The sequence below is a fragment of the Phaseolus vulgaris genome, chromosome 2, assembly GCF_000499845.2.
Source record: "Phaseolus vulgaris cultivar G19833 chromosome 2, P. vulgaris v2.0, whole genome shotgun sequence".
NCBI lineage: Eukaryota > Viridiplantae > Streptophyta > Magnoliopsida > Fabales > Fabaceae > Phaseolus > Phaseolus vulgaris.
The window spans coordinates 42385959-42529217 of record NC_023758.2 but is presented as its reverse complement, the minus strand read 5'-3'; the positions used below and the strand labels follow the sequence as shown (position 1 = coordinate 42529217).

Genomic DNA, 143259 nt, shown 5'->3' with positions numbered 1-143259 from the left:
AGATGACTAAAATTCTATATAAAAATGACAGTGGAGAGAGAATGGGAATAGTGGTTCTCAGTGAGGATTAACACTTAAGCTCTGTTTCGTTTTTAGTTTTGGACACTTCAAATCTAGTTTGGAGAGTTGTGGTATATTTGGCTATTTTTAAAAATATAGTTTTACCATAAAATTTTAGTTAAAAATTTATTCCTGCAAGACTTATATTGTTTTAATGAACTCAGTTGTAAATTTCAATACAAAGACGTCTTTAATATTTGGAAAAGCCACGTTGGAGAAACGTGCTCCAATGGGATTGTGGTTTCTAATATTATTCTTCTCTTATCCAAACAGTGACTTAGATGAGATTTCCACCTCATATCCCCCTTCTTATCACTTCAGTGAATTTTTTTTAGCATACCTAACTAAGCCTTCTTATTTGTTGATGCTAAAGGAATTGAAGGAATGAAAAAAAAAAATGAAGTTGTTTGTTTGATGTCATAGTGCAAAAAATTGAAAAAAAGGAAATTTATATAATTATATCTTTCATTGGAAAAAAAATAAAATTAAAAATTTGGGATGAATATACACTTCTCTTTCATTTTTTTGTTATTATAAAAATTATATAATCCAATATGATTATTTGATAATTGAATATAGGTAATGCATGTCAATATTTTGTATATAACTTGAATTTCTAGGTAACTTACCTAATTAATTATGTGATAAGTGTATAATTATTATGAATCCTAGGTAACTTACATAATAATGTGATAAGTTTATAATTAATTATGGATCTGGTGTCATGGTTAACTAACTCACATTCACCTTAATTCCATTGAATCCAACAAGAAGGGCAGAGCATGGGCATTTACAACAATTTCATCTCAACCAAACCCACTCATTAAAACACTATTATCTTCTCTTTTATCTTCTCTCTTTCACCTCATTCAAAGAAAAACTTCTATATTCTCCTCCCTTTCACCTCATACAAAGAAAAACTTCTACAAGGAGTTGGTTGAGATAGTAAGGTATGAATGGAAATAAATTTAATATAATGTTAGGTGTAATACAAAGTGAATTAACTAAAAAAATGAAGTTTATTATATTTTTTTTTCTATCTCTCTTGTTTTTTTTTTATTTCTTTTCAATATAAAATTGAATTTTGAATTTATTTCATATATATTTCTATTAAATTTTTTCTATCTAATTTATTTGTATATTCTTTACCAAACAAAATAAGTAACACAAAATATTGCTACACTTACTTTATTTATATATATATATATATATATATATAAATAAATGTATATATATAGTATAGATTATCCTTGTTTTACAAGCATCTCTTATTATTTAAGAATATGTCATCATAATCATATCATATTTACAATAAAAGATAAGGATAAGTTAGTATTTTAAAATTTCACAATACATACATTTTCAGAATTCATAAAATTCATTCGCATCTCAACCATATGTTATTATCAACACATAACCTACAACAAAATCTCTCAGGTTTATAATTTTGATCTTATCAATCAAGAAAATATAAATACATTCATACACAAATCTAAACATGTGTTATGATTCACTTTTCATACCTCAATATGTGTTATGATAATATGATAAACTCTCTTTCAGTTTTGCACCACATAATGTCATTGTTTATGTGACCTAACTATTAGTGAAGCAAGAGATCTTTATATCATATATGCATACACTTAATACCTCATACTATTATTAGTATTCATATAACATCCCAAGTTTGTGACTTCAACTTTCGTATATTTCATTCATATATATCACAACACACTCAACATATATTCTTACTCGTATAAATTTAAACTCAAATCATATTTCTTCTTTCATCATATAGAATTTACATCATACATTTCAAATGTTACATATCATCATGTACTTCATCAATCACATAATAAGTCACATACATATCAAATTTATCATTTGAAACCCTATACTCCAACATAAAATTAATATTAGCAAATTTCAATTTACCATTCATCACATTATAACAATATTCTAGAATAAAAGGTTGATAAATTATAACAATTTAGTGAAATATAAACAATTTTTAGATTTAAAACCATTTACAAACATATTTTCTTCATAGTCTAGAAAACATTGTCTCTTTTAACCACCATTATGCTCGATTGGCGAATTAGGCACATGTATAAATTTGTCTAACCACCATTTTGCTTGCTCAACCAAAGGTCTACTCATATAGTGACTTTTCGGTCTCCCAACAAATAAAACTTTCGGGTTTTCACTAAATCAAATTTCATTAGGCGAACAAAATGGTCACCAAAGACCTGTGCAAAACACAAATATACATTTTTTTTGCATAATTAATAGTTTCTCTTAGCCAAAAATCTAGTTATCCCGACGAAACTTCAACGGTCTGGCTCACACAATAAACTCAAATAAGACAACATAAAACTTTGATAATCAAACTGAAGATACCACTACGACCTTGGACTAGCAAAAATTTATCTTTGTACCTCAAAATTCATGTAAATTACGTTGCTTATAAACAACCCAAGTAAAAAATAAAAAAGAACTTACTCTAAATGAAATTATGATCAAATGGATATTTTCTATTCTATGCTAGCTTCATTATTGTAGGTTCAAATTTTGAAAAAAAAAATGAACGATTAACTCATAAATCTATAGAGAAGAACAAATATTTATTTTTAAAGAAATGATGATTTTTATAAAATGAAGTTTGAATAATTAATTTTACTATTTATAAGCTTTTTAACTTTAACAATAAAATATTCAAGGTTCAAGTCATTTTAACTACTTCTACTCTTAAACAAATTAAATTTCAAAGTTAGTTCTTTTAAGATCATACATCTTGTTCCATTATTTTCGAGATTTATCAGACCATACATATCCTTTCTGTCTCATTCCTAAAATCTTTCTAGTTACTTTATATAGATGGTTTCTTCTAAGTTTTCCTACTGGAATGAATCTTAATGTTCATATGTTTCAGTTTAAGATTAAGTTCAACAATCATAGCTAATAATCGTTGAGAAAATGGACTAAGTTTAAAAGGGAATGAATTGAACTTAAAAGAAAAACTTTAATTCTTTAAAAAAACGAGTAATTCAAACTTTTCTTTGAATTAATTTATTTAAGGGAAATTTTTTGAACAAAATTTAAAAAAATGGTCTTTTAGGGAGAAAATCGATCGACGTGATCTCCAACTTGCGTAAAAAATGAAGCTTATAACAGGCTCATGAGTTGGGAGAAATTCGACCGACGCGGTCCCCAACTTGCATAAAAAATGAAACCTATACAGGCTCAAGAGTGGGGAGAAATCCAACCGACGCGATCCCCAACTTGCGTAAAAAATGAAGCCTATAACAGGCTCAGGAGTTGGGAGAAAACCGATCGACTTAGGTGTCCTACTTGCATGAAAGTCGAGCTTACCACACTCATTAAGTAGGAATTAAGCCGACCAACCTCACTATCAGACCGGACGTTAGCCTTTGCACCTAGCAGGCTTGGCTCAAGGCTGGGGGTTGTGTACCGTCCCGATAAATGGCTAGGAATTAAGCCGAGCTACCCGTGTCTCCATACCACTGAGAGGCTCATCAGAGTCCGTCCAGATCACACTATAAATGTTAAACGCAGGATTCCTGATTATACTATAAATGCTAAACAGAGTATTCCTAATTACACTATAAATGTTGACGCAATATTCCTTATTACACTATAAATATCCTCTGATTATATCACATAAATGCCCTAACTTATTTGCCTAATATCCCTTATTATATTACATAAATACTTCGATTATATTATATGATATTCAGATTTTATGTAAAGTTATCATAATATGACACATTGATGCCTAAAGGAACCAGAGTCAAAAATTCAAGCTCATGAAGGCTTATAAATAGACAACCACCTAGAGGAGTATATCAACTTGCACCTTTGCAATATATTCCACTATATACACTATATTTTGTGTTCTTACTGACTTGAGCGTCGTAGTGTAATCACAGGTGGAACCCCCCTCATCCCAAAAGAACGGTTCGCTAAAGCTTGGAGGTAGTTATACCAGCGTCTTGCTAGATCGAGTACTAAAAAAGAGACCAAGAAGAACTCATTCGTAATCCGATGGACGGCGAGAACACTAATAAATATTTTTTTATTATTCAAGATTTTGAATAGTTTTACTCAATCTAATTAATAATTAATTTATTAAATCATTCTAGTTAATAACTAACAAGTCATATCCCTATTAATAAGAATCAACTACTAATAAAATTATGATAACAAAATTAAAAAAATTATCATAATTTTTTAAATTTTTTTATAAAAAATACATTTATAAAAATAATTATAAAATATTTTTTTAATAATTTTATTATGGGTAATTTTTTTATTATAAATAGTTCATTAAATTTTAAAAAATAGTTATGAAATAAATTATATTAATAAAGATATAATTGGTAATTAAACCATACATTAATAGTTAAAATTCTCTTTGGTGGAAACACATCTGCTTACACGTGTATTCATTTTCTCTTTTTGATAAAAAATAAAATAAATAATTTTTATGTAATTATTTTTAGATTTATGAAAAAATATATTTATAAAATAAACAAATATCTTTTTATAATTTTATAACAGGTAGCTTTTTATTGTGGGTAGTTAATTAATTCAAAAGAATTTGTAAAATTTAAAGAATAAAGTAAAAAATGAAATATATTGATGAATTACACTAAGATAGTTTTAGTTGCAAATGGGTTGTAGAATTAAATAAATTGGTGTGACTTAAGAGTAACAACAATCATAACCACATCGTCATTAGCAATAATCATATAAATAAAAGAGAGATAAAAGAGACCCTTGCATTTCAGAAACAAGAAATTATTGATTCATCCATTTCACTCTCAAAAGCTATACAAAACCTCAACTCTCTTTCTTTCTCTCTCTCACTCTGATTTTCAGCTCTTGCCCATTTGATCATATACTCACTTGATCTTTCCTTCATTTAAAAAACTTCACAACTCTCTCCACAATTCTGCACCGATGGTGAAGATTCGGTTTGAGGAATCGCTGTTGATCCCTCTCATAAGTAATCACCGCTTCCACGTGTCTCTGTTTCGATCTATAACGATCATAATGAATTCCATTCACCCAAAACTTGTTTACCATGTTTTATTTTCGGCTCTCCCTTCCCTTGATTCCTTATTCTTTTTAATTTTTGTTGCTTTTCCCTTTTTCTGGTTGCGTATCCAGCAAGTGTACTTGTTCATTGGGTTACTTGTGATTCCCTGATCTGGGAAAGTCAACAAAAAAAAAGGGATGTTTGATTTCCGTATGGAAGAGGGTATTTTGCAATTTGATTCATTTTGATTGGGATGATCAACCTTTGATGCGATTATTTCAACTTTGATCAGAAATTTTTTTCCTTTTTTAGTTTTCTGTTTTTGGGTGTATGATTGTAGAATATCCCATAATCTGGGAACAGTGTAATTCTCAAAGATTTCTTCTTTGGATTCCATCACTTTATTTGGATCCTCAATTTTGATCATAAGGTTTCACCCTTAATCAATTATACGATCGGTCAAATTTTTTTTTATTGTGGTATATAAGTTTCATGACTAAATTCTTGCCTTCTGGTGTCTTTGATTTATATAGTGCTGTTGTGAATAGAGACAGACAATCATGTAATTCAACTGCATTAGAAAAAACTAAACTTGTTTCTCTTTTATAAGTATATTTTTTTTCTTTGTAGGTTTGAGACCTGAGATTTGCTAGTCAAATACATTCTTGAGGTACATGCTTGTTACAAGTTAGAACAATGTGTAGAGTTTCAGATGCTATAAACTGAGAAATAGAAATTAAATAATGTAGTAATGCATTTGCACATATTTTCATAATTCCCAGAAGTGTTAGATCCTTTCTTCTGCTGTGTTTGGGCACTGTATAAGGTTGGCAGTGCCCATGGATGCCACTACCAGTGGAACCCCAACTATACAATACCATAACATCCCTGATCAGCCAATTACTACCATTGTTGCCACACAATTGCCTACATTTCAGCGCCAACTACGCCATTGCTTTGGGGACTCCAGTCCAGGAGAGTTTCCCTTGTCTGCTAATCCTTCAATTGTCCTTCATGTCCTTACATCATGTAGCTTGTATCCTCAAGACCTTGCTAAACTTGAGGCAAGTGCAGTGCTTATCTGCATTTCAGCTCTTAATTAATTAATTGTAATTACTAAGTCTAATACTGTTGGTTTCTTTTTTATTGTGTATTTTTTAGGCAACATGCTCCTTCTTCAAGAAGCCGGCAAACTTTGCTCCGGATTTCGATTTGTCCTTGTCAGAGCTTGCTGCATTGGACATGTGCCAGAAGAGAGCCATTTTTAAGCCAATGACGACTGAACAACAGCAAGATTTGAAGCAAAGATGTGGTGGTTCTTGGAAATTGGTTCTGAGGTTTTTGATGGCTGGAGAAGCATGTTGCAGAAGAGAGAAATCACAGGCAATAGCAGGTCCTGGTCATAGCATTGCTGTGACATCAAAAGGGGTTGTTTATTCATTTGGGTCCAATAGTTCAGGACAACTTGGGCATGGTACAACTAAAGAGGAATGGCAACCTCGACCAATCAGGTTGGAACTTTAGTTATTGCATTCCACAGTTCTTGTTGAATTGAGGATAACATAACTCCATTATGCTGCAGAGCTTTACAAGGCATCCGGATTATACAAGCTACTGTTGCGACAGGGAGAACAATGTTAATCAGTGATTTTGGGCAGGTTTATGCCTTTGGGAAAGACTCTTTTGGTGAAGCTGAGAATGGAATTCAAGGATCTAAAATGGTTACAGCTCCACAGTTAGTTGAATCTTTGAAAAACATATTTGTTGTGCAAGCTGCAATTGGAAACTTTTTCACAGCCGTATTGTCAAGAGAAGGCAGGGTTTATACTTTTTCTTGGGGTAGTGATGGAAAACTCTGCCACCATACAGATCCTAATGATGTGGAACCTCGTCCTTTATTAGGAGCTCTGGAGCACATGCCAGTAGTGCAGATAGCTGCCGGTTTCTGCTACCTCCTTTGTTTGGTTTGTCAACCAAGTGGAATGTGAGCTTCATCTTTTTTTTCTCCTTCTCTTAACTGTTGGAATTCCTTTTTGGCAAGAAGAGAATTGAGAGTTATATCATTGATGCAAGTTGGGCACTCTTCCATCATTATTTTTTCTATGCATATTGCTAGATCGAAAAGAGAATATTTTGTATTATGATTTATTCCTCTAATGGCAAACCATATATCTTCCATACTGTTTTCTTTAATTGTCTACATGTACTTTCATCGTAAGTTCCCAACTTCAAGATTTATGAAAGTGCTTAAGCATTGCTGATTTTTATTCTTTTAGATTTTACATTACCTTTCATTTTAATTGTAATGACTATGTGTGTCTGCGCGTCTTTGTTTATTGATTGATTATGTGATCCTTTTCTGAAATCTTAATAGGTCTGTCTACTCTGTTGGGTGTGGTTTGGGTGGGAAGCTTGGCCATGGCTCAAAAACTGATGAGAAGTATCCTCGTTTGATCGAACAATTCCAAGTGTTAAACCTTCAGCCAAAGGTGGTTGCGGCTGGTGCTTGGCATGCAGCTGTGGTGGGGCAGGACGGCCGGATTTGCACATGGGGCTGGGGTCGTTGTGGCTGCTTGGGTCATGGTAATGAAGAATGTGAATCTGTACCTAAGGTGGTGGAAGAGTTGAGAGATGTCAAAGCAGTTCATGTTGCTACAGGAGATTACACCACCTTTGTAGTGGCTGATAATGGTGATGTGTATTCATTTGGTTGTGGAGAATCTGCCAGTCTTGGCCATAACCCTGAGAATAATGAACAGGTCTGCTTGCTCATGCCTTGCACTGTATTTATTTGTGAATTGTTTGTTTGGCTTGGTTAAAAGGAAGTTGCCTTCCTTTTATTTGTGCAATCATGATGTGACAGTCCAAGCTCCCGTTGTTAAGACCTGGTTATTATGCAATATGGATTACATTTGCTTGTAAAATGCCTATAGAACCGAGGCACAAGTATCAGAAACCTAATTTTATGTTGGTGACTACAATGCATTGTATGAAAGTTTAATCTTATGTTTGTTGTTGTGCAGGGAGACATGCATGCAAATGTGTTAAGTCCAAAGCTTGTGAGTTCAATGAAAGAGATCAATGAAAAGGTGGTGCAGATTAGTCTGACCAATTCCATATATTGGAATGCTCATACCTTTGCCTTAACTGAATCAGGGAAGTTGTATGCCTTTGGGGCTGGGGACAAAGGACAACTAGGTGTAGAGCTTGGTGCCAACCACACTGAAAGAGGAAAGCCAGAGCGACTTGATATTGATCTTGGTTAACTGTGTGGTTGGTGTATTGCAATTCTTTACACCGTGTCATACTCTAATTTATGCTCACCATGCACAGTATTTAGTGTTTTAATCCCTTGTTTATTATGTAAATAGAATCAAAGAATGCATCGACAATGTCCAAGCTAGGCAACAGATAACAGGGGCCTCACCAACAGCCACTTCTGATGTTGTTAACGTTAATCTTATATGCTTCAACTAGATTATGATACTTGAAAATGGTGAAGGTTCATATACACCTCAGTTGTCTTGACTTTTTTAGTTATCCTAGGATCATTTGCTTAGATAAAGTTGGTTCAATCTACTAATTTGCGATTCTCTTGACACCACTGACTCTTTATTTAATCATTGAATTTATCTCATCTAAAATCAAATTAGGCAAAGTATTGAAGTGATTGAAAAAGAGACAAGTTGTGAGGTAAGATCTAAAGTTTTTGAAACAATTTGTCGAGATCTTAAGATAGTAAATGGAGAACGTAAAATATATAAGCTTGCCAAAACTAGGAAAAGAAAAAAAAAATATCTGGATTACGTGCCATTATGGATGATGAAACAAAAAAAATTGTTTATAGATCATGAACAAAATTTTGCTTATTATAGTACATAGAGTTCAAGTTTGAGATATAAAAGAAGTTTTTAAGACTTTGACGATGAAAATTGTAAATTTGTTGGTCTTTTTTTGTATTATAATGAAAGTTGTGTTCCGCTAAGTTATTTGGCGAAATTTGAAGTACCAAAAAAATGGTAGGTAAGTAGAGGAACATTTTTTGTTCCTGTATTTAAAATCAGAGGGGATATTTAAAATGGTGTATATTAGAAAAGAAATTGTTAAAAAAAGGGTAATTAAGTTTAGATTAAAAGAAGATGTCGCATCAGAGATAGTGAATTGAGGTTGTACATGGCGTGTACGATAATGTAACTATTGTGAGTCTTAAAAGCAAGAGTAAGGAATTTTCTAGAAGGATAAAATTACATAAAAACTTATTAATAAATGCATATATTTTTTTAATGATATAAATTTAATGGAGGAATGCTGAACTTGAGCTTTGGAGGAAGACTCTGAAGTCTAAGAATTTGTTCTTATAAAAGAGTAAAACATAATATATGTATTTTAATTTGAACAATAAATAAGAGGAAAATTATTTGGAGGTTAAAATGGGAGATGTTGTGTGAGGAACTCTTTTTATTACTCATAATATCTCATTAATGTTGAAGGTGGGAGTAGGTCAAAATATCTTACAATAAAGAACTATAAGCCCAAGAAAATTAAGAAAGACCTTGTGATTGAAGGAAGGGAATAGAAAAAAAAAACATTAAAAACTTATGCAGTGATGAAAGAAGCTTCTTCTATTAATTCTTTGACGTGCCTTTTAAAAACAATCTCTCTTTTTTATTGATTGAATTTTCATAACATGATTCATAAGTATTATCGATGAACAATATTTTCATAGATGTTCGAAAATCAGAGTGAGAACAATAAAGTCGAAGTCAGTGACGATGATATTTCACCTTCACCCCTCCTAAAGTTTCATCCGAACAACGACCCCAAAACGACAACGAATAAGACTACCATATGACACTTTTTCATAGATGACAATTTTTCCTACTTTTCTATTTTATAATAAATTATACTTATTTATCATTTTATAAATATTGTTTTAATGTTATCCATTTTTTTTATAAATAAAACTACTTCACGAACATAATTTTATTTTTTTTAAACTACAAAACTATTTTTAATTTTAACAATATTTAAAAAGTACTAAATATTTTACATTTATTACACAACATATTTTTATCAACTTAATTTAATTTAAGGTAATTTTGTTTTTTGTCAAAGCAAAATTTAGTTTTGATTTTTTAAAATTATTTATCAATAAAATAAAAATTTTCACAATATTCTTATTCACTTCATGTAATTCTAAACAATTTTTAAATTATTATTATATATATTTTTTAATTTTAAAACATATTAATTATTTAAAAAAAAAACAATTGAACTTGTCAACCGAATAATTTTAATTGAGACAAAATACATTGAAGTTGTGAATCCATGTCCAGTTTTATTCACAATTTATTTAAACTGCAAGTGTTGACAACTTTAATTAAAAAAAAGTGGCAGATTAATGAATTTAATTGACGTTTGTTTATGTAAAAAATCTCATTTCTATAATTTTTTTCACATTTGCCTATTTGTAATACTAAAACTAAATTGCACCATTTTGATAAAATTTGCAAGAAATGTTAGTTTGAAAAAAAAAATATTTAGAACCACTGGAATCAATTTGAAAGATATTTATAGAATAAATTTTTTTTCTTATTTATCATCATTATTAGTTTAATTCCGTTATAAATTATAACCACAAACCATACATTCCTAACTGTAAGTAGCCAAAAACCCCTAAACTGTACCGTAACAAACGGTTTCCCTCACACATCGTAACCCCGTTTCGTACCCTATAATACGAACCCTCCTCTTCATGACTTTTACGGAACCACAACACGTTAGAGTTAATATTATTCCGTGCAGACTTTCTCTAATTCCTTTCTTTAGAGAAAACCTGCACACCCTAATTTAATTCATTACTATTATTTTTTTTAAAATGGCACGTGCATGCCGTGTTGTGGTTCTGGCCCTCCTCATGCTCGCCGTAGTTGGCCTCGCCTCCGCGGCTGATAAGACGGCAGCACCAGCTGATTCCAACGACGCAGACTATGACGATGATGATTACAGCATTGGAGCAATCGGCAGCGGAGCCGCATTAAACGGCGTCGTCGCTGCACCCCTTGGTGGACCCGTGCCTCCCGGTGCTTTCGCCAACGCGAAGGGTGGTGATACTGCTCCCACCACCGCCGCGGCCTACCCCATATATTTCTCCGCCATCGCCGGAGTTGCCTCCGCTGCTGTTGCCGCCGCCTTCTACTTATAAAATGTCATTGTGTAGCTGGAGAGGTTGCGTCTTGCATGTAAAGATACATCCAACATGCAATTATAATACTTTTAATTTTTATACTATATATATATACAGAATAATTAATATTAAACTGGTAATTATTTTATTTTAACTAAAAAAATTCGAGTTCATATGCAAGAGACAAGCGTTTAAAATATTTAAATAATCCTTTTTATAATAAGTTTATTCAATTTTGACAGGATTGTAAAAGATTCACGCGTTTTAAACAAATATTAAATTGATTTGTCGTGATAAAGATAACCAGAAATAATCTTCCTTTTTCACGTATTTGGTTGAGTGTTAAGTGAACATTTTTAATTGGACGATAATTTTTATTCTTCTTGAAACATTATCATGAAGTATTTTAATTATCTGATTTTGATTAAAATATATTTTAATGGCATTTTAAGAGAAAAACAAAACAAACAAATGTTAAGCACTTTTACTTTGATAATTGCATTACATATTTTCGTAGCAGTCTTTTGTTGTTAATATGATTAGTACATCAAAATGAGGATTATATCAACTTCATTCCTAACAAAGTAATTAATAAATCAAACTTAATCGCTAAAAAAATAACTTAAAATGTTAAAAGGACTAAAATATTCTACCTTTGTAATCTTGAGAGAGTAGTTTTCTTTTTTTCTTGGGATCAAAATATCTTATTTTGTATATTTATCCTATTTTGGATCTTGATCACAAATAATCTTAGGGATATTTAATATACCTTTCAAAATACTTTTGATAACATGTAAAAGTAAATGTTAAACATTTTTTTCACGTTATAAATGTATTTTTATTTTAAATTTTTAATCAGTATTTTATGACCATCCTTAATTTAATGTAATAAAATACCCAACTAACATTGATTAGGGAAAACACAAATTTGCATGGTAGGTAGTCGTCAACAAATTACAGTACACACGCATGCATATTGAGTGATCTCATAGAATAATGTTACTAGCTTCAATAATTGTACATTTTTTTTTCAAACATCAATCATTAGTTTCTATGAAAAGTTTTGATGATTTTAAAAAGGAAAAAACGTGCACGACAAGTTTGATTTTATCTCATAAGTATACTTGATGAAAACTTTATTCAACATTGACAATTTTTTATTGTAGTTAAAATACCATGTGGTTTATATTAACGGCAATTAGTAATAAATAGTTGTTTGATTAACTTTTCATATTTCTGAAAATATATTTAAAATTTTAAATAATTAAAAATAGAAACATAGAAGTTATGATAGAATTAGAAAAAAAAAACTTTTCACTTTCTCATGCTGATAAAATCTGTTCACTCCCATAGAATGAGAATAAAAAAAATGTATAAACACAGGAATGTAACTTCGAGAAAAATTACCAGTGATTCTTTATAACCTTAACGTAATAAATCAATGCCTCCTTAAGAAGAATAGTTTGATTTTAAATAGAATAATGATACACGTACACTTACACTGTATTAGGGTTAGGGATTATATAATGTTGAAAAAAATTTGAAAAAAAACAAGCGCAAAGCTTAGGAATTGAAATTGTAAAACCCTAAATCCTAAATTTTCCATTACTTTTAAATATCGTCTTAACCTTTGTACAATATATTTAATCACATTTATCTCAATCTAATATTTTTCCGGTAAGGTACGATGTTATCTTCAACAAAAATCTTTTTTTCAACCACGAAAAATGTTATCTTCAACAAAAATATTTGATCTTATGCCTTCAAAGTAAGAATTAAAATTTACTTAGTGCAGAAGTCAATCTAATACTTTGAAGTCATTTTTAGGTCAACATCATGTGGTTATCAAACTACAATGATTATTTAATCAGTTTATCAACACATTTTATCATATTTTATAACTTTGTTAATCATACTTTTGTATAACTCAAGTGTCATGATGAATTAAATTATCTCACACAAATTTATAATTACCACTAATAAATTAAAACATTTACTTCATGTCATTCACTTACTACTTTTTATCATTCTTACATTAATAACCATAATTTCTTATTAATCATTTTACCAAATTTTTAACACAGTTAACCATATTTCACAATTATGTTAACTCGCAATTTTTTTCCACCTAAGAATGCAATCAAGATAAACAATAAAATATGAATCATTATTTTTCCTATGTAATTCATTCACTGCTTTTTTATTATGAGGGAAATCACCATAATTTTGTAATTAATTTACTCATGTACCCTATGGTGTGCACAGCTAATCATATTTGATAATTATGTTAACAATTGTGTTTTTCACCAAAATGCAATACACAAATTCATAAAATTATGTCACCTAAAGTCTCAATAATGAATGATAATTGGATCATTAATCTCATGAAAACTTATTGTTATTCTTAACTTATTCACCTCTATATTTTTTAAGTCAAAATCTATTAATTTTGAATGATAAAAATCATTTTACCAATTGTCAATTACACTTAACCACCTTTTACAACTATATCATTTTTAAGTCAAACCTATGAATTTTAAATTATAAAAAATCATTTTACGAAAGGTCAACCACACTTAACCATCTTTTACTATGTTAACACAAACATTAATTTGTATGTCATTCACCACTCTCTTACATTACTCATTTAATCAAATTCTCAACCCAGATTAACTACATTTCACAACTATACCCACATTTTTTTCACCAAAATATAAACACAATAATTAAAAATTATGCCACCTAAAATTTCAAGAAACAATAAAAATGGAATAATTGTCTTCGTAGTTATTCACCCATTGTTTTTTGTTATTCTGAGCACAATCACAATAATTTTTAAATTAATTAATTTATACATGTACCCATACAATTATGCAATGATTTCTAACTAAAAAGTCATTTTACTAAATGTGAACACAATCATATTTTACAATAACGTTAACCAAAGTTTTTCTTCCCTGATGCATCACCACGTGAAGTTCTCCTACTGGCCACTTCAGAGTCTGTTTTCAGCATGTATTTAATTTTTAATTTTTTTTTGAGAAATACAAGTATTTTTTCAAATCATTATTAAGGGAAAATAATAATCAATTTGATAAAAAAAATAGAGAGAATCTACATTGTTTGTATACATTATTGATTTACCCTTTTTTTTCTTAATAAATAATTTTAAAAAAAATACTTGTATTATTTCTATCAAATTTCTGTGTTTGATGATTGAATATGAAAGATTTAACAAAATTAGATACATATTCAATGAAATAAGATATGAAAACCCTAACTGAAATAGTTTTAAATTAAAAACATATTGCAGTTAAGGCATTCACATAATCGCTTAAGGAATATATACAGCATTCACAAATTTACGAGTACCTAAAACATTATTTGAGCCTTACTATATTAAAATGCAGGGAGAATAGTTTCACATTACCTGAAGTACATCAGGAATCAGGAACAGTTAACGTGACAAAAGAATTATTTCTAGCTTTGATCATCAGTAAACAAAATACAAATTGTACAATATGTACCCCAAAAATGCAAAAATATATGATTACGGTAAACACAAATCTAACCTGCACTGGTGCTTATTACAATTCAATAAAAACGAATTTGACTTGTGACCTAGAAAAGTACTCGATGGAATATTTAGTCCCAACAAAGAATGACAAAAAATGCAGAACTTCATCAGATTCTAAGCTGAACACCAAAAGTTGCAAATTCAGCTGAGCCAGTATTGTCAAAGATCAGTTTCTATCTAGCCATTAAAGTACCGCCTGGACCTCCTGGCAACTGTAATAACCGAGTGAAACTGACTGCCTAGGGAGAGTGCTGGAATGAAAACAAATGCATGTGTTCGCTTAATATACATATTTTACACTCACTTCCACCACCACCTTGAATATAGGTGGGAAGAAAGATCAGAAGGTGAATTGGAGATCAAAACAACCAGGCATTCATTCAACTGTCTAATCAAATAACTGCGTCCTTCATCAACTATCGCTGCATTAATACATTCCCTTGAAAACAGGATTTGTACGGCAAATGCTTGCTCCATGCTCCTCATATTCTGCCTTTGTATGACAAGCCTGCACATTGGACCAGAAATTGTAAAACTTGGGCTAATTTTGCTTTGAAATTTATCGGAAGGATTAAAGAAACAAAAAAAATTATGAATACTCACTAGGAAAATGACATTATCACAAGAAAACACTTGGCAATCCACAGGGATGGCAAAAAAAAAAACTCCCAGTCGTATTTTTACACTGCTCAAGTTTTATGTTTCTGAACTTAACAAACAGACCATGCATTTTGTTAACATGTATTCAATCATAAATTCAGCAATCATATGGTAGAGCGTACAAAATCCTGGTTATTAATGCCAGAGAAAGAGGCATTGACAACTAACTACAGAACTCACTTAAAACCAGCCGGCATGGGCTCGGGGTTGTGGAGCGAGGAGGGATGTTAGGATCAAATTGCAAGGAATGGGACTTGCGTCCCATATTGAAAATATGGGATTTTAGTGTAGGATCCAACTCGAACTGCTAGCTTATGGAATGTAAACAGTGAATCTCTTAAACCCCCTCCCACGCAAAAAAAAATAAATAAAAAATAAACTGTCAGAAACGTACCGTAAAAAATTCAGGAGTTGACGCAAGCACTGATCCTCCAAACCAAACTGCAAATCTCTGAATTGGATGGCTGACTACATTTACCTCCACTGGCTGCGACTGTAGGCTCCAAATGCAAAAAAAAGTAATGCCAAGGTCAAAGAAATAAATATATAGCAGTCCGGCCTTACTATATACACCAATAGACAATTTTGTACAGGAAAGTGTGGGCGGACAGGCCAGGGGAAGGGGGTTGAGTAGACCTTGTCAGCACAAGTTATGTAACCAAACCAATGAACAACCAAAACACAACTATTTTCAATGGAAAATAATTACATGAGAAAGATTAATTTAAATACTTCGTTATTTAATACAACCTATGGTGCACTGGTTGTTGATTGGTTTAGTCCATACAACTAGAGCAAGCATGGTTTATATTAAGGAATTTCTCATCCTTGTATCAGAGAGGAAGATAAAGATCAATTTAAAGAGGTTTAAGGTACGTATAACTCTTACTCTTATCTCCCCATTTAAGCGTGCTTCAGATAAAATGACACGAGTATCCACAATTTTTTTTAGATCACGTTGCAACCTCTTGTGAAAATCTTTGAACATGGTTGAACCTCCAGACAACACAATATTCTGAAATAAAAATGAAAAGGAAGAAAAGAGTTAAAATATTCAATCATTTCAGAACATAGCTAGGTGGTGGTGGATTAATATAACATTTGAAACTACTGTATTCCATCTGGCCAACAACAAAAAATGCCCTAAGCTAATCATTGAGCCCAAGAAAATCTCTAATTTTATGATAAAAGTGGTTCACTAAAAATTTAAAATATACATGTCGACAAGGTACTTTACCTTATAGAGTGATCTCCTCGTGTCAATTGGTGCAGACTGAATGCACTTGTCTATTACAACTGGCAAAGGGGTGGTAAAGTCACTACCATATATCTCAGGATTAAAGAAAATCTGCAGATATCATAGGGAAAACAAACAAATGTGTTAATTTGACTGACCCTGTTCGTATAATGACCCAAACTAAACCCATGGATTAGCCCAACAATTAGATCAAGGCACTACGCATTTTTGTTTATTCTTCAGTGGTTTAAGGAAACAACTCCAGCGGAACAATAGATATAAATTTCTGAATGATATCAAGAATCTTAGACATGGATACTACTTTATCAGTTCATCCCAGGTTCAAACCCAAGCACCCGAAGCATTCTAAACTGCCTGCAATTAAGCCTCCGTTGCCCCTAGCCACACTAGTTCTGGAACCTCTTTAATAACACAACGGATATGGAAAAAAGTCTGACCTTCTGAAGAGAAGTGGAAAAATGTCTTTGATAGCCCCCCTCTATTACGTTGGATATTATTGATAGGAAGTGAGGAACTTATAAAGTATATATTTAATTATTCATTAGTTCATGAGATAGGTTTAGGTATTCACAAGGTAAAAATCATACTAAAAATAGGTATAAATATATCTTATACAAGACCCCTAATTAGGAAAGTGTATGTGAGAAGACATAAGAATAGAGATAAGGATAGGGATACAAATCCAGCAGTAACTAACTCACAGAGCAGTTAGAGTATAATTATAACGAACTTTTCAGTAATTAGTAGAATAAATAGTAGGTTAGTAAGAGAGGGGAGGGTGGTTGTAGGGTACACTTGAATTTCTGGGCACTTTTGAATTTCCCTGAATTGTACATCATTAACTCATACGTCATACTGATTTAGAGAATGGATCCGATAATAAAATTTTGAATTATTTCTATAATCTTGTAGGAATCCCAAAAAAATATCCCAGTTACCAGTTGATTCAATTAATATCCAATCCACAGGCCCCTAATAATTAAGTATCCATCATAGAGAAAATATAAAGGGAAGCCATAGAACAAACCTCGGGGCCAAGAAATCGTTCATAGCCAATATCACAGGAATATGGTGCCCCTGTCTTCGGTTTAATGCCTCTCCAATGCTTTATATACTTGGCTGGTTCTTTGTCGTGCTTATTAAATTCCTGGGAGAAATTGAGCTGTTGTTATGTAGGAAAACTAATAAGTTCAAAGACAACAATAGCTACATCCCTTGATTCACCAGAAAGAAAAGCAATTTAAAGTAGTGAGATTTAATTGACACTCAATACACTAATGGCAGAGGCATAGCACAAACTCTTTAAAAGAACTAAGCATTGGACTAAAGACAACCTTCACTATGTCAGAGCAGGTGTAGCAATACATTTCCTTCACTTTTCGTGCCACTTCAAAAGAGTCTTCGGGTGGAACATTCTCTCCTCTTTCCTGCATGGTGCAACGTCAACACAACACAGTTCATGAACCAGGCTTAGCAGAAATGCAGATTGACAATTGGATATGGATTATTAGTTATCACAATCTCGGTCAGTTCAACAAAAGTTTATACCTGAATACACAAATAAGTTCCATACTCAATCACGAGATAAGTAAATTTCACTGTTACTTATTCAATACTAAAATTGTCGAAATAATACTATACTATCATGATTCATAAGTGCATCACACCCTTTCCATCCATAATTTACCGTTTATACATGATTGGTTTCACTAGCTATGCAAATGGTAATTTGTCAGATCCTTCAACCTTAACTAGAGGGTTACAGAAATTCACAGATATTCAAAAATGGAAACAATACCAGCACAATAAACTTTTAATTATATACCAGAAGGATTTCCTACCCGCATGAGCTTCTGCACAAAAAGAGTAACATCCTTTCCAGAAATAGGAATTGATTTGATGCTGCTACCAATAACATAGCCATCTGCAACAGGTACAACATGAGCAGCGCCGTCTCCAACATCCACTACAACTCCTGTCATCTCACACTAAGAAGAATTCCAGATCAGCTTAAAAGGAAAATATTCTTAAAATAAGAGAGATGTAATAAGAAAGAAAAATTATTGATAGCTGATATGGCACTGTAATTAAGTTGAAAATATAATTATGCATAACCAACTTACATTTTATTTCAATATAATGAGGGGAGTTGATAAATTGTCATTGTAGTAGTAATAATACAAAACAACCAAAACAGTTCATATTTCTCATGATTTCAACTGAAAGCATCCAAATGTGTCAAATTGCAGGGGGCTGATGAATCATCCTGTGCAATCTGTGTTTACTTAATTACGAAACTTGTTGCTGCTGATATCATATTAAATATGTAAAGCATTCAGATTAATCATCCAATTCTATATTCAACATAACTTTCCTTTTTTTCCATGTACTAATAATTACCAACCTTAGATGTGGTATAACCAGCTGCAAGGGCAAGCACAGAATTCACACCAATGTAAAGTCCAGGTACGTTAAAAGTCTCAAACATGATTTCCCCAGTATACTCACGACTCTCAGGCGAAGTCAATGGACTCTCGGTCAAGAGAAAATAGTGATCCTCCGGATCACACCTCAAATAATTGAATATGCACTGCTGCCAGTAGCGCTCCATGGCATCCCAATTCTCAACCTGACCATGCTGAATTGGGTAGCTGAGGTTATAAGTGCTGCTAGATCGAGACTTGGAAAGTGCCTCATCCCCAATAAAGAAATCAAGATCCGCCATTACACCGGCATTGTGCTGGGCTAACCAATTGCCTTTAGAAAGGTTCCTCGATTGATTCAAAAACGACTCATTAACTGCAACCACTGTCGGAAGAATAAAACATGGCTCGACATTACCAGCAAACCCCATCTTAGTATACCTGAAAAAAAACACCATTTCCAAATTCAGGGTAAACACAATTCGGGAATGCCAATATTGCAGACAATTCAAGTCACAAGAAAAAAAAAAAACCGCAGTGGGGCATAACAACAAACACGTGGTGCCCACATATTGAAAGTGAGAAAAACACAGGATGACGATTGGAAGAAAAATGGGTGATTTAAATGGAGGAAAAGGGTACCCGGAGCCATTATCGATGACTACAGCTGGACGCGAAGGAGAGAGATCCATGAGAAAGAGAGAAACGGTGGTGGTGATGGTGAGCGTTGAAAGGGGATCTGCGAGGGAGATCCGAGAGTGAGAGTGAGTGTGAGGCAGAGGATCATGGTCGTGAAGAGCGCAATAAGGAAGAGGGAAAAGGAGAAGAAGAAGAAGAAGATGAAGAAGAAGAAGTTGGAAGTAAAGGTAAATATGATGGTAACAGAGACTTTGATCCCAAGTGAAAGGAGGAAATAGAGAAATGGGAATGGTTGGTGATTGCTGCACCCATTTCAACTCAAAGCCGCAGGTCCCATTAACTTCATTTCGTCATTCACAAACATGTTTTAAACAAACAACAACCCACCTAACCCTTTTCTCTCTCTCACTTTCTTGCTTTCTCTTTCCTTTTCTTTTATATTATTATTCTCATTATATTTTAATTCAATAATTAGCAACAATAATTTTGGGTTGAGTACTAGGTGTGGCAAAGAATGTTTCTCCCTACACCACGTCAAAGTTCTTCCTGCACCCATCAATATTCAAAATTACAATTTTATCCCTTTTTTAAATAACTTTCGAATTAGTTTTTCTGAAAATCTTTACAACATTCCTATTCAAAATTTATAATGTATTTTGAAAAATGTTTTTCAGAAATTTCAGAAAGCATTTTTAAGAAAGATTTCTAGAATAAGATTTCTAGAACGCATATAATACTTTCAAAATGTGTTTTCCATAATAAATTTTCTAAAATGTATTCCAAATTGGTCATTATCAATCTTGTATGCCATACTTATAAACATTTTGTTCAATGTTTTTTAAATCATAAAACACACATCAATAGTACTCCAACTAATAAAATGGCTATTGATTTATTGAATGAAATAATTCTTAAGAAAATATTAACTTAGATGTAAAAAATGAAATAGTTTATGTAAAGAGAAGTGATTTGAAGCACCTGTTGAGCGGTCCCACCCAAAAGGAATATTAAAGTGCTTTGGTTTCCTTCTTACACGCCAACATTTTGCTTTCTTTCTATTCTCACACCAACCTCCATCAACAAAAATACAAAAAAAAAAAAAATTGTCGGTGGTTTTAATTTAAAAACATAAGCTACAAGAAAACATCTTAACCTTAATATATTTATTCTTATATTAGAAAGTTTAATATTTGCTTTTTGCAAATCAAAATGTTCACTGTTCTTATCTTTTATATATTACAAAATAAGATTAACATATGGTAGTAAGAAAGGGTTAAAAGGTAAAAAAATATGAGAACATAAATGACGATGGATGTTAGAGTTGGAAACTTAATTACAAGGATTATAGTTGAATTTTTTTATTTTTTAATTAATAGTTATCATGAAAATCCTTAATATAAATAAGATCAATATATAATAAGATAAACTTCATCTTATTACAAACCTGATTTTATAAAAATAAGTTAAATTTAAATTTACTTTTTAACTTTTTAACTTTTTTTCTTCTACATCTTTTTTACTTTGTCCTTGTTTTCTCTCTCTTTTATATGGAAACACTCATATTCTCAAAGAAATTCAAATTCAAAGGAAATATGGTTTGCCATAAATTTTTCATCTCTTAAGCATATTGTAATATTTTGGTGTCTTCTTAAAAAATAAAGTTTTCAAATCATTGTTCATTTATAACTTTTTCTCCTTGATTGAGTTTTTAACTTCATCCACATACACCAACATTCAAGTAAGTCACTATCACACTTCGTAATTTTATTTATTGAAAAATAGTAAGCTAGTTTTAGAAAGAAAAAAGTTAAGTAGAGTTAATGAAACAATTTTTTTTTAAATCCTATTATAAGATAAAGATGTCTTTTGATTATTTTATATGTCTTTTTTTGAAGGGGATAGTCAACATATAAGTATGTAGAAAGAAGGTAGAAAGAAGGTTTAATAAGAAGATTTTTTTTTTATATATTCTAACTTAATTTTTCAATACCAATGAAAAAGTATTATACTATATAAAACAATTTTTTTCTTACAATTTTTTTTCCTTAACTTCTTGATTTCTCAGTATTGACTTGGGCTTTCGGCTACAATATCCACCGATTTTGGCTTGGGCTGGTTCTTGGGTGCAGAATATAGACTCTCAGTTGTCGGATTTGATCAAGTTCAATTTTCGGCTTCTGGACTCATAATCAACTCTCAGGCGGGTGTGTGTATCTTCAAGGTCTCCGATAATAAAATCATAATCGATTTTGCTTAATTATCTGATAAAATTCACTCTACTTCCCTCTTAAGTTGATCACCTATTTGTAGTACTCACTTATTGAACTTTTGACTTAATTGGACTTTTACTCTTTACACCTTACAATTATTAAACATATTGTATATATTTAAACCTATTTATTGAACTTTACTACAGTGTTTCATTATTTTATTATTTATTCATTTTAGTTTGGTTTTCATAATGTTGTCAATCTTTCTTCCATTCGGTCATTTGGTCTAAAAATTACAAATTCTACTATATAAAATAAATTACAAAGTAATATATTCAACTTATAATGAGTACACAAAATATTTTTTAATTATCCAAGCACACAAAATATATACAAGTTATTCAAGTATATAATATAAAGTTTTTTAAGATTACCTATCCGAAGTTAAAGCATGAATATACAAAGTCTTTTTTTGTTAAAATACTTAAAGTCCCGTAAAAATATACAACAAGATATTATTTAATTACAAGGTTCACAGTCACAACAACAAATATGAAAATCTACATTTATTTCCGAAATTACTGCTTCACAATGATGAAGAGTTCTAAAATATAAAGTCATATAGAGGGCAAACTACAATTACAACACTGTAATTTTTTGTTACACTTTTATTATGCATGTGTTGATTATTTCTTATACATAAGAACCTTTATCTTTTGAAATGAAAGTGTTTAGGAGTTTAAAAATAACTTTTTATAAATCGTATGTATCATGTCAAAAAAATTTCAAATGATGTTAACTTTTGAGTTATAATGCACAAATAATAGAACATATATATTAAATACAACGTGTATCCTATGGTGATCCACATATTTTGAAAATAATAAGATACATAGACATGTAGATATTAAAAAATGTATTCAAATTCTTGAAACGTAATAAATATATAATTACAATTGTGTGAAACCAAATTAAAATCACATTTATCAAACATCGTCAGAATAAAAAATTATATAAATTACTGTCATCATAAAAGTATTAGTGCTTTGTACAAATACATGACACAAATTGAAGTATCAATTTTTACTAACTTCATCCATTAAGTACGATGAGGTGGTTATGTCACCCCTTTACTTTTTTCTGAAAATCATAATAAAATGTAGAATAATAGAGTATTTGAACGTGTTTTCTAATAATGTTTTTAACATTTGATAATGTTTTTGGGCTTTGTTTTGTTGCATCCAGAAGCTATTATTGAACATGTTGGACAACCACTGCATTAACTGCAACGAGCATATTGGTGATGGGAATGACATGATATTATCATCCTACAAATGTGTGTGCCTTCTCATTCATTTTAAGTATTTTTCCTTTATCTCGTGCATTATTGAATAATTAATTTTACTTCGTTGAACCATATATACAATATTTTTTATTTTGTGATTGAAATAACAAGTGTAACGTGGGATATGGTTCGTGAACATGACGTCTTCACAGGCAGCCCTGAGCTGTTTGCACTTTCCATATTCAAATTATTTTAATGCAGAAATATAAATACAGAAAGATAGATATAAAAAATAGGATATGAAAAATTAAAATTATATTATTATTATTATTTATGTTTTTATTATTTACTGAAGGGTTTTTTTAACCACCTTTGAGAGAAGAGGCAACTAACAAAACCATTTCCAAGTATTGGTCGGAATCGAAACATAATCAAAATGGATTAAGATTAGAAGAAGATTAATGAGTTTAAGTGAAAATATTAAGTAATTCGTTTTTAATTATGATTCAAACTTTAATCTAATCTGATCCAACAATAATGGATTCATGATAAACATATAAATAGTCACAATTTTCGAGAAAAAAATACGTCATTATCGCGCATTAATTACATTGAACACCAAATACTAAATATTTATTTGAGCGTTGGAACATCTTTTGCAAATATTCTTCGAGTGGAACATCTTTTGCAAATATTCTTCCAATGAGAGGGCACGTGGAATGGAGAAAGGAGCTTGACTCACCAATAGAAGTAAAAGGGTTTCACCAATCGACTCAGGCACAACTCAGCAGGTAAAAGTCCTCTCAAAAGCACAAATAAAAGTTCTCTCAGTCTCTTTTTTATGATAACACCAAGTCTCTGTTTGTACTCTTTTTGTACGAGAACACCAATAGTTGATGGAAAACATCAAACCACACTATCCTACCGATTGAAGTGCATCATGATGCAAAAATAGCATATGGTGCAGACCAAACTAGGGAAAACTTTTCATAAAAAAATTTAGTACTCATTTTTAGTTTTCTAATTTTAAATTATATGCAACATTTTTTTCTGAATTTGAATTTTTCTTTTCCATATCCAAAAATTATTTCCATTCTTCGAAACATTTTAAATTTAGTGGCTTCCAAAAACTATACAAAATTTAATTTTGAGCAATGGCATACTCAAGCTTTAACCTTCTTTCTCGTAATGCGTTCTTTATGAATAAAAGAGTAAATAGTGTAGGCACTTGATGCATAAGGAAAATTCTTACTGTTTTTACCAACATTTTCTTTGACGAGTTTATTGACTTCTAACTTTTACTCTAGTGATACTTAACTATAGTCCGATACCAACATTCTTACTGTTTTTACCAACATGCTCACAGTGCAAAGTGCATGTAGTTAGTTTCCTTACGTGACATGTTTTTATTTCATTAAGTGTAATAATGAGTTGTTTAATTAAAGTCTACTTAAAAGATAATCATAATATCTTTCGCAAAATGACAATCACAAAATTCAATGAAACTGAAATTTTGAAAGAAAAAAAAGCACATATTGACAGTAAACCGTAAAGTGACAAATATGCTTCAGACGATACATATTTATGGTCTCTTGATTTATAACAAATAAGTTGGTTTGAAAATAAATGAATTACTAGTTGCAGAATGTAATTTGAGGGGGCAATGAGCCTGTATACAACACAATGTGCAAGTGCAATTCCATAATCAAAGGGATTTGTTCATCATTGATTCTGATGAATAACAAGAGCAATGAACGAGAGAAATAAAGCCAACGATAGGAAATGCAAAAAGTTAAGAAATAAGTGTTGTGCAAATACTAGATAGTTGCCAAATACTGTACAACGAAAAAGTGAGAGTGTCACCTCACCTCTATCACTGATCACTATCACTAGTAAGGGGAAAGAGTGAAATATTCTGTGGCAAAATGCTAATAGAACTGTCCAGAAAACTCAAACCCTAAACCTATTATCCTATTTTTACTTGTTCCACAGAAACTAGGAATATACATAACAAATATGTGAAGCCATGCAATAGGTAAAATCCCCAAAAGATACCAATTACATACATGATTTAAATGCAATTACCTCACCTTAACAACACTGACCTTTAATAGAAAATGAGACAACTCAATCAGCTCATGCCATGACTATATACACCACAGACAGGAAGTGGTTTCCTACTCTAGTTGTTATCTACAAGTAACAACTTAGTACAATCAAACTGTATCATGAAGCAAACATAACAATACAGGCGTTGGATTGAATTTAAACATTTAGCTGTTGAGTACTACGGAGCCAAGAGTAGCAGCCCATCCCCACAAGTAGCCTAGAGTAGTGAACCCCAAAAATGTCATAACTGGGACATGGATAAAAGGATGGCTAATAGATACAATCCAAATAATTTATACTGCACAGTACACTGATATTAATGCTAAAAAAATTTAAAAGGAAAAAATCAATTAAAATGATGGCATGTTTATCATTAATAATCAAAAGTCAACAGCTTAAGCAAACAATCACCATAAATGTAATGCATAACTGACTAGTAGTAGGAGTCATCAACATTTACCATGCACAATTCTGTAAAAAGTACTAAAGTCAATAACAATGATGGGGCAATTACTCATAATACCACAAGGTTTTCTGATAAGGGCACAGGAAGGACAGAACAGCCAGCAAAGTGTAAACAGAGGCAGGCAAGAACAGAGAGGAAAACATAAACTCAAGGGCTTACTTGGGCCAGAAAGCACATGGCTGACTTGAAGAGTGAAAGAAAACACAAGGGCCAAAGATTGATGAACATGAGCTACTGGGTTTTGTCAAAATTAAGGGTTCTGAAAAAGAGAATTTGAAATCATAATGTAACCCAAAAAATGATTTTGCCACTTGTTGGTACAGCAGTGCTATCTACTTCAATTCAGTCACTATCTATGCACGCGATGCTAGATGTTCCCTGTAGTGACTGGAAGCTGTAATGCTCTGCCATAGCACAATGGTGGCACCATGCTATTCTGTTTAAAATATTCTATCTAGACAGCAAAAAATAACTAGAAGTTCTTCTACTTCCACACCGAGTACTTGCCCAAGGTTGCAATATTGTCAAGACCTTGGAAAGTGTTAAAGCATGTAAATCATTTTTGACACTTGCTTGTTCCAGTTAGTATTGCCTCTTCATAATTCCTCTATTGCTCAACTTAACCTTAATTCTGTAAGTGAAAAGTATGAAAAAGAGATCAAAAGAAGGGCAGCGGATAATGGTTTGATACTAATTCTCCACTCTACAACTTATTTTTAAGCAAGCTAGTCTGTCCAATTATACATGTATATCAGAATTAACCACAGACAAAGGGAATTGTCGAAAAAGTAAGAACACATTCACAATTCAGGAGAAGCAGCAGCAGGAAATGATTTATGCACCAAGGACAGATGAACAAACTACAGAGTTTAGAGACTTCTATTTCAGTCAGTTAATAATACGACCCAATACTTGGTTGAATTCCAAAACTCATGCTTTCAAAGAAGAATAAAGGTTCAAGTATGACCGAAACAATCCATGGAAATGCTTAAAAATATGGTTCATAACCTGAGTTAAGTGTTCCAACAATTACCAACACGCGAAGCATTTTATGATTCAATTGCGTGTGCAAAGGAATACATTAGAAATCCACGCAATTAAATTTGAAGAGCTAGGAGTAGCATATTTTATTTGAGCACAAGACATAGCATTGGAAGGAAATTACAAAGCAAAAGGCAGCAAAATTACAAGATATTCGAATTCAGTAAAGAGAATCCTTCTGATTGGCCTGCTGCTTTAATAATTCTTCTCTAACCCTCCTGATCTCCGCTTCCTTCTCCAATCTCTCTTGCTGAAACGTATTATGAACAGAAAGAGGGTCAAGAAAGCAAAAACAAATTAGTGTTGCACAAATCCAAGAACTTTGGCGCACGAAAAAATAATGCGCGTTTCATTAGAATGCGAAAATACAAACACAGCACAGCATATAGGAACACATCAATGTATATACGAAATGAAATCCTAAAATAAAATTAAACTTAGCTAGTATGAAATTAAATTATAATAAAATGATTTGTTTGATTATATCTAGGGTTTTCTTTGGCGAAGAATGAAATTGGAGTAGGGAATTAAGAGAAAGACGAAGAATAAAACGACGAAGCAAAGGGAAAGAACCTTTTCGTCTTGATGGAGAGCGATCCAGACATGGACTTTCTCCATGGAGTGCCAGAACACGAAAGCACCCAGCGTCATCCCGAAGTATGATGCCACGCTCACCATATTTCTTCTTCTTTTTCTTCTCTGTTTCGATTTAGTTTCAGCTTTTTCCCCTTGTTATCAAATCTCTGCTACGCTATTTTCATATGTGATCCACAGCTTTCTCGGCCTCGTGGTTACTCTATGGCCCAACTGATGCCAAACCACATCTGCTTCAGGCCTGCAATTACACTACAGCGTACCAGGCTCGGCCCATTGTTTTCGCATCTAGTTCAGGCCTGCAATTTATATTTTGAATCCTACAATTTAAAATATAAATTTTGTGTTATAATTATAAAATTCAAAATACAAAATTTACATTCCAAATTATAAAATTCATTATCACTACTTTTTATATTTTTTAAATATGGAGCGTCAGAAAAAATAATGGAGTTGCATGTAGAATTTTCGTTTTAAGTGACTCAAGTTGTATAAATGAATAAATAAGATATATTCTCATAGTAAAAAGTACCACTTAATCATAAATTTATATATATGATAATTTTTATATAATTATTATTTTAAAAGTTATACAAATTAAAAAATTAAATATATGATTGATTGGTAGTATTATAATTTATAAAAAGAAACCTATAGTAAAAAAACAATTTTATTTTATAAAAATGACTAATTTGATTAAAAATATGATTATAGTTGAAAGACATTTACTTTTATATAAATAAGCCAAACAACTCATTTCAATATTTATTTTTCTGTGAAGCAATCGTGTTATTGTCAAATATTAAGTACAGACTTTCAATATAAAATCATGAACTATATAAAAAATTCCGAGTTTGATTTTAAAGATTTTTTTACAAATTAATTTGGCTCAGTTCCCTATCTAGCACCATTTATATCTTTATTTTTCTATCTAGCACCCTTTTGTTTTTATTTCCCTATCTAGCATCCTTTTGTTTTTATTTCCCTATCTAGCACTCTTTTATTTTTTATTTCCCGCACCATTTTAAAAATAAATAAATAAATAATATTTTTTTTTTAATAATTTTAATTTTGAATGCATTAAAAAATAAATATTTTTAATTTTTAAAATAATTAGAAATATAATTAATGAATAAATAAATGAGTTTTTACAAAATAAAAATAAAAAAGTAATAAATTAAAAATGTTTAGTTTAAAATTATTATTTTTTTAAATGAAGAAAATAAAAAAATAAACTCTACAACAACATAAAAGTTGAATCTATAAACATAAATTAGTATTTATTTTTATTATTATTGATGATGTAATTTTATTTATTTCAAGTAAAAAATACAAGACATATTTATAAAAAAAACCAAAGTCAATTAGTATTAATTAATAGTGGACACATAAATAATATTGAAAAGTGTTTACCTAAATGCAAAATTCTAAAAAAAACTAATACAAATGTTACACTTAATGCTTAAAGATGAGACCAAAAAATAAGTATAGAAAATAAAAACAGCAACAATAAAATAAAAACAAAAAATAGATATAAATAAAGAATGACAGAAAAAAAAATAACAACTAAAAACATAAAATATATAAAATAAAGGCAAAACAAAATAAGATAAAGATAAAAGATATAAAAAAAAATAAAACAAGATAAAGATAAGATATATAAGGCGATATTAAATAAGTATATGTTGATCATAAAAAAGAAAAATAAATAAAAGATTATCATTCATTTGATATTTTCTTCAGTGGTACATTAAATAGTTTGTGCAAAATGAAACATAATTAATGACGAGAATTGCACAATCCAGTCATTTTTTTTATAACTTTAATTTTGAATGCATTAAAAAAATATTTTTAGTATTTAAAATAGTTAGAAATATTATTAATGAATAAAAACATAAATAGAAATAAATAAAGAATGGCAGAAAAAATAATAATAACTAGAAACATATTAAATGAATGATCATCTCTCATTTATTTTCCTTTTTATGATCAACATATACTTATTTAGCGTCTTATATCTCTTATATTTATCTTGTTTTGATTTATTTGATTTTTTTTATATCTTTTATCTTTATCTTATTTTGTTTTTCCTTTATTTTATACCTTTTATGTTTTTAGTTATTATTATTTTTTCTACAATCTTTATTTATTTATTTATGATTTTTGTTTTTATTTTATTGTTGTTGTTTTTATTTTCTAGACTTATTTATTTTTGCATTTTTTTCTTCTCATTTTTAAGCATTAAGTGTAACATTTGTATTAGTTTTTTTTATAATTTTGCATTTAGGTAAACACTTCAATATTATTTATGTGTCCACTATTAATTAATACTAATTGACTTTGGTTTTTTTTATAAATATGTCCTGTATTTTTTACTTAAAATTAACATGATTACATCATCAATAATAATAAAAATAAATACTAATGTATGTTTATAGATTCAACTTTTATGTTGTTGTAGAGTTTAATTTTTTATTTTCTTCATTTTAAAAAAAATAATTTTAAACTAAACATTTTTAATTTATTACTTTTTTGTTTTTATTTTGTAAAAACTCATTTATTTATTCATTAATTATATTTCTAATTATTTTAAACATTAAAAATATTTATTTTTTAATGCATTCAGTGTAGCATTAAGTGTAGCATTTGCATTAGCTTTTTTTTTAGAATTTTGCATTTAGGGTAGACACTTCAATATTATTTATGTGTTCACTATTAATTAATACTAATTGACTTTGGTTTTTTAATAATTATGTCCTGTATTTTTTACTTGAAATTAACATGATTATATCATCAATAATAATAAAAATAAATACTAATTTATGTTTATAGATTCAACTTTTATGTTGTTGTATAGTTTAATTTTTTATTTTCTTCATTTTTTAAAAAAAATAATTTTAAACTAAACATTTTTAATTTATTATTTTTTTATTTTTATTTTGTAAAAATTCATTTATTTATTCATTAATTATATTTCTAATTATTTTAAACATTAAAAATATTTATTTTTTAAAGCATTCAAAATTAAAGTTATTAAAAAAATAATAATTTATTATTTATTTATTTATTTTTAAAATGGTGCTAGATAGGGAAATAAAAAATAAAAGAGTGTTAGATAGGGAAATAAAAACAAAAGGGTGCTAGATAGGGAAATAAAAACAAAAGGGTGTTAGATAGGGAAATAAAGATGTAAATGGTGCTAGATAGGGAATTGAGCCAATTAATTTCAGAGACTAACTCCATATATGTAACCAAAACATGTTTCCTTACACTCCACACGTCCAAATGTATACAAGTTTGATTAGTTTAATTTTTCCAATAAATAGTAATGAATATAACAATGGTGTCTTAGGTATTTTATGTTTGTATAACGGATTAGTATAAGGGTTGAACCACCTTTGTATTTTATGTTTGTTTAAGAGTTTGACCACTCTGAAATGATTTACATTTATTTATTTTTTATTATAAAAAAAATAACAATTCAAAATTTTCAATTGTTTTTTTTAAAAGTAATATTTTAATAATTAATATACGAGCCTCTTATCCAAGTGAAATCTGATTGTGATGAAATGAAACAGACAAAATGTAAAATATGTTTTGTGTATCTGTGTAAATTGTTACTGAATAAATTATTATATATTAAAACGAAACTACTATATAATTTAAATATAGAATCACTTTTAAATTTTAATTTAATTTAGTTGAATTCATTAATTTAAACTCATTAGTTAATTTAAAAAGGCAACTAACTCCCATTGACTAAAATGTGGCCATTGTTTCATTAAATGAATACAGCTAGCCTCTTGCTGAAACCAAGAACAAGAACAAAACCACAAAAGCTGTCTTGTTTAATTTTGTTATAAAAAAAATGCAAATTGTTGATTGTGAAAACTATTGCCTAGACTGTATCTATACGACTACATGTGTGCAAAGTGTAAAATATGGCCAACTTGGACTTTCGCAACCACTTCCAACCAAGTCAAGACGCCCACAGTCTTCTACACTCTCTGCAACTCTCTGTCTGCTGAGTTTCCAACACAGAGAGGCCTTTCTTAAAAAAAAAAACATTGTTTGGAAGAAATGAAAAGGAAAGTTAAGTAAAAGAAGAAAAGAACATTGGGAGTCCCACAATTTTTTTTCTTTTTATTTAATAATTATCTCACTTTCCTTTTATTTTATTTGTCTTTTGATTGAGATTGATGGCATGTTAATCATAAATTACTCTTACATGGTGATATGAGCAAAGAAAGACGAGAGAGAGAGAGAAGAAGGTTTCGAACCAATAGAAGAAGAAAAGAACAAAAAAAGAGAAACATTGAAAGGAGGAATTTTGGCGTTTTCTGGTTGATGCTCCGGCATACAGTGAATGCTCCCTCGCTCCCAAAACTCTCAACACACAACATGCAATAAAAAACAGAGATACCTTCTTCCGTCGCATAACAACCTCGAACCCATCGAACCCCTGTTTCTCTTCTTTTTTCTTCTTCCATCAATTCCCACCCTCTTAAGCCAACCTTTCTCTTCTGCAATTCATCTTCTTCCTTCCAAACCATGAGAATGAAGTCGTGGCTACGCACATGCTCTTCCTCCTCCACCTCCACTCACAACTCCACAATCTCACTCCTTAAACAAAAGCCACATGCATACGACACCTCAACAACCTCCTCCTCCGTTTCCGAAGCACCCTCTTCCGCCATCACCACTTCCTCTCTCGAAACCAACCTCTCAATACAAACCCTCCCATCCATTCCCTCTCTCCAAAACCATACCCTCACCTTCTCCATCTCCCACCACTGCCTCAACTCTCTCACCCCGCACCCCTCTCGCCCTGTCACCTCCCTTGCCGTCACCAACAACCTCCTCTACGCCGCAACGGACCACGAAATCAATGTCTACGATCGCCACACCTGCACCACCCTCCACACGTTCAACACCCAACCCACCTCAAACTCCACCAAAGCCATCACCTTCTCCGACAACCTCGTCCTCACCACCCACCAGGACTCCAAGATCCGCGTCTGGCAAAATCACAAGACCCACCACCGCGTGTTTACCACTCTCCCCACCGTCAAAGACCGTCTCCACCGTTTCCTCCTCCCGAAGAACTATATAACCGTCCGCCGCCATAACAAACGGCTCTGGATCGAACATGCAGACGCCGTCACGGGGCTCGCCGTTACTAACGACGCTATCTACTCCGTTTCGTGGGACAGAACTCTGAAGATATGGCGGCTCTCAGATTTCAGGTGCGTGGAGTCCGTGAATGCGCACGAGGACGCAGTCAACGCAGTGGCAGTGTCCTGCGATGGGACCGTGTACACTGGATCCGCGGATAAGAGAATACGTGTGTGGGCCAGACCCGCGGGGGAGAAGCGGCACGTGCTGGTGGCCACGTTGGAGAAGCATAAGTCTGCGGTGAACGCTTTGGCCCTAAACGACGACGCTTCGGTGCTGTTCTCGGGGGCCTGTGACCGTTCCATATTGGTGTGGGAGAGGGAGGACAGTGCGAACCACATGGTCGTGAGTGGGGCTCTCAGGGGGCACCAGAAGCCGATACTGTGCTTGGTCAATGTCTCTGACTTGCTTCTCAGTGGGTCGGCAGATCGGACGGTGAGGATTTGGAAGCGCGATTCTGATGGACGGTTTGGATGTCTTGCCGTCCTGGACGGTCACCGAAAACCGGTGAAATCCTTGGCGGCCATTCTGGAGAATGATGAAGCTTCACCTAATAACACACTTTCAGTTTTCAGTGGCACTCTAGATGGAGAGATTAAGGTTTGGCAGGTTTCTATCACCGCTCAATCCACGCATTATCCACAAATGGATTCATAGAAGATACATTTCTCTCATAATTTTTTTCCCATTTTCTTATCAAACACACAAGTCATTTTTTTTAGTTATTATATTATCATTTATATCTCTCTCTCCTTCTCATAAAATTGTGGAAATCTTTTTAACTTAATTGATATTGCCAATGTAAAATACGAAGGCATATTTTATACTTTTTTTTTAATAATTCGTGCACATTCTTTTTCATGCACTCTATATTTGTATTTGCAAAAGTGATACTGTCATTAATCTATTTGTCCTTTGTAAAGAAAGAAAGAGATAAAAAAATATTAAGAGTGAGAAATGATAAAAATTTAACAAAGCGGTGCACTTCCTGTTTAAAAATAAATAGAAATACAAGTCACGACGTGCTTATGAATGATGACGAGTACATTAGCATAAAAGTTTTCAAAGCTGATAGATTCTGCTTTAAAAAAACTGCACCACCTTAGTAAATTTTCCAATAAATGAACAAAAAATGTGATAAGGTTAATAAGATGTATAGAGTGAAAGAATGACATGCATATATATTATATATTAGGTTGAAATTTACTTTATTCTCCTTTTTCTTTTCCTATATATCTTATATTTAAAATTTTATCATAAAACAAATAAATATCAAACAAAAGTTTGTGTCAAAACAAGTCGTAAGAAGATATTTATTTACTTGACAAACTTAATTAATACATAATACAACAAATCTTGAAAAATGGATATCTGATAGGTATTGTTTGATTTGATTGTTGCAAATCTTTTACTGTTCATTGTTTCATAAATAGTCGTTCATCATTTAAAACTTATTGATTAGACCATTTTACTCATGATAATCATTGATGATAATAAAGTAAAGACTCTGTTAGAAAAGATGTACGATTGCTCCGAACTATTTTACAAGACACATATGTATAGTTTAGTATGTAACTTTATCCCCATACATATTTTATATATATATATATATTTATTGTTTACTTCACAAATTTTAAATGTACTACCAATAAATATTAGAAACATTAATTCTTAATGAAATAAATAAAGTCATGTTAGGTAATAATAGTTTATCAATAATAAAAATTCAGAGAAGTATGCATTTCTAAAGTACATAAAAAAAATTAATCACGATAAAAAAATATCTAAACATAATAAAATTAAATCTAAGCAGTGTATAATACAAATGTTCCAACATACTAATTATCATTATAACCATCACGTAAATCATTTTGTTGGTTATCGTCTTGTTCATGTTCTTAATTTTAATTTTGTTGTTGAAAAAAAAAACAATTATGCAGTCGTTATTACTAGGGAGCTAATTAGGTAATGGAGGATTACATCACTGGTTGTCAATTGTTGTTTAAGTTGTTCAATCTCCAGAATAAACTTGTTGAATTAATTATGCTTGCGTTTTGTTGTGAGTAACTTTCACCACAATTATCACGAGAATCAAAACCTGCACCTTCTAAGAACTTTGGGTTCCTAAGTTTCTCTTCCTCAATATAATATAGGGGAGTATATTGCATGACACTCGAAAGCAAAATAGACTCAAACAATGTTCGAAAATATCCCCTCTCAAAATCTCCCTATTCAAACAAGGTATTTTTTCACAAGAATAATAAATAGTGTTCCTGCTAGGGAGATGGGACCTAGAGAACTGTTGAAGTCTTTTTCTCCTTCCTTCGGTCGGGCAGGTGGCTGGGTGATGAACTGGAATCCTTCTCTTCCTTCTGCTTGTCTTTCGGCACTCGGGACTCGGTCGTCGGGTGAACACCGGATGGTGGGGGTACCTGCGAAGGCACTCCGACGCTCAAATCAATAAAGCGGGTGGTTAGCTCTCAGGTAGGTGAACAGTAATAATGACATACCTTACTCCTTGAAATGCGTGCTATTTATATTATTCTAGTGGGCCTACCTTGTTGGGCCCGCTTATCGAGGTGGATACCGCTTAGGGTTGCATTACCTAATTCTTGATGATGGATTAGCTTCACTGATCTCGGTTCGGCCGTCGGCCAAATTCTCATGGTGAGGGCCGGCCATCGGTCACATACCCGTGGCCTTCGGCTGTCTCAGTTGAGTCTCCAACGGTCTCGGTCGCTCGACCAAGTCTCCAAAAGGTCTCGGCCTCTCGGTCTCTCGGCCAAGTCTTCAAGGGGTATCGGCCATTCGGTCCCTCGGTCAGATTGACTGGGCATCGGGCAGCCAGGTGGGTCCCGGTCTCGCCCAGTACCGGTACACTTGCCCCCCAGGCTCAAGGGCAGATGTGTCAGATATGTCTGATGAGTCTTTTGATAATGGGAGTCGGTCGGTCTCCCTTGGTCGCGCGGGCGTTTCATTTCTCGAGGTACGACTTGACTAGGCGGCGTGACGTGACTTCAGACGGCGTGACGTGACGCGCATTGATGAGGGGTTTTTTGGGCGGAGGAGTTCGTGGACCGTTAGATCTACAAGATCTAACGGTTGGTATTGGTTTGACGTTTCGCATTCCGAGGCCCATGGGCCCTATAAATAGGGGTCTACCAGCGTCGAGGTCCCTCATTTGTGTTCGCGAGTTTTTCTTGGCAGCCGAGTGATCCTTCGTCCACTGCCGAGTGTTGAGTGACCGTTCAGTCGTCTTTCTTCGCCCAGCCTAGTTTATCAGCCGAGGTTAGTAATGTGTTGCGAGTCTAGTCTTTCCCCTCCTCCCTTGGGCGACCCGTCCTCTCCCGTTGGTCGCTCGTCTTCGAGGGGGTCTTCTGAATCGTCATCCTCTTCTTCTTCCTCTTCGTCATTCACCACCGACCCTGTTTCGGTTGGGGTGGCCGATGCTCCATCCCCGATGGAGGTTGTGAGGGGGGATGCCCCGGCCAATGCTGTTGACCGATCGGGCTCGCCCCCAATGGCCGTCCCCTTAGGGGATTTTAGTTGGGTGGATCCTAGAGTGATGGATGTCTCGTCTATCTATGAGACCGAGGAGTCTGTGGCAAAATTTTTGCTCAGGCGACCGGTTTTAAAGGCAGAGGAGTTTTCTTCCCATTTTAGCATCCTACCTTGTGGGGCGGCTGAGAGGGTGTGCATGGGGGGGCCTGGTTCCAGTCCCCCTTTCTTTTATATGTACACTTGCTTTTTTGTTGATCTTTTTGTTTCTCTTCCTTTTGATGAGTTTACGATGGGTGTCCTTCAGACGCTCAACGTTGCTCCCACCCAGGTTCACCCAAATACCTGGGCGTCCCTTCAAGCCTTTCGCTTGTTGTGTGACGTTATGCGTCTTCACCCCACGCCTTCGTGTTTTCTTTCTTATTATAACTCCCATCCTGCCAAGAAGGCCGCTTGGCATTCGCTGGCCGGTCGGCCCGGTAGCGTTCTTTTTTATCTCTTTGCCCTTTCTTATAAACGTTTCAAAGAGAGGTTTGTGAAGGTCGTGATCCGGCCCGAGGCGACCGCTTTCTTTTTTGACTCGACCGGGCGGTCGAAGTTCCCTTTACTGGACTCGGCAGCCTTGCGAGTTTAAGGAGTGGCCGAGGCCGACGGAGGGTGAGGACGAGCTGGGTGTCCTTGCTCTTTTTGACGCCCTCCCGAGGAGGCTTCCGTGCCGGGTGCTGATTGGTGCGTATGCCAAGTCTGCGCGTTGGGCGGCTGTGAGGGGTATGTGTCTTGGTTTGCCTTAGTCGGTCGGTCAGTCTGTCTACTTTTGTTTTATTTTCTAACTCCTTGATTTGTTTTGCAGAGATAATGGTTAACGAGCGACCGAGCGCCGTTAGCGTGCTTGACAAGCATCGGCAGAAGGCGGCCGAACGAAGGGGTCGTCGAAGCTTGGAGGTGATACCGCCGCCGAGTGATGAAGGGGTGGTCGGCCCATCTCACAAGTCCAAGGGGTCTGTTGGCCCCACCCATAAGTCCAAGAAGCGTCCGAGGGGCGCCAGCAACATTGCCACCACCACCCGGTCTCCCGGGTCCATGCCAACGCCTCCTCCTTCCCGACGGGTATCTGCTGAGGCGGCGTCAGGCTCTCCCGGGGCCTTGGTGCACGCAGAAGCCGGTCCATCTGTGGCCGATGCCCGGGCGGCTCTCACACCCTTCGACATTTTGGGGGCCGGGTATCGGTTCTCCCGGAGGGTTCGCGTCGCGCTTCCAGATGAGGCTCGGGACCCCCTGCGCAGCGTCACTCCCTCGGAACTGCTAAGGAGCGGCTTCGAGTTGATGTGCCGGTCGGTCGTCCTTGTCCAGAGCGGGCTTCAAGGCCAAGACCGTCAGGCCGAAGATGTGTCCGCCTTGGAGCATAAGCTGTCGGAGGCTGCCGAGGATTTGAAGCAGTCCCTAGCTGCAAACACTAACCTCTCGGCCCGGATTGCAGAAGAGGCGGCCGAGAGGGAGTTGGCGCAGAAGGAGGCGGCCGAGGCGAGGCGCCAGCTGGAGGCCGAAAAGCTAAGGGCGGCTGCCGAGATCGCCAACTTAAAAAAGTTGGTTGAAGAGAAAGATGGGCAGCTTTCTGCCTCGGCCACGGAGATGGCCGCCCTTCAACTCGTGAAGGAGCAAGCCGAGGCCGAGCTTGACGAGAATTATGAGGAGGCCGAGGAGTTATTGAGGCAATGCTTCGAGAGGGCCGTTCGTCAAGCGCACGTGCTTTACGGTGGGCCGCCGGCCACTGGTAGCTTCGACCTTGATTATGAAGTTTATCAGGGTCGGTTAATGCCGAGTGCCGAGGCGGCTGCTTTGGCTGCCCAAGAGGCTGGACCGGCCGAGGTCGAGATCCAGGGCGCGGAGGCCGAGGCTGAGGGGGGCGGGTTCGTCGAGATTCAAGATTAGGTTCACCGTTGGCCGGGTTGTGTCCTTTTCTTGATTTTTTGCTTTCCTCCGAGGCCGGGGTGTGACCTCTTTGTTTTGTTTTTTGTTGTATCACCCTGCTTTCCTTTATTAATATGAATTGGCTTTCCTTTCATTTGGTTTGGTGTAAAAATTTGGCAAGTTAATAATCACTCGATCTCCCATTGGACGAGTAGAACGTGGGCGGTCGGTTGATAAGTGCGAGCGTTAAAATTCGAGCAAGTGAAATACGGGCGATCGGTCACTAAGTGCGAACGTTTGAATTCGAGCAAGTGAAATACGGGCGATCGGCCACCAAGTGCGAACGTTTGAATTCGAGTAAGTAAAATTTGGGCGATCGGCCACTAATTGAGAACGTTTAAATTCGAGCAAGTAAAACATGGGCGACCGGCCACTATTTGCGAACGTTTAAATTCGAGCAAGTAAAATTTGGGCGATCGGCCACTAATTGCGAATCGTTTAAATTTGAGCAAGTGGGCGATCGGTTGGCCGGCACTTGCGATGTTAATCGAGCAAGCAGGCGATCGGTTGGCCGGCACTTGCGATGTTAATCGAGCAAGTGGGCGTTCGGTCATTACTTGTTTGGTAGAATATTTCCAACACTTTGATGAAAACGCCTCGTTAAAACCTCCCTGGTTGGGTGAGGAAAGAGTGCGTGTTTTTATTGATTTTAGCTGTAATAGAACTTAAGGTGCGTGGCATTCCACGTCCTCGGTACAATTTTTCCTGAAAGCCATTCTAGATGATAGGCTCCTCCTTGTGCAACTTCTCGGACTCGGAAAGGCCCCTCCTAGTTGGATGAGAACTTCCCTTCATTCTTTCTGGCGTCGCTGCGCATTCTCCAGACGAGATCGTCCTTCTGGAAACATCTCGGCCGGACTTTGGTGTTGTACCGCCTGGATGCCCGGGCTTTGCAGGCATCCTCCCGAATTTTGCTTTTGTCACGCATCTCACTTACCAGGTCGAGGTTGACCGCTAGGCTTTCCTCGTTTAGGGTGAGATCGAACATCTGCCGTCGTATGGTGGGCCCGGCCACCTCAACCGGGATCATTGCCTCGGTTCCATATGTCAGGCTGTAGGGTGTTTCCTGTGTGGTAGTTTGGAGGGTGCACCTGTACGCCCAAAGTACCTCGATCAACTCCTCGGTCCATCGGCCATTTGCTTTGTCCAGACGCTTCTTCAGCTCGTTGAGTATGACCTTGTTGGCGGCATCGGCCTGCCCATTGGTTTGTGGGAGTTCCACCGAGGCCGTGACGGAATTGATGCCCAGGTCGTCATAGAAGGACTGTAGGCCTCGGTCGATGAACTGTCGGCCATTGTCAGTTACTATTGTGTGTGGGACGCCGAATCGGCAAACTATGCTCCTCCATACGAAGTTTTGTACATTCTTCGCCGAGATGGAGGCGAAGGGCTCGGCCTCGATCCATTTGGTGAAGTAGTCGACTCCCACCAAGAGGAATTTGGTCTGCCCCTTCCCTGGGGAGAATGGCCCGATAATGTCCATCCCCCAAATGGCGAATGGCCATGGGGAGATGATGCTATGCAGTTCTTCCGGCATGGTGTGGTGGAGGGGGCCGAACTCTTGGCACTTGGCGCATTTCTTCACATATTCGGCACAGTCGCCTTGCATGGTCGGCCAGTAGTAGCCGGCCCTCAGAACTTTGGCGGCCATCGTCCTCGTCCCGGCGTGATTTCCGCAAATTCCTTCATGGATCTCGGCCCTTTTGTTGGTGATGCATTTTAGCAGGGGGGTCGAGTAGCCTCTCCGATACAAATCTTCGTTAATCATGGTGTACCGGGCGCATTGCTGCTTCATCGCCTTCTCTTGGCCTGCCTTGCATGTGCCGTCCGTTAGATATTGGATGACGGGTGTCATCCAGTTTTCGGCGTCGGCCTCTTCTTCTTCAATAGCCAGACACTCGGCCTCGACCTCCGTCACACTAGGGTGTCTCAGCCATATTTGTATGACTGACCTCTGGTGGCTCTTCTTTTTGGTGATCGAGAGCTTGGACAGGATGTCGGCCCTTTTGTTGTCCTCCCTCGGTATGTGTTGCAAGGGTGCTTTGTTGAAGCGGGCGATACTGTTTTTGGCCGCGTGGTAGTACCGCTGCAGCAAAGGCTCTTTAACCTCGAAATCTCCGTTGACTTGGCCGACCATCACCTGGGAGTCGCTTTTGCATGTATCCTCGCGCGCTCTCATGTCGTAAGCTAGGTTCAGCCCGGCCAGCAAGGCCTCGTACTCGGCCTGATTGTTGGTCGCCCGTAATCCGAACTGGAGGGCTTGTTCCAAGAGGAGGTCGTCCGGCCCTTCCAGGACGACTCCCGCTCCACAGGCTGTTTTATTTGAGGAGCCGTCCACGTAGAGAGTCCAACCGTCCGAGAGGGTGGGCAGTGGTGTCAGCTCGGCCGAGAAGTCGGCCAAGCATTGAGACTTGATGGCGCCCCTCGGCTCATAACGTATGTCGAACTCGGAGAGTTCGACCGACCATCCTATCATCCTCCCTGCAAGGTCCGGTTTAGATAAAATTTTAAAAAGAGGGTAGTCGGTTCTTACAGTTATGGAGTGATTTTGGAAATAGGGGCGCATCCGTCTTGCCGTGAGGACGAGTGCGAGAGCCACCTTCTCAATCATCTGATATCGGGTCTCGGCCGAATGGAGGGTTCGGTTGACAAAGTATATGGGTCGCTCCTCGCCCTCGGCTTCCTGCACTAGGGCAGCGCTGACTGCTTCTTCCGAGACTGCTAGATATACCAGGATTGGGACGTCGGGTCTCGGCTTCTGGATGACGGCCGGAGATGTGAGGAACTCTTTGAATTTTTTGAAGATTTCCTCGCATTGGTCGTCCTAGACGAATTTTTTACCTTTACGGAGCAACTGAACGATCGGCCTCGTCCTCTCGGCCAGGCGGGGGACAAATCGAGAGAGGGCGGTCAGCCGCCCAAGGAGTTGTTGTACCTCCTTCACGGTGTTCGGGCTTCTCATGCTGAGTTTGGCCTGACATTTGTCGGGGTTGGCCTCTATCCCTCGGTGGGTGAGCATGAAGCCTAGGAACTTTCCTCCATCCACCCCGAAAGTACATTTTTCGGGGTTGAGTTTCATGTTTACCCCCCTTAGGGCCTTGAAGACCTCGTCCAGATCCTTCAGATGTTGCTCGAACGAGTCGGACTTCACGACTATGTCGTCCACATAGACTTCTACCGCCCGGCCTATCAGACCCTTGAAAATTTTGTCCATGAGGCGCTGGTAGGTTGCCCCGGCGTTCTTGAGGCCAAACGGCATGACCTCGTAGTAGTAGTTGGCGTCGGCCGTCATGAAGGCCGTCTTCTCCTTGTCCCGCGGGTGCATGCTTATCTGGTTATAGCCAGAGTAAGCGTCCAAGAAGCTCATAATTTTGTGGCCGGCCGCCCCATCTACCAGGCGGTCAATGTTCGAGAGGGGGTAGGTGTCATTCGGGAATGCGCTGTTAAAGTTTCTGTAGTCGACGCACATCCTCCAGTTACCGTTAGGCTTGGTAACCATGACGACGTTGGCCAGCCATGTCGTGTATCGGGCCTCCCTTATGAATCCGGCCGACAGGAGCTTGCCGGCCTCCTCCTTCGCCGCGAGTCGCTTTTCGTTGCCCAAGTCCCTCTTCTTTTGGGAGATCGGACGGGCTTCCTTAAATATGGAGAGTCGATGGGTGATGACATCCGGGCTTACTTCCGGCATGTCGGCCGGCGTCCATGCGAACATGTCGACATTCTTTTTTAGCGCGGCGTGCATGATTTCGGCCTCGGCCGCCGCCAAGGTTGTCCCTACAGCCGTGCTGTGCTCTTCGTCGAGGAGGGGGACTCTTCTCAGCTCTTCTCTTGCCTCTAGCCTGTCCTCGGTCGCCCGGGGATCAAGGTCTACTAATGCCACGGTTAGCTGGGCCTCCCTCGGCCGGTCCTTCCTGGGGGAACGGTTCTTTCGGGAGGACTTTCTCGCCCGGAGGGGAGAGGTGTCTGCCCTTAGAGGCTCCACCCGGAGGCTCTCGGCGTAGCACTCTCGTGCTTCTTTCTGGTCCACGTGGACTGTGAGAATGTCTCCTGTCTTCGAAGGGAATTTCATTGCGAGGTGAGGGGTTGATACTATGGCCATCAGCCAGTTGATGGATGGTCGGTCGAGGAGGATGTTGTAGGAGGTGTTGGCGTCGATGACTAGGTACCGGATTTTGATGGTCCTGGTGTTCTTCCCTTCTCCGAAGGTGGTGTACAAGTCGATATATGGCATCATCTCGGCCTCGGTCATTCTCATGGCCTTGAAAGTTTTCCAGTAGAGGATATCTACCGAACTTCCTTGGTCCACGAGGGTCTTCCTTATGGTGAATCGATCTATGTCGACCGCTATCACCATCGGGTCGTCCTGCTGGCGGTAGTCTACGCCTTTAAAGTCTTCGTCCGTGAACGTGATGGGTGGCATCCTTGGTCGGAACGTCACGGCGTTTACCTGGTGTACCGCCCTGAGGTGTTTCTTCCGGGCGTTGTTTGTGCTTCCTCCCCCGGCGAAACCGCCGGCTATAGTGTTGATAACCTCTCGGTTACCTCTTCTATCGCCCTCCCTTGGGGGATCGTCTCTTCGAGGGGGATCGGCCCTTGCGGGTTGCCGGTCGCCTCTGTTATTTTGGTTTTCTCGGCCGCGCTGGGGTGACCTCGTCCGTGTGGGTGGATCCGCCCGGCCGGGTGGGTCTCGGCCATTCCTGATGAAACGGCGGAGATGTCCAGCCTGGATAAGTTCCTCGATCTTATCCTTAAGGGCCTGACACTCGTCGGTTGAGTGTCCGGTGTTTTGGTGGTACCGACACTGTTTCCTCCGATCGGCATTATTTGGGCTGACCACCTTCCTTGGGGGAGGGATCAACTCAGCGTTGAGGGCCTCGTGCAAGATCCTCCCTCTCTCAACCGTCAGCGGCGTGTATCTTGAGAATCGAATTGATCGGTCTCGATTCTCCCGTCGCCGGTCAGTTCTCTGTATCGGCCGCATCTGGCGGTCTTTTTCTTCCTTCCTTTCTCCGCCGGCCTCGGCACGGGCCTGGTTGCGGAACTCTTAGTTCCTCCAGCTGCATGTACTTAGCGGCTCTCTTTCTCAGCTCGTCCAGGCTGTCGGCCGGCTGCATGCATAGGTTGTCGGCAAAGGGCCCCGGGCGCAGGGCTGTCAGCATGTGATGCATGGCGACATCCGGACTCAGATTTCGGATGCTCATCGCCACTTTACTGAACCTATCCACGAAGGCTCTCAGGGACTCTCCCTTCTCCTGGCGGATGCCTACTAGGGCGATTGAGGTCAGATGGTGCGGCAGGCTGGTCGCAAACTGTGTTTCGAACTTTGCGACGAGCGTGGCAAAGCTGTCGATGGAGTTGGGTGAGAGCTTGGTGAACCAACTAAGGGCTGCACCCTTCAGGGATGTCGGGAACACTCGGCACAAGACGGCGTCGTCCGAGGTGTAGAGACTCATATGGGTGGTGTAGGCGTCCATATGCTCGTCCGGGTCGGTCGACCCGTCGTATCGGTCCCGGTTGAAGCCCTTCCACTTATCAGGAAGTGGGACTTCGATGATGTTGTTTGTAAAAGGGTGACGGCAGTTTGGGTCGGCCGTCAGGGTCGTCTGGGTGGATCTGATTAGGCATGACTCGTCGCCCATTTCAGTCTCGCGGGGAGGGGGTCGGCCTCTCGTCCCCTCGGCCACATCCGGGTTGGGGGAGAGGTGTAGGACTTGCCGACCACGTTTGTCGGTATGACAGAGGGTCCTCCCTCCCCCAGCTTCTTCCTCATGTCCTCGTTCTCCCTGCGGAGAACTTGCAGCTCTTGCTCATTTCTCTGAGCGGCCTCCTCGGCCTTTCTTCGCATCTCGGCCATCTCCCTCTGGAGAGACAGCAACAGCATTGTTTGGTCGGCTTCAGTCATTCTTTCCATGCTTCTTGTTGAAACCATCTACTTTTTTCCTTTAGCTAGTTTCCCTCGGCCCCACGGTGGGCGCCAATTGTTCCTGCTAGGGAGATGGGACCTAGAGAACTGTTGAAGTCTTCTTCTCCTTCCTTCGGTCGGGCAGGTGGCTGGGTGATGAACTGGAATCCTTCTCTTCCTTCTACTTGTCTTTCGGCACTCGGGACTCGGTCGTCGGGTGAACACCGGATGGTGGGGGTACCTGCGAAGGCACTCCGACGCTCAAGTCAGTAAAGCGGGTGGTTAGCTCTCAGGTAGGTGAACAGTAATAATGACATACCTTACTCCTTGAAATGCGTGCTATTTATATTATTCTAGTGGGCCTACCTTGTTGGGCCCGCTTATCGAGGTGGATACCGCTTAGGGTTGCATTACCTAATTCTTGATGATGGATTAGCTTCACTGATCTCGGTTTGAGCGTTAATTGTAATAGGGTTCGGCCGTCGGCCAAATTCTCATGGTGAGGGCCGGCCATCGGTCACATACCCGTGGCCTTCGGCTGTCTCAGTTGAGTCTCCAACGGTCTCGGTCGCTCGGCCAAGTCTCCAAAAGGTCTCGGCCTCTCGGTCTCTCGGCCAAGTCTTCAAGGGGTATCGGCCATTCGGTCCCTCGGTCAGATTGACTGGGCATCGGGCAGCCAGGTGGGTCCCGGTCTCGCCCAGTACCGATACAAATAGTTTAACTAAAACGTAATAAAAGGAAGTCATACATATCCTCTTAAATCTTTCCTCGATAAATTCCACATTACTCTTTCATACATGTTTTTGTTGGAATACTTCATATATATACATTCATATAAATGAATAAAAAATATTAAAGAATTCATACCAAACAAGTGGTGTGTTCGTGCGTATTGATGGTATTGATGGATGCCTAGTGTGCAAACTCCTACTTGTATGCATATGATTTTTCTTAGTTGAATATTTTTTTCATCATCCTTTACTCTTTTCAAGAAATTGTTCTACACGTGATTTCTAATATATTGAAGTTTTTTACTTCATTTTCAAGTTTCCTTAAACATCTCTAAAAAGTATATGAGAAGTATTAGAAAATGGACTTTAAGTCTAACTCAACCCCATAAAACCGGCTCAGAGGGTTGAGGTTTGCACCCACTTATATACAATGAAAGACTCTAATCTCTAGTCGATGTGAGATCTCCAACACACCCCCTCACGCCGAGACTGCCAACTCGTGCGTGGGACTATATATTTTGGGTGATCCGATAGCGGGTAGCACGATAGGCCCAACACAAACACTCGCTAGGATAGACTCAAAATTGTTCTGATATATGGACTTTAAGCCTAACTCAACCCCATAAAATCGGTTCATAGGATTGAGGTTTGTACCCACTTATATACAATGAAAGACTCTAATTTCTAGTCGATGTATTTACTGTTTTTACATTTTTTATTATTACATGTTAATTGTTTAATTTTTATTTTATTTTATTTTATGTATTTACTGTTTTTAATTTATATATATATATATATATGTTGTTATTATGTGTTTATTTTATAATTTTTTTTATTAACAAGAAACTGTTTAATATTTTTTTGTGTTTACTGTTTTTAATTTTAATAATCGTATTAATTTTTTTTTATTAAATTTGTACTGTTTTGTTTATTTTTTAATTGTTTTACTGTTTTTTTTTTTTAATTTTTTTTTAATTTTATTTATTTATATATATTGTTATTATGTATTTAATTTTTTAATTTTTTTATTAACAAGAAACTGTTTATTTTTGTTATGTGTTTACTGTTTTTAATTTTAATAATTGTATTTAATATTTTTTTTTAGGTTTTTACTGTTTTGTTTATTGTTTTATGTGTTTATTATTTTTAATATTTATAAATGTATTCACATTTTTTTTGTGTTTACTATTTTTATTTTTAATTATTTTATGTTTACTGTTTTATATTTTTTATTATTATGAGTTTACATTTATATTTTTTATTATGTGTTTACTGTTTTCAATTTTTATAAATTTATTTAAAACTATAACTAAGTTTTTAATTTAATTTTAATTTTGTTAAATAGTAGTATTAGTTATGTATAGATTTAATTACAATGATTAAAGTAAATCTTAATTTTAACATTATCCTTTACGTAACCCTACTCTAACCTTAATGCATCTTTTACATAACCCAAATGTTATTATAGTAACTTCAACTTAAAGTAGTTAGATCGTAGTATAAACGATTTCAAACGCATCCATAAACTATTTTATGATTGTCAATAAAGGTTAAGATTACATAAATAACATAACAATTGAAAACCACTTTAGAATGACGACGACACACAAGAATTTGATGACACAATTACAATTTATTATGATCTTGTCGTAAAAACATGAATCTCAATTTCATAAATGCGAAAACAATTGAAAAGAAATACTATATAAGTCATGATCAGCGTCATTTCTTTTGATTTGAATTTGTTGTGCATGGGATACAAAGAACTTTATTACTAAAAAATTTTATTAAAGGAAGAAACAAAAAAAAAAATTGATAAAGAATTTAGTGACATTATTTGCATGAGAGGAGAAACATTTATTGAATTATATGAACGGATTAGGACAACCAAGTTGTTATTGAGAATGCATATAGTTGAAGAGTTGCACAAGAAGTTGCTAAATATCTTCATGTTTCATACTATTGGACATAAGTTGTACTTGCATTACTCTACCTGCCATTACCAAAAATAATGTCAAGAAATGTTTGAAGAAAAAACACAAACTTCCATGTCAATTCCATTCTTGTGACCCAACATCAACCCACTTCAACACACTGCCACAAAAATGGCCTCTCCGGCAGCTACGGTCATTCTCCTCGCCGCCCTATTTGGCTTGGTTTCGATCTCAAAATCCGCAGACCCACAGGAATGCGCGGCCGCACGGAATCAGAATCAGCAGGCCCTCCGTCGTGACAAAGTGACCGTTCTGATGAACGGTTTCTCGGAGTCGCGCATCCCCCTCCTCCATTCGCTGGCTGTCGCCTACTCACTCTCCCCCATTGTCTCCTCCGTGCTCGTCCTCTGGGGAAACCCCTCCACGCCGCCACGTGTTCTTCGCCAACTGGCTCGCAACCTCTCCATATCCTCTTCCTCCGCGCCCATCTCACTTCTCTCCCAGCCCTCCGCCAGCCTCAACAACCGCTTCCTCCCGCGCCCTAGCCACATCTCCACCGACTCCGTTTTGATCTGCGACGACGACGTGGAGGTGGACTCAAAGTCGTTGGAATTCGCGTTTCGCGTGTGGGAGAAAAACCCTAATCGGCTTGTGGGACTCTTCGCGCGGTCCCATGACCTCGATCTGAACCGGAGGGAGTGGATCTACACGGTCCACCCGGACCGGTTCTCCATAGTGCTCACAAAGTTCATGTTTCTGAGAGCTCGGTACCTGTACCTGTACACGTGCGTGGGTGGCGCCCGCATGGAGCGCGCGCGGGGGATCGTGGACGCAGTGCGGAACTGTGAGGATTTGTTGATGAACTTTGTGATGGCGGAGGAGGCGCAGGTGGGTCCCTTGCTGGTGGGGGCGAAGAGAGTGATGGATTACGGGGACGCGAGGAACGACGGGGAGGAAGGGGTGAGAGTGGGGTTGAGTAGTAGGAAAGGGGAGCATAGGAAGAGGAGAGGGTGGTGCATTGGGGAGTTTCATAGGGTCTTGGGGAGAATGCCTTTGAGGTATAGCTATGGCAAGATCGTTGATGATGTTGGGGAACAGGGCTTGTGTTACAAAGGTGGCAAGATTGTCTTCTGTGATCATTCGTAAAACAGGATGTTTTCACTTCATTCTCTATGATTTTAAATCTACTGTATTTGATTTTACACTTCTCCAGATTTTTTTTTGGCTGGATTCCTTGCTCGTCAAGGAAGGGTTCTTTGTCATTAAAGTTGTAGGAGACATTGACTCCCGAGTAGTTGGACATGGCATGAGAGTCAATTCCAAGGGGATGCTGGAGTTTGAGTGGAATGATGCTTCGCTTGTAGGGTTTCCGACAGGTGCGAAAGTTTTTAATGGAACTTTGAACTCTTTACTCACCATGATATCGATCCGGGTGAAGGAAGAAAGTTTCAAGGTGGAGTTAGGGGATCGTATAAAGGTTCAATTGACAAGTTTGGGAGTTTCATGTTGTTTTGTTGTAAGTGAAAGTTTGTAAGGGAAAGGAGGGATAAGATTTTAAGATCATGGGGTTTTTATGTCAGCTCGACATGTTGAATTTGGATTTACTACTATATTGTTAGCCTGTATACAGCCACTGAATGCTTTCCTAAGGCCTCAAAAACCAGCAAATGGGGAGCAGACACCCTTCAAGATTTGGGAATATTTCCGCGCAACTGTTCGTAGATGTTCCATTGTTGTTGGCATTGCTGGACTTAGTTGTAGTTAATGTTTATCCTTCCTGTAATATGCAAGAAAAACTGGGAATGTGGGATGAGTTAACAAGTTAAACAAATTCAACAAGTTAGGTTGTGGTGCATAATAGGTGGTGACTTTAATGCAGAAATTAGAGGAGGGGAATAAATCAGAGGGGTAGCCAGAGGAGTGAGATTAAAGGATTTAGTGGATTTATTGAGAACAATCTTCTATTAGATGTGCTAATAGTTGGTAGGAAATACATCTGGAACAGAACGAATGACACATCCAAGAGTAGAATAGATAGAGCCTTAGTATTTGAGGAATGGTTTCAGAAATGGCCACATAACAAACAATACACATCCAGCCTAGGGAAATCTCATATCATTGAGCTATTGTGCTAAAATTATATGTAAAGGATTGGGGACCAAAACCCTTTAGATCTTTAGAGGCATGGCACTCGGTGGTGGGAATTTAAGGAATTAGTGAAGGAGAAGTGGGACTCCTAAGTCTGTAAAAGCTCTTTCTTGGGCTCAAATCCTTGAGTGGAGGGTCTTACTAGGGGAAGTCCCCACAAGGATGAACTTAGTTAGAAGATGGATCTATTTAGATACCACAATTTGTCCTCTTTGCCAGCAAAATGAAGAAATTGTCCATTTGTTTTTAGCTTGTAAGATAGCATCTTCTGTCTGGAATACATGTTGTAGCTGAATGGGTATTCAGTTTGTCCAGCACGATAACTTCTTGAGCCATTTTGACCAATTCCATCTTTTCCATATCAATTAAAAGCAAGATCTGGTCTGAAAGGGACTGTGGATTGCAATAATTTGGATTATATGGGATCACACGAACAAAGTAGTCCTTAAAAGAGGGAAGGTTGATGTGGACAAAATTTTCCACATGGCTCAACTTTAAGACTTGGATTTGGACGAGAAGTAAACTGTCTCCAATCCATTTTTTCTATTCTGATTGTTTCTTGTACGCATTACTTTGCCTGGGAACATTTATGTAGCTTGACACATGATTTCTATTTGGATGAGTTTGTACTAAATTCCGATCTCCTTTAAATGTTCTTTCATTCTGTATTGCTGATGGTTTCAATATATGCTTCTGCATACTTGTCACTCTTTCTGTGCTAATTGGCTGGGAAAGGTCTCTATTTAGTAGTTATGCAGAAGTATCGAAAGGAATTGCTGGAATCCAATATTGAATTTTATTAAGCTACTTGACTGGGAATTTTGCCTGTGTAGTTAGACCACCAAAGCTAAATCCAACTGCAAAAAACAGCTTAACATGATCAATGCGGTTCGTCTATTTGTTGTGGTTACTGGAACCAATAATGGGAAGGGAACATTAGACTGTACATGTTCATGTAATTATAATACTGTATGGGATAAGTTGGGGGCATCAATACTCATGATGATTTCTGCTATTTGTGTTCATGGTAAAGACTTACGACTGCACAAATCTTGGTGAGGGTTGTGATTCCTCCTGAAAACTACCCAATTGTGGGCCGGAAGTTGATTAATTGTGGGCATGCTTGTCTACCCAAATGAAGCTGGTCAATTGTGACATGCTAATGGTATTTGCAAAACAGCGTTTAGTCACATTTACTCAAACAATATTCATAGGTGTTCTGAGATGCAACAGAGTAGGGAGGAAGCCAGGGAGTTTTTTTGGAAATTTAGAATGACCTTGATTTAGAAATGTGTTGGAGGGGTGACTTGTTATAAGCTTTGAAAGCTGCAGGGTTTTTTGGGCTGAAATATTGCCAAAATTTGTTGAGGTTCCTAGGGTTGTGCATAATATATAACCTATTGTCTTTTGATTAAAAAAACTATTTAAAAGAAGTTTGTAGACAGAAAAGAAAAATATTTTGAACAAACTTTCAACCAGGAAAAAAAATATTGAACAGGACATGAGAAAATGTAGTGTAGAAGGATAGAAAATAGTTTGGGAGATTCTAAAGCGTTGCAGAGAATAGAAATTAAACAAGATTTAATATGACGACATTTGATAGAAGGAACAAATCTGTAAAGGCTGAAAACAAAGAATTTGAATGAGCTGGAGGGAATCGATTCTTAATTCAGTCCATGGAGATAAAAGATCTTGATGCACACACACATCGTGAACATTGTAAATGATGCTGTATAATTATTTATATTTATACGTTGCATGCTGCAACATGTTTAAACATATCCTATTAAAGTCTTGCAATTCTTTACGTGATTCGCACATTATAGTCAACATTCTCTCTTCTACTAAGTCAGATGCACATATTATTTTAAAGAAACAAAACAGTATGTTATTTTAAATACAAGTTAGGAAGTTTTCATCATATCCTTAAATGTTAAAAGATTGACTCTATAGTGATCCTGTATATATAATTCAGAAAGTCACGCACATTTCTTTATGCTGTTTTTTCTTTGTTCCCTATGCTGAGGCAGAAGCAAGTAAAAAACTAGACTCTAATTACGTACTAATCTTTAATTAGGTGAACGATGAGTTGTAAACTTGACCTTTCTCTCCCAGTTTGCCGTTTCAAAACTAAAGTCCCTTGCTATTTTATAATACACTTTCTAAATAAATGACGATAATTGCGTCCTACCAAATTACATTTTTCCAAGTTAACGAATTTGGATTTATACAGAATATTGACTTTATGTAGTTATGCGGAATAAAGAAATAAAAACTCATATTCAGGTTGGAACGAATACCGTAGTAATCTTTAGTGTGCGATGGAGAAGGAAGAAAAGACGTTACGCAACGAATCTTCGTTTAGAATTGTCCAACCATTTTTACACACTGTCTCCTGTAAGCTTTCTATAAGAGGAAATGGAGAACCAAATTGAGCTTTTAAAGGTAATAAAAATAGTATGTTCCGCAACGTTGTTATTTTTAATTTTGTTCAAAAGAAAAAATCAAACGACGCCGTCTGTTGCTGTTTATGATGGTTGCTGTTTCTGTCACCCTTGACAGGGTACAGCGACGTCGTTTTAGTCCTTCTCGAGCCAGGCACTTGGGGCGGCGTCTGCATGCGAATCAGCGCCAGGTTAAGCCCTCTGAAGAAGGGGTGCTTCTTGACGTCAGCGGCGCCGCGCTTCGACCCTAGCCGACGCGCCGGGTCTTTGTTCAGCAAGCCGGATATCAAATCCCGCGCGTGGAGTTCAAGACAGCTCGCGGGCGTGGCAGTGGGGAACGCCAGGGGCTTCTTTACGATGTTCCGCAGCGTAGCCTCCTTCGATGGACCTGCATACGGCGTGCGACCGTATATAAGCTCGTAGATAAATACTCCAAACGACCACCAGTCCACGGCGTTGCCGTGCGACTTGCCGGATGCAACCTCAGGCGAGACGTACTCGTGGGTTCCGACGAAGGAGCAGGAGCGGGCAGAAACCGGTTCGGCCACAAAGAGCAGGTTCGGTTCGACGGCTCGCATGTCATGAGACCGGAAACCCCGGTTGGAGAAGCAAGAGAATGGACTGATAAAAGAATGCGAGCGAGGGGGAGTGTGACTGTGAGTGTAAGTGTAAGGTAATGGATTTGGAGATGGAAGGTGTAAGGAATCTGAGGATTCAACGGCTGGGATTGCGTCTGAGCAAAGGGAGATATCGAAATCCGAAAGCATGATGTGACCGTCTGATCTGACCAACACGTTTTCGGGCTTTAAATCTCTGTATATGATTCCCAGCATGTGTAGGTACTCCAACGCCACCAGCACCTCCGCGGCATAAAATCTGAGAGTGAAAGAAAAACGGTTGAGTTGTGAGCATTTTTAACAGAAGAGAGAAAACGTCATCGTTTTGGATAACGGTTTTTAATTTTTACCTAGCGGAGGAGAGAGGGAAACGGTTGTGAGGGTGTTTGAAGCGCAGCGTGTGAAGGTCTCCACCGGAGCAAAACTCCATCACGATGCAAGAGAAATGAGAGGCTTCGAACTCCGCGTAGAGAGTAGGCAGGAACGGGTGGTCCAGCATCTTCAGGATTTTTCTCTCCATTTCCGCTCTCTGCGACTTCTTCTTCAATGCCACTGCGTCTTTGTCCACCACCTTCATCGCGTACAAACAGCACGCCTCATCCTCCTCGTCTTCTCCGGGGCTGTTGAAATGCCGGTTGCGGAGGCGGCAGAGGTAGACGGTGCCGATGTCGCCGGCGCCGATGCGACGGAGGAGGTGGAAGTCGCGGAAGGTCAGAGCGGCCTTGCGACGGAATGTGGCGGAGCGGATGGCGGAGTAGGCGAAGTCGGAGGAGCGGTGAGGCTTAAGGGTGAGACTCTCCGGGGAGGGCGGGAGGAGATCAAAGGAAAGACGGCTGAAACTGGTGCTGCAAATGCTCTCGCTACTCATGGAGCTTCCGAGCATGGAAGAATTGAGAGTCTCCGAACTGGCCTCGGAATGACGTTCCCCACCAGCAGCAGTCTCTAACATGGTAGTAGTTGAACAGGAAAGAGAAAAGAAGGTTGGAAATTGAAATGGGAACTGTAGAGTGAATGTAAGCGAGTATAGGGAGTGATGCAGTGCAGAGAGGGTTTATGAAAGACTAGGGTTTAGCGAGAGAGCAGAAAAACATTGAAAGAGGAATAAAAGTTGGATGGTACGAGCCGTTTCAGAGCAATAAGAGGGAGGAACAGGTTGGGCCAGAAACAGAGAGAGTGGTGTTAAAGAAAGGAGGCGATACAGGAGAAGGTAGTTGTGTTGTATTTATGCTGAACACGTAGGAAGGAGGTTAGCTAACGTCGCAGGGCACGTGAGAGGGGAGAGTTTTGGCACGTGCGGGGTTGTGATGTGGCAGGGACTGTTTGGAGCATTGGTAAAGCTTTCACAACTTACTGAGCAATCACTAATGAGCGTGTGGTGGTGCAGTGTGGTTGGGGAAGCTTTTGGGTGGTGCACTGTTTTTACAGTCATTCTGCAATGACGGAAACGCCCCTCTCTTCATCTAACCATGCAGTGCAACGGTCAACCCTATTTATGACCAGACACAGAACATCCTGTTCCGTCAACGTCGCTTGCCTTATCTTTCACCTTCACCTTGTCGATGCTTTTTACCATAAATAAATAAAACAACCTTTGCTCACCCAAAATAATAACAACCAAATTACATTTTCCTTTCAATCACCTTAAATATTTTTTCTCATTTAATTAATTCTCCTACCACACATATTATCTACTATTATTCAACTTTCATCTTAAATTGATCATTTTATGTAAATTTATTAAATAGTTTTAATATTTTTATGGCTACAACTTTAAATATAACAATTCACTCTTCTCATCGACTAAATTTCATTAATAAAAATATCAATAATATATAATTTGTGTAATTTTTATTTATATTACCTATGTACACAGACAAACAGTCATTAAATTACCGACTTTTAACTCAATAATTGTATCTCGTACCTCAAAAGTTAAATTACCTTTCACTACATTTACAAACTTTTTTGAATTCATCTTAAAACTTTAAATTCAACATTTAATATACTGCCCTTTGCAATAAATATATATGATATAATTTTAAATATATATATATATATATATAAAAATAATGTTATATGTTTCTTAAACTTTTATTTGTATTCACATAAATAATGTATTTTCTCTATTTCTTTTTAATTGTTGGTTTATGACAAAAAAATTGGTCTTTTATCTTTTATTTTTAAAATTTTAGAAAACAATTATTTATTAATTATACTTTAATTTAATTAATTTGAAGAGAGAGAAAATAGTTTTGATAACAAAAAAAAAGTATAAAAACACATAAATATTAAAATAAAAATCTATAATAATAATTAGTTAAAATTATATTAAAAAAATCAACTATTTCCTTGATTTAAATGGGAAAAAATTATTAAATCTTTATCATTCAAAACAGATTAAATAATTCATAATAATTTATCCACTTGATAAAATAGTAATTTGTACAAATTTGTTAAGTGTAACTCTCACTCCCAAGTGCAAACAAAAAAGTTATGAAGCCCTTAAAACTGTTCTACTATTGAAGTTGGAACATCGCGAATCCCTAACATAGACATAAAAGTAAATTTTACAAATTAAATTAGCATAAAGTCAAATATAAGCTAAAAAGTTACATGACCACCATGCCCTTCTTTTTTAACCAGGCTTGATCTTGTCCCTGGTGGGTCAAAGATTGTTGATTTTTATGAAGTTACAAGTTGAGGTTAAGTTGATTAATGATATCATTATTACAAGAGTTATTTATTTAAAAGTTCAGTTTGATAATATTTTTTTACTGATGATTAAATAATTTAAAGTATTAGTATAATGAGATTTTAATATTAAAACTGTAAAGATTTTAAAATTAATGTAACACCGTAAAATTTCCACAATATTAAATTAAAACTTATATAATAACTCTTATTATAGAGATTATGTTATATACATAATCAATAATTAATTATATATAATTATATATAATTTATAATTTTTTTAGTAAGCACTAATATTTTATTAATATACTTTTTAAATTATAATAAAATAAATAGTTAAAATAATATATATATATATATATATATACATATCGTCTATAACTGTCAATAACACGGGTGATTACCAGACTTCTAAATCAGGTCATTACTCTCCATTTAATGATCAAGACAGTTTAATCAATACGCCTTAAATAATGAATGACTATTTATGAAATTGTGAAAAATAGTTACATGACTAATCCAAAATACTTATAACAGTCCATTTAAATTATATCACCTGACCAACCTATAAATATTCACTCTACAGAAAATACAATCTATCTAATCTCATATCTTAACTCTCATATTACTAAGAACTTGTTATTCTTGTTCTCTTATTTATTAACTTAAGCATCGGATAATCTTATTTAGATGAACCTCCATTTCGTCGCGAAAACCAGTTGAAAGTTCACTTTCGAAGAACGCCTGACTCCCACCATGTTTCACTCCAAAACTATTTTTTGGTAGGAATAATACATTAAATTAAATTACTTAATTTAAATTTGATATACTGTAAACTAATTTATTTTAATATGTTGCTATTTTGAAATATAGTTTTTCTATTTATTAATATTTAAAAAATAATAATTTAATTTTAGTTTATATTTATATTCTTAAAATTATTTTTTGCATCAAATTAATTTTAAAATTTACCTTTTTAAGATGTTAATAAAAAAATACATTATAACATCAGTCAAATTACTTGTAAATTTTTTATTTATTTTTCTTCAACTTTTACTCAATTTCTTTAATCTTAAAGAATTCAAATTTTCTTAAAAATTTTGTTGTTCTCCATTCTCCATTAAATTAAAAAAAAAACACAAATCTCATTCCCATTACATATTTTTGGTTTAGTAAATAGAATATATATATATATATATATATAAAAGCACTGAACCAAAAAAGAAAAACAGGAAGATTTACTGCAGTAATTGACTTATCAGAAAACAGAAATCTGGGTTTGGGATGAAAGTAGCTTTTGGCGTTCACACAGAGTCATTTCAAAATGAAAAGAAAGGTGAAAGAATGACAATATAATGCCTGTAGATGCAGAGACACACGTTTCTTCAAAAAAAAAAATCTCATCAATACAAAATATTATTTTAATATGAAATATAATTTTTTACAATATTTTTTATATTTTAAATTCGTGATACTTGCATTATTTAAAATAATGAGAGGGTAAGTGATGACGTGGCCTTTCCCATGACTAATATAAGATGTCTTTGAAACTAGTGATGACATGGCATGGGAATCTTGTTGAGTCTCTGTCAGCACCCTAACCTTTTAACCCAACTAAAATTATATAGTTCGACAGTTACACATTTTAATAAATAGATAAAAATTATTATTTATACTTATTTCTCTCTCACTTTCTTACTTTAATATTTTTTTTTTCTATTTTTCCATGTTTCTGTTTCTCCTGAAATGTTCTTATTATTTATATCCTGAGAAAAAAAACTAGTTATGTAAAAAACTAAAATGACTAAAAGAAGAGGTGTTAATGAGGAAGATTGAAAACTTATCAAGTGTAATGATTTGATGTGATATGAAAATGATGTAATAGGTAAAAACAAAAAAGTGTAACTATCAGAGTTAATTTTATTCAAAAAAATGCAAAGTCTGTACCTGCGAATTGAGTGAACTTATTATGTATAGAGGATAGGGAACAGTATCACTAATGATGCCAATTAAATGCTCATCTTCACCTAATTTACTTTTACTTGTTACATAAAATAAAATAAAAATATTTATTTTATAAAATTAAATTAAACTTAAAATTTATACATTTTTTTTCTTTCTTATTTATGCACTATTAATTTATTTTTTTTAAATCCTTTTACATAGAATTCCAAATGAACAGCATACACTGTAGAGGGTGAAAAATTGGTCCATGCATGCAGTGTGGTTGATGGGAGATAACATAACTGGGTCCCAAAAAAAAAAGGAATAATTCCCCAAAATTCTCACATGATATTTGTATTATTTGATGTTCATTCTCTCACTATTGTAGAAGTAGATTTTTTTGAGAAGAAAATGTTGAAAGGGACCCATGATGGTTTGGATGGGAAATGGTGTTTTGGGAAAGAACATGAAAAAGTGTGTCAAAGGGAAATGTGGATGGCTGAGAGGGGCCAAGGTTTTCCCAAAAAGGGAAACCCAAATGCACATCACTATTCATGCAATTTTGTTTGTTTTTCAGCTCCATCACAAATTTTTAAACACAGCAAACTTTCATATACTCATCACCACACACCCTTCCATGCACTTTAATTCATTCATAATTATGTTCATTAAAGATAAAACACAAGACCACAGTAATACATAACTAATCTACACTGTCATTTTTCACCACAAAGTTTGAGATAATTATATTCAGTTCAAGTATATATAGTTATTTCAGAAAGTGGATTTTATATGAATAACAATACATAGTTTTATTTTTTTTAAAGATTAAATATATTTTTGTTCTTGTACTTAACTATGATAGGAATAGAATTGTGTGAAGCCTAAATAATGTGTGATGAATGGTTTAAAGGGAAGTACTTAACATGCATAAAAGGGAGCAATAATAATTAATTGGCACCAAGCATACTCTAGCTAAAGCAGAATAATGATGAAGTGATAGAAGATACTAAGAAAGATGAAAGTATGGTGTATATTAAAATCATGGATTTTCACGTGCGACTTAACTGTGCACAATTATAATGAATGTGGCACCAAATTCATACTAATCTCACTCCAAACAAATTTGTGGGCCAAATTCAACTCACTCATTGTTTTCTACTTTGCTATCTTCACAAGCAACTATCATATTTTTAGGGATTACAGTTCATTAATAGAATTAGGTAGAGCTACACGATATTAAATTTTCTAACTATATTTTTAAAAAACTAAATATATGTATCTCGATCCATCTTTGTGCAAACAATATTTTTCATATCAGTATATATTTATTTCCTGAAAAAGAAGGGGACAAATCATCCCCAAAAAATATTTATTTATCTAGTACTTTTCTTAGTTTACTTTGCACTTTGATTAACTATATAGATTTGATTAAAATTGTTATGTGTTTCAATTATAAAACTTTTAAAATACATGGCATAATATTATGGTTGAACATTCATTAAATATTATAATAGATTTCAAGAACAAATTCATAAACTTCTAAAGTCTTGGTTGCTATTAGCCAAAGTTTGTGAAAATGATACATTACAATATATAGTTGTAATTGTAAAATTAAAATTGATGGTATAAATTGTCATGCTTTTTTTTTATCTCAGCACTAAAGTCTTAAAAAATCCAAATTTTCTTAGGTATTTTAATTAACCATCGCGATAGGTTTGATCTTTCATATAAACATTGTTTTTATCTGATAGTTCTAATAAAAAAAAACTAAAATGTAATAAGAAAAAAAATGATTAGAGAAACTCAAATTAATTGAATAAATTAATAGAAAATTATTATTAGCTAGATAAAATAATCACGTATTAGTATTATTTTAACTTGTACAATGTGTAAGATATCATTTAATTTATATAACGAAAATTTATAAAAAAAAATATTTTTCAAATATATGATAATTATTTTTATCAATATCATAATATTGATAAAAATTAAATATTTTTAAATATATAAAAATAAATAAATTTATTAAAAATTATTTATGTTAAGATATAAGGTTATTTTTAATTGTTTGTAATTTTGAAAATTATTAAAAGAATAAAAGTAATAATAAAAATGATAAAATACATAATTAAGAAAATCAATTTGAAAAATAAAATAAAATGGAGAAGATATAAAAACTATTTCTGGTTTCCTTTTATTCAATTTCTTTCGAAAATTGGATTTGAAAATATAATATCAAAAGCTCTCAACCATGCACCCGATATAGGCTCTTAGAGATGTTTTAGTTTTATTAAAAATCTAAAAAAATAGGTATTACTTTGGGAAATAATTTAAAAATTTAATTTCATTAAAAAATTACAAATAAATTTTATTGGTGAGTGTAGGATCAAGTAGGTCAAATAAATAACGTTTATAAAAGTATTCATAATCGCAAGGTTATCATATGGGCAATAAGAATCAGACTTTTGATCTTGTGAGAGACGAGCTTGTTCATTACCAAATGAACTTACACATAAAGACGAAATATTTCAAAAAAAATGGAAAACAGTTATTTGTCTCGCATAAAACAAAATGAAAATAAAAAAATAAAAAACTTATCTATGGAAGAGTTTGAAATGTACATATCTCAGTTGCCAGAATATGCCAAACATATTAAAAAGAATCTTTGATTTTTGTATAGATTTTTTGTATAATACGTTATTCTCATGACCAGGTAAAACAAACTCTGTAAGATTATCGAATATTCCGCTAAAAAACTAATTATTAATTAAGCCTATAGTTCTGTGAATTTATTTTCAATCTTACAAAATTCATTTATATAATGATATTTTTATATAATATGAAATGTTTTTAGTTGATACGATCTCTAATATATTTTTATATTTTTTAATGTGTAAGATTATATATTATTTTATACTTCAATAATAATTTGATAATTAATGTCTTATTAATAAATTTTCGTTAATATTTGAAGTATTATCCGTTTTGAAACGTTTTAAAGTATGAGTGCTCTGTAATAATTTTATTTTTTAAAATATATCGACGGATTAAGAAAATATATAAATTATGATTGATTTTTGTGATATATATTAACACTAAAGAATATAAATATTAAAAATATTTTGATGGGTGAAATTGAAATTGTTGTGGAAGAATCAAAGGAAACACAGTGTGTGGGAAAAAGAAAGAAGGAAAACAGCCACCAATATTCCCGCTTTATTGATAGGCCGACAATAGGACAAAAATTAACAAAATTCTGTCATGATCTTCTTAAAAACATATATTAGCGGATTAAGAAAATAAAGTGTTTTTAAATCATGACTAATTCCCAGTCTTAAGCAATGTAAAGTTTTCAGATGTAGTGAAAAAGTGTTTTTCTCACAGCAATGTTTCAAAATCAAATTTACAAAAATATCATAAAGTTATCACAACTAATTGGATATGAATACTTGAGAAATCATCACGAATAGCCTAAATAAAAAGTGGTAGATAAAATATATTTGTTTTCGTTTTGTTTATGATGTTTTGCTTTTGAAGTAATGATGTTAACCAAAATCCATGGAAAATGTGGTGTGGAATCTTAGTTGCTCCTCCTCGGTACCATAATAATATGATGTTCACGCAGTGTGTTCCCGAACTGTTCTACATTGTTTCCAAGTATTGTAATATAAAAACTGATTCATGAACACTGGTTGTTTAACTAACAACAGATTTTGTCCCACCATGTCATATTCAACTTCTGATTAACATTTAATCATGTGATTAGTAAGGTGATGCCACGTCACCATTTCCTGCATCAACCAATTTTAAACTTGGTGGGTCAGATCCATGTAGAGTCAACCGATTTTAATGGCTTTAACTATATTTTAACAATAGATTTTGGAGAAGATGTTAGTCAATTTGTGACCTTATTTTAATACCACTTTTTTGTTTACTGTTATTACTATAATATATATTGCTCTAACAAAGTGTGAACTCATTAAACTTGCTTCCATTTATGAATAAGGTCATCAAGTGATACAAAATTTAGTTGAATATATTTGTCCTTATAGTTATTGTTTTTGAAACTCACGATAGTTTTTTTTATTTTATTCTGGTTTAATCCCAACTCTCACATAAGTGAATTCATTATTTGAGAAAGAGGTTTAAGGGTTATAAATTAACATCTCCTTCTTTACTATTAAATATTTCAATTTATAATATCTACTTCCATAATAATAAAAGTGGGTTGTTTCAGCGGTGTTCGGAGATTAGGCTAAATTGGCCGAACTTCGTTAACAATTGTTTGGTGTATTTATTCAATATTATTTGTCGGATAACTCTTTTAGGGTTCTGTTTTAGTGGAAAAATTACCCGTTTTTTTCAACAAGTATCACTTTAATTAACTCTTCAAGTTAAATATAATTTAAAAATTAAATTGTGATAAAACTTTCAAATCAATGGAGTTGTTGATTCTAATAACTTTAGTTAATTAACATCAAAAATTTGAATTATCCTTAATTTATGTTTTACACATGTGGTTGACATTATTAAACTAAAAAAATTATGTTTAAGGAATTTGAAATTGTTCGTGTTGTGTTAATTAGTTAACATGATTAAGTTACTAAAGTTTATTCCAAATGATAATAATTCATGTTTTTTATGTAATGTAAGAACAATAATAACAAATTGTTTTTTAAATGATCTATTGTTCTCAATAGATATACTACTTCCAGTGATTGATTATAAATAAGAATAAAAAAACTAGTGTTTGATCAGAATTTGAGAAGATCAATCATTTAAAAAATTAAAATTTTTGCAACTACTCATTGTGTATTTGGTAAAATATTTCATCTAGATCATAGATACAACTGATAAATGATGATAAAATCATTTATCTGTATTTGGCAAAGTAGCTCTTTAATAGTATTTTAATTTATTTTAATAAATTACTTATATTAGCGTTTCAAAATAATCTACTTATATTAAATTTATATTTTAACATATTATATACCTCTTAAAATAATTAAATAAAACCGAAATGTCCAATTCTTTTCATAATTACGAATTTTAGATTATTACTTATTGTTATATTTTTGAATTATTTATCTTTTTATTTATATAATTGTTATTTTAAATTATAATGAAGAACAATTTTTTACACAGATATTATTTAAATTTTAATTTATATGTAAAATTAAATTAAATTAACTTAAAAATATAAATTTATAACTATTAAGTTAGTTTATTATTTAATTTTATGAAATACTTTTAGCCTAATTTTTTAACGTCTAACTAATTTTTTCGACTAATTTTACCAGATATAATCACTATAAGAGGATGAGTTATGATATTGGAATAATTTATTTAAATACATATTTTAGTTATGTTTATTAATTAAAAGTGTTTTTTTTTTAAATTACAAACTAAATAGAGTTAAATGCACACCCCCATTAATTGGATCATTGATTGTTGTTGCTGTTCTCAAGGCCTGAACCTGTCGTCAACTTCTTGGCCCAATAGTGATTTCAGCTGTGGACCCACAGGTCCACTTCAAAGTTCTACACATTTCCAATTAATTATTATTATTTTTTTATTATTTTAAAATCAAGTTTGATGTAAAAGTAAATTGTTTCCCTTCTATTTCAGTTTAATACAAGTTTTAAACTTGTTTAATACTCTTTGATTTAACATTTTATTTTAATTTTGCAAACAATCATCTCTTCATAAATGCTGAAACCAACATTAAATATATTAAAAAATATTATTAGGGATGGGGTAGCTTCGTCATCAAATACATTCTTTTTTAAACTTTTTTTTAGAGCGAAATCAATGATTAAGAGAATAAATTTATTTTGTGTTATTTTTTCACGTGCAAAGTAGGATGATGCAATACACATGTAGAATGAAGAAGAGTTGTTGATGCTACTTTGTGATCAATATATAATGAACTGCAGTAACTGTATATAGAAATTAAATATATTAAAATTAAGATTAGTTTGAATATATTATTTGACAATAAAATATTAGTGAAGAGGAGGGATTGTGTGTGAATGTTGAAAGGTAAAGATATTAAACTCATAAGTAGAAGTCTTAATGATATTATTAGTGGGATTTTGTTTGAGATTTTTTTTTTTTTTTGTAATTTTGTCAACATTTGGCTCTAAAAAAGTAACGGTAAATCGATTAGCAAAGGTGTTTATAAATTTTCAATGATAACTATTGGGACTTAAAAATTACTTTTTAAAATAAAATAAGATCAATACTACTTGAACTAAAGAATTTGTTAACCGAAAGTCTTATAAAAGAAGATTTTGGACATTAAACTCCTTTTTTTTCTTTTCTTTCTAAGACAACGCTTTAACTGTATGTACGAAGGGGGGGTGCGTAGGCAAGAAGGGAAAGTGTAAATAGCAAATTAATAAAACATACATTATGTCAATTTTTTTATAATTTTACTCAATCACAACTTCTCTCTCTCTATATATATATAATTTTTTTTTTAATTTTATGATAATTGTCTTAAAATATTATTCATTATTAGTCGATAACTAAAAACCCGTAATTATACATGTCTATTAAAATCCCTTTATGAACTCAAATTTATAATTTGAGTTCAAAATAACGTGTTTATTTTAGAATTTGTTCACAATGTTTTTTTTATCAGAAGACGTTTGTTTTATATTTGGTTATTTTTGTCATGATAATTTAAAAACAAGAACAAACACTCTTGATGGGTTAGAGGTTATGAAATATATTTTATTTTTAAAAATATTACATTATGATATTTTAAGTGAATTTTACTCTCACGAGTAAAAGAGAATGATGATTATACTCATAAGGTAAATTCATTAAATTATAAGAACGAGAGAGAATGATAAACCTACAATAAATTATTGGTCTACCAAACACCATGTGATTAATAATGATCAAAATACTTTAATTATAAAATAGAAAAATGTAAAATAATGACTAGCCTTAATATTGTACCAAGACCCAAATATTAAGAATAAACTCAGTAAATATAAAGTACAAAAAGTAAAAGTTTAATAAGGTTGATAAAGTCCAACAAAGACTCAACAAAGACTGTCCGAAAGAATTGAGACCAAACAATTCAAAAAATTCGAGATCTACTGCTTAAAATAACAAACGTCTACTTATCAGAAGAAACCGATAGGTCATGAAAAAGGGATTGATTTGAAGTATCCTAAAACATAAAAGAAGAAGAAAAAAAAAGTATTGAAGTTGTAGTTATTATTATTTTGTTAAAAACAATATAAGAACAACTATATTTTTCTATCTTTTCTTTTACCTTCATTTCTATTTTTAATTAAATTTATTTTCTATTATCGTAAACTATTAAATACTAAACGAAACCTGATGGTAAGTAAAACATTTTTGGGTATAACATTCGAACAATAAAATTATATTCATTTCCCAACCAAAATATATCAATATCATATATATAGTCTAATAACAATAGTATATACTAAATTGACACAATCAAACTTTATTCATAATGAAAACAGACAATAAAGAGAAAAATAAGTTAGTCTTGACTTGGTTACAGGAAGTTCGTGTCAAAATTCTAATTAGTATAATTTGATGTAGTCTTTGCACTCTATTAAGAGGTGGCTTGAGAAAGAGAAAAAAAATATGAAGAATGACTCTTGTGTCTTGAAAAGAACGTAGAGAGAGTTCAAATATTTTAAATTTAAGAGAAATAGTATTTTTTTAATAAATAACCAATGAAATACTTTTATATATAATTTAAAAGTATAATTTTCATTATTCATTCATTTTCAAAACCTTATTATCTAGATACTTCTAAAATTCATCCTTACAATATATCTATATACAATTAAACTTAATTTATGCCGAACCATTGACATACTGTAATTAATTTTATATTATTATTGTGGAATATATATATATATATATATATATATATATTAGTTGCTTAATTTCATAGTAGAAATCATATTATAAAACTCTGGGAATAACAAATAACATTACAAGTGACTAAAATTCAGATAAGAGATTATTTTTACAATTGAATGAAATGGTAAAAACATATGAAAATATTTTAAATTTTGGTCAAAACCTAAAATTATTAAAACAGAGTTTCACATTTTATCTCCCAATAATTATCATTTTAAGAATATTAGAACTTAATTAATTTTGGTAAATTTTACTATCACATTTTTTTCATATATTTTACCACTTAAATTTTGTTTTCACACATCTTTACCATAACATTTTTTAAATTTTACGTATTTTATCACCATGCTAGTAACAGAAAGAAATTGTTTTGCAAAAAAAGAAACTACGTCTTTCATTTATCTAATATCTTATTATACATTTAATACTTAATAAAATACATGAAAGTTAAAACAAATATGATTATAGAATGTGTAAAAAGTTGAAAGATAAAGTTATCGAAATGTCACTTGTGAGAACAAAAACATGAATCACATGTTTTTGAAATAAAATAAAATATAATGTTTAATTTTGAGATGAAAATTGGAAGTATGTATAATGTTATATAAGAAAGTTTATAAAACGAAATTGCAGTTGATTGATTCACAACAATACAAGGGTTTATAGTACATGTTGGATTTCTTTTGTAGCTCGTGAAAAGCCTCAAATGTATCCTCTGCTGCAGTCTGTCAAAGATAGTACTACTTGCTTCAGAAGGATGCATTCTTCTTCATCATAAATCATTTTAAAATCACAAAAAGTGAAAAGGAAAAAAGATAATCTTCCTTCAAGTAACCGGTGATTCCATTGACACTACTACTCTTATAGCACCACTAATTGCACTCAACCTTTCTTCACCCTAATACTGAGTCAGTCAGAGAACTTGGAAATATTAAGTTCTGTATAATCCTTGGAGTTATTTGGAGCTGCAAATATGAGAAACAAAATGTGGCTTTTTCTCTTCCTTGTTTTTATGGAATGCTATCTGGGTATGTCATGTTTCTCCCTTTTTTCACTAGTTTGGTCATCTTTATGTTTCTCTCTTCACGGGAAGCTAAATCTTGCTGTTTCTACTTTCTTCTTTTTTTCATTTTAGATTTTAATCTGGTTGTTGAGTGTCTTGCTATGCAGTGTGCCTGTTTCAGGATCATTTTTTTAGAAAAGGGTCACATTTTCTTAAATCTTTCTCACTTCAAGAGATCTTGGTGATCTTTGTCTCTTCCTAACTAATCAGCAAATCTCATCTTCTTTTCTGTGTACTTTCCATTTTTATCATGGGTTTTGTTACCCTGGTAGGCAAACAAAATAGTGTGACTTACGTTGATTTCATATCTAGAGTGGAAAAAGAGCAATCTTTTGACTCTTAAAACAAATCGGAGAAAACATGCTTAGTACTGTTCCTTGTAATTTTTCTTCTCATGTGTGAGAGAACTAATTAAAAAAAAAAAGTCCAAAACCAAACCACCCAATCACCCCTTTTCACCTTGTATACTTGTAAGCAGGTAAAAGGGATATCATATTTTTTTAATCCTTGGTTGAGTTGCATTTCTTATTATTATCAAGTTCTGATCAATTTTTTCTGCATCCCATTTGAGTCACTATTTGTAACGTTTCTTTTTTCTTGCGTGGGCTTTAAACCCTAAACAATTTTTCTGGTAGTTTTTAGTTTGAAAAGGGAAAGGATAAGAATGAAGGGGTTAAAATTCTTTACTTCCTTCATGCCACAATCTCCAAAAAGTAATCTAAATACTATATGCCTCAGGTGTGTAAAAAGTGATCAGACTACTTTCTTTTATTCACTAGTTATTGTGGACCAGAGGTTGATGCTGCCACATGATTTTCACGAAATTTGGTCATTGGTGGTTTATGTATTTAATAAATAATACTATTATGTTTTTCCTTGTTCCATGACTTTGGAAAAAATATTTAGCCATGGGAAGGGGAATCGTGGTGCAACAGAAGTCAGATGCTGCTATCCCAGTGACAACACTGTCACCACCTGAAGGCAACACTACATTCATCGATGGCACAACTTGGTGTGTGGCTCTTGCTGGTGTTTCCCAAGGTGACCTGCAGAATGCTCTTGATTGGGCTTGTGGACTTGGAATGGCAAATTGCAAAGCCATCCAACAAGGTGGACCATGTTTTGAACCACAAACACTAGTTTCTCATGCATCCTTTGCTTTCAATAGCTACTTTCAGACAAACGGGAATTCCGATATTGCATGCAATTTTGGAGGCACTGCTGCTTTGACCAAACGTAACCCCAGTAAGTTAAAATGCTAATCTCATCAGGTTGATTATGTTCATGTTAACAAATATTTTGGATAAACATGTTTGTGATATTGAACTTTTACCAGTTTTACTGATAATTAGTTTCTGTCTAAAATCTGACTGATAACTTTTAATAGGATTTCCATTCCAACTACTTTTTTTTCATCCACAAAAAGTCATGCTAAGTAAGACATATGGAATTAAGATTCGCTAGCCCCACCATAATTTGTTGATGCTTTATGTGAAGATCACAAGTAACAAACAGTTATATAAGCCTCTTGGATCTTGGGAACTTTGGTACTTTTCCTCTGCCATTTTTGTTTTGATGTCTACTTAGCATCTTTTCACTTTTGGTACCATAGTGATGTAATCTGTAATAATGAATAACCTTACTTGTGTAACTCCTGAATTTCTTGCTGGTTGATGAATATAAATATATTTACATATGCTGATGAATAATGTTAAATATTTATTGAACTTTTTGCTTGAGAATGGTGTGAGGTGCTGAAAAGACAGGTGCTTAACTTAAGCAACTATAATTCCATCCAATCAAATAATTTACTTTTGTTTGTGTGCTATTCTTTTAGAAGATACCAGAACATTTACTTTTGAATAAGCAATTACAATGAGTTGGTGTATGTAGTAAAGTAGGTGCATACTTTGGATTATATTCCTGATGTCATCAAAATGAGTACATATGTTAAGCAGTATTTACTGGATTCCTGAAAATTAAGTGTAGAATATATTTGAATGTTAAAATATGATTAATTTTGAAATGAGTGGAACTTTAATATTAGTGTATGTAGATAATGTTCATACTGAACTTCTCTGTTTCTTTTTTTTCTTCAGGCTATGGAAAATGTGTTTATTCTACATCTGGGTATGTATGAGATCATACCATAACTTGCTAGTTTGTCTAAATTTAGAGAAGCTTGTATGTATTTTATTGAATCATTATTTTGTATTTATTTTCATGTGATAGATCTTTAGTTGCTTCTGCACCACCTTTGTTGAAGAAGCATAGCCAAAGCCTGGTTTGGTCGAAACTGGTTGTCGTGTTACTGGTTTCAAACTTTTGGATGTGACTATGGTCGGCAAAACCGTGGACAAAAGGAAAAGGAAATTAGAGGAAGGTTAGGGAATGTAGCTTTGTTAGCATTTTGTAATTGTGTTTTTGTTGCTAAGGTATTCTTAGCTTTCATGTTGGGTCAGAACAAGAATCTCTAATCATGCAAATAATCTCTTTTCTAAGTTTAATTTGTACATTATTCGTTTTCATGTTTTATTTTTTCCTGTGTTTGGTTTATCCAAATTTTTTTTGTTCATTTTAAATAAATTTAAAACTGTAAAGTAGTTGTACTATTTATTTATTGAAAAAAGAGGTAGAACGGTGTTTAGGGAATATAATTGAACACAATTTATGTTAATGTTATAGTGTTTTCAATAAATTTCTTCCATCATCTATTTCTTGTTTGTAGGGAGGAAAAAAAAACAAAGGTATTCATTTTAATTATACTAGCGAAAATATAGACGCTGATGTGATTATGTATCTACATTTTCCTCTCCTACTCAATTTTTATAATAATAAAAATTTAATATACATAAATAATTTTGGATGAATCAAAATTGAAAAACAAAAAATAAAAAATAATATGTAAAAGAAAAATGATAAATTGATTAATCAACATCTTTTTTCTTAATTTTTTGTTGAGTTTTTCTTCTTCGAGTTTTTTTTTCTACTTCCACTGTGACACAATGTTCACGTAAGATTAAGATTCACTTCATGGTAAATACAAAAGAATGATGATTTTACCAAAAAATAAAGTTACTTGAGATGGAGTGAAGAGTGATTGGAAATGGAGTGAAAAGTTATTGAAAATAAAAGTTATTTTATTTGATATGTGAGATTGGGTGTAGGAACCGAATGATGGTGAGGATATGCTCTCTCTTTGTTTATGTTGTTGTCTTAAAATAAAAAATGAAGAGAAAGGTAGGAAGTTAGTTTGTATATAAAAAGGTCTCTTAACATTAATTTTTTTTTTAAATAAAAAAATTATTCATATTAAATGACAAAATATTCCATAATAATAAAATAAAATATATTAAATAAAAGTAGAAGAAAAAAATTAGGTAAAAAAATATTACAAAAAAAGTCCTCTTTATATATATATATAGGTATAGATTATATTTATTATTTTTAATTAAAAAAATAGAACAAAATACTATCATTTTATTTTTTGTTAGAAGAGTAAATGTAAAGGGATACACCATTGCCGTCTCTTCACAACATTGTTTACAAAAACTAGTTAGTTCTAATTTATTAATTCTGAACTACTAAACTAATATATTAATTAGAATTATTTGGTAAATTAATTAGTAAAATAATTAATGAATGGACAAAAATATTAAAAAAAGTATAATTACACATTTTTTATTGTATAAATAAAAAATTATTTACACCCTATTCTAATTGGTCCAATACATGACCCATGAAAATAAACACAATACATGGTTCAAGTACAAGTCTAGTTAAATTCTACTAAAAAATTACCAAACTAGTCCTCTATACAAATTTACAAGACTAAGAAAAAAAAAAAAACTCTTAGAAATGGATGTTATAATTAAAACTTTATCTTCTTCAATCTTCTTAACCCAAAGTTGTGGTAGCTTGATAGTTCTCCATCACATGATCTACTAATAATGCATATTTTCTCAAAAATTAAATAAATTTCATAATAACATGCAAATTTCTTACAACTTGTCTGAGATCGAATATCCTATATTGAATCACTCTTGTCCTCACTTCTTCAAATGTCCAAGAGGGTGAGAACCAATAAAAATACTCTAATGGTCAAGTCAATGAAAGACACTTTTATGGTTTAGTATTAGAATCAAACATAACATCCCCCTTCACCTTGAGGAACCCCTTATATTTATATTGTTCTTATTGGGCTTTATTTGCACAAAATGATTACCTAGGCCCAATGGTTGTTTAACCATGTTTTACAATCCCTAATGAGATTTAATGCTCTTATCCGTTTGTTAGGATGCAGACTCCATTTTGCCATTAGACCGTCCGGTCATTCGGCAACTTGAACGTTACTAGTTTACTGATATTGTTACAAAATGACCTTCACCTTCCTAGTCAAACTTTTGACTCTTGGTCAATTTTATTTGTCGATCCTAGACATAATACATAATATTTATAAATTCAACACATTTAAAAAATAATAATATTAGTTTTAAACAATTTTTTAACATCAAACACTTTGAAACTCAATCTAATGTAATTTAATTGTTTTAGCTGTAATGTTGAGAAGTTTGAAACTCAATCAAATGTAATCTTATATGTAAAAATAAATAAATTAATTTAATTGTAATGAGGAGAAGGGGTGATAATCTCCCTCCCTCCTCCTTTCCAAATATTGTAAATGTTCAATTTTCTGTATAGAAACAAAAAGAGAGGAGTGCACTATGTTTTATGGGTTTTTATATTAAAAATGTTAGCTTAACTATGCAATACTTCAAAATTGTGATAAGTTTGACTTTAATATTTTTAATTTTGTACAACACAATTTTAATCTCTCAGAGAAAAAAACATAGTTTTAGTTTCTCAAATTTAATAGTCAGGAACTAAAAATAGTTTAAAAAAATATTTTTTATTCCAAAAACTTAGACTAAAAATTTAATATATATATATATATTTTAAAATACGGAAGACCAAAACCGGATTAGCTCTAAATTTCAGCAATAAAACAATAATTAAACTAAAGATGGTTATGCCACTAAAAAAACAGGACAAAATATAAACTTAAATACGTGTCTGATCATGATAAATGCTCAAATTTTAATCTTAGTTTATAATATTTTTTAAATTTATCGTCTCTAATTTTTTACTTTATTTTTTGTTTTTAAATTTGTTTAAACAGTATTTTAATAATGAAATAAAAAGACTTAGATATCAATTTTAAAAATAAAATAAAAATCCAGGTAAAAATTTGGAAAATATATTGAAAATAGAAATAAAATCCATAAATTTTGCAAAAACAAAAATATATTTAAGTCTTTTAAATAATTTATTGTGTATAATGAGGAAATTAAAATGGAGGACAAAAAATAAATAAATTAACAAGTTAGAAAAAAAAAAAAAACCTTAGTTACTCACACTTTAGCTGGCGCTTAATGAAACGAGGGCAAAAGCCAAAAGTGAAAGCCGCTCGAGGGTCTGAGAAAGAGAGTGTCTGTGTGAGTGAGGTTCTTGTTGCGTTCTTTGACAGCGCCCTAAGCGGTTAATCGTTCCGAACCGAACCCAAACCCAAACCCTATTCAATTGGGAAGAAGCGCAGAAGCAGAGTGCGTGCTCTGAGGAAGCAGAGAAGAGAAGAGAACGATGAGTATATGGAACTACGTTGTCACAGCTCACAAACCCACCAACGTCACTCACTCCTGCGTCGGCAATTTCACCAGTCCTCAAGACCTCAACCTCATTATCGCGTATTCATCTATTCCCTTTCTTGTTCTCTTAGGGTTTTTTCATCTTCTTCTTTTCACTTCGTTTCTTCATCAGGAAATGCACGCGCATCGAGATTCACTTGCTCTCGCCTCAGGGCTTGCAGGTTCTTGCGCTCTTCCGTTCATACGCTACTTGTTTCAATCATTTTCTTTCAATATGCGTTGTTTGTGTTTTGTTCTCTTCATTTTTTGATGCATATGTAACTGAATCGGATAAATGTGAAACTGAAACCTATCTTTGCAGCCTATGTTGGACGTGCCGATATATGGAAGAATTGCTACGCTTGAACTCTTCCGCCCTCATGTGAGAAATTTAAAAGCATCCATGTGTCTTGAGTTGTTGTCTAATGTTTTAGTTTTATTTTATCCTTTCGTAATTTGTTTTTTGCTTGTTTTGGTCTCATACAGGGTGAAACACAGGATTATCTCTTTATCGCAACTGAAAGATACAAATTTTGTGTTCTTCAATGGGATTCTGAGACTTCTGAGCTTGTTACCCGGTATGTGTAAGGAAGCAACAATTTTTTTCCTTTGGAGTGGACTTGCTCATGCTCAGGATTATTTTTGAATGGATTGAAATCCACTTTGTTTCTAATCTTAACCAATTATTACGATTTTTTGGGGCATATAAACTGTCAGCTGGGGTGCTAACAATCTCAATGTGAATTTTGTAATGCAACAATCCAATTAGCCAGAATAGGTAACTTTATATGCAATGCGCAAAAGAGAGTTTTGTAACTTTGAAGCTGTATCCTTGTTAATAGATTAATTACTTCATTAGTAATACTTTTACTGCTAAGCTTTCTGACGTTGTTGAATGAAGAAATGGGGAGAAAACTACGATTCTGACATGTATTCTCTATGTGCTTGCACTTAACATAGCATGTCATTTCTGCATGACCAGAAAATCCAGATTGATATGTTTTGTATAGCTTTCCTTATGAAGAAGGATATTAGTGTCCGTTAGAAATTGTGAAGGGAAATTTTAGTTTGGTAAATTGCATACGCTTGACCTCCCAGACTGAACCTCGGGCATTAGGCTGCCTCTTTTACTTTCTTTTGAGTAGGATTATTTCCGGATAACTTTGTGGTCTTGAGTAGTGTCCTAAATGTACAAGCTCAAAATTTATGAGTAAAATGTTTGAATGTTTTCCTCATCCTGACCTTTCCTTATCTTAATTGAATAGGTCTTGTCTGGGTCATTTGAGACCCAAACAGGACTTTGGAGGTGGAGTTAAGTTGGGAATTGTAAGTCAAAATAAGAATGGGACCCCAGATTCCTAACTTAAATGTGTGCTACACTGCTACTTAAATATGGAAGAGTATATTCATGTAGGGCAAGGGAGGAAATCCTCCTATAAATTGAAAACAAATGAAAATAGTGAGCCAAAATAGCTCAAAGAATCAGCAAGGCTTTCAATTTCTGTATATTATATTAAAAATTTGAATTCCCAGTAAGGGCCATAATGGTTGTCTTGTTTATCAGTTTAATTCTCAAATTTATTGTCATCCAGGGCAATGGGGGATGTTTCTGATCGGATAGGACGTCCCACTGATAACGGTCAGGTATTTAAATTATTTTATTACTATTTACCATTAAAGCTTGGAAGTCATTGTATTCTTTAACTTTTGATATTTGTAACAACATTAATGATAAGTCTAGGATCATATGAAAGTTGTTCAGTGCATTTCAGCTGTTCTCCATTCTCTTTCTGCAGATTGGCATTATTGATCCTGATTGTAGGTTGATTGGACTTCACTTGTATGATGGTTTGTTCAAAGTATATAACTTCTCATCCACTATCCTAAAATTTTATATTCAAATGTCAATATGCTTTGGTTTACAGTGTCATAGCGTTTGAATGATTCACTGTTCATTGATATTACAGGTTATTCCCTTTGACAATAAAGGACAGCTCAAGGAAGCATTTAATATAAGGTAATTCTTTTTATTCTCTTGGTGGTCTACACATGAATTCTATTTATAATTTGACCTTTGCCAGGTATGCATAAGTGTAGTACTAGTAGCCAAGTCCATGACGTTGAGTAATGATTACCAGTCACCACAGTCCTAAGAAGGAACTCTGAACCTATGTCAAGTTAGATATTGTTGGTGTCTTTACATAAGATTGGAAGTGGTTTCTGCATCTCATGCATAAAGGATTTGGGTCAATAGTGAACTTAGGTATATCTTTGTTTGAAAAAAACGAAGGGAAGTATGAATGTACTTTTATTAGTTGATTTAATCTATGGATAATTGACGAGATGATTTTAAAAAATCCAACTTTCTCCTGGTCAGGCAAATGACATACCTCATTTCCCTTGGGTTTCAAATATCTTTGTCTTAAAGAAATTATTATTTAGGTAGAAATGCTTCTTTTTATTAATGATGAGGCTTCATATGCATCTTGGGGGATGAATAAAGACTTAGGTATTATGGGTGCCTAGGTACCACATCAAGTAGTACGGTATGGTTGGTGGAGTATTTAAGTGTTTGGTTTTCCCCCATTAGTAGGTAGTTTTTTAGGGTGGGTTTGCCAATTGCTTGGGTACTCTCTATGGATAAAAGGTTATGTTAAAGAGAGAACATAATGGAAACAGTGTAATAACAGATGGTGTTTGCTGTGAAGTTGGGGTTGAGAATAGAAGATTTTGAAAAGGGTGCTTGAGAAACTTCTTGCTCTCAATAGATCTTTACGCATGTGTGTTTATATCAAGGGTCTGAACCAGAAGTGCAAAAGTAGATTTAGGCTTTGTTTAGATTGAAGGATGGATTTGAGAAAGTGAAAAAGAAGAGAGAGCTGAAAGTGATGTTGTTTGGATTGACGGAAAGTGTAGAGAAATGAATGGAAAGTTTGTAACTGATTTAAATGATGTGAAAATAAAAAAATTGTAAAATAATTTAATATACGAAATAATTTTTAGAAATATAAATTAGAATTAAAATAAATTTTAAATTAAATAGTAATTATAAAATATTGGTAAAAATTATATTTAAAATAATAAATTAAAATATTTTCACAAAATATCAAAATCTACATTATTTTATTTCATTTTATTTATTTTAATTATTCATTTTATTATAATATAAAACATAGATTAATAAAATATTAATAATTAATAAACAAATTCTAAACGTTATATATATATATATGTATATATTTATATATAGCATAATTCTCTTGCTAACTGAAGTTTTGTTTAGAAGTAATGCATAATTGATTATGTTTTAAAAGCGTTTGTATCCTTTCTGATTGGGAGGATAGCTTGCAAACTCACTTTTGCTTAAGGTTAAAGTTTAATTATTTGGTTCATGAGTATGTACGTAAGTAGTTACCCAAATATTCTTAGAAGTAAAGTGATCAAGAGTCTATTATTTTAAGAAAAACTTGTGAAAACAACAAAAGTTTTCAAGTTCAATTTGCTATACATAATATTGATCAAATGTGTTCCAATTAAGATTCCCAAAGATAATTTGGTTCCATATTTTGGAACAAGGCCTCGAGCAACTTCAAGTATATGCTTCTTTTTTGTTTCCACTCGTTTTTGTTGTTGCATGTCAACACAAGACATGGTGGGTGAGCACAACATAACTTTTATGTTGTCAAAATTGCTTAACTTATGTGCAGGGGTTAACTTGTTAGAATAGGTTACCTCATCTTTTGTATTACGTATCTAGCACCTATGTGTAGATCATCATATCCTTTTTGTAATTTTATTGATTTAAGAACCCATATATGTGAATGGAACAACTAAGAGATAATTAAGCTCTTGAACATTTTTTCATATTTCCATTCTTAAGTTGGTATCAGAGTGGATTGATCCCGTTCTGTTTGTCATTTTTGGTGCATTCATTGTTGTCTGCTGTTAGCCACTGTCATTGGCCATCTGCCACTGTTGTCCTTAAGTCTTAACAAACACTTGGTTGCTTCGTCTCATCAAATGACGCAGAACCCAATACTCATTGTTGGAAAGCACTAGATCTGGAGTTCATCTCTTAGCAATGGAGTACTCAATGGGTCCATGAGGCTAGTTCCTTTTCACAAGTCGCCATGCACATTTGTAGGGATCACACGTAGACGCCCCTGTCCATGAATAGATCAAAATCTGGAGTTGTTGAAGAACAAAAGGATACCTTGGAGTAGGACAACGACGAGAAGAGCGGTGGAGAATCCACCAAGTCTAGCTGTTGTAGTTGTGGAGCATAGACCAAGTTGTGAAAGCAAAATACGTTGTCACTTTTTGGTATGGAGAGGATGAGAGGTTAAGTTAGAAACTATTCATTTCTCTATAATGTAATTTTTTTCATATATAACCGTGTTAAATTTAGGAGTGGGTGTTGGGCTATTTAGGCTGTCATTTGAGGTTCACTAGCCCAAAACAGAAACCCCTTAAGACTATATAAAAACTTTCGTTTGTGCAAATGTGAGAAGAGAGTCCACTTGCACAATCCTATCCACGATGTCTTCTATGATTCTACTTAGGCAATTTTGTCCATGGATGACTATGGAGAGAACCAAAATTGTAGATTAAGCAAGATTTTGTGTGTTTGGATGCAGTTTTCATTACCTTCACCGTGCCCATTACACTTTTATTCCTTGTTCGCTGCTGTGCTGTCAAAGTTTCTTTTCTCTTCGATGGCCACCACACCCTCCTAGCAGTTTTACGCTTTGAGCATTTTGCTCTGTAGCAGTTGTGATGCCCTTAATAAGCATTTTTTGCTTTTCTATAGCTGAATGAATCCTCAGACCTTTGATGTGACCTCACAATTGGATCTGCTTTTTTTGTTGACCACCTCTTGACTAAGCCAATCGATGCCCTTTGCCATCGATTCTTTAGCACTTCATTTTCATACAGTTGCATTAAATTAATGCATGAATCTCTGTCATTATTGAGTAACCAATTGACTGTCATTTCTCACAAAGTCTCTCAAGGGGTCTCATTAATGATACATATGCTCCAACATGAAGAGGAGCATTTAAGATATGAGTTGTTTACATTAAATAGGGAAATATGATTTGATTACATCAAATATGAAAATATCTATTCAAATATTTCTCATTATTAGTTATTGATTTTGTTCCTTCTAGTGTATCACTTTTTCATTATAAATGAGAGTATTCATTTTTGTACAGTTCATACAATTACAAGCAATCCTTACAATAATATTAAAATAATCTTATCTTGATTGTTGCACCTAAATCTTCTCGAACCCTTGTTTGAACTTAAAATTTAAAATAAAAACACATACAGTTGTTGACATTTTTTAAATTGCAAGTATTTTTAGAAATATTTCTTGTAATTTCGACCCCTAGTTTGTCTTACCCATTTTTGTTTCTGTTTCTGATATAGTTTATTTCAATTATAATTTATTTGTTTTCAGGCTTGAGGAGCTCCAAGTTTTGGATATCAAATTTCTTTATGGTTGTTCAAAGCCAACCATTGTGGTTCTTTACCAGGTTTCTAATTTTATTCTACCTATGAGGAAGACTGGCAACACATTTTGTATTACATGTTTGAATACTCTCTTTACTATTGGTTGAAATTGATTGGAATTCACATATTTTGGTGGGTCCCTCTTAGTTAATGAATTATTTTATTTTGTATTTTTCAATAAATTTTAACAAATAATTAAGTGTGTTAGAAACAGTATGTTAGAGTGTGTTGCTAGCATTCCTGTTCTACCTAATGTTTTGGGGTTATTAGTTGATTAGTTACATTGATGGAATAGATTGAGTCTGCGGTGTTATCATGTTTTGCTTCTTTCTTTCCTCTGCTCGTTTATTTTAGTCTTTGGGTCCACACTACATGCATTTAGGAATTAGGAGCTTTATATAAGGAGGCTAAATTTCTGTGGCTGGTTTTAGTGTAAGCTGTCCATCGGCATGTTTAGTTAGACCAGAATGCCTACACTTTAAGGTGTCTTTTGCCCCAAAATTTGTTATGGGGGGATTATGCACACATATTTTTACTGTAGTAGACCTGCCTACATATGGTCTAAAGATTGTTTGTACAGTCAAGTTGGAATCATTATAGTACCTACCCTGTTCGTTTTTTTTAAATACTTTCAATTTCTAATTTAGCATGTATTGCACTGAAGATTAAAATCATATTTACAGGCAAGTTCTGTATGTAACTTGTGTTTTATAAGTGACACAATTGTAATCATCACATTGACATGTATTAGAATTGTTGGTTGGCACAGGTATAAGACAATTTAACGAGTGCCAAAGAGGGTTTGAGATTGATTTCATAGTTGTACTGTTGTAGTCTCAGTTTATGACTGGACAGATTCATATTCTAGCATATCTTGTGTATTCTATGTTTCTATGATTCTATCATCTATAAAAATGTATGATGCATTTTTTTTTTTTGCATGTCCTTTATGCAATGCATTTGGTTGGAAACATATCTGTCATTTGCTTACCGATTTTGATTTTGATGGCTTTGACACTATATTTTATTATGACAGGATAATAAAGATGCTCGTCATGTTAAAACATATGAGGTTGCACTGAAGGATAAAGATTTTGTTGAGGGTCCATGGTCCCAGAACAATCTTGATAATGGGGCTGATTTATTGATACCAGTTCCCCCGCCACTTTGTGGCGTGCTTATTATTGGAGAAGAGACCATAGTATACTGCAGTGCTAATGCTTTCAAGGCTATCCCATTCGGACCTGTATGTTAAATAATAGTTTTTTGTTTCTTCCATTTAAATCATCTGTTGTGTTTTTTTTTTTGGATTTTCATGATATTTATACAATACATGTTTTTGGATTCCCTTCAATCTTAATTATACCTTATGTGTTTTCAGTCAATTACAAAAGCCTATGGACGAGTTGATCCTGATGGTTCTAGATATTTACTTGGTGATCATACAGGGTTGCTTAGCCTACTTGTAATAACCCATGAGAAAGAAAAGTATGTAATCTCATTCTCGTTTTCATGTTGGCTTAACAGATTTATTACTGTCTTGGGTATCAGCATATTCATTGAATAAACAATCTGTATTTATGTTATATCTTATTGTTTTATCATTTACATTTGTTTTGTAGGGTTACTGGACTAAAAACTGAGCCCCTTGGAGAGACTTCCATTGCATCTACAATATCATACCTGGATAATGCATTCGTCTACATTGGTTCAAGTTACGGAGATTCACAGGTGGGCTAATGAACTAGAAAATTACTTAATAATTTTTTGTTGCGAGTTTATAAAATGTTATTTCCAAATTTCTGTCTTCCCAAGTACTGGTTTTGAACGAGTATGCAGACTGATTTGTTTCATTATATTTATCTAATATGGAATCTGTATGTTATGTTGGGTTGAGTACTTATTAATTGTATTCAGATTTGTGAGTTGACTCTAGATGTACTTGTTTAAGTATAGCTTAACAGAGAGTGTAGCTTTGTTTATGTGGTAAATGGCAAGGTTGTGTTAGTTTAAGTAAACCCCAAACATAAGTTAGCAGTATAAATAAGAAATGTTCGCAATTCCAAATTCCTTAAAAAGGAAAAAAAATAGTTTCACCAAAATAGTATAATATTATATTAATTAGTAAGAACATAAAGCAGTAAGACGACTAGAGGGAGCTGCTTCACCAAAATTAAGCCTTTTTCAAATGATAGTTTCTTTTCTTCTAATATTTTTACTCTGTAATATAAGATAGGGAGGGAAAGAACGGATCTGTTTTAGGAAGCATTTGCAATATTATACTAATTAGTAAGAACATAAAGCAGTATGTCAATACACGTAGGAGCTGGTACACCCAAATTAAGTATTTTTCAAATGATATTTTCTTTTTTTCTAATATTTTTACTTGGTAACATTAAGGGAGGGAAAAACGGATCTGTATTACGAAGCATTTGTAATATCTGAGTGTTTTCTTCACCGTTTCCTCTATTCATGTTGTTTTGATGACTTTGAATTTTATTGTGGCCTATCTATGCTTAATACTTAGTCTTACATATTCAGACTTAACATATTGACAATTTTTTATGGTAAAATGCACAGCTTATAAAACTAAATCTGCAGCCTGATGCAAAAGGTTCTTATGTGGAAGTACTGGAAAGGTATGTCAATTTGGGGCCTATTGTTGACTTCTGTGTGGTAGACCTTGAGAGGCAGGGCCAAGGTCAGGTTGTAACTTGCTCTGGAGCCTACAAGGATGGTTCTCTTCGCGTTGTTCGTAATGGGATTGGAATTAATGAACAGGTCAGCTGACCTTCCTCTCACCCTAGTGTGAAACATTTGCACCCAAGATATTCAAAAGGAAAGAGAAAATGATTTTTTATATCAATAGCACATTCCTTGTATAATATTAATTTTTTATGCATGTATTTGATCAGGCATCAGTAGAGCTTCAAGGTATCAAAGGAATGTGGTCACTAAGATCCTCAACAGATGATCCTTTTGATACTTTTCTGGTTGTTAGTTTTATCAGTGAAACAAGAATCTTAGCAATGAATCTTGAGGATGAGCTGGAAGAAACTGAGATTGAGGGATTCTGTTCTCAAGTGCAGACATTATTTTGCCATGATGCTGTTCATAATCAACTTGTTCAAGTAGGTTCTTACCTTATTTTCTTACCATGTTGGTTTTCTTCTCTTAATTTAATTCCCACATCTCTCTGACAACATTGTTAAGAAAGCCATTCATGGCTGCAGAACTGTTTTGGCATAATGATATAGATTTACAATCAAATTTTACTGTTAGGCCATCTTTTTATATTTTTTCAGGATTACTTTCCTTTAATTTTCAAACTGTTTCACAACCTATTGATTACTAATACATATTTTTTCCTTTTTGGTATAATAATAAAACCTTTTTTTTGTTTTCTATAAAATTATAGAGATTTTTAATCTTCTGCGCACCTAAATAAATTACCTGGAATTTAAAGAAATGAAAATTTAAACTTTTATACAAATGGATTAATATTCTAGAAGCTTCTCGAGCTAAGTTCTGCATGTTCCTTTGTAGTTAATTTTGAATAATGTTCATAAATAGAGGCTCTTCTGCTCCATGCTTTTTTTAGTTTATTTAATTTTGTTTTATGTCAGTCACCTGCCATTATCTAATAAACCATTACGACAGGTCACTTCAAACTCTGTCAGACTGGTCAGTTCCACAACTAGAGAGCTCCGCAATGAATGGTTCGCACCATCAGGCTATTCAGTGAATGTAGCTACAGCAAATGCTACCCAGGTTTGATTATAGGAAATATTTGCTTGGTGGTTTAATAATTGCAATGGGTTTCCTTGTCAATCTTGCATTTCCCAGTAGAGGCAGATCAGAGCCTGTCACATTTCCCCTCCTACTTGTTCACATGGAAATGATTTTGATGTACTTTAGCTGTCAGGAAGGTGGAAGTAGGTGAACCATGAGCAGCAATTTATGATTAGTTTTAATGAGTTGAGCCCATGTTTTTCTATTCACTGCTTATTTGGGTGAAATTAGTGTTTAGAAAGCTCTAAAATTACTGAAAGTGGAATGCTAAAAATGCTACCTTTGATTAATCTTAAAACTAAAAAGTGGAAGACAGCTGAAAAAATGTTGATTCTGCAAGCGTTGACCATCTGCTAATGGTTGTTTAAAAATGTTGAGTGATGACTTTGTCTTCTGTAAGCATGAAAAATTTCAAGAACGTTTTCAGCTAATGTTAGTTAGGCGTATAGTTTCTTAATGCCTGCTTCCAGGATTGATTTTGTGATCAGTGAAGCTCCAATATTAAATATCTATATGAACATGCATGTGTTTTACACTGATAACTTTGTTACTGTTTTCTGTTTTGATATTTTAATTCAGATGTTATAATATTTAGTTTGTCCTATGTTTTTTATTAACATAAAACAATAATCCAATAACAGTGGAATGTTGAAGGTAAAAAAGTTAAATCATCAAGTTGCATACAATTTTTACTTATTTTAATTCCTCGAAAGTTGAAAGCTGGAAGACCCTTTCCAAAAGGTAGAAAATTCTAGATTCTGATACACTTAAAGCTACAGACTACATTTTACACAATAATATAATTTGTGCCAAATTTTCATTAGAATAAGTTTTATACTTGTGATTGTCAGCCAAACATAATTTGGGTCAATTGGTATACAGATACTAGTATTAATGTTGGCCACAATTTCTATCCTTGGCCTTTGATATTTATCTAGGTCTCCATTAATATAATTTCCTTCAATCTATATGTTTGATTTTATGATGACTATACACACTGAATTTGCAGTCGGATTGGTAACTATCATTACACCTTGATACAGGTGTTGTTGGCCACAGGAGGAGGGCATTTAGTTTACCTGGAAATTGGAGATGGAATATTGCAAGAAGTAAAACATGCCCAACTGGAGTATGAGATTTCATGTCTAGACATAAATCCCATCGGTGAAAACCCCAATCACAGTCAGCTTGCAGCTGTTGGAATGTGGACAGACATAAGTGTTAGAATTTTTTCTCTTCCAGACCTGAATCTCGTCACCAAGGAACAGCTAGGAGGGGAGATCATACCTCGTTCTGTTCTTCTTTGTGCCTTTGAAGGGGTAGGCTTTCCTTGTATTATTTTTTCATGTGCTTTATAGTTTTTTTATTCTGTCATTCTGCTTAGTTCTTTTGTTTCTGAAATACCATGAAATGCTCATCTCATTTAAATCTTTGGAGTGGAGGTTTTGGATTTTACATGTAGCCAATGCTAGGGATATATATCAGCAACACTAATATTCTTTTACTCTTCTCATGTTAATTTTTGTAATGTCCTTCAAGGATTAATTTAGGGATGGCTAAACTACTAATTCACAAGTTTAATTGCATTTTCCTTGTTAAAAATATCTTACTCAAATGTTACTTTTTTAATTTTATTCTCCAGATATCTTACTTGCTATGTGCCCTCGGTGATGGACATCTCTTAAACTTCATGCTGAACACAAGTACTGGCGAGTTAACAGATAGGAAAAAGGTATCTCTTGGGACACAACCCATTACACTACGGACGTTCTCCTCGAAGAATACTACCCATGTATTCGCTGCATCTGATCGGCCAACTGTGATCTACAGTAGTAACAAAAAATTACTTTATAGTAATGTAAATCTGAAGGAAGTGAGTCACATGTGTCCTTTCAATTCTGCTGCTTTTCCAGACAGGTATCTTGGTTCTTTTGTTAGTTTGCCTTCCTAGAATTATTGACATATCCACCTTGTGCTGTTTTTGGATCTTGTATTGTGCATTAATGTAAAGGTGATGGTACTGAATACACTGTTCATAACTTCCAACAGTTTGGCAATTGCGAAAGAAGGTGAGCTTACTATTGGCACCATTGATGACATACAAAAACTACATATTCGCTCTATACCGCTTGGAGAGCATGCTCGGCGTATCTGCCACCAAGAGCACTCCAGGACTTTTGCTATTTGTAGTTTGAAATACAACCCAACAAGTGGAGAAGACTCTGAAATGCACTTTGTCCGCTTACTGGATGACCAGACTTTTGAGTTCATATCAACTTACTCTCTTGACACATATGAGTATGGTTGCTTTATAATTAGCTGCTCATTCTCAGATGATAATAATGTTTATTACTGTGTTGGAACTGCATATGTATTGCCAGAGGAAAATGAACCAACCAAAGTAAGTTGATAAATTTGTAATTTTTCAGCATGTTCTAGTAAAAGCTTCTGACACCTGCTTACTTTTTCCATTTTAAAACATGTAGGGAAGAATTCTTGTTTTTACTGTTGAAGATGGAAAACTACAGCTAATTGCTGAGAAGGAGACAAAAGGAGCTGTTTATTGCTTGAATGCATTTAATGGTAAATTGCTTGCTGCTATTAATCAAAAAATTCAGCTGTACAAATGGGTGCTACGTGATGATGGAACCCATGAATTGCAGTCTGAATGTGGACATCATGGACACATCCTAGCTCTTTATGTGCAAACTAGAGGAGATTTTATTGTAGTCGGTGATCTGATGAAGTCAATTTCCTTGTTAATCTATAAGGTAAGCTTCTAAATTGTCTTGAAGCTAAGTTTTTTTTGTCTTATGCTAACCTTTCGAATGCTGTCTTTTTTTGGTTAAATTTATTTGTTGTGACGCAAACTTATATCTGGTTTTGTCAAATTTCAAACTGTTGTGCTGCTTATCGTTTTGGATGAGTGACGGATTTCTATTTTAAAATGTTCTTTAGTAATGATAAATTGTTGTTTATTGTTAGCATGAAGAAGGTGCTATTGAGGAAAGAGCTCGTGACTACAATGCAAATTGGATGTCGGCTGTTGAAATCCTTGACGATGACATTTACCTTGGTGCGGAAAATAATTTTAATCTGTTTACTGTTCGGAAAAATAGTGAAGGTGCCACTGACGAAGAGCGAGGTCGTCTTGAAGTGGTTGGTGAGTATCACCTTGGAGAATTTATTAATCGGTTCCGGCATGGCTCCCTCGTAATGCGCTTGCCAGATTCTGATGTTGGGCAGATTCCAACAGTTATCTTTGGCACCATTAATGGTGTTATTGGGGTAATTGCTTCTCTTCCGCACGAGCAATATGTGTTCTTGGAGAAACTTCAGTCAAATTTGAGGAAGGTAATTAAAGGTGTTGGAGGACTCAGCCATGAGCAATGGAGGTCATTTAACAATGAGAAGAAAACTGTTGAAGCCAGAAACTTTTTAGATGGAGATTTGATCGAATCATTTCTTGATCTCAACCGCAGTAAGATGGATGAAATTTCCAAGGCAATGGATGTTTCTGTAGAGGAGTTATGCAAAAGAGTAGAAGAGTTGACGAGGTTGCACTGAGTTTGTTATTTTTTTTTCTCACTTAGCGTCCTTCTTCCTTTTTTGTTTTTCAGGGTATGGGTGGGGGCTATAATATTATATGATATTTTTTTACCTCTGCTCACATTCGGTTTGTTTTGCAACACATGAATCACAATTGGTGTATGATATGAATGCCATGTTCTAAGGCATAATGGTGCTTTCCTTTCTATACTTTTATCAATTTCCTAATATTTGCTTAGTAATTTATGTGTTGATGTTCTCTAAAAGATAACTAACAAATCCCGCAGAAAACAAAATCTGGTCAGACGTCCAATATTAGTATGCATTATAACGTTCTTTCGAAGAATATTATGAAATCGTAATGCCGAAGAATTCTAGACCAAAGTTTGGTCATTGAAAGTTGGTAGTATAAGGCTTACAGTTACACGTTTCTAAAGAAAAGGTAGTTACATTAATATTTTCAGCTTAATTACAATAATCCTCATTATCTTTCAAGATTTTTCTCTTTTCTCAAAAACAGACTGGGCGTAAAGATACGAATCCGATTATTTTTAGTGTTCGTGAATTTGAAGTGAGAAAAATACTATGCAACTCTGATGTAATTGCAGGAATAGAGATGCGTTGCTAATGTATTCATATTTAGCCTTAATGGATGGGGCTTTGAAACTTACTTGCTGCATATAAATATAATGAGAACAAATTCATTCGAACTGTTTTTCAGGGAGATTATTTGATTTGTAAAAATCACCTCCAATGAACGCCTGAAAAAAAAAAAGATGCTTCTGTATTATGTCATAGCTTTTGAGCTAAATTTTCGACTCCCATAAAAAGTGATACCGAAAATTTATTACAGGGAATTGAATTGCAGCTTTTTATGTGTCTTACCCATACCCCATGTCACTAATCTTCTAACGAGATTGAGCTGTAACCCTTAATCCAGAATATTACATCTAATCCGAAAATGGCATCCTTGTTAAGATGATAGCATTGCTGATATATTTGGTTGTTGACAGATCTTCATAAACAAGGTGGCAGAAGGAGGTGGCTGAACAGTAGTAATATGCAAACATCCCATCTAGGCCAGATTTAAGATTCTCACTAATCCAAGCCACGTTAAGACAGTGGCCAAATAGAAATACCACATTCACATATATCAGCAAGAGCTTTGTAGAGGGCTATCTGAATCATAATCATATAAGATGGAATCTGATTTATCCTTAGAACTAAGCTGGTTAGTTTCATCAGCAATGCAAGCCTCGTTTCTGAAACCATCCACCGAATTAGTATCCCTGTTTCTTTTGTATACACCCCTACTCCTATCCAATAGCCCTTTCTTCATTAGGCTTGCAAATTCCTCTCTAATTTGTACAAGGGGATGATTCTGCACAGGTTCTTGACCGTAATAGGCCTCCCTGAGAACAACTGTTTGGGTGTCACTCTTCTTGGAAATATAAAATATACCAGGATGACGTTCAAAAGCTTTAGTAAACTTCTGAGGCAGTGCCAGGGGTCTACGCAAGTTGCTGACATTCTTGCGCTCAGTTTGTTTATGAAGTGTAAGGTGAAGGAGCTCATGGAAGACTCCAACAACCCTTTTCTCAGATACATCAGTACGGGGATCCAAATGAGAGGCATTGGTGTAAGGTGAAGTATAGGGGAGTTTCTGCCACTCTTTCAACCACTCCATGCATTTTCTTTTCAAACCAAAACCCCTGGTAAAACTAACTGAAAATGCTAACGTTCCATTTTTTATGTCTTCTTCTCCCTTTTGTTGTAGATAACTATTCTTCTGTAACTCCGAGATGGCAAGCTCGTCATCCCAAAATAACAATTTCAACCCAACACGATCATCAGGAAGCCGAACATATGAGAATCTTTCAGGGTGATTTGGAATAAAAGAATGCTGGTAATCATATGGTAAACCCAAATCCCATTTTAACTGGTCAATGGTTTGTAGTGGAAGGGTCCTATCGCTTGTGAGCATAAGCAATTTACACAGCCTATCCCTGAGTTCCAACTGACGTTGCTGAATGATGCTGACTTCCTGGTAGTGGAGATCCAAGGCTTCAGGACTCAAACTGAACCATGGGACTGGAGAGCCTCCAGTATCAAGGAAACAGGACTCAATAAATATATTCGGATATCTTCTGATGAAGGTAGAGAGTTTGAGGTCCCCGGGAAGATCAAGTTGTCCACGGTAGCGGGAAAGATGGTATATTGGAAGACAGCATTGGGAAGAAGAATGTATGATGGAGACAAGGGTCCCAGTTGCCTTAACATCCCTTTGACCAGCAACAACACCATCCAATGTCCTATCTTTTACCCATTTCAATTTTATGTTCACCAGACTAAACTTCTGCTGGTAAATGTATCCTTGTTCATAACCGTGAACAAAACCAGAATTTCTCGCAATACCAAATACCCCACGGAACATAATATAAACTAGCACACGCAGATTCCCTTTGGACTTATAGTTATCGAAATCCACACTTCGCTCCAATAAAAGCTACAGAAAGATCCTCCTACCGCTAGGAAGACAGCATTCGATACAAAATGAGAGTTGATACTAAAACAAGAAATCGATTTCCTAGAACCACAAAAACAAAAATCACATGTTTATGAGCTAATCATCATGGTATTATATTAGGACCTTTCGGATACATATATCTTCACATCACTAGAATCAATTGGAAGAGCCGTCAAATGCAAGAGCAAGTAGAAGCACAGTGACGATTTATGCAGAACAGACCTAGGTAAAAATTCGTCCTTCACTGCTTCTCTCTTCAGTTTCTCGCCCTTTTGGGGTTCATGCTGCCTTCTCCTTCTCACCCACACATCCCTGTTCTCCTTTTCTCTTTGGTGTTAGTGGGTTGGGTCATATCAGTGTCTATTTTTTTCGGATTTCTTTTTCCTGGACCCATATTATTACTAACTGCACTTCATTCTAACGGCAAAATGACTAAACCAAGGTGCAATTAAATATGAGGGTGCTGGAAGTAATATTCTTTTTTACTCCTCTCTTGTTATTTTGACAAATTCTTCCTACATCCAATTTTTTTTAACCTGCACCTTACATAGTTTTAAATTTCCGAAAATCTCTTACTTTAAAAACGAAAATCTAAAATTGAAAATAATATATTATGAAAAACTAGATACGAAAAAGATTATTGTGTTTCATAAATAAAAATTCAAAAATCAAAATCCATTTAAAAACAAATTCACAACACAAAAAAAAAAATTTAAGAAAAAAAATCTAAAAACATACTCCAAAAAAAAGAAGATCTGAAATATATTTTTATATGTAATTCTATTTTATTCAAGGACATTTTCTTTTTTCATACTAAAACAAATTGGGTGCATATATGGTGAAGTAATTGCCTGCTCTTTTTAGTATCTGCGCCTCACTTTAAGTCCAACATCTTTTTTTTTTATGTAAAACATATTATATATAATATAATAAATATTAGAAAAATATTTAAAAATAATATATAATATGATAAACTAATAATATTATTTTTACGAAGTAGAGTTTTGGCCACTTCTTGGGTTTTGATTCCTAATTCTGATTAGAGTCTTGGCAAATAGAAAGATTTAATGTCATGTCAATAAATATTCTTGTTTTTTATGATGACTTTCATTCTATACCATTTTTTTTTCATTTTACTATATTTGTATTATTCATCACTTTCAACATTCAGAAATAGCGACACTTACAACGTCTACATATCACTGCAATCTAAAACATTTTTTTTATATATTTTAATGTATGTAATTTAATTTTAAAAGGATTAATTTTATTTATACTAATATTTTATTATGTAATTTTATTTGAATTTATACTTTATTTTTTTAAACCTTAAAAAATAAAAGTGAAATAGAATATCTGTAAAATGGAATCTATAAATATTTTTCAAACAGGTATAAAAATGTATTATTTTAGAGAAAGGGGATGACAAATAATCCATAATAAGTGATGGAATGAATTACGTTATCTAGTTGAATAGTCAAGTCGCGAGAATTATCAGAAAGCAAGTACTCACGCTACCATTTCAGAATCTAAACCCAAATAATTATATCGGTTTAATTTATTAATCATATTTTATCTGAATTAAGCTAATTTAATCACAAGTGATTTGAGTATTAAAATTGTATTTTATAAATATATTAAATTGAATCAAATTAATCTGAAATAATATTAAGAATTTTATTATAGTTTTATCTTTCTTGATTTTTTTATAATTATTGTAACTTTTGGTAATGTTTAGTTGGAATAAGTCAATTACAGTAAAGGTAGAGTCTCTATATACTTTTCAATGACGGGCGGAATTTATAAGGGAGGTACTAATTTTGAAGTGTTTTTTTTTTTTAAAAAAAAGTCACTAGCTAGTGTTATTGGTGATTAGAAAGGTGCATTTAGTGAAAGAGATACTTCCAGGGTTATTTTATCGTCATTACAATAAAATTATTAAATAAAAATAATTTTTAAAAATAAAAAATAATTAGTTGTTATATTAATTAAATTAGATATTAAGTAAGTAGCCTTTCAAAAGGAAGAAATAATATATGGTTGTCTCTCTGTTAAGCTTTTACTATTAATTTGAGTGATAAGCTTTTACTATTAATTTGAGTGATGATTCGAGTGACGAGAAGTATTGTTCAATTCAGTTGATGACTAAAATAATAGTTCTATTAAATTCCATTTTAATACACAATTCATCAATTCAATATCAATAAGAATAATACTCAATGTAATTTGAAATAAATTCTCTTAATTAGGAGTTACTTGAAATCCTAATAATAATTTTAAAGAGTTAGATTTTCGGTACAATACTAGACACCTCAAAACAAATAACCAAATCATACTAAAATTAAATGAAGAAGCAAACTAGATAAGATAATTACTTTTATATCAACTAACCAAATCAACGTGAAACTTAAATACTATAATTTTTTTAAAAGAAATTTAATTTAAAAAGATATTTAGCCTGAAAGGAAATTTATCGGGTAGAAATGTTTTGGAATAAGTCTACTACCACGACAACATGAAAGAAGAATTAAGAAAATAAAATTGAGAACAAAATGGGGGAAAAATAAAAGATAAGGAAAATGAGAGTAACCACAATATTATTACTACTATTATATTTTATAAAAGTATAATGAAAAAGTTGATAAAATATTTTTTTACTCGTGTAATATTTTAAAATTATAATTATTTTATTTTATTAGTTTTTTTAAAATATTGAAATTAGTAACTTAAATATTTTTTTATTTATGTAATATGTTTAAAATCATTAAAGTTTAAAAATTATAATTACTTGATGTTTTTACTTATATAATATTGATAAAGTCAGTTATATTAATATTTTTAATTTTGAAGAAAATGACAACTATATTATGTTATAATATGAATTTGAAGTGTAAAAAAATAAAAATAGTTATTATAAATTTTTTTACTATATTAAAGTATACAATTCTTGATAATTATAATCAACTATAAAACCTAAAAATTTACTTCCTAATTAAGCTCAAGGGTTTTTATATGAATATTTTGCCATCCCTTCAATTTAATTTCAATTCATATATCACTACCTTCCCATTGATGACCATTATAACAAAACAAAATATAATGGAGTCATATTTAAAGTTGCAGAAAAATCAATGTTGCTTCCTTTTTCTTTTTCCCACTTTCTATATTTTATGGAATAATGGGACATTAATTTTAACAAAAAGTAACAAGATTCTATTCCTTTCTTTTTAACTTGGAGTAATATATTTCAATTGGATGGTGTAAGTTGTTGTGATCTCATTTGATCTCTTTCCTTATAACTTACACAAATTATCTCATTATTAATAGCTTCATATAAATTTTAATTTTAATCAATCTAAAGTATTGAGTTATAACTACACATTATTTTGATCATGTATATGTCAATTCTTATGAAATATGCAAGTAATTAGATGACAATTTTAATATTGATGTATATTTTTAAAAAATTATATTACAACATTTTGATATATAAAGGAGATATTAAATAATTTTTGGATAATATAAATTTTATAAATATAATTTATGTGAAAGAAACTTTAATTTAAGCGTGAATTTGAAAAATGTATAAATTTTTTATTTAAAATTGATGAATGATAGAATAATTTGTATGAATTATACGTGTATTATTTACCTTCCCTCTCGGTACACATTAATAATTATAAAAATCATTTAATAAAATATAATTTACAATAACTCACTGACTACTCTATTTTTATATAGTATAATAGAATATATAGCATTTTTTAATATATGTAAAATTAAATTAATATAAAATAATTAGGAAAATGAGTTATTAAATTAGTCTGATTTAAATTCATCAATTCATGTATTTGTATTAATATAGTATATGAAATAATTAATAAATAAATCAATACACAAATTAGTTAGACAAATTCATTATAAAAATTTATGCAATGTACGATAATTCATTAATCAATTCCATATAATTCATTACTTTGACTTAATTGTTGATTATACAATAATGCTATCTTTTGAAAATTTATTTTATAAGTTTAAAGAATAAGATTAGAATCTATATATCCTAATTAACAGAAGTATCAACAATATGCAAATTCAAAATTTCATACAAAAAAAAATATTAATGATAAATTTTTTTTGTATATTTTGATTCAGTTTAAATATTTTTTTCTTAAAATTATTTATTGAAGATAATAAATATTAAAAACTAATTAGAAAAGGTATTTATTTAAAAGCAAATTATCACATAATGGATTAAAAAAAATATATGTGATGGGAATGATTTAACATGTTTTTTTAAAGAAAAGTATATAGTAAAAATTTGATGAGTTTTAAGTATTGATTAAAATGAAAAGATGAATTAAAATTTTGGTTGGTAATATAATAGTGTGATGAACTAAAAGAATCTTTGTGTATGTGAATGAAGTGAGGGATATTGTAGTTTACATCTTTGACTTCAACGTGTCTCCATGTGACTCATTTTCTTCCTCTCTATCATACCATGTGCATTTCCAAACTTCATCTATAAACACTGTCTTTTCTTTTCCAAAATAAACAATTTCTCACTCAAATGCTCTCATATATATAATCCAAGATACAATAAAAGTCTTTAGTGAGTGCATTTTTTTTCCAAATATACTCTACATTTTCCTCATTATTATTATTTATACCTTCTATAACGCAAAATTCATTATTATTATTATTTAAGTCAACCAATTGTGATTTCAATGTCATGCACATTATAAGTCTTAACTCTACGCCACAATACCAGGCACACCGATTCTGCAGTAAGCAAAAACTAAGAAACGGCTTTCTTTCATTCAATTTTCTAAAACGCACTGTCGTTTTGTTTTTCTTTCTGTTACAGCTCTCTCACAGGTATACGTTGCACTCAGCAGGATGGGAGGTGAGGACGCGATTCACGGCGGAGTGCGGCGGCGGGGATTGACATTCCGGCGAAACGACTTCTTCCCGGAGGAGTCGTTCAAGAGTTGGGAGAACTACGCCAGAGCGATTATGGACACGCCCTGGAGGCTGAAGGATCGAGTGCTGAGTCGATCCGAGGACCACACGGAAATCGTGGAGATGAAGGCTCGGAGCAGCCACGAGATGAAGAAGACGCTCAACTGGTGGGACCTCATGTGGTTCGGCATCGGCGCCGTCATCGGCTCCGGCATATTCGTCCTCACCGGCCTCGAGGCCAGGACAGAGGTCGGACCCGCCGTGGTGCTCTCCTACGTCGTTTCCGGTGTCTCCGCCTTGTTCTCCGTCTTCTGCTACACCGAGTTCGCGGTGGAAATCCCCGTCGCAGGTTCCGTCTCTTGCACTCTCTCTTTTGCTTGCGCACAGGTTCACTTTTCAGGATTTCAGACAAGAACACGTTTAAATCTTCATATACAAAAATAACTGCTTTGAATCTAGGGTTTTAAATAAAAAAACCTTGATTATAAAAGTTAGATTTTAGAATTTTTATTATTATTATTTAAGAAACCAATTAGTTTAAATAAATATAAATATTAATTTTTAATACATTATATATTCATTTGTCTTTATTAGTTATTAAGAAGGTTCAGAAACGAACATTTAAATTATTACTCAATTATTTATAACAGTGAAGGTATTAGTGATATTTGTTAATAAAAAAATGATCGTTATCTATTATATAAAAAAAAGTTTGTTGTAGTCGATGTGAAGTTTGGGTAACTTGATTGGTTCCTAAAGTTTGAGAATATCTATGTTATGCATAAGAGGGTGTGATTAATTGACCGAGTGAGTGCATATGAATGACTAATTGGTAAAAGGCCCAATGAGTTGGATTTGAATAATGTGGATGATTACAAAGTTAAAGTATCTGTGATAATCTCCCGCGTAATCATAGGAATCAAATATATTATTATTTTATTTTAAAAATTTGTTTATTTTAATTTTTATTAAGAAAATAAAATATTTTATTATTAAAAAGGTTCTAAAATTGAAATAAGATAAAAAAAAAAAATAGTGTCTAGGAATTATTTTTTATGACTATTGCAGCAGCAGCAGTGTCTGTAAAGAGAAAATAAAGTCCAAGAGTCAAATTACGACAATGATACATTTTACGACTCCAATTTTTTACTTCACCCCGTATTAAAACTTTTAATATTATTATTTTAATATTTTTAACTATAAATTTATCTTTTATTATATATATTTATTTCTAAACCTATTTATTTCTCCGCCTTTCAACTTTTATGTGACATATGAAGTGTAATTAAAATATATGTAAAGGAAATGATATTTTAGACTGCTCAAAAAGCATAAAAATGGTGTAATTTAGTTGTGTAATAATACATTTTCAAACCTTAATTTTTCATATAAAACAAATTTAATATTATTATTTTAATATTTTTTATATAATTTATTTCCAAACCAACCTTTTATTATGTATATTTATTTTTAAATTCATCACATAAATATACAGTTCCATAAATTATTAAAATATATTTTTTCTTAATTTTAAATTTTTGATAGAATGATGATATATTCAACCATCCACAATAATAAACATACACTTTGACAAATAAATAAATTAATATTTTAATTATATTTAATTTATTTTTTAATATAAAAATTATTATATTATTATAATGATTTGTCATAGGTATGTATTTGGCTTTTTGTGTCAACAAAATCTTTTCCTTGCCGATATGAATAGCTTCTGGTCTTACACCACTTTAATGCTGATGTTGACTTCAGCTTAACTTTTTTTTAAAAAAATAAATTAAACTTATACTTTTATAAAAAATCCAATTTGGTAATACGAACTCATCTGTCTCAAGAATCTTATACGTACCTAATTTCACGAGAAAACATAAGTTTGACTTTTCTAAAGTGTGAGAAGAAAATGCTATATGGAACTATTAATCTTGTTTTGTTACAACTAATAAGCATTTTGGCTATGTGTTGTTTTTGTCAGGTGGATCATTTGCGTACTTAAGAGTAGAACTGGGAGAATTTGTGGCCTTCATAGCTGCCGGAAACATCCTCCTGGAGTATGTAGTCAGCGGCGCCGCCGTGGCTCGGTCATGGACTTCTTATTTCGCCACCCTCTGTGGCCATCACCCTGATGATTTTCGTATAGTAGTCCACAAAATGAACCCTGACTATGGCCATCTTGACCCTATATCCATCGGAGTCCTCATAGCCATCACTATCCTTGCAGTGTACAGCACCAAAGGCTCTTCAATATTCAATTTCATTGCCACAATCTTTCACTTAATTGTCATTGCCTTCATCATCATCGCAGGCCTCACGAAGGCCAACACCGAAAACTACACCCCTTTTATGCCTTTTGGAGTTCGTGGCGTGTTCAAGGCTTCAGCCGTTCTTTTCTTTGCCTATGTTGGCTTTGATGCTGTCTCAACCATGGCTGAGGAAACCAAGAACCCTGCGAGGGACATTCCCATTGGTCTTGTGGGCTCAATGGTGATTACAACATTCGCATATTGCTCGCTAGCAGTGACACTATGCCTCATGCAAAGCTACACCGACATTGACCCAGATGCTCCCTATTCGGTTGCGTTTAGTGCTGTGGGAATGGATTGGGCTAAGTACATTGTTGCATTTGGGGCGTTGAAGGGAATGACCACTGTGTTGTTGGTGAGTGCGGTGGGTCAAGCTCGTTACCTAACCCACATTGCACGTACCCACATGATGCCTCCTTGGTTTGCTCATGTTGATGAGAAAACTGGGACACCCGTCAATGCCACAATTTCCATGCTTGCAGCTACAGCCGTGATTGCTTTCTTCACTAATCTTAATATTCTCTCCAACCTCTTGTCAATTTCCACTCTCTTCATCTTCATGCTTGTGGCTGTGGCGCTTCTAGTGCGCCGCTATTACTCAAGTGGAGTGACCACAAAGGGGAATAAAGTGAAGCTCATTCTGTGCCTTGTGCTGATTTTAGGGTCTTCGTGTGGAATTTCTGGCTATTGGGCGATCAGTGATGGTTGGATTGGGTATGCAGTTTTCGTGCCGTTGTGGATTTTAGGGACTGGGGGTCTTTGGCTTTGTGTTCCACAGGCAAAGCAACCGAAACTATGGGGGGTGCCTTTGGTTCCATGGCTACCTTCTTTATCTATTGCCATTAACATATTCCTTCTTGGCTCAATTGATAAAGATTCATTTATCAGGTTTGGGGTGTGGACAGGGTTCCTCTTGGTATACTATGTGCTACTGGGACTACATGCTTCTTATGACACAGCAAAAGGGTTCGAGAGCCAAAAAAGTTCCGTGGATGTTGACAAGCACTGGAACAAGGTGGAAGAAGGGGCAAAAGGGGAAGTGCCTCTTACACCAGTTACAACTCATTAATGTGTAAAAGGTTGCCGTAACTAGACAAATTGGCTTCTCTGCAAATAGTTTATTTACACTTATGATATTCTAATTAGTTGTGGATGTGTATTTGTCAAAAATAAAAACTGTGGATGTGTGAACAACTTTTGTTATTATTTGTGATGGTGAATTATGTGTAGAGTGATCATCTTTAGAAAAGTGCTTGCTTTTATGATAATTTATCTCTATCAATAAAAACAATACTATAAATACTTAGTTTGTATAATAAGTGTTGAGATATTTTGTTTTTAATACAATAAAAAAACTACATTGTTAACATAATAAGTTTTACATTGGAAGCTTTATAAAAAAAAGTTTTACATTGGTTACTTTTTCATAGTTTTGATTGAATTCAGTTTAATGATTAATATAAATGAATATATATATATATATATTTGATTTTAATAATTTTCAACATGTATTTATTAAAAAAAAAATTAAAGTTAATATATACCTAGAGTCTTTAATAAACACATATTAATAAAATTAACAGAATTAAATTTGTTATTAAAAATAAATAAAACACCAATTCAAATTGACAATATTTTATGTTTTGAAGAAATATAATACAAAATAAAACCAACCAATTATCATGAAATAAAATTTCGATGATGCATAACCATATAGACCATACTACAACATGTCATTCGAAATGTTTGAGTTTCCTAAACTTCTTTCCTCCAAAAATATACACAGATAATTATTATAGGAATGATATCTCATCTCATATACATCCTTATACTTGTTTTTTTTTTTAAATTACTAAAACACATTTAATTTATTAATCTAAAAATATTATATTAATTATTATTTTGTCCTTAGTTTCGTAACTCATTTATAGATTATACATTGATATTTTTAACTTTTTATATAATTATTTAACATTTATCCAATGATTAATTTAATACTCTTATTAGATATTTATATAATTATAATGTATCTCTAAAATTGAAACAAAAATATTTATCTTTTGACATTAAATATCTAATAGTATCATGTGTTTTACTAGATTTTTTATATTTTATAAAATATTATTTAATTAATATTTAAAATAGTTAGAAGACATTTATAAATGCGAGTAGGAATATACTTTTTCCTATTGAAGATGAGCTGTTGAACATATTTATACCATTAAGTAATAAGGAAGAAAATGAAGATAAATTTTTACTAAAAGATAAATATTGTCATCCATCCTAATGGAAGGGAGAGAAATATTTTTGTGTTGATTTATTGGAGGAAAAGTTATTATCTAAAGATGAGTAACAATTATAATCCTTCATCGCCTTTCATAATTGAGGTCTAAAGTTTTAGGCTTTAGATAATTTGAGGTGTAAGTTCCTTAAATAATGTAATCAGAACATTATTTTATGGGTTTGAAGGTACATGAATTCTCTTCATTTTAAAAACTAGACTTTCCAATTTAATAAATATTAAAACTATGTTGAATGATTCTTACAGTTTTGTGTATATTCTTTTAAATAATCCTTAAATTCATTGTTCGATTAAAATAATTTTTTACAAACTATAATTAAATAACTTTTATGAAACTAAATTACACTTTAATGATAATATATTGCTAGATGTCTCTTGTATTTTAAGATATTGAGTTTTTTCTCGTAGATTTGAGATTTAGTGTATATAAAATATATATTTTGAATCTCTTCGTTCATATGAAGACTATCAACATCAGACAAAAAAATTCAAAACTGAGTCATTTATACAAGTTTTTTTTAAAAAAAATTCTTTTGAAAATTTTAATTTTCGGGATTCGGTAAGAAGGCGAAAGTGGTTGGATATTCTTAAATTTTCAAATTTAGCTCCCAATAAAACAAATTAAGTCATTAATGTGTGTACACCAATAATCAAAATCAATTTAGTACCCTTAATAATTTTCTTACTTCTGTAATATTCAATTTTGAAACTGTCTTTCTTCAAGGCCGATAAGTTGTTGATTTAATTGTTTAATATCCATGATTAGAAATTTCCCTTTCATCTTTATTTAAATTACACATTTGATGTAAAAAAAATAAGTACAAATTTGTCATTGACTTGCGTTGGACTATAATAAGTAGGATTAACTGTTCTTTGATCTTTGATTAATTACATCTAAACTAATGCATACATTCTTGGAAGATAGTTTTTTGTTTAATGGTCCTCTTACAGGTTTAGTTTGGTATTTGAAATACGAGCATAAATTAGGAACACAAAAGTGCCACTTCAGTATCATCTCACGAAAAAAAAAAAAATACTTCTTAGTGGTTATGATTCTAACCAAGCTTTATAAAAAAATTGATGAACCAATAAAAGTGAAAATAAGTTAAAGAAAGTGAGAAATTCCACAAGGATAAAATGTTATTAATCCAAACAGATAATGATTTAACTTATTAACTAACAATGATTTTTTTATTTTATGTAAAAACGGGGGCAAAGAGCCCAAGTTATCTTAGATAGTCGACGAAATAAGCAACTACATATCCTAACATTTCATGAACATTCAAATTAACGATTAACATGTATAAAATCTTCAAAAATTGATCAAAATTCTAACACAATGCATGATCGATTTTGCATTTGTTAATTGAAACACAAATTCAAAGAAAAAACATTATCTATGAAATACCATTAACGTGATTCTACCAAACGACTTTACCTAAAAGTCAAATGAAGATAATCTTATATCTCAGTTTCCGAAGCCGCTGGGTATTATCCAAGTTCTTTTTCTCAAAATGACCAGTAAAAATGTATCATATCAATAATTTTATCTTAGCAATGCTTGCACAACATCAACAGATATTTAAACACATATCACCAAGAAAAGCACAAGCTTCAGAAGCCATAAAAGAAATGGTAGTCTAGGATTTGAAAGTGAACATATAATCTGAATGAACTAATTGATTTGGATATTGAGTACCAAGGAAACGACAAAGCAGGCTCTGGCAATCACACAAAACAGGTTTTTATGCCCTTTTCACAACCTGTCCGCTTCATATACAGTCATACATACATATCCATCCAACTCTTGGATCGGAAAAATATTGATTCCAATTGAACCATTGCAGGCTGCAATATCATATATATATTCATATACACAAACAATATCTTCATGTGACAGTAACTGCGATAATGCCTCGTGACATGTACTGTACCTTGTATGTGTGATGCTGCTATTTCTTATCTGTTGTGACGCCAACAACAACATTGCTCACCTGACACATTCACATCCCAACTTCTTTTAGGGAAAACTCGCTATGCTAAAAAGCAACGGGAGAACTAAATATGCAGAAAGAAAATCATCTCCAGATTAAAAATTAAAAGCAATAACAATTACCAATTTCCCACTTGAATCCACAGACATTGGATTTTCTACTACTACTGTTTGACTTTGAGTTTGAGGCATTGACTGCAAGGTTGAAAATTAATGACATAATCAGAACAAAATAATCACAAAAAGTAACACACACACAAACATATATATAAGAATAAAAGCGTACTGTTGAAGTAGAAGGTAATGTTCCAGCATTGGTTGTCCCATTGGGTCTATTGACAGGGATTGGAAGCCGTCCATTGTTCGTCTACAAAAGACAGAAAGAGGAGCAAAAGTGACGAAACAATATAAAAAGCAACTAAAAAAATTAAACAAACAAATATATATATTCAGTAAATTGAAAAGTCTGAAGGAGAATGACAATCTCGTAATTATATATTCAGTATATCAACCCTTTACATAAGCATCAACCATTGATTGAGATTCAAGAAAGTTATAGCCAAGAGGTAGTGCTGGATCCCAATCTCTGAAGAAAACATGAGATTACTGGAATGACCATGCTCTTGGAGAATGACACGGGCACAGAAGGTAACAGTACAAAATAGCAGAATAGCTAAATATCTTCAAATTATCTAAATACGAAAGCCTTTCCTGTTAGAAAACATAGGTCATACATGAATATTGTTAGGAGTACCACATTGAGTAAGATAAGTTACTTGAGCCTTGAGATTCTCCCTCCCACCTAATGAACTAGTGTTTTGGGTTGGGCTCTACTCTTGTGTTTAAGTCCTAACAAATATCTACAAGCAACATACACTGCCCTACACCAAATTTTATACTAAAAGATCGATCCTCAGATTAACATAATTCTATCAATAAATACTTACACTTACATTAGTAATATAGTGACAAATAGCACATTTGACTGAGGGAGCTCCGTAAGGATACATGAGGGCTGTCCGGCAGTTCCCACAATGGACATGAGCTACCTGATTAGATGCTTTATAAGCCCATGAACGGATAGTCAGTAAACAACTAATTGAACAAGAAGCATAGGTTATTAAAATATAACAAGGAATTTATCATTGGACTGCCACTAGAATAAGAAAACATAAACAGTTAAAGCAACTCTGCCTAAGCATCCACCATCTTGTAACATGCAAACTAACATTTTATGCATGTATGAGGTCCTTGTGGAAGCTGTAAAGTGTAGTAAAATGAATTGCACCCATCTCATCAATACAAACAGTTGCCAAGAAAAAATGGACAGAATGAAAATGACACTAAACTTGGACTGAAGTAGAGTATTTAATGTGCCATTCAGAATTATTAATATTGGAATTTCAAAATGGCAATGAAAAAATTATTATGAAAGTATATTTTTTTTAAACGAAGAAATAAAACTCAATGCTGGATTAACAAATAGCTGACTATAAATACATCTGCTTTCCATTTAGTTACACAGTCGGCTAAGATTGTTCTTCTCAAGACTGTAAGCAATACAAAAGGGGCGAGGATAGATGTAAAGAATCAACATATTCATTGATTAATCATGAAGGAAGAATTGATGAATATGGGCGGCTGCTTTTTGTTTTGGTGGGGAGGGGGGTCTGACACAAACCTATTTTGTATGTGATAAGCTGGAAAATGAATTCACTAAAAGAAAAGGTTCGAAATTCACTGAAAAAGTTGTTTCATGCTTCAAAGACATGCATTATTCCCATCCTTTTATCCATTTCTACTTCATTTGTGCTCCTCCTCCTAGCTATCCATTGTCCAACATCCATTCATCAGCTTAGGGGACCAATTGTCACCTATTTTGGAAAGCATTTTAGCAAAACTAAACCTCATTTCAGTAAATACACCCAATGAGTTCAAGGTCTTAATCACAGTGCCAAGATATATTGGGTTTTGTTTTCACCAAATCTGCTTGTTCATCTTCATTTTAGCCTTGCAAAAAAGGCTAAGGAATTGATACTTCGAGTTTAAACCCTAAAGTTATACCAAGAAGCAGGGTGATGGTCAAAAGCTCCTAGAATTAATCAAGGTTGCCCAAAACCATAGCTCATACCTTGGATAAGACAGGGCAAGTGCCATGAGATGTTAGATCCTACAATACAATCGTCTAAAACTATACACACACACACACACATATATGTGCATGTAAAATGACACAAGGCCCAATAACAATAAAATGGTGATAACAACTATTATATGAACACTTCAATCTAAAAAGTCATTGAAACAAGTGGAGTGGAGAATGATAAATATAAACCCCAAAACCAGCAGTAAATAACAGGATAAAAAAATGGGAATTCAGATTAGATGAAATAACAGAAACTCAAGTAAAAAGTCAATGGTGGATGTTTGCCACATAATTTGAAGAAGCCAAAATAGTTAAATTTTAAATGAAGTACTAAAATCCAAAGTCTCTGGAAGAAAGGGAGAAGATTCAAAGAAATTGTGTGAAAGGTGAAATTAGGATTTAGTTTGGGTGAAGGATCTCAAAGCAGAGTAAAGAAGTTGTCATTTTAATATTTAAGGTATGTGAAAAAATTATGCTCTGGACTTTAATTTCTTTTTGCCCAAACCACCAACATGCCTTTGGTGGAAGAATAATACTTGAACATGCATGAATGAGTTCCAAAGGAAACCACCATAACCTTTGACCAAACCCCAGCCAACAGCAGCCACTACTGTGAATACAGTGGCTGCTACAAATCTTCCAGTATCAAAGATAGATGAGTTCCAAGGGAAATCACCATAACCATTTTGCAACAAGAACCAGAAGGACTAAGCCCTCGTCCTTTTTTAGCCTTACAACAAACTAAAATAACCAGATGACCCATTACAATCTGCAATGCCATGTGAAAGGAATCTCACATAGTTTTCTCAATCTCATTCCATCTTAAAAGAATTTAGAAGAGAGGTAGGTATGGGCAATACTAGATGAGGAAGACTGAATCGAGGTCACATCACCTACCTCAAAAAGAGAAATCTTCTTTCTAATAATCAAGTTGGAAAACCTCCATTCCCTCAAGTCCAACAATCAAACATTTCATTAAGTCCCCCTCCCCTTCACCACCTTTAATCAACATAAAGATAAAATATATACACAGAATATACAGGAAATTAAAAAAAAGGATCACTTTAATGCACTCCTTGCAGAACCCTTCACCAGAATTTGGCAACTCCATTCATGATTAACTATATTCAACCACCAAGTAATCGAACAAATTATCACCGCAATTATAAAACAGAATATTCATATTAACAAGCAAATTAACATGCAATCCACCAAAAGCAATACTAAGCCACCAACCCTCAATCAAATGTCCGGAAACATATTAAAAGCAGTACCTGGAACAAGGTTTACAGTGTGACAGCAGGAACATCTCACACTTGTAGCTCCACGAGTGTACATTAGCAACGTCCTACAGCCTCCACAGTAAAGTTGAGACATTTCCATCCCTGCACGAGCATTATTATGGTAAAAAGATCCTCAGAATAAACATCAATGGAGTCTGATTACATGCAAATACTAAATCCAGCAGGTACATGGTTTGTTTCTAGCCTAATCTCCCTCATTTGTTCCACATTGAATAATTAGTTCATACCAATAGATAAAAAGACCGGCAACACAACGAAATATAACTTGTAAGTTCTCCGATCTTAAAATTTCAGTAACAGAAACACCAATGAGCTTACCAGGTGGAGGAACAGAGGTAATCGTGTTGCACAATGCACAACAAACATTGGTAGCCCCTCTCGGGTAAAGCAGAAGGCTCCTACAACCATTGCACACAAGTTGGCTCTGCATCGCTGCAAAGTTAAAGACCATTCACAAGCAAAATCAACCAAAATGAAACCATACAACCCCCTACGAGTCACACACAATTCCACCAAATCCCCACTAATTTGTTTTGCAAGTAAAACAGGAATCCAGACACCGAATGCCTGATCCAAATCGAAAACATGCAGCCCCAGGAATCAATATGTTCAAACTTTGAATACATTAAACACCACAAAACAAAACAATCAAAAACAAATTATTTTCCGATACCCAAAACAAAAAAGTAATAGGAATAACAAAAGATCTGACAATACCTGTGTCTCACGACCCTTCTGCCACAACCGATTCAGACAACCAAGTCAAATAACAAAAAACAAGAAAACAAAACAAAGATTTTATTTTTTGTTCGGAGAAAACGAGGATGTGAAGGGGAAGAGAAAAGGTTGAAAGAGGAATGAAGAAATCTGAAGAAATATGCGCAATAAGGAGGTTGAGGATTGAGATTAGATTCTCTTAGGAAAAAGGAAGAAGAAAATCAATCCAACCCTCTCTCTCTCTCTCTCTCTCTCTCTCTCTCTCTTCAATTTCTGCTACCAATATTTCCTCATCATCTTCTCATCCCACAAACACTTCGGAAATTTCTTCAGCGACTATTAGTCTACCTCTTTCTAAATCCTCACACATCTATATAATAACATTCTTACCCTTATTTTCTTTATTAAACTATTATTTATATATAATAAAATTAAATTCATTTCATCAATAACTTCTTATTTTTCATTAAATTAATCAAAATTAACCTACCTTATAAGGTGCTATTATTTTTTTCCAAACATACTTGCAAAATCATGCAAAGTATATGTTATAAAATCCATGTAAATATATTGTATATGTCTTTATCAATATATGCGTGAGAGAGATATACAGAAATATCTTAAACTTGTTCTCAATGCGTAAGCAAGAAAAAGTCAAACAAAATTCACCCTATATTGTTTTTAACCTTATCGCACTTCACAATCCTTGTTTATATTTATATTTATATTTTATTTGTTTATTTATTTATTTAAGGTTTTGTATTAGAAGCAAACATTCCACTAAAATAAACTACTAATACTCAAGATGATAGAGATTGATTAATTGAAAATACAAAATTTAAATATCTCTTAACAAAATGTTTATTTATTGATTATCTGGTAATAGTGAAATTTCTTAAAGAGAAGTGAAACTTAATTAAATGATTCTTAGTCTTCCATTCCTAGAAGATACCTTTGAATTTAAACGAAGCAAATGGTCAAAAATATAAGAAAATTTATTAATGTGTTGCATGTTCATCGATTACTAATTTAAAAATATTATTAATTTGATTAGAATTAGACTCGCAAAGTTCATATTTGAGTTTTATAAATAAAAAATATATGATTGAAAAATTATACTCATGCAAGAATTTACGTTTTCTTCCTCTTTTAAGCAAATAACATTAACTTCTAAATTCTAATAGTAATAAAAAATTAACAATTTTGGTAAATATTTTTTTACCCATTTCACCCTTTAATAGCTGATTCCCGATTTCTGCTTAACCTCTTGTTATATACATTATTTTGTTATCTCAGACATTTTTTTTTTCTCTTCCTTTTAATATTAAAAAGTAGACATTTTTTCTTTGCATTTCAATATTAATATTTTTGTTTATTTCAATATTAAAAAATATTCTAATTTTTTTTTTCATTATCTTATATTTTAATTGGGCCAGACCAAACCCATGTAACAGGTCCTTTTGGTCTATAAATATTCTAAAAAGGTTTTCACTTTTTACAGCTCCAAAATTACTAATTGGATACATGTGAGTTGGTTGATCGTTTGCAGATAAAAGATATAATTAAATGAAGATGAAGTAACTTTGGGAACAAGATTATTTTGGATTACGTATTTCACAAATATGATTATATAGATTAGGTAACGGGATATTATACATATAAAAAACATAATTTTAAAGAAAGTTAAGGTTACTCCTCTTTATATTTTTTTTGAAAAAAATAATTATTATTTTTAAAATAAATATTTGTAAAGCCTGTAACATAATATGTTTTTTTACATATATAAGGGTATCCGAAAACTCAGAAGTGATTCTCATTTTCAACCATATATACTAGCAAACAAAAATAGCAAAACAAATATATTAAGATAAAATGAGATTTAACACAATAGTATAATTATTTTAAAATATGGTTATTTGAAAAATATAACTATTTTAATTAAGATAACTCTAAAAGATGTTTATATTTTAGATTATATTATCCAAAAATATTGTTATTTAGTTTTCATATAATAAGAATATAATGCTTTCAAATTACTTATGACATGAAAAATAATTTTTCAGGTCAGATAGTAAAAAACGATATAATAAAAAATATGTTAAAACTAATTACAAATTTACCCCTACATTTTTTTTATCATCTTATAATCCCATAAAAATCATTATTTAATAGTAATTTATAAAGCAAAAGTCGTTTTATATAATCTTTTTATTTTATATCTCTTATTTTTTTATACATGTCACTTTTTTGTCAAAGTAATATCATTATTTTCATGAAGAAAATTAATTAATTTTTTTTAAAAAAAAACAACACAAAATGATAGCATTAGTTAATTTAAATTGTTTTTGTGAAATTAAAACTGCAACAATTAATGTGGAGAGCTTTTTTGAGTAATTCAAAATATTTTCTTGTTAGTACCAACCTTAAAACTATTTTTTAGGGATCAAAAGCTGAAGGTTTTTATTTATTATGTTTTTTTTAAATTAGATCAACAGTAAACTATTTGTCGCTTAATCTAAAAATAAACAATATATGTTTCAGAGTAATTATTTTATAATATTATTTAACTACAATCTAAATTGAATTTTATATATAATTATATTTCAAATAATATTAAAAATAATTTGTGATCAGTTAAAGCACAAAAATGCTCTAATTGTTTACTTTTTCACATATTAAATTTGTATACTTTGCCACTTCATTTTTTTTTATGAAAACATGTTTTTTTTTCATTTTTTATGGAATAAATTAAATTTTTCATTAATGACAATATTTCAGTTATGTCAGTTTTTCATTAAAAAAATATAAACACCAAAAAGAACCATAAATTCTTAATTGGACAAACCTACTCTTTCTGGATCTATAAAAGCTACAGTGTGTGAAGAAAAAAATAAAAGCAAATACTACTCTCAAAATTCATCACAGGTTTGTTTATTCTCCTTTCGAACATCTCATAACACATTTAATCTTTCTTAAGCAAACTCTATTACTTTTTGTTTCGTGTATTTTTTGTGATTTTTTATTTTTCTTCATAACTATTTTTTTTTATGAAGTGAATCATCATCCTCAAGCAAGATTCACAAGTGAAGATCACATGATTATCAGCTATCTGCAAAGTTAAGGTATGATGATAGTTCTCTACTACTGTCAATAATTTGATTAATTATTCTTTCTTCTTTATTTGAAAAAAATTCTTGCATCATTTTGAATTGCTTCCAATGTTTTATAAAAATGATAATTTTCTTTATACTTTTTACTTTCTTCTTGAACTCTATGGAATACAACTATATCATATACATAGTTATCATTTATGCAAAGTTTATGTTTGAATTTATTTGTGGAAAATTTATTGTATAATTTATTGATAGTTCATAAATATATTATATTGAATGATGATATAAGAAGCCAATGAGACATTAATTTATCATTAATTTTGTCATAAGATTTTTAAAAAGTGTTTTGTATTTTACGCCCGTATTTTACTATTTATTTTTTAAAAAACATGATATGTATCTTTCAAACATAAAATTTGAAAAATATAGATATTAAATTTAAATAATTCAATTTGTTTTTATTCTAAAGTATATATTGTTTAATTATTTATTTGTGTAAAGTTAACATCTAAATTGAGTAATGGAAAGAGAGTGAAAAATGAAAAAAAAAAATTAGAGGGAAGAGTAAAATTATATGATTTAAAGACAAAAAAAGGAATAAAAATATTTGCAAATCTACATAATTGATTTGATATAATAAAAAATGTGATAATAAATTTGTTTGGATAAATAACTATTTTACTATTGCTTTTTGATATTAGGTTAATTTACATACGATAGAAAAAATAAACAAGTGACACTCACATAATTAATTAAGGACTAATAATCGATTCCTGAAGTATATTGCATATAATATATGTAGATATTGAATTTTTATATAATTAATTATTGATTATGACTTATAGGTTTACTGTATAGAACCTGGTGTATTAATATATTAAATTGACAACAATTATTATAATCAAATATGCATGTTAGATAATGAATAAAGTAGGAATAATAATTAATCTACATAAATGAAGTAAACATGTTCTTCAAATTATATGCTTTTTAGAGGATAAAACTATACTAAAAAAGAAAAAAATTAAATTCTCTTCTTAAATTTCATCACTCTTTAATAGGCAAAATTTAGTGGGCCCAAAAATAATAGGGCATTTTGAGGTTCAGCTGCTGCTTTAGCTTTCTCAGTTATTGTTTTTGGTGTTACTTAATGTTTTAAAGCACATAATTTTGTAATACTAACCATAAATTATATGCCTTTCTTCCTAAAGTAATTTGTATGCATTCCAATAAATATTTGCATGCGGATATATTTTGTTTGAAAAATATATTTCATATCCATAATAATTTTAATGAGCTAAACTATTTATAAATATTTTATTATTTTTGTTTATTTTTTAAATAGACCATACCATAATACAAAACACTTATGCAAAATCATAAAACATTAAACTTTGGGTTGGGTGTGCTATGAAAAAGAGAAAAGATGAAGTGAAATTAAAATAGAGAAAGAATAACGTTTGAATGAAATAATACTTTAAAAAAATAAAAAATAAAAGGACTAATTACTAGTATTGTCTTTCATCGGGAATGACATAACAAGTCATTTTGTGTCTATTTTGGTCTAATCTGTCTTTGGCTCGTTAAAAGTGAGGTGGAATAGACTGATTCACTAAGTTTGTATGGGATAAGAATAATAACACGTTTTGTTAGGATAAGTTGGTAAACTGATGCGTTATTTTTTATTTATTTATTTTGTAATTTTTATTTGTTTTTTATATATATTTATTTGATTATAATCATTAATATTAGTTTTCTACAATAAAAATACAATAAATAACGATAAAATCAAATCATTTTTTAATATTTTAATGAAAAAATGTTTAATACCTTACAAAATAAAGTAAATATCAACAATATTTCAATTAATCAAATGATTTATAAAGAAGTTAATGTAAATAAAACTCTATATAAAATATTGACCACCACCAATTTTTATTTTAAAAGCATGAGATTCTTTTTTGAAAATCTCAAACATAAAAAGGATGGGTTGGCGAGCTGGCTTATCAGGTTGACGTGTTAGACGAGTCGGGTCAATAATACTTGATGGATTCAAAAAGTTAACCTATCTCGCTTAAATGATGACAAATCCAATCTATTTTGTCATCCGTAATTATATCAATAGGATAAAGTTTATTTTAATTTTTTTTAATTAATATTACTGAAAATAAAGGCCTCCCACACATATGTATTTATATTTTTATTACATTGAAACAACATAATTTAAAAATATATAATTATTGAAAAATGTTGAATAATATTTTGTAATAATATTTCAAAGAAGTTTTTGTTGAGTTACTTCAAAATTCAGGGATCTAAAATAAGTTATCCAAACATAACATAATTTAAGTATATGATATAATAAGTTGAGAGAATCACTTATCTCGATTGATCCCATTAAAATTGATAACTTAATCTTAATTTGAGTAAATATGAGATCTTTAGAGTAAATATTAATTTTCTCTATATGAAAATCGAGTATAAATATTTTTTTCCTCTCGTCTACTACAAGGTGTTGTTAGATTTTAGAACTGATGAAGTAAGACAAAATCTTAGAAAAAATAAATAAATTTGAGAAATAGAGTTTTTTTTAGGGTTGACTACATGTTGTTGCAAAATTAATATAATTATTTTTAAGTAAAGAATATATAGTTATTTTTTAAATAAATAAATAAAATCATTTAATCAAGATAAGAAAAGAAAATAGTTTAAAAAATATATATCCTTTATAAAGTAGCATAATAATAACAATAATTATGAGTATATTTTTATTTATTTTTCTATAATAATAATAAAAGTACACAAAATAAAAACTTACTTTTCAATGAAATAACCTATCTTTGCTCCTATATTTTACCTCCTTCTTTCACTTCTCTATTTTGTCTCAAATGTATCAAAGAGAATAGAAAGGATATTGAACTGTTTCAGGACAAGTGTGACACAAAATCTTAGTAATGTTTGCAATTGTAATTAACTGATGTTTGTTTGGATAATGATATTATTAGAATGAATTAGGATAAGTTCCATCCATAGTCTTTTATACAATTATTTTCATTAAATAATATAATTTTCATTTTAATTAAATATTTTATTTCTGAAATAAGTTATCAGTGATTATTTTTTTTTTCAAATTATCTTGTTCCTGTTATAATAGGATAGAAGAGATGTGATAGTTATCTAAACAAGGACTTATTTGGCAAAGTAACGGAAAAAAAGTCGCAAACGCAAGTAGAGAAGCCAACGTGTAAAACAAACAACACTTTCAAACAAAACGTGCCATTCATTCTCTGCTTTCGTTGCTTTGTGTCTCTGTTTCGTCGTTTTCAGTTAATACTGCGCGCACTGCACAAAACCTTCGCCTACACAAAATAAATAAATTCATATATTATTTTAAAATATTTCATAATTTTATTCATTAACCTATTTTAAATAGTTTGTAGAGAAGAAAATTAGACACAATAAAAATATAATTAGTTCTATTTAAAAATAGGCACTATTGAAATTAATTTTTATCCATGTTCTTCCCTATTTTTACTTTTTAATCCCTAGAAGTAATTTTTAAAAAAAAGTAGATGTTAGTAATGTTAAGATTTGAATGAATGAATGACAAGTGATTGGTTATATGAAAGTATTTATGCACATTTTTGAAAGCATTATTTAATTAGTAGATGATTAAGCTAATAGTGTTTGAGATGAGAATTTGATTAATGTTATTAATATAAGAACAAAAGTGTTGAAGTAGACTCAGGAGTTTTTCAGTGTAGAATTTTAGCCGCTAGCTGCTGCCACGGCAGACGCCACTTCACTTCTTTTCGTGTCCCTTTATTTTCTCTTCAGATACAAAAAGATTTATTTTTCCATTTCAGAAATTTTTTCAAATTAATTATTAATGACATAATATATATTAAATTTGCAAAGATATTGTTATGTAAAATAGTAATTATATTTTAACTTTTTAAATAGAAAAAGAATAGTAATTAATGCTGTCGTTGTTTTATTCTGTAGAAAATATTTATTATCATTAATAATGAAATTAAATGTTTTGTAGTGTAGTGGAGGTGTAACCAGGGTTGAATTTTCACCTGGGACTTTGTATCTGTTTCCATTATTTTGAAAAATATTGATTTAATTTTTGTTTCCTATTCCACCTGTCAACATATATTATATATTTTCTATTTCACTCTATTCTTTTGTTTCTATTTTTATATTACCTGCCTCTGTAACTTTGATTTTGGGTATAATAATATTTAGAATCCAAGATTTGTAGATTTTATTTTTTGCAATTTTACAATAATTTTTGGGGTTTGCTAGATTGATTGGTACATGCATAGATATAACAAATAATAATAATAATACATACATACACACATGCAATTGAATTTGCATTTGGGTTTTCGTTGATTTGTGAAGGATTTTTCTTGGTTAATTCTTTTGTACGCAACTGCTGTGTTTTCCTTCACAACGTGGAAACAACTTTTCGAGAAGAACTTTGCTGCATTGAGTACGTTTGTGTTCTGCATTTGATTTTGCATTTTTCTTTTTAGCAGTTTTTAAGGTTTGTTTGGGTCAGTTAGTTGGGTAATAGATAAGTGGGAAACTGTTCTGTGAAATGTCTATTTGGTTGATTGGGAGTCTGATAAGGTTAGTTACAATGGTCTCTGTTCTTGTTTCAGGCACATTAAGTTATTCAATTGGGTTGATCCTGCATTTTGCATGGAATGAAACAGTTGAAATTGGCTGCAGAATTTCACGTATAGAGGTTGGTTTTTTCTTTCCTTCATTTATTTTTCCCATTTGGTGATTTATTAAACATTCACAATGTGGTACGTGTTCTAGAGCGTTTTTAATCATGTGCTGCTGCTCTGTTGAAATTTTCTATCCTCTGTTATTATGGATCACCACAAATTGTAGATCTTTTCCTTGTTTATGAAGTTTCAAAACTAATGTTATCTTTGTGTCTTTTTCTTTCTTTCTTTCTTTCTTTTTTTCTTTCTTTCTTTCTTTCTTTCTTGTTAGTCTTTTCTCATTATGTTTAATAGTCAAGACATTGTGATTGTGTGTATTCGCCTGTGATAGCTATTGCTGTGTCATGTTTGATATATCCAGAGTTTAGTTCATGTGCTAATTTCTGCTCCCCAGAAGAATGCTGTTAATTTTTTACCCAGGAGTTGTAAACCCTTAATTTTTTACTGTTGGCTGGCCTTTACACATTATATGACTTATTTCGTTTTTGGGGTTTGGAAGATTGGAAATTTCTCATCCTGGGGATGGTGACTAGTTTGTTTAGCTTTTCCGAATGTTTATGTCTGGTATAGAATTGCTTAATCTTTTGTCGGTTCCCTTTTTTGTATTGAATTGCATTTACTTACTTGGTTTCGAGAGCATTGCATGAATTTGAAATTTAAAAATACTGTTGTAATGCTCTATGAGTCTATCTTATTAAAGCTTGAAATGAGAGGTAGCGTTTTTTTTAGCCATAAAAATGTGATTCACTTAATTTAATGAATATTTTTTATCACCGTGTTTTTTTATTCAACTACGATGTAAGTAACCAGAATGATGCCAAAGTACCATAACTGTCTTGGTTCTACGTTTGATACTGAAATTTTGTTTGTACAAGATTGCATCCTGTTATGTTTTAATTCTGAGAGCTACCTCCAACAATGTTGAAGTCAATACTGCTCCTTTTTCCTTCCTCTGATAACTGATTTTTGGAAATTTATTTGAGGAAGCTTATGCATATAAGAAGTCCTTCTTGTTGAGGCTTCAATGAAGCCTAAAAATCTGTCTAATGGCATACACTGTGGATACCTAACCAGTGCAAGCAAGTGACGGGCATCGATGCTGTATAACTTGTTTTAGAAGATTAGACGGCACTTATGGCATGATTGAGTCGCTGTTCTGCTTTTACTAGATACTCTAGAATTTCCACATGATTTCTTGCTGGTGTAACATAAATGCTTGGAATTAAGCTGTTACAGTATTTGAATCAATCCTTAGGAAAGGCTATTTTCCGTTAAACTTAGCTAGACTATGATGTTTCTCCCTATCAATTTTTATTAAGTCAACATATTTAGCGTTCTTACATGTGATACGTTACAGGATAATCTTCTCAGGCATAAGCCAGAAATGGATATCACATTTGAGTCTTCTGCCAGTCCGCAGCATAAAAAGGTATTTAGCATGATCTGTTGTGCTGTTAAGGTGTCTTGTTATACCAACGAAGTCAAATACTGGTTTCAGTCTTTTAACTTATTTGCTATGAATATCAGTCTGGATATTCAGAAGAAAAATGATTTAAACGTATGCATATATTTGTCATGTGACAGATATCAGCCAGATGGGACCCGGTTGAAGCATGTCGGCCTACAATTGATGAAGCTCCTGTGTTCTATCCAACTATTGAGGTACTTATAATTATCACTATCATAGTATTATAACTCTTGGTGGTGGTTATATTTTATTTTAAATGAACTTTTTTGTTTATACTCTTCTTCTCAGGAGTTTGAAGACACACTTGGTTACATAGCTAAGATTCGCCCCCAAGCTGAACCTTATGGCATATGTAGGATTGTCCCTCCAGCTTGCTGGGTACCACCATGCCCTCTTAAGGAGAAAGATTTATGGGAAAATGCAAAGTTTCCCACTCGTATCCAGCAAATTGATTTGCTTCAGAACAGGGAGCCCATGAGAAAGAAAAGTAGGGGAAGGAAGCGAAAACGTAGAAAGCAATCAAAGATGGGTACAGGTAGGAGAACTGCCAAATCAGGTTCTGAAGCTAACGGTGCTTCTGAGCCTGAGGAGAAGTTTGGATTCCAATCAGGGTCAGACTTCACACTTAAAGACTTTCAGCAATATGCTAAGGTTTTTAAAGATTGCTACTTTGGATTGAATGATTCCAATGAATATGGAAAAGTTAGCGATTATAATCACTGGCAGAGATGGGAGCCCTCTGTGGAGGACATTGAAGGTGAATACTGGAGAATAATAGAGCAACCAACTAATGAGGTTGAGGTACTAATTCGGGTTCATTGATAACACATTTAGTCTTACCAGCATATAACATAAATAAGCAAAAATGCTATATTATTCCATTTTTTTTGTAGGTGTATTATGGAGCTGACCTGGAAACTGGATCACTTGGAAGTGGCTTTCCTAAGACATCATCCTTAACTAAGAATGATTCAGACAGGTATGCTGTGTCTGGCTGGAATCTGAATAACTTCCCGCGATTGCCAGGTTCTGCGTTGTGTTTTGAAGGAAGTGATATATCAGGAGTTCTAGTTCCATGGCTGTATGTTGGAATGTGCTTTTCCTCATTCTGCTGGGTAAGTAGCGAGAATTACATTTCCTTATGTATAATCTATTAAAGAAACAAAGTTTGAGGCATAACAGATACTTTCTGTATCTGTCTGTAAAGTTAGAGTTAAGTTTTTTTTCTTCATGAAAGCTGGGTTTGAAATTTCAATATCTGCCTGTTTTATTTAAACTATAATTTAATTTAAGGATCAATGGAGAACATAGATGGCTAGAACTAGTATTAGACATTGAGTAGAATCTAGAGAGGGGTAACTGTAAACTGCATAATTATCTCAGGACTTCTAGTTCCACTGCTTTATGTTTATTTGTTTGAAATATTGAGCTATAAAAAAAAAGTAATAATGTCTTTAATTTTTCATTTCTTTTTGTTTCAGATATTCATACAATCTTGAAAAAACTAACACCTTTTATTGTTTCTTTCTCCTTAAAAAAGCATGTTGAGGACCATCACCTCTATTCACTTAATTATCTGCATTGGGGTGACCCAAAAGTATGGTATGGAGTACCTGGAACCCATGCTCCAGGTTTGGAAGATGCAATGAGAAAGCACTTGCCTGATTTATTTGAAGAACAACCAAATCTACTCAATGAATTGGTACACTACTCGGAATTGCTCTTGTTCCCTGATTTCAGTTTTTTGGTTGCTTTCATTCTGTTTCCATATAAAGGTTTGATAAACACACAGATTCTAGTTTATTCTGTTTTGTTGGAAGTTTGCTAGGAGCTTTGGATGTACTTGTGAAAGTTAAGAAACTAAAACCATGATGACATTTTAAAATCATCAGTGTCAGTTTCATGATGACTAAGTGGATTTATGCCTAACTCACCATTACAAAACAAACTTATAAGGTGAATTGCACTCCACTTTTTTATTAGAATTTGGCGTTATTCCTAGTCGATGTAGATGTAGAATCCCCAACACACCCTCTCGCGAGCATAAGATTAGATATTTGTAGGTGGTCTAATAAGAGTCTGATAGAGGCGACATAATAACTCCAATGAACTTGACTAGGATAGACTCTAGTACCATCTTAATAAGTGGATTTATGCCAATTTAACCTTACAAAACTGACTTGTAAGATGAGAATTGCATCCATTATTCCTAGTCAATGTGAGATCTCCAAGTATTTGAGCCACTATGAACATGTGATCAGGATTTTGATCCTTAGTGCCCCCATTGTTTGTAATGAAGTACAATTTGCACTAGGTATGATGGATTTATGCACTATGCACACTTCAAGCGTTAGTTTTCCTTGTGAGAGGAATCTTGTAGATATAAAATTGTTATTGCATTTACACCTAATAACTTAAGCTTCTAGAAGTGTTAATACTTCGTCTTTCCAAGAATCAAAGTTCACTAGTTCAGTATAGAGTCTACTTGGTAAGCTCCCACTGGGTTTGGTAGGGACAACGTGTTGATTAAGACTAAGCATAGTCTAAATGACTTGTTGGTTCTGGTAGACAAATGTCCTGTGAGATGAATTCTGTATGGCACATAATTTTCAGCTTTCAGCTCTATTGTTGTTGCAGTAGTTCTCATATGCAGTCTACTGACTTAATCTATGAACTTGTTTCATACCTGGTTTTGTATTAATTGTATAATTCTGTATGGCGCATAAGTTTCAACTCTATTGTTGTTGAGTTTAAGGTTTTGTGACCTTTCTCTTATTGGGTAGTTTGCTGAACTTCAACAATTCGTCCAAAATGACACCATCTTATATCTTCGGAACTCTCTTAGCACATCTATTCATCTCTCATACAAGAGTTAGATTTTAGCACACTGCGTAGTACATAGATTTTGGAATTGTATCATGATTTCTGGTGGTTATGATTTTTCATCTTTGAGCAGGTGACTCAATTATCTCCTTCAATTCTTAAATCTGAGGGGGTGCCTGTACATCGCACTGTTCAGAATTCAGGTGAATTTGTTATCACCTTTCCAAGGGCGTACCACTGTGGCTTCAATTGTGGCTTCAATTGCGCAGAGGCTGTAAATGTGGCTCCTGTTGATTGGCTTGTGCATGGTCAGAATGCTGTTGAGCTTTATAGTTTGCAGTGCCGTAAGACTTCATTGTCCCATGACAAGTTATTATTTGGATGTGCTCAGGAAGCCGTGTCTGCCCTTGCAGGGCTAACTCTTAATGAAAAAGAAAATCTAAAATATATAAAATGGAGTAGTGCTTGTGGGAAAGATGGAGTTCTTACCAAGGCAATTAAGGTAATGATTCTTTCATACTTTTCATCTTTGATCACAATCCATTCCACATATTTAGAAAGCTTCATAGCACTATGGTTGACATTTATTATTTAATTTTAGTTCCTATGCAGATATCTGTTCTTCATTCCATTAGTACTTTTTTCACCTTTGTTACCCTTATTTCTGACAGACAAGGATAACTATGGAAAAGGAGAGGCTTGAATGTCTTCCCACTCATTTAAAGAAACTTAGGATGGACAGTGAGTTTGATTTGTTTGAGGAAAGAGAATGTTTCTCTTGCTTCTATGACTTGCACCTATCTGCCGTAGGTTGCAAGTGCTCGCCCGATAGTTATTCGTGCCTCAAGCACTCACATTTGTTTTGCTCATGTGAGATGGACGAAAGCTTTGTACTGTTTCGTTATACCATGAATGAACTAAGTACATTGGTTGAGGCATTAGAAGGAGAAGCACATGCTATTGAAGTGTGGGCAAATAGAAACACCGGACTGGTTTCTGTTAATGCTGAGGATGCTTGCATCTATAAACAAGATGCAGAGAGTTACAAAGGATGGAAAAGTTCAAGATATTGTGCAGGAACCAATGATAAGTCAAATTCAAATATACCTAGCAGTTCTTACAGCCACATTTCTGCAGAGTTAGTCCACTCAGAATTTCATCTCGAAACTTATAGTGCACCGTATGGCACTAAAGATTGTAAAAAAGATATCGGGAATGAAAAAAAATTGGTGATGGACAATAAGGTGAAGGAAGGTTCTCTGGATTTGAATATTGATGTTATGTTTGTTGAACCTGAAAATCATTTTCTGCATGCTGCTGAATACCATCATAATAAGAGTGTTCCATATGTTGGGGAAGTCTGCTATTCAGAGGTAAAAAAGAAACAAGACAAAATGAAACCCGGGGCTGGATGTATAGCTTCCTTGGAGAAGGAATTTTCATCATGTTCAAGGGACGTTCAAAATTCTTGTACACTAGATGGTTATAAATTGTTTGGGGTGGATCTGCAGATGCATTCTGATTCGAGAGAACAACTCAACGGCGTATTTAAAATAGGTGTTGTTGAAACGTCCAATACAAGTGTATCTTTGACAAACCAAAACTTCTTAATGCAGAAGATTATTGTGTCTGTTGAGCCCGTGAATTTGGGCATTGTTATGTGTGGTAAGTTGTGGTGCAGTAAGCATGCAATATATCCAAAAGGTAAGATTTAGTGTGATCTTTTCTGGGCTTGTATATCTTCAGTTATTTTATGGGAGTTTAACATTTCTTTCTGTTTTGGTAAAATTTATGTAGGATTCAAGAGTCGTGTTAAGTTCTTAAGCATTCTTGATCCACCAAGAATTTGTAACTATGTTTCTGAAGTCTTTGATGCTGGATTTCTTGGGCCTCTTTTCAAGGTATCATTGCTGAGCTTGTTTCTGTTTAAAATCATATTGATTACTTTCTGTTTCTAGATATATCTACTACATAACCTATTTAATAATATAAATAGGAGTTTAAGGTGTACAGGCCTATTCACAAAAAAAGGGTATCTCTCTGCAATCCCTTTTTCTCTCTCTCTAGGTTTGTTGTTGGCGTAACTGCAAATCATGGTGCATTTTGCTAAAAAAATACAATGCTAACTAGTTTCAGAGAAGACCTTTATCTACATAATGTTTGTGGGATAGGTTGCTTTCTGAGGTTTTTGTGTGGGTTTCAGTTTTTCTTTAGAGGGGCGAGGTGCTTGCTTTCTAGCTTGCAAGGATTTGGGAGTTGAGCTATTATATTCTTCCTTTTCTTTATTTAAATGGTTCTAGTCACCCTAGAAAATGTCTCTTCATGCTGCACTGGTATTCTACTTTTAACAAACTCTTCTCTCATCTTAGACTTTAAAGTTATAGTTTCTCCATTATATATTGTAGGAACAACTCTTATACTGTCTTCTTTGTTGCATCTTTTTTCTTGGATATTGTCTCCAGAAACTCATCTGCTGCTAAATTTTCATTGAACCGAAAAGTTTTTGCATGGCACTGCTAAATAATATCAATGAAACTAAGCTATAATAAATTTCTCATTATTTTACTTTTAATGTTATGATATTTGCATGGACACATTTTTTGTTATAGTATATTTCTTTCTCATTTAGTAAAATATATTTCAGGTTAGCATGGAAGAACGTCCAAGTGAGGCCTTCACAAACACTTCAGCAGATAAGTGCTGGGAGTCAGTTCTTGAGAGACTAAATCATGAAACCAAGAAGCTAAGGAATCAAGGTGAAAGAGAACCTCCTCCCTTGGAGCTTCTACAAAGCATTAATGGTCATAAAATGTTTGGATTCCTTTCACCATCCATCATTCAGGTAATGCTAACAAATGTATATTTAAGATACTCACCCTTGTTTGGCTAAAATAACATCACGGGTGTATCTTTTCCAATATAGAATTATATTCATAAAGTTTTAGAACATGAATATTTCCTTTAACCAGTTTTGTTGAACTAGATTATGGTGATCTGATTCTGATGTTTCAATCCATTCTGAACTTTTCCAGGCCATTGAAGCTCTGGATCCCAATCATCAATGCGTCGAGTACTGGAATCACAAAGAAGTTGTCTCTGAATCTTCAGACAGTGGCATTGATGACTGTAAGCTCAGTCATGGTTCAAGTAACTCTCTAAGTGATGTCAAGACCAGACTTCTTGGTCCTGGTTTGAGAAAGCTGGAACAAGATAGCAGCAGAAGACATTGTGACTCTTTTGAAGAGATGAAATTGGTGCTAGAAGGGTTATTGAAAAAGGCGAGTGCTGAAGAATTAAGTGCCATGCACAAGTTATTCAGCTCTGATGCACAGTTCACCAAGTGGAGAGAGGCATTTGTAACTCTGATTGAGGAAATCCAGAAAGCTTGAACATAAAATAACATCTCACAACTCTATCTAACTTTGAATAGTGATATTTCAATTAGTCCTTAGTAGAGTCATTTCTTTCTGTTGTAGATGTCGATGAAGGAGTGTTCTGGTAGAAAACATTGGAATATGATTAAACAATCGAAACACCATCATCCGAAAGGTCTCCAATAACAAATTGTGGTTGACGACAGAGGTTGCAAGAAATAGAGTAAAAAGCTGGTGAGAATATATAATAGAACTTCCGAATTGATCTTAAAGTTGTGGCTTACCTTAAACATATAAGTTACTTCCCAATAAGTACATAATAAGAATTTAAAGCATTCCAGGAAAAAAAATCCATGGGTATTTATAAAATTTAGTAAATTTTGCATGGTATTTATATTAAAATTTATCGATGATAAAAGTATAAATTAAAACAAATAGAAGCATTTGAAACTTTCAGTTTTAAAAATGAAAATGTAAAAGTAAAAGTTTAAAATGACTTAATTATTTATTGATAACAATAATAGTAATAATTAAAATGTCAAAAAATAGGGAGTTAAAATTTTCAAAAGATTGCTGATTTAATAAAAATAAGTTTAATGATAATTTCTAAATATATCATTATGTTGGCCTAATGTTGACAAAAGAAATTCAAGCATTAGCTAAATATGTTAATAAAATTAAGGACATCTTTTGATCAAATAACTAATTGAGAGGAACATGTACAGTTTGATTTGATATGAAAGTTCAGAAAATATGTTTATAAAGAAATATAGAAAAATGTGTGGCTATGGAAAAGAAAATATCAGTTTTAAAAGGAGAATTAAAGAGAAAAAAATAATTTAATTAAGTGAATTAGTGAAAACTTACAACAAAATGAGAAAACCACACCAATATTATGTGGGAAATATATTAGGGATTTTTTTTACTAAGTAATTATTGTTGAGAAAATTCAGAATTAAATCTCTCTCTTTTAATGTAGATATAAGATGTGTATTTGTGAAAACAATAAACAAATAATAGAAAATAGATAGAATAATGACACAGAATTTTTAACGTGAAAAAACATTAATCGACTTGAGAAGTAAAACCCACAATTACAATATTTGTTTATTTTCAATCTCATCTAATAAGGATGAAATACAAAGTTTCTCTAACATTTCATTAGGATTTCTAATCTCATCATTATGGTAAAAATGTCTCCACTATGAAAGTGAGATAAAAATAAAATAATTTATATTCAGAGAAGATGGATCAACTTATTACAAGAATAATTTTAAGATGGAACTCTTCGTTATTTTTCTCATTTTGTTTCCTAATCTAATGTTTCTAACAAGTAATTTATCTTTAACTTTTTATATTCGAGTAATTTGATCTCTTATATAGAAAAACTTTTTAGAAAGTTACTTTTTATCTTAAACTTTTGTTTTCTTCCGATTTAAAAAATAACTCACTTAACTTTTTGATTAAAAATAATCAACGTCAAAGATGAAGAATGATTATACCAAAATTCACACTTTGAAAGATCATAAAAAAAAAAAATGCATAAACACCATTTTCAAATATTATCCAATTCTGAAGCTTTGCACACACCAATCTCCCTCCTCATAGCAAGACGTTTATCATAAATGTCTTCACGACTCTTTACATTTAGAATGAAGATGGTTAAAGATTGTGATTTTTGAAGTTCCAAAAGTTTGAACAAAACAAATATAGAATCCTGAGATTTAGGAACTTGAGAGGATAATTGATACAAAATTGGAATGATGAGAATCTCACACACCCCCAAAAGCCCTTTCTTGTGACATTGGAGACTCATGCACAAAGCCATCAATTGCAATACAAACAAAAGTCATCACGAACTATTAGAATGAGAGGTTCTTTTGCCTTACAAAGAAACATTTCTCTTACTAGATGATTTACTAGAAATCCAATTTTTTTATCGATAAAAAATAAAATAAATTAACATAGCACATTTCGACCCTTATAAAAAAAACAGATTACTACAACTCAATCTTATAATCCAACGAATAAAAAAATAATAGACTAATAATAATGTTACCACCTTCTATGAAGTTTTGTCATCTAAGTGATAATATAGTAATGTAATGCAAAGAGATAAGAGAGGAATATTACAAAAAAATTATTATATAAATAATAATATATACTTTGTCTGTTTACATGAATATAATAGGAAGCACGTCCATTGACAAGTTTGCATACTTTATGAGTTTACTACTGAGTGGTGAGTGCACTTCAACCATATTTTATTTACAGCAAAAAAGTTTGATAAAATGTGGCAATGTTGGTTGAAGGTTTAAAATGGTTAGAAAGAAAAAGAGAATGGAGGCATGCGTGGATCTCATAATGACAAGTAATGAAGAAAGCAAAAAGAGATTCCAAAACATGCAATTTGGAGTTAGAATGGTTTGAGAAAACTCTTTTTTGCACAGAAAGTGGTGCACTATCACTCTCACATGTGCGCAAAGGCACTTGCACTTGAAATGCCACCGAACCATCATGCATCCACTTTCTTCTTTCACCCAAAAACACCACTATTTTTTAGGTTTAGTGCAGGATATGCATATTCAATATCCCATTCATCACTGTACACAACACCAAATACTGAAACAATTCATTTTTTTTTGTATTGGTCATTACTAAAACAAGTAAAGTTATTGTGATATAGATACATGTCTAAACTTAAACCTGATTCCGGTATCACATTGGTCAGAAGTGGAGACTAAAGACAATTTATATATTTTTTTCTCTTCCCAAACATATGATACTATTAAGATGAAACAGCACTAAATAGATATATACCTACACATCTGTGTATAACTCAGGCTGCAACTGTAACCTTTTATGAACAAGATTATGATAAATCAGTATCCAATGTAAAGGGCTTTGATTTTTGCATTAAGGGTATATTAAAGTTTTTTTACAGGACCTGTTCATTTTTTTTATATTATCATCTAATAAAATGTCTTATATCAGTTTTTATTACATATTGAATCAGTATTATAGTTTGTAAGTACTTGAGAGAGTATGCATGAAGGCTCAACTCAACAACTGCATGAAAAGGTTTGTGGCAGTAATTTGGTCGTAATTATGTGTGGATTCTCTAAATAAGAAATTAGTCCATAATAGCAGCATAAAAGAGTCTCATTGGTTCTTAAAACTACAAATTCATGAGTGATACATAATACTAAACAGGTTATAATTTGTTAAGAAGGTAATATTATCTGCATTTGCAATTTTTTTTTTTAAATTTAGACGAGATAGAGTTGTTTTCCATTTTTATTTTAATTAGTTATTAAACTGTTACATTATTTTATTTTTACAATTTATTACATTTAAAAGTTTACATAAGTAAGGAAAATTAATAAACTGTTAATATCAGTGTTGAGTTGGCTTCACTTCACACTTCCACCTCAGAACAAACTGCAAAACCAGACACAGTTTCAGAGTTCACTGAACTTTTTATAAATGTTAAAGGTCAACAAGTCTCGCAGCTGAAGATGGACTGTACATCCTGAACTGAACAATAGTTGTCTTGTCACTATCTTGTTCATGCTTGGTGGGGCTTTGCATTCCAAAACCCAAATGGAAAACATGCATTGGTCACATAAACATTCACTGGTGCTGTGTTTCTTGGCAATGCTTCTAATACCTTCCTTGTGTCAAAGTGAAGTAACAACAGCTGTGTACATTGTTACTCTCAGACAAGCTCCTGCTTCTCTCTACCATCATGAGTTGATCACTGTGGGTAACAAGTCTGGACATGGTGCATCTGGGAAAAGAAGAACTAGAGTTCATAAACCAAGGTACCCCATATTCGTTTTGAAGGTTTACAAAGTGTATTGATACACCTTTATATCTAAGGCTTCTTGTTGAAATTATGCATTTATGTTATGATGATAAACATTTGTTGAAATTATGCATTTATGTTATGATGATAAACATTTGTTAAAATGATTGCCATGGTATCTACATAACTCTTATGTGGACAAGTTGTTTGAGAATCTTATCATTACATCTGTTTGATATTCTAAATTCTTGGTACTCTGTTCCATTCTTATGTTTATTTTCCTCTAATTTCTTGACTTTTCTTTGCCTAGTTGTGCATATATTTGAGAGATTGTATGGTCTTTTGGTTTTTTCAGACATCAGAATGTTACAAAGGAAGATAAGGGATATGGTTCATACTTTGCCCGAGTTCATGACTCGTTGTTGAATAAGGTGTTTAAGGGGGAGAAATATCTGAAGCTCTATAGCTATCACTTCTTGATTAATGGATTTGCTGTGCTGGTTACCCAACAGCAGGTATGGTATGGTTTTTACTTTTCAGCATCTTGATTTTGCCCTTATTCTGTGAAGAAACATGTGCTTGTTTGCATTTCTTGTTTCCATTTATTCATGGTTTGTTTGGTGTTTCTATATGTGATTTGATAAATTTCTTCAACCAACATGTTCTTGTTCTTTGAAATCTTGAAGGCAGACAAACTGGCAAGGAGAAGAGAAGTGTCCAATGTGGTTTTGGATTTTTCAGTGAGGACTGCAACCACACACACTCCACAATTTTTGGGTCTGCCACAGGGAGCTTGGTCTCAAGCAGGTGGGTTTGAAACTGCTGGAGAAGGAATTACTATTGGGTTTGTTGACACTGGCATTGATCCTACACACCCCAGTTTTGCTGATGATAAATCTCAACATCCTTTCCCTATTCCTGCTAATTTCTCTGGCGCCTGTGAGGTTACTCCAGATTTTCCATCCGGTTCTTGCAATAGGAAGCTTGTTGGGGCCAGACATTTTGCAGCTTCTGCTATAACCAGAGGAATATTTAACTCATCTCAGGACTATGCTTCTCCCTTTGATGGAGATGGCCATGGCACGTGAGTTTTTCGCATTTCCAATTGAGTCTTGTGTTCATTTGTTGTAAACAACAACTGACCATTTCCCATTAAGCGCATTCCCCTCATTTTGTCCACATTAACAAATCTGTCTTTCTATAACTCCATTATCTTTCTGAAGTCTCTTTCCCTCCTCTACTAGAACATTGATGAATCATTTCTTTGTAGTTTATGTTCATCAGAATTCTGAACTCATCAATTAGTTTTTCCCCTTTCTTTTGCTTCAATAGTTTTAAAAAAATGTTATTGACAAATGATCTGGGATTGCTACTTACCAATGCTTGAAAGTTTAAAATGAACTTATATGTGAGACACATCAATGCTTCTTTCAATCAGAAGTTCAAAATATGATAGTCATTTGAATTAAGTGTACCAAAAAACTAAAACTTCATTTTACTTGTTTTTTCACTGAATGTTGTTCATTCTGATGTATCTATAATATACAGGCACACAGCTTCTGTTGCAGCTGGAAACCATGGAATTCCAGTGGTCGTTGCTGGACAAGTTTTTGGAAATGCTAGTGGGATGGCTCCTCATTCGCAGTAACTAATCTTGAACTTTATACAAGTTAAAAACTCATGTGTCATTCTTTTTTGGAGAATAATTAGAGAAGATGAGACTAAATGGACCACAGGACTTTAAAGGGAAAAAAGAAGAAAGTTGATATCTAGTGATACAAAGATATAATTTATCTGAGAAATACTAAATGTTTTTTGCTTTGCAGATAATTGCTCAACAAGGTGCTAAAAGGTCTATACATAAGATTTGGAATATGATTTTCAGAAGGAGAAAATATTTCCTCTCTTAAAATTACATGATTTTCTGAAAAAAAAAACTGAAAGAAAACTTCAATGCTTGGGCCAGATTCAGAACAAAAATAGTTATTTCTCCTATAAAATGGACCATTCCAATGTCCCTCTGTACATTACTTGTCCTTCATACATTTTTCCCACATTGTGTCATGCTTTTACTTATTTTCTATATCTCGGTCTCTATCACTTATCTCTTTTTGTGCCTTGTGGAATGCTTAATTTCCATAGAATTTATCTACACATAACTTTGTTTTCAACAGCAACCAACAAATTATGTAAATTTATTTGGCACTTGAAAAATACTATAGAAACGATCTATGTAATTCTTTTGTGTTCAAGAACAAAATGAAACAATGGATCTTTCCTAAACTGGATTTATAGTAATTTCATGCAAGCATAATTGATTTTTATTCTATATGCATGTAACTTAATGCTATCCATTTCAATCTTTTACAGCATTTCCATTTACAAGGCATTATACAAGAGATTTGGAGGATTTGCAGCAGATGTTGTTGCGGCTATTGACCAGGTACGTTTACTTGTATTGTCATTTATGCTAACTGTCAGCAGTATTTGATAATTTTATTTGGTCAATTGTTGACACTTGATATATTTTCTTCTTTACATCAATTGTTTGCAGGCAGCTCAGGATGGGGTTGACATAATATGCTTGTCAATCACTCCTAATAGGAGGCCTTCTGGTATTGCAACTTTCTTCAACCCAATTGATATGGCATTGCTGTCAGCTGTAAAAGCAGGTATTTTTGTAGTGCAAGCTGCTGGCAACACTGGACCATCACCTATGAGCATGTCCTCCTTCAGTCCTTGGATCTTTACAGTTGGTGCCACCACTCATGATCGAGTTTATAGCAACTCCTTATGTCTTGGAAATAATGTGACAATACCTGGAGTTGGACTTGCACGTAAAATTCTGTTTCTCTTATCCCGGTTAGCTATACATGACTGTTTAAGACTAGGACTTTTGACCTTAATAGTGCAATTTGGTTTTGAAATTACTAAAGTAGAGCAGATGAGAAAGTAATTTCTTGCATTCCTCTTCAGAATCCCCACCTATTGTTCTTTAAGGGTGTGAGTTTGTCATGATCACCACCATCACTTATAATCATCATCATCTTCGTTGTCACTATACTTCCCTTGATTTTAAATGGAATTGTAGGACAATATTATTCTTCCATAGATGATTGGTGAGATATTAATGATGACATAAAAAAATAGTACTAAATAATGGTGTTGAAAAATCAAAACCATCGATTGACTTTGATTCATACAAGGTTGAACTAGAAGGAACATCATGGAATGGATATTTTGGGACTTATTCTGCAAACATGTTGAGCTATGGTTGTATGGCCTTTATGAATGCTAGCATGCATACCTGCTATAAGGAGATTGAATACTTCTGATGCCTCTAAGGCTGCTTGGTCAATAGTGCATTAAATTTGGTATGCTATTGTGGAGTGACATCCTATTGTTATCATGATGCAACTATTTGGAAGGCATCAAGGTATTCCACTCCACATACGTTGACTTTATCTGACTGTCACGGTTAATGGATTGCTATGAGAGAAGAAAGATATAATCACATAATAATGCCTAACTGTTGATTTTATAGTAGCCTCATGTATGACAATTGTTTACATTCAATGGTACATATGTTACACTAGAGTATTGGTTATATCTCACATTCCTGAGTGTTGGAATGGCAAAAAATTTATTCATAACAATACTTACTATTGTTTGATGCTTATGGCTATATCAATTTTAACTAAGATATTGATATCATTGTTGATTTCTAGTATTCATTCTTGCCTTTTATGAGGAATAACATGGTCTTCGACACCACCTTTAGACATCCCGAAGAAGCAATTTATCAAATGACTAGGGAGTTTAATGACATGTTGAGTTCCTTAAATGAGAATCATCTATGATGTTTTACAACGATTTACGAAAAAGCAGGGCCAACTTAGCATTCCATCATATCAATTGATTACCTTCTTGCAAACACAAGAAATACATATTAGCTGATGGGCCACACAACCTTAGCTCAACACCTTTGCAGGATTTGTTTCATAGTATTCATTCAGAAGTCCCTTCAGGTTCCAACTTGTATGGAATCAAATCAGGCAATGTTTGGAACTACTTTTTTTGGCATCATTCTCATGAGACATTATTTGATGGTTCTGGTCTAAAATAGTCTCAATTAATATTCACATTACAAATAATCAAGTGTTATTAATTATGTTTCATAAATTGTAAAATTTGAATGTGATACATAGACATTTATTGGGACCATGAATACTTGGTAGTTTTGAACTGCTTAACAATTTCTGCTTTCTTACCCAATCAAGAACAGAGAAATCCAAGATCTAAAATCGACACTGCTACATTGTGAACAACCAGTTTTTGTTACCTTAAGGCCTTAATCGTGTTACATTGAAGTTCCTCTGAGTAAAATTGATTCAATTGTTAACATGTACAATTATAATGTTATATCAGTGTGCTTAATAAGATTTACTGATTAGTTACTACCCTATTTTTTCATTTTCCCAGCCGGCACACATGAGAACACAATGTTCAAACTGATTCATGCCCGACATGCTTTGAACAAAACCACAAGAGTTGCTGCTGATATGTATATTGGTGAGTGTCAAGATGGAAGTATATTCAATCAGGATTTGGTCAAGGGCAACCTTTTGATCTGTAGCTATTCAGTCCGATTTGTACTTGGGCTCTCCACCATCAAACAGGCCTTAGAAACAGCCATGAACCTTAGTGCGGTTGGGATTGTTTTCTCTATGGATCCTTTTGTGACTTCTTTTCAGCTTAACCCAGTTCCAATGAAAATACCTGGCATAATAATTTCATCTGCAAATGATTCCAAGGTGCATTACTAATTTTCTCCTTTGAACATGCATGATTAAATGCACATGTATACCGTCTTTGTTCTTGGGCTTGAATTTTATTACATCGCATATATATGTCATCTTTGTTGTTCTCTTTAAGCAATTAATGTCTGTATGAAAAACATGGTGTGGATTTTGACATATGTCGATAGTCAAGTTATGTTTATCCTTTGCTTACATGTGTGTGGGAATGATACCTTGATGCCAGCTACTTCTTTTTTTCAACTGGACAGATATTACTTGAATACTACAATTCTTCACTGGAAATAGATGGGGACTCAAATAAAATTGTTAAATTTGGAGCTGTTGCTAGTATTGGTGGGGGATTAGAAGCTAACTACAACAATGAGGCCCCAAAGGTTGTGTATTACTCTGCCAGAGGACCCGATCCAGAGGACAGTCTTCCTCATGAAGCTGACATTATGAAACCCAATTTGGTAGCACCTGGAAATTCTATATGGGCTGCTTGGAGTTCTGTTGCCTCTGATTCTGTTGAATTTCTAGGTTTGTCAGTACATAAACAAATTATTACTAGAATACAAAACATGAACAAGTCTAAGATGTTCATTCTAACTTAAACATCTTCATAGACTATAATCTACACTAGGAAATAGGAATTTTGGTTTATTAAGCATGTGAACACAGTGAAATTGAATATCTGATATGCATTGTTGCAACAGGTGAGAATTTTGCATTGATGTCTGGCACAAGCATGGCTGCACCTCATGTGGCTGGTCTTGCTGCGCTAGTTAAGCAAAAGTTCCCCAATTTCAGTCCTGCAGCCATTGGATCCTCACTTTCCACTTCAGCTTCTCTGTATGACAACAATGGGAGGTCAATATTGGCTCAGAGATCATATCCTACTGTAGACCTTAACCTATCTCCAGCAACTCCCTTTGACATGGGAAGTGGTTTTGTGAATGCTACTGCAGCATTTAATCCTGGATTACTCTTTGATTCTAGTAAGTCACACTTAACTAATGAACTTTTAAATAATTATAATGTCCATGCAGATTCAAATGCTTCAAAAATTCAGCTGCAGTTGTTGTTCAATATCTCACTTAGCTAGCTCAAATTTATGAAAGCAGTTTGATTAACGAACAAACATGGTTTCTGAATCTGAAGTGTGCTTACACATAATTTTCTTTGTAGGCTATGATGATTACATGTCATTCCTATGTGGTATCGATGGTTCAACTCCTACAGTGCTAAACTACACCGGTCAAAATTGCTGGACTTATAACTCTACAGTATATGGCCCTGATCTGAACTTGCCCTCAATCACAATAGCAAGGTTGAACCAATCTAGAGTAGTGCAAAGAACAATCCAAAATATTGCTGGAAATGAAACATACAATGTTGGTTTTAGTGCTCCATATGGCACTTCTATGAAAGTGTCTCCCAATCATTTCTCTCTTGGCAGTGGGGAGAGACAAGTCTTGTCTGTGATCTTCAATGCAACCAGCAACAGCTCTGCTGCCAGCTATGGGAGAATCGGGCTGTATGGTAACAAAGGTCATGTTGTCAACATTCCTGTGGCAGTCATTTTCAAAATCTTATAACAACCTAACAGGGTTACTGCCTTTAATTTCTTCGTCAGCAATTCATTTTCATTTTGCTTTGTTTTCTTAATCTCTAGTCTTTGCTTTATTGGGTTACAAAATGTATTGGGCTATTTTTTCATTCGTTATACTTAAGTGTAAAGTTTAATATGTATAATATCAGATAGTGTGGATGCATCTACAAGTGATTAGTGATAATTCTGATTTCTTATATAATTTGTTGAGTAACTCTTGTTTCATCTTTATTTACCATTTAACACGAAGGTGGCATACATATTTTTTGTTCTGTTGTCTATCTCTGCATTGATAATACTAAAAAATAAAATTGAAAATTTAGTAGTATTTTAAAATATAACTTCTCATGAACTGACCCTTGTACTATGAACGATTAAGCCAAAAACTAGTTCTAAAAAGTAAAAAAAGTGGATGTGAGGTTATAAAGGTTACTAAAAAAAATGCCATAAATAATTAGAAGAGATACATAAGTTTTACAAGTGTAATTAACCACAAACACAAACACTTATAATCTATTATTAGCGCCTCAATTTCTATCATATTCTTTGACTTAGACAAACTAAAAACTTGATCATTTCATGGTCAACAAAAGTATTATTACGTTATGCATTTCCCAGATCATAACATTTCAGCATTACTTTAGCGAAACGATGTGTGCAGTAGAAGTGTGATAAGAGTGATTCAAAGAGTCTTCAGAAGCTTTGAGTTGGCGAACAGCATCTCTAATGCCAATGCGTTCATCTAAGTTGTCTGCAGTACAAGCTATGGCTACTCCTAGAATTCCATCCACACAATACACTTGTACGTTATTTTGTCCCTCTGAAGGGTCATCATGCAAAATGAGGGACACCAACTTAGGGTCAATGGCTTCCATTGTCTTCTCTTCGAATGCTGAATGCGCCCATCTTCTTATGTTTAGCCCTCCAGTGAAACATTCATCAGTTGGACTTTTGCCAGAGAATAACTCTAGCAACACTATACCAAAACTATATACATCTCCAGCTGCACATGCTTTCTCTACCCATCCATATTCTGCATTGCAAAACCAACCATACCAATTATTCATCATGTTTCATAATTTGATATTAAATGAAAGGTTCATAAAGAGGGAAAGAGAAACTAGTATGAATATGCATTAACCTGGAGGTATGTAGCCGATAGAACCCCTAAGAACATGACTGGAGCTAATGGAAACTTGATTGGTTGATCTTTGAATAAGCAACCTAGCCAATCCAAAGTCTCCAACCTTTGCCGTCATGTCTGTGTCCAAGAGAATGTTGCTAGGCATCAAATCACAGTGCACAACTGGGATCTCACTATCATTGTGCAGGTAGTCCAATGCACACACATATCTATTGCTATGTTCAGTCTCTCCATAAGGTTCAACCCATTTCCGTTTGCATGCTTTCTCTTCCCCTTAATCCAGTCTTCCAAGCTACCATTGCATAGACTCGTACACCAGAGCCAGAAAGTCATTGTTTTTGAAGTCAACACTGGAGCATGATGTGATGAGCTTAACCAGATTTCGATGCCTCGAGTTCTTCATAGCCTCACATTCTGCAAAGGAACTCTTTAGAAAACCAGTTCTTAGGGTGTCAAGAACTTTCACTGCAACAGTAGTTCCATAACATAGATTGCCTTTGTAAACTGAGCCAAAGCTCCCAACACCTAGTAAGTTTTCCTGGTTGAATTCCTCAGTTGCTAAATGAAGCTCATCATAAGAGATCATTAGTGCAAGAGGCTAACTGTTCAGATGATGATGATGATGATGATACCTTCACCTTTCTAATCTTTATATATAGTATTGAGCCAATTGTGAGACACAGTGCCAATGCTACTGAAACGGCTACGATAATGTAATGTCTTATATTTCTTCTTCCTTCGCCACGATTCACACACGGGGCTTGCAAGCAGAGATTTCCATTGCCTTCTAAATGTACAGCAGAGAGATTTTGGAAAACTCCACCACTTGGAATGTCTCCTTCTAAATCATTATACGAGAAGTTTAAGAGCCTAAGCACCTGTAAGTTTTGAAGTTCAACAGGAATGGTTCCAGAGAGTTGGTTGGAGGATAGGTTCAAAGTTTCCAAGCCTCTCACTTCTCCAAGAGCCTTTGGAATGGAACCTGAAAGCTGATTCCTGGTCAAAAATAAATTTTCTAAGCTGAGACAATTGCTGAATGAACTGGGGATGTCACCATCCAATTGGTTGCTAGAAAAGTCAATAATGGAGGCAACACCACTCAATCTCCCAATTTGAGGTATTGGTCCACTCAAAAGGGTTCATTGACAAATTCAAAACATTGCTCAAAGTTGGGAGATTGAGGATTTCCATAGGATTGCTTTCATTGAGTTGGTTGCTTGATAAGTCCATGTAAAGCAGACTTTGCAAATTCCCAAAACTGGTAGGTATTCTCCCCATTAGTTTGTTTCTTGACAAATCAATCAGGTTTAAATTGAGGAGGTTGGCAAGGGAGTCTGGAATAACCCCTGATATCTCATTTCCAGCTAGAGATAGTTCTTGTAGTTCCGCTAACTGGCCTAACTCATGTGGGATTTCTCCAGAGATTGAATTGTAGCTTATGTTTAACAACTTCAAGCCACTAAGAAGACCAATGGAGGTAGGTATGCTTCCACTGAAACGATTCTGTCCCATGTATAATGTTGACAGGTCCTTGGAGAGATTGCCAATGGTTTCAGGAATCACACCTTCCAGCATATTCCCATCAATTGCCAGAAAGTTGAGTTGAGTACTGTTTGTCAAAGAAGTAATGAAGTCTAAACCTGTGACACCTGAACTCACTATCCTGTTATAACTGATATAATACATGCGAAGAAATGGAAGAATTCCCAAACCAGGTGGCACTGTTCTTCCAAAAAGTTGGAAGCCATGCGAATGGCCTGAATGTTGGTTAGGTTGTGCAAAGACCCTGGAATTCCACCAGTGAAATAATTGAAGCAGATATTGAACACTGAGTTTTGGAAGTTTGAGACCAACATCCTGAGGAATCTTAATTATGAAAATGTATATTTTAAGAATTTTAGTTTGCATTGCTAGGCATTTAAGGATAAATTAAAAGTGATATCTTATTTTCTATATGAATTTGTTAATGGTTTATTAAGAACAAATCTTTCTTTAAAGCTTTTCGGTGACAAATATGCCTGGTCTTCTTGGAACAACTCACATTCAGAAAGTATATGCCATAAATAATTAGAAGACATATATTAGTTTTAGAAGTGCAATTAACCACAAACATAAACACCTATAATCTATTATTAGCAACTCAATTTCTATCATATTCTTTGACTCAGACAAACTAAAAACTTTATCATTTCATGGTCAACAAAAGTATTATTATGTTATGCATTTCCCTGATGATAACATTTCAGCATTGCTTTAGTGGAACGATGTGTGCAGTAGAAGTGTGATCAGAGTGATTCAAAGAGTCTGTAGAAGCTTTGAGTTGGCGAACAGCATCTCTAATGCCAATGCGTTCATCAGGGTTGTCTGACAGAAAACTAAAAGTTGTAAAACTGAAGCGTGACCCTAATTACTATCGCACCTGACTATGACTAACTACTAACTATCTATCTTTGATGATTGTGTTAGTTCTAAACTACACTTCTATTTATAGAGTTTCAAGACTTCACAATTGGGTGGCCTTGAATCAGGCCCACAAAACTGATCTAAACTAACAAAATTAAGTGTTTCAACTTCTTTTTTGCGTAACATTGACTGTCTAGTGCCTTTTGACCAAGACTTCTTGACAGTCTAATGCCGGTTTTCTTCAGTTTTTTGCTTTTTAACTTAGATTTCCAATCTTCATGGCATCAACATACTAAAGCTTCTAAGGTCAAAGTCCAATTCAAAGAATATCCCTAGAAATGATCAAAGCACTCGTTAGACTGTTCAAGCAAAATATAAGCTATAAAATGCAATTTTTATGGCGTTTTTGTAAAAACTAATATTTTGGAGAAAATACAAACTAATCTAAAAATCGAAAATAAAAACAAAAGAAACCTCAAGGAAGAAAGCAAGCCAAACAACAAAACAACCCAGACAGTCTACTAGATAGTCTCGATCTCATCCGCTACGAAAAAAGAGTCTAAGGCTCCCTTCAACCTTCCTTCTGGAACCAATTGTACCTTGAGTTGGTATCAGTTACATAAATACATGCCATCTTCTCTAAAATTTTATGGCATTGAAATTAATAGAGTAAAATCGAACATACATTACAGCCATGAAGAAATTCTTATAGAATATAGTAATATGGGCAAAAGAGTTATATTGCAAAAAGTGCTTGCTCACCTGAGTGACTCTAGAATAGAACTACGGATGAAACCAGTGCATAACACTCTTAACACTTTATAAACTGTACACAACGCATAAAAATAATTGCAAGAAAATTTCTGCCAAACAAATGGAAATAGATAACCTACTCTAGTGTCACAGAAAAAGACTAATACAAATAGAAATTTTGAGTTAAAACTTACAAGGATTCTGACTCCTACGTCAAATCTTGCCTGTCACAATCATAACCTGTCTGGTAGTTTAGTTTATAAAGAGGCTCGGATGGAGTTGATTTAGCAAAAGCCATAGTGGTTTGATAAATGTAGTCATCATCCAAAAATTTATCATCTAAAACAAGAGCATGGCCTTTCTCAACAGCTTGGTCCAACAACAGTAAAACTCCTTCTGTACAAGGTGCACACCTTGATGGCTCACTGACATCTACTGCTTCTGAACCATCAAGCAACTTGTCCGAATGAGGATCTGCTACAGTACTGACAGTTTTTATAAGTTCCCGGTACCATTTCTGGTGTGCAAAAAATGGCCATGACATCTTCTGTGATTTCAACTTCACATGTTTTCATAGGGAGTGAAGCAGCATCAGAAACAACAGACATGGGTAGATTGCTATTTTCTGTGAAACAAGGATCAGCTTCGTGCAAACTCAAATCATCTGAATTAGATAAAATGCTTATGTCAAGAGGTTCATTGCATAGATGCTCAGCTGTATTCTTCTGTAGACACGCTGCTGACAATTTTCGGGAATCTGGAGGCAGTTTATTGGAATTTCCACTGTCAACATTAATTTTAGTGGCTTCCTTGTCATCATCTCTGGGATTTGGTAAAGAGGTCCTCCAATTTGGTCCTCTGCACATAAGTATGTGATCATCTTCAAATGAAAGCAATAAGCATGGAACAAGGTCCTAGAGTCAATGAACATATATGGAAGAAAAAGATGTTAGTTATAGCATCATTGAAAGATTTGCATTACATAAGTTAATGCACAGTATTTTCAAAAAGTGTAAGCGAACATTGTTATACCTTTAGTTTTGCTCCAATCTTTTTGTAGTCACTTGTATTTAGTTCTTGGCAATTTATTCGCACAAGATCACACTGTTCAAATGCCTCTCTGACATTAGTCACAAGGTCTGAATATACACCATTTTTTGCTGCAACGATAAAATTATGGGACATGTCAGTTTGAAAGAACAAGAATTGTTAAACTGTAATGAATGTCCAAAACAATCTACCTAGCTTGCAGATGGGCATCAAGACCCCTCCCTTTTGACGCATTTCAGTTGCTTCGGCAAGTGTTAAACCTTCTGGTACTCGTTTAATCAGCTTAGGATATACTGGAGACACTGGTCTCCACCGCATAAGAGGAAATCGTGGACGCGTTTCATAGTTATAGTTTCTCCCCCTGAAAAGGTACACTGTGCCAAAATGTCGGTGAATGATTTTCCCCCCAGTCCTTTCCTGGCAAAACCAGACAACGTGACACAGCACACAAAATGAGTCCCTTATTTCCAGTGGATTCTCAAAGCATAAGACACATTTATACACATATAAATGGTCAGAGCACTAAGCAAATTATAAGTGAATACAAGCAGAAGAAACAAACCTCTAACTGCTGGCACACATTATCCATGTCAACGGTACACACTCCTCTGCATTTTATCTTGCACACGCTGCACCGCATCCAATATGTATGTATGTTTTCCAACATGTTATGTGTCAAACCATCCCTGCCTAAATCAGAAATTTGAGTGCATAAACAAAAGTAAATTTCCATTTCCAATAACCAGTTAAATGCATAAAAGTGACCCACTCAGTCTCATCCAGCATACACTATTTTCCACTCCTCGTTCAGTGTTCAAATAATCTTTTACAAGTAACCTTTCTTAAAAGAAAAAAGCTTAGGTTCAATTTCTTTTAAAGTGTTTTTGGTATTGTTCTATAATCAAAATTAAGATTTTACCACAGCATCAAACCAACTTTAAATATCATGTTTTATTGTAATAAATGACCAAGGCGAAACTCTGCGAAAGAAAAATACAAAGACTCTTCTTGAATAAGCTTTCCTGTAAGCACTTAGACTTAATGCCTCATTTCTGCTTGTGTATTTGAATTGAGGAATTGTCTTGCCTTAAGTCCCGCACACCTATTCTTTTTGGAGAAAATAGAGTACAAGTAGGATTGAATGAATTAATAGACATTCTTTAGAAAAAAGAAAAAAGCTAAAAAAAAAATGTGAGAGAAAAAAAGCTAATTTAACCATGAATTTCAAGTAAGGACCTATGGTGGCAAGAATATAACAGGTTCGACTTGTGTTCACTCTTTTTGTATTTTATTAAAATTAAAATGGGATTTCGGGACAGATGAAGAACCCAATAGCTGCTGTGTGGATCTAGAGTCAGATTGTATAATAGCCGAAGCTTAACTAGGAGAGGATCTATTTTAGCTCCCTAGACTCACATTTTCTATTGTGGACATTTCTTTGAATCTAATGATTGCTTGGGAATCTATAAAGCTATAGTTTCGATCATAAACTAAAATCAACTTAAGAAGTTACAGTTTTATAAAACTTCTGTCATGAACTGTAACTCATGAAAGATGCACAATTTTTTTTTTCTCTAATAAGTAATTGTTGCATAATCAGGAGACTTATTAGGTTGTAAACGGTCTCTCTAAATTGAGACTGTAATCACATTTGTAAATCACATCATAAATCCGTTCCATCTATTTCTTTCAAGTGTAATTATGAAGAAATTTATTTGAATAGAGTTACAAACACTTGCAGAATTGCATCTAAGTATTGTTGCTCATAAGACTCCTACAATTTTTTAAAACAAGGTAATATAAAGTGCAAAGTGCAGATGATAAACACAAGCCCTCCAAAAGGATTCGCATACATACACCAACAACAATCAAATTACCATATTAGTTATCAAAGGAAAAACTCTAAAATAATGTGAAACTTTTGAAAAAATTATATCTAATTGTGCATAAAGATATTTTTATGCTTAAACTGCTATTCAATCTGATAATGGTAAATCGGCAACTTGATTTCTAACTGGTTGATAATTTTTACACAGCTATAAAATTAAAATATATTACAAAATTAAAAACAAAAAACCAGCAGTAATAAATAAATAAAAAATACCAATATGTAGTTGGCGCGAAGATTTCCCTGCCCTCTTAACCAAGCGATTGATCTCATTCTCAGTCAAGGGTTCTCCCAACACCTGCTCTCTCGACTCCCAAATTGGAACGGCCAAACGGACCAGTTCAGCTCCCTCCTCATCCGACAGCGGTGGAGAGAGCAAGTGGAAGTCCGTCACCGTCGTCTTGCTCGGCGGCACTGGGTTCCGCCCGGTCCACGGCCGCGGCAAGGTGGGCGGACCGAACGGCGCGTACGGCGGCTCGCGCAATTTCACCGGATTCGCTTTCGGAGTCTCCGTATAACTGAACCTGAAGTCGAACGGTGCGCCATCGACGACGTAAGACACTCCGTCCTCACCAATTTTCACGTTCTCCGGCCCCGGTAGAAACTCAAGTCTTTCTACTCGAGAAACCACGGGATGCCAATCCAGCAAGGGTTTCGGTTTCGGCGGTGGTTTAGAGTATTTCGACTTTTTCCCCGGGATTGAAGGTTGAGACGGAGCGGAGGGGGTTCCGAGAGATTTGAAAGTTTCGGAAGTGGAGGAAATGGCGGCGGCGGTGGCAGTGTTAATGATGTTATCGGCGACGGTGTAGCGGCGAGTACGGCAGATTTCGTCTTCAATTTCATGGATCGTTCGGCGGCGCTGGTTGAACTTCTCTGCGTTGGCGTTGTTCCAACGTGAGAAACGTAGCTCCGTGGAAGAACGTTCGCGCGTCGGGTTGTGGTCAACGAGTGGGGAAAATATGGGTAATTGAATTGCCACCTTCAGAAACACATCCATCTTTTCTCACGATTCTGCACTACCATAAATCCTTCATAAAACTCAACCACGAAGGGTGTTTTCGGAAATAAATCTCCCACAAATATTTTTACGTATTGGGTTGCGGAGGTGTCGTCAAAGGTATTGACTGGTTTGGGCTTCGATTGGGGTTTCAATGAAGGGATAGAGAAGGAAAGTTTTATTGAAGAAAAAAAGCACTCACAATCCCGATATTATGCAGAACCGTGACAACCAACTCTTGTTTCTTCCCTGATCCTGGTTTCAATAAGTTGTTTCAACAAAATCATAATCTGCAATCACAACTAAATCTAGAAATTTATATTTCATTGTTTTGCTTAATGAAATCAAAGTAAATAAAATCAAAGATACACACCGATTGAAACCAAATAAAATCAAAGCGAAAACAAGAAACCCTACCAGAGAAGGAGAAGGAGGGTAACACTGAGAGTGAGAAGGAGAACGGAAATTTTGAGAATAAGGGAATGGTGGTCTCCTACGTCGTTTCCGGTGTCTCCGCCTTGGTCTCCGTCTTCTGCTACACCGAGTTCGCGGTAGAAATCCCCGTGGCAGGTTCCATCTCTTACACTCTCTGTTTTGCTTGCGCACAGGTTCACTTTTGAGGATTTCAGACAAGAACACGTTTAAATCTTCATATACAAAACTAACTAAAAGTTTGTTGTAGTCGATGTGAAGTTTGGGTAACTTGATTGTTTCCTAAAGTTTGAGAATATGTATGTTATGTACTAGCCGGTTGACCCGTGCAACGCACAGGGATTTTTATAATATTTATATTTAAATATTAATATTAAAAATAATAATTTTATTTAAATATATATATAAATTATTAAGTTTATGAAATGAAATTAAATATATTGCAATACTATAAGTTTACATATTTTTAATATATTAATAAATTTAATATAACATAACATAAATAATTAAAAATTCATCAATATATTTTTGTCATAATAAATACAATACAATAACAATACAATAATTTGAACAAATAAATTATTATATAAACAATTATCTAATATTATGTATCCATTACGTATTTATGGTGAAAATAAAGTTCTCTTCACCAATCTCATGTTATCTTCATGCTCTAATTTAAGATGCAAAAAAAACTTTCCAAAAAATTATTGCAATTAAAAAATAGAATTAAGTAGATTATACCAAGTACAATTATTACAAAATACTATCAGTAAATCTGTGTTTCTTCCAGAAAAAGATTGTAGGCAAAATCATATTAAGTCACATTTTTTCATATAAATTAATACTTGTGCACATAAATCTTTATTATCAATTTATAAAATTCATAATTATATAATATATAAATTTGTGTCCCTGTGTCTCTATGTCCCCTGTCCCCGTGTCCCGTGTCCTTGTGTCCCTGTGTTAGTGTCTATGCTACATAGATTAGTAGTTCACAAATTAATTATAAATAAAAAGGAATGAATAAATTTTTGTCATAACAAATACATTACAATAGAAAAAAATAATTTGAACAAATTTACATTATATAAATAATCATCTAATATTATGTTCCTATAAGATATTTACGAAGAAAATGAAGTACTTTTCACCATCTTCATGCTAAGTTAATATGCAAAAATCTCTCAGAATAATTATTGCAATTAAAAAAATTAATTAATTATATTATATCATGTACAGTTATAGTAAAAGTAATAAAATATGTATATTTCTTCCAAAAACATATTGTTGGCGAAAATCATATTAAATTATGAATTCACATTTTGTCATATAAATTAATACTTGTGCACATAAATCTTTATTGTCAATTTATATAATTCATAATTATATAACATATAGATCTGTGTCCCCCTGTGTTCCTGTGTCCCTATGTCAGTGTCTATGCTACATAGATTAGTAGTCCACAAATTAATTATAAAAAAAAAGAATGAATAAATTTTTGTCATAACAAATACATTACAATAGAAAAAAATAATTTGAACAAATTTACATTATATAAATAATTATCTAATATTATGTTCCCATAAAATATTTACGAAGAAAATGAAGTACTTTTCACCAACTTCATGCTAAGTTCATATGCAAAAATCTCTTAGAATAATTATTGCAATTAAAAAATTAATTCATTATATTATATCAAGTACAGTTATAGTAAAAGTAATAAAAAAATGTGTGTTTCTTCCATAAACATATTGTAGGCAAAAATCGTATTAAATTATGAAGTCACATTTTGTCATATAAATTAATACTTGTGCACATAAATCTTTATTATCAATTTATATAATTCATAATTATATAATATATAGATTTGTGCCCCCGTGTCCCGTGTCCCCGTGTCAGTGTCTATGTTACATAAATTAGTAGTCCACAATTTAATTATAAATAAAAATGAATGAATAAATTTTTGCAATAACAAATACATTACAATAGAAAAAAATAATTTGAACAAATTTACATTATATAAATAATTATCTAATATTATGTTCCCATAAGATATTTACGAAGAAAATGAAGTATTCTTCACCAACTTCATGCTACGTTAATATGCAAGAATCTCTCAGAATAATTATTGTATTTAAAAAATTAATACATTATATTATACCAAATACAATTATAGTAAAAGTAATAAAAAATGTATGTTTCTTCCAGAAACATATTGTAGGTGAAAATCATATTAAATTATGAAGTCACATTTTGTCATATAAATTAATACTTGTGCACGTAAATTTTTATTGTCAATTTATATAATTCATAATTATATAATATATAGATTTGTATCCCTGTATCCCTGTATCGCCGTGTCCCCAGGTCTATGCTACATAGATTAGTAGTCTACAAATTAATTATAAATAAAAAGGAATGAATAAGTTTTTGCCATAACAAATACATTAGAATAAAAAAAAAATTTGAACAAATTTACATTATATAAATAATTATCTTATATTATGTTCCCGTAAGATATTTACGAAGAAAATGAAGTATTGTTCACCAACTTCATGCTATGTTAACATGCAAAAAAATCTCTCAGAATAATTATTGCAATTAAAAAACTAATTTATTATATTATACCAAGTACAGTTATATTAAAAGTAATAAAAAAATGTGTGTTTCTTCCAGAAACATATTGTAAGCGAAAATCATATTAAATTATGAAGTCACATTTTGTCATATAAATTAATACTTGTGCACATAAATCTTTATTGTCAATTTATATAATTCATAATTATATGATATATAGATCTGTGTCCCCGTGTCCCCATGTTCCGTGTCCCCGTGTCAGTGTCTATGCTACAGAGATTAGTAGTCCACAAATTAATTATAAATAAAAAGGAATGAATAAATTTTTGCCATAACAAATACATTACAATAGAAAAAAATAATTTAAACAAATTTACATTACATAAATAATTATCTAATATTATGTTCACATAATATATTTACGAAGAAAATGAAGTACTGTTCACAAACTTCATGTTAAGTTAATATGCAAAAATCTCTCGAAATCATTATTGCAATTAAAAAATTAATTCATTATATTATACCAAATACAATTATAGTAAAAGTAATAAAAAATGTGTGTTTCTTACATAAACATATTGTAGGTGAAAATCATATTAAATTATGTACTCACATTTTGTCATATAAATTAATACTTGTGCACATAAATCTTTATTGTCAATTTATATAATTCATAATTATATAATATATAGATTTGTGTCCCCCTCTCCCCGTGTCCCCGTGTCAATGTGTATGCTACATAAATTAGTAGTACACAAATTAATTATAAATAAAAAGGAATGAATAAATTTTTGTCATAACAAATACATTACAGTAGAAAAAAATAATTTGAACAAATTTACATTATATAAATAATTATCTAATATTATGTTCACATAAGTTATTTACGAAGAAAATGAAGTACTCTTCACCAAATTCATGCTATGTTAGTATGGAAAAATCTCTCAGAATAATTATTGCAATTAAAAAATTAATTCATTATATTATTCCAATTACAGGTATAGTAAAAGTAATAAAAAATGTGTGTTTCTTCCATAAACATATTGTAGGCGAAAATCATATTAAATTATGAAGTCACATTTTGTCATATAAATTAATACTTGTGGACATAAATCTTTATTGTCAATTTATATAATTCATAATTATATAATATATAGATTTTTGTCCTCGTGTCAGTGTCTATGCTACAGAGATTAGTAGTCCACAAATTAATTATAAATAAAAAGGAATGAATAAATTTTTCTCATAACAAATACATTACAATAGAAAAAAATAATTTAAACAAATTTACATTACATAAGTAATCATCTAATATTATGTTCCCATAATATATTTACGAAGAAAATGAAGTAGTGCTCACAAACTTCATGCTAAGTTAATATGCAAAAATCTCTCAGAATCATTATTGCAATTAAAAAATTAATTCATTATATTATACCAAATACAATTATAGTAAAAGTAATAAAAAATGTGTGTTTCTTACATAAACATATTGTAGGTGAAAATCATATTAAATTATGAACTCACATTTTGTCATATAAATTAATACTTGTGCACATAAATCTTTATTGTCAATTTATATAATTCATAATTATATAATATATAGATTTGTGTGTCCGTGTCCCTGTGTCAGTGTCTATGCTACATAAATTAGTAGTACACAAATTAATTATAAATAAAAAGGAATGAATAAATTTTTATCATAACAAATACATTACAATAGAAAAAATTAATTTGAACAAATTTACATTATATAAATAATTGTCTAATATTATGTTCACATAAGATATTTACGAAGAAAATGAAGTACTGTTCACCAAATTCATGCTATGTTAATATGGAAAAATCTCTCAGAATAATTATTGCAATTAAAAAATTAATTCATTATATTATTCCAATTATAGTTATAGTAAAAGTAATAAAAAATGTGTGTTTCTTCCATAAACATATTGTAGGCGAAAATCATATTAAATTATGAAGTCACATTTTGTCATATAAATTAATACTTGTGTACATAAATCTTTCTTGTCAATTTATATAATTCATAATTATATAATATATAGATTTGTGTCCCCCTCTTCCCGTGTCCCCGTGTCAGTGTCTATGCTAAAAAGATTAGTAGTCCACAAATTAATTATAAATAAAAAGAAATGAATAAATTTTTGCCATAACAAATACATTACAATATAAAAAAATAATTTAAACAAATTTACATCACATAAATAATTATCTAATATTATGTTCACATAATATATTTACGAAGAAAATGAAGTACTGTTCACAAACTTCATGTTAAGTTAATATGCAAAAATCTTTCAGAATCATTATTGCAATTAAAAAATTAATTCATTATATTATACCAAATACAATTATAGTAAAAGTAATAAAAAATGTGTGTTTCTTACATAAACATATTGTAGGTGAAAATCATATTAAATTATGAACTCACATTTTGTCATATAAATTAATACTTGTGCACATAAATCTTTATTGTCAATTTATATAATTCATAATTATATAATATATAGATTTGTGTCCCCGTGTCAGTGTCTACGCTACATAAATTAGTAGTACACAAATTAATTATAAATAAAAAGAAATGAATAAATTTTTGTCATAACAAATACATTACAGTAGAAAAAAATAATTTGAACAAATTTACATTATATAAATAATTATCTAATATTATGTTCACATAAGATATTTACGAAGAAAATGAAGTATTGTTCACCAAATTCATGCTATGTTAATATGGAAAAATCTCTCAGAATAATTATTGCAATTAAAAAATTAATTCATTATATTATTCGAATTACAGTTATAGTAAAAGTAATAAAAAATGTGTGTTTCTTCCATAAACATATTGTAGGCGAAAATCATATTAAAATATGAAGTCACATTTTGTCATATAAATTAATACTTGTGTACATAAATCTTTATTGTCAATTTATATAATTTATAATTATATAATATATAGATTTGTGTTCCCGTGTTCCCGTGTCCCCCGTGTCAGTGTCGATGCTACATAAATTAGTAGTACACAAATTAATTATAAATAAAAAGGAATGAATAAATTTTTGTCATAACAAATACATTACAATAGAAAAAAATAATTTGAACAAATTTACATTATATACATAATTATCTAATATTATGTTCACATAAGATATTTACGAAGAAAATGAAGTATTGTTCACCAACTTCATGCTACGTTAATATGCAAAAATCTCTTAGAATAATTATTGCAATTTAAAAATTAATTCATTATATTATACCAAGTACAATTATAGTAAAAGTAATAAAAAAATTTGTATTTCTTCCAGAAACATATCGTAGGCGAAAATCATATTAAATGATGATGTTACATTTTGTAATATAAATTAATACTTGTGCAAATAAATCTTTATTGTCAATTTATATAATTCATAATTATATAATATATAGATCCGTGTCCCCGTGTCAGTGTGTATGTTACATAGATTAGTAGTCAACAAATTAGTTATAAATAAAAAGGAATGAATAAATTTTTGTCATAAGAAATACATTACAATAGAAAAAAAATAATTTGAACTAATTTACAATATATAAATTATTATCTAATATTATGTTCCCATAAGATATTTATGAATAAAATGAAGTATTGTTCACCAACTTCATGCTAAGTTAATATGCAAAAATCTCCCAGAATAATTATTGTAATTTAAAAATTAATTCATTAAATTATACCAACTACAGTTATAGTAAAAGTAATAAAAAAATGTGTATTTCTTCTAGAAACATATTGTATGCGAAAATCATATTAAATTATGAAGTCACATTTTGTCATATAAATTAATACTTCTGCAAATAAATC

The 143259-nt window shown here is 33.0% G+C and overlaps 14 protein-coding genes and 2 pseudogenes across 23 annotated transcripts; 9 read left to right on the top strand and 7 right to left on the bottom strand.

Moving 5' to 3' along the window:
* Positions 1 to 4772: 4772 nt before the first annotated feature.
* Positions 4773 to 8721, top strand: LOC137812294 (ultraviolet-B receptor UVR8-like). 3 transcript variants are annotated; one of them, XM_068614222.1, is made up of 7 exons: positions 4800 to 5089; positions 5753 to 5792; positions 5905 to 6186; positions 6284 to 6633; positions 6705 to 7106; positions 7497 to 7881; positions 8146 to 8721. In XM_068614222.1, the coding sequence occupies exons 3-7, from the start codon at positions 5962 to 5964 to the stop codon at positions 8386 to 8388; spliced, it is 1605 nt and encodes a 534-aa protein (XP_068470323.1). In that variant the 5' UTR covers positions 4800 to 5089; positions 5753 to 5792; positions 5905 to 5961; the 3' UTR covers positions 8389 to 8721. The 3 variants fall into 3 exon arrangements, with proteins under 3 accessions (XP_068470324.1, XP_068470323.1, XP_068470325.1); XM_068614224.1 differs by having other exon boundaries at positions 4863 to 5089; positions 5753 to 6186; XM_068614223.1 differs by having other exon boundaries at positions 4773 to 6186.
* A 6051-nt stretch (positions 8722 to 14772) lies between these two features.
* LOC137812290 (actin-related protein 3) lies at positions 14773 to 20294 on the bottom strand. The gene is made up of 9 exons (XM_068614218.1): positions 19870 to 20294; positions 19209 to 19668; positions 18646 to 18792; positions 18139 to 18231; positions 17832 to 17951; positions 16784 to 16894; positions 16436 to 16561; positions 15941 to 16039; positions 14773 to 15394 (listed from the first exon to the last, which is right to left on the bottom strand). Exons 1-9 carry the CDS (start codon positions 19917 to 19919, stop codon positions 15314 to 15316), a joined length of 1287 nt encoding a protein of 428 aa, XP_068470319.1. The 5' UTR covers positions 19920 to 20294; the 3' UTR covers positions 14773 to 15313.
* Positions 20295 to 26899: 6605 nt separating this feature from the next.
* On the bottom strand, positions 26900 to 27734 carry LOC137812289 (uncharacterized). Its single transcript, XM_068614217.1, has 2 exons — positions 27551 to 27734; positions 26900 to 27227 (listed from the first exon to the last, which is right to left on the bottom strand). The coding sequence occupies exons 1-2, from the start codon at positions 27653 to 27655 to the stop codon at positions 27138 to 27140; spliced, it is 195 nt and encodes a 64-aa protein (XP_068470318.1). The 5' UTR covers positions 27656 to 27734; the 3' UTR covers positions 26900 to 27137.
* A 3947-nt stretch (positions 27735 to 31681) lies between these two features.
* Positions 31682 to 33570, top strand: LOC137812288 (protein JINGUBANG). Its single transcript, XM_068614216.1, has one exon. It carries the CDS (start codon positions 32123 to 32125, stop codon positions 33401 to 33403), a length of 1281 nt encoding a protein of 426 aa, XP_068470317.1. The 5' UTR covers positions 31682 to 32122; the 3' UTR covers positions 33404 to 33570.
* A 3529-nt stretch (positions 33571 to 37099) lies between these two features.
* Positions 37100 to 38173, top strand: LOC137809509 (uncharacterized). Its single transcript, XM_068610617.1, has one exon. It carries the CDS (start codon positions 37100 to 37102, stop codon positions 38171 to 38173), a length of 1074 nt encoding a protein of 357 aa, XP_068466718.1.
* An 8571-nt stretch (positions 38174 to 46744) lies between these two features.
* Positions 46745 to 49588, top strand: LOC137812286 (glycosyltransferase family protein 64 C3). The gene has a single exon (XM_068614215.1). The coding sequence runs from the start codon at positions 46951 to 46953 to the stop codon at positions 47923 to 47925; it is 975 nt and encodes a 324-aa protein (XP_068470316.1). The 5' UTR covers positions 46745 to 46950; the 3' UTR covers positions 47926 to 49588.
* Positions 49589 to 51262: 1674 nt separating this feature from the next.
* On the bottom strand, positions 51263 to 53208 carry LOC137812285 (protein kinase PINOID-like). Its single transcript, XM_068614214.1, has 2 exons — positions 52339 to 53208; positions 51263 to 52247 (listed from the first exon to the last, which is right to left on the bottom strand). The coding sequence occupies exons 1-2, from the start codon at positions 52935 to 52937 to the stop codon at positions 51419 to 51421; spliced, it is 1428 nt and encodes a 475-aa protein (XP_068470315.1). The 5' UTR covers positions 52938 to 53208; the 3' UTR covers positions 51263 to 51418.
* Positions 53209 to 65371: 12163 nt separating this feature from the next.
* Positions 65372 to 68122, top strand: LOC137812284 (major pollen allergen Ole e 10). Its single transcript, XM_068614213.1, has 4 exons — positions 65372 to 65574; positions 66516 to 66854; positions 67709 to 67739; positions 67842 to 68122. The coding sequence occupies exons 1-4, from the start codon at positions 65520 to 65522 to the stop codon at positions 67942 to 67944; spliced, it is 528 nt and encodes a 175-aa protein (XP_068470314.1). The 5' UTR covers positions 65372 to 65519; the 3' UTR covers positions 67945 to 68122.
* A 2887-nt stretch (positions 68123 to 71009) lies between these two features.
* Positions 71010 to 84390, top strand: LOC137812282 (DNA damage-binding protein 1). Its single transcript, XM_068614211.1, has 19 exons — positions 71010 to 71353; positions 71427 to 71475; positions 71616 to 71675; positions 71780 to 71871; positions 72886 to 72937; positions 73090 to 73152; positions 73261 to 73310; positions 76755 to 76830; positions 77844 to 78053; positions 78189 to 78295; positions 78430 to 78538; positions 79388 to 79588; positions 79723 to 79938; positions 80468 to 80578; positions 81643 to 81918; positions 82242 to 82516; positions 82649 to 83000; positions 83086 to 83370; positions 83585 to 84390. The coding sequence occupies exons 1-19, from the start codon at positions 71250 to 71252 to the stop codon at positions 84164 to 84166; spliced, it is 3270 nt and encodes a 1089-aa protein (XP_068470312.1). The 5' UTR covers positions 71010 to 71249; the 3' UTR covers positions 84167 to 84390.
* A 524-nt stretch (positions 84391 to 84914) lies between these two features.
* LOC137812283 (protein WHAT'S THIS FACTOR 9, mitochondrial) lies at positions 84915 to 87009 on the bottom strand. The gene has a single exon (XM_068614212.1). The coding sequence runs from the start codon at positions 86580 to 86582 to the stop codon at positions 85302 to 85304; it is 1281 nt and encodes a 426-aa protein (XP_068470313.1). The 5' UTR covers positions 86583 to 87009; the 3' UTR covers positions 84915 to 85301.
* A 4398-nt stretch (positions 87010 to 91407) lies between these two features.
* Positions 91408 to 95220, top strand: LOC137812281 (cationic amino acid transporter 1-like). The gene is made up of 2 exons (XM_068614210.1): positions 91408 to 91986; positions 93628 to 95220. Exons 1-2 carry the CDS (start codon positions 91575 to 91577, stop codon positions 95022 to 95024), a joined length of 1809 nt encoding a protein of 602 aa, XP_068470311.1. The 5' UTR covers positions 91408 to 91574; the 3' UTR covers positions 95025 to 95220.
* A 2683-nt stretch (positions 95221 to 97903) lies between these two features.
* On the bottom strand, positions 97904 to 102811 carry LOC137812279 (protein LSD1). 4 transcript variants are annotated; one of them, XM_068614207.1, is made up of 8 exons: positions 102418 to 102805; positions 102019 to 102132; positions 101671 to 101781; positions 99198 to 99310; positions 98537 to 98617; positions 98374 to 98445; positions 98192 to 98251; positions 97904 to 98105 (listed from the first exon to the last, which is right to left on the bottom strand). In XM_068614207.1, the coding sequence occupies exons 2-7, from the start codon at positions 102128 to 102130 to the stop codon at positions 98210 to 98212; spliced, it is 531 nt and encodes a 176-aa protein (XP_068470308.1). In that variant the 5' UTR covers positions 102131 to 102132; positions 102418 to 102805; the 3' UTR covers positions 97904 to 98105; positions 98192 to 98209. The 4 variants fall into 4 exon arrangements, with proteins under 4 accessions (XP_068470308.1, XP_068470310.1, XP_068470309.1 ...); XM_068614209.1 differs by having other exon boundaries at positions 99204 to 99310; XM_068614208.1 differs by having other exon boundaries at positions 97904 to 98251; positions 99204 to 99310; positions 102418 to 102811.
* Positions 102812 to 109796: 6985 nt separating this feature from the next.
* Positions 109797 to 118207, top strand: LOC137812278 (lysine-specific demethylase JMJ18-like). Of its 2 annotated transcripts, XM_068614205.1 has the most exons (12): positions 109797 to 110031; positions 110204 to 110289; positions 111633 to 111704; positions 111860 to 111937; positions 112032 to 112544; positions 112637 to 112858; positions 113284 to 113445; positions 114700 to 115068; positions 115238 to 116270; positions 116364 to 116467; positions 117211 to 117408; positions 117599 to 118207. In XM_068614205.1, exons 3-12 carry the CDS (start codon positions 111660 to 111662, stop codon positions 117953 to 117955), a joined length of 3081 nt encoding a protein of 1026 aa, XP_068470306.1. In that variant the 5' UTR covers positions 109797 to 110031; positions 110204 to 110289; positions 111633 to 111659; the 3' UTR covers positions 117956 to 118207. The 2 variants fall into 2 exon arrangements, with proteins under 2 accessions (XP_068470306.1, XP_068470305.1); XM_068614204.1 differs by lacking the exons at positions 109797 to 110031; positions 110204 to 110289 and having other exon boundaries at positions 110461 to 111704.
* Positions 118208 to 120713: 2506 nt separating this feature from the next.
* Positions 120714 to 128361, top strand: LOC137812277 (subtilisin-like protease SBT2.2). 4 transcript variants are annotated; one of them, XM_068614203.1, is made up of 12 exons: positions 120714 to 120862; positions 120957 to 121021; positions 121436 to 121764; positions 122104 to 122268; positions 122435 to 122832; positions 123297 to 123392; positions 124119 to 124191; positions 124303 to 124585; positions 126231 to 126562; positions 126817 to 127087; positions 127264 to 127545; positions 127736 to 128361. In XM_068614203.1, the coding sequence occupies exons 4-12, from the start codon at positions 122266 to 122268 to the stop codon at positions 128143 to 128145; spliced, it is 2148 nt and encodes a 715-aa protein (XP_068470304.1). In that variant the 5' UTR covers positions 120714 to 120862; positions 120957 to 121021; positions 121436 to 121764; positions 122104 to 122265; the 3' UTR covers positions 128146 to 128361. The 4 variants fall into 4 exon arrangements, with proteins under 4 accessions (XP_068470304.1, XP_068470301.1, XP_068470302.1 ...); XM_068614200.1 differs by having other exon boundaries at positions 120787 to 120862; positions 122104 to 122263; XM_068614201.1 differs by lacking the exons at positions 120714 to 120862; positions 120957 to 121021 and having other exon boundaries at positions 121333 to 121764; positions 122104 to 122263.
* Positions 128362 to 128587: 226 nt separating this feature from the next.
* On the bottom strand, positions 128588 to 131430 carry LOC137812274 (probable LRR receptor-like serine/threonine-protein kinase At3g47570; annotated as a pseudogene).
* A 1000-nt stretch (positions 131431 to 132430) lies between these two features.
* LOC137812275 (CRS2-associated factor 1, chloroplastic-like) lies at positions 132431 to 137110 on the bottom strand (annotated as a pseudogene).
* Positions 137111 to 143259: the final 6149 nt, after the last annotated feature.

Bases quoted from the DNA above. Each gene is read 5' to 3' on its own strand.
- LOC137812278 (XM_068614205.1), top strand. From the start codon at position 111,660: ATGGATATCACATTTGAGTCTTCTGCCAGTCCGCAGCATAAAAAG. The intron at 112,545-112,636 runs GTACTAATTCGG...TTTTTTTTGTAG, and splicing joins AACCAACTAATGAGGTTGAG to GTGTATTATGGAGCTGACCT. The intron at 112,859-113,283 runs GTAAGTAGCGAG...TCCTTAAAAAAG, and splicing joins GCTTTTCCTCATTCTGCTGG to CATGTTGAGGACCATCACCT.
- LOC137812281 (XM_068614210.1), top strand. From the start codon at position 91,575: ATGGGAGGTGAGGACGCGATTCACGGCGGAGTGCGGCGGCGGGGATTG. The intron at 91,987-93,627 runs GTTCCGTCTCTT...TGTTTTTGTCAG, and splicing joins GGTGGAAATCCCCGTCGCAG to GTGGATCATTTGCGTACTTA.
- LOC137812288 (XM_068614216.1), top strand. From the start codon at position 32,123: ATGAGAATGAAGTCGTGGCTACGCACATGCTCTTCCTCCTCCACCTCC.
- LOC137812282 (XM_068614211.1), top strand. From the start codon at position 71,250: ATGAGTATATGGAACTACGTTGTCACAGCTCACAAACCCACCAACGTC. The intron at 78,539-79,387 runs GTGGGCTAATGA...TAAAATGCACAG, and splicing joins CAAGTTACGGAGATTCACAG to CTTATAAAACTAAATCTGCA. The intron at 81,919-82,241 runs GTAGGCTTTCCT...TTTATTCTCCAG, and splicing joins TTCTTTGTGCCTTTGAAGGG to ATATCTTACTTGCTATGTGC.
- LOC137812286 (XM_068614215.1), top strand. From the start codon at position 46,951: ATGGCCTCTCCGGCAGCTACGGTCATTCTCCTCGCCGCCCTATTTGGC.
- LOC137812277 (XM_068614200.1), top strand. From the start codon at position 121,511: ATGCTTGGTGGGGCTTTGCATTCCAAAACCCAAATGGAAAACATGCAT. The intron at 124,586-126,230 runs GTAAAATTCTGT...TCATTTTCCCAG, and splicing joins ACCTGGAGTTGGACTTGCAC to CCGGCACACATGAGAACACA. The intron at 126,563-126,816 runs GTGCATTACTAA...TCAACTGGACAG, and splicing joins CATCTGCAAATGATTCCAAG to ATATTACTTGAATACTACAA.
- LOC137812279 (XM_068614206.1), bottom strand. From the start codon at position 102,130: ATGCAGAGCCAACTTGTGTGCAATGGTTGTAGGAGCCTTCTGCTTTAC. The intron at 101,782-102,018 runs GTAAGCTCATTG...ATGCTCGTGCAG, and splicing joins TACCTCTGTTCCTCCACCTG to GGATGGAAATGTCTCAACTT. The intron at 98,446-98,536 runs GTACGCTTTTAT...TCAACCTTGCAG, and splicing joins CATTACCTTCTACTTCAACA to TCAATGCCTCAAACTCAAAG.
- LOC137812290 (XM_068614218.1), bottom strand. From the start codon at position 19,919: ATGGATCTCTCTCCTTCGCGTCCAGCTGTAGTCATCGATAATGGCTCC. The intron at 19,669-19,869 runs GTACCCTTTTCC...GTTTTTTTTCAG, and splicing joins GTCATCGATAATGGCTCCGG to GTATACTAAGATGGGGTTTG. The intron at 18,232-18,645 runs GTAGGAAATCCT...TGCACCATGCAG, and splicing joins TTGTGCAGAAGCTCATGCGG to GAAAGAGGAGAGAATGTTCC.
- LOC137812285 (XM_068614214.1), bottom strand. From the start codon at position 52,937: ATGTTAGAGACTGCTGCTGGTGGGGAACGTCATTCCGAGGCCAGTTCG. The intron at 52,248-52,338 runs GTAAAAATTAAA...TTTCACTCTCAG, and splicing joins TTCCCTCTCTCCTCCGCTAG to ATTTTATGCCGCGGAGGTGC.
- LOC137812289 (XM_068614217.1), bottom strand. From the start codon at position 27,655: ATGGTGAGCGTGGCATCATACTTCGGGATGACGCTGGGTGCTTTCGTG. The intron at 27,228-27,550 runs GTTCTTTCCCTT...AATACGTTTCAG, and splicing joins CTCTCCATCAAGACGAAAAG to CAAGAGAGATTGGAGAAGGA.
- LOC137812283 (XM_068614212.1), bottom strand. From the start codon at position 86,582: ATGTTCCGTGGGGTATTTGGTATTGCGAGAAATTCTGGTTTTGTTCAC.
- LOC137809509 (XM_068610617.1), top strand. From the start codon at position 37,100: ATGGTTAACGAGCGACCGAGCGCCGTTAGCGTGCTTGACAAGCATCGG.
- LOC137812294 (XM_068614223.1), top strand. From the start codon at position 5,962: ATGGATGCCACTACCAGTGGAACCCCAACTATACAATACCATAACATC. The intron at 7,107-7,496 runs GTGAGCTTCATC...AAATCTTAATAG, and splicing joins GTTTGTCAACCAAGTGGAAT to GTCTGTCTACTCTGTTGGGT. The intron at 7,882-8,145 runs GTCTGCTTGCTC...GTTGTTGTGCAG, and splicing joins ACCCTGAGAATAATGAACAG to GGAGACATGCATGCAAATGT.
- LOC137812284 (XM_068614213.1), top strand. From the start codon at position 65,520: ATGAGAAACAAAATGTGGCTTTTTCTCTTCCTTGTTTTTATGGAATGC. The intron at 65,575-66,515 runs GTATGTCATGTT...AAAAATATTTAG, and splicing joins TTTTATGGAATGCTATCTGG to CCATGGGAAGGGGAATCGTG. The intron at 66,855-67,708 runs GTAAGTTAAAAT...TTTTTTCTTCAG, and splicing joins TTTGACCAAACGTAACCCCA to GCTATGGAAAATGTGTTTAT.